At 55.0% G+C, this 142,601-nt stretch overlaps 1 protein-coding gene across 11 annotated transcripts; it reads right to left on the bottom strand.

The window, feature by feature from the left end:
• Positions 1 to 22,322: 22,322 nt before the first annotated feature.
• Fbrsl1 (fibrosin like 1) lies at positions 22,323 to 99,074 on the bottom strand. 11 transcript variants are annotated; one of them, XM_074061031.1, is made up of 20 exons: positions 98,748 to 99,067; positions 84,110 to 84,307; positions 68,221 to 68,325; positions 66,150 to 66,185; positions 49,858 to 49,887; positions 34,841 to 34,886; positions 33,965 to 34,274; positions 33,509 to 33,726; positions 32,940 to 33,008; positions 32,564 to 32,787; positions 31,895 to 31,945; positions 31,693 to 31,788; positions 31,001 to 31,069; positions 30,843 to 30,872; positions 30,597 to 30,668; positions 28,871 to 29,003; positions 26,194 to 26,271; positions 25,906 to 25,989; positions 25,538 to 25,742; positions 22,323 to 24,489 (listed from the first exon to the last, which is right to left on the bottom strand). In XM_074061031.1, exons 1-20 carry the CDS (start codon positions 99,030 to 99,032, stop codon positions 23,637 to 23,639), a joined length of 3,192 nt encoding a protein of 1,063 aa, XP_073917132.1. In that variant the 5' UTR covers positions 99,033 to 99,067; the 3' UTR covers positions 22,323 to 23,636. The 11 variants fall into 11 exon arrangements, with proteins under 11 accessions (XP_073917132.1, XP_073917131.1, XP_073917130.1 ...); XM_074061030.1 differs by having other exon boundaries at positions 28,871 to 29,000; positions 33,509 to 33,729; positions 98,748 to 99,066; XM_074061029.1 differs by having other exon boundaries at positions 33,509 to 33,729; positions 98,748 to 99,065.
• Between the last annotated feature and the right edge of the window lie 43,527 nt (positions 99,075 to 142,601).

Below are 142,601 nucleotides of genomic sequence, written 5' to 3'. Positions count from 1 at the left end.
GTGGTGGATGCTTTGGACTTGGGTAGAGGTGGAGGCTGCACAACACTGTGAGTGCCCTAAATCCAGGGAACTGCTCACTTTAATAGGTCCATGGCACACTGTGAGACTCTTGCCTCAGTCTAGAACATAGAGTGATTGGGAGAGGACAGTGAGTCCAGCTTGCTCCTTCCAGAACAGCCACCCAGCAAACAGCCCCCCGTGAGGCTCAGGCTGCTCAGCTCAGCGGGGGGCATTTCCGCTAGCATTGCATCAGGAGCCAGGACCTCGGAGCTCACAAATACCTCCTTGGCCTGGGATCCACAGACTGTGCAAGGGCCGTCTCAGGCCAGGTGGGCGTAGGATCCCCTGGCAGGTGATCTGCCCTCATGAATGTTTAAGTGCACGGTTTCTATTGCCTGAGGACAGCAGGCATGGGGTGTTTTTGCTGTCTTCTGTTAGAATCTAAAGAAGGTAGGCCCTCTGCACGGATCAGAGGCTGGTGAGGGAAGATGCTGTTCTCAGGCTGCACCTCGCCAGTCCTCCACAACTTGCCAACCTGCTGAGCCTGTACAAGCTGCTTAGACCACTTTTGCTGACGAGCGCTGACTCCTCACTCAGGGCCATGAATTATCTAAAACAGGAGAAAAGCACGGCACCTCTCATCTCCATTTTGTTCCTGTTGTCCTTTGCGCTGAGCCATTCTCTCCTGCAGCTGCCTTGGAATCCAGGAAGGACAGGAATGACCAATGACATCTTTTTATAACAAGGGATTGAAACTACTCCTAAGGATCACAGAGCCCTAAAGGACACACCATCCTCCCCCAAGTGAGGACAATGACCCATAGTGACGAGGCTGCACCCTGGAGCAGGAATAATTATGTCTAGGGATCCTGAATAACGACAGAGATAACAACTTCTCTGGAACCCACAAAGAACAAGGATTGAGAGTGGTCAACACAACCACCCAACCACTGGAACACACCTGTGACTAGGTCTGCGTAACTACACATACCTTTTGTCCCCTGCTCTAATTCTTTGTTTAAACCTGTAACTCAAGTCTGTGAGTGGCTTAAGGACACAGCAGCTGTCACATGGTCACATTGATGGAGGCTTTGGGTGGTCACAGCCACTGCAGGCCAGGGATGGGGGACATTTCCAGAAAGGGACCCATAAATTCTGTGCACTGAGCCTAACCATCCCCTCACCTCCCTCACAGGTGGGGCTGAGGTCAAGTCCAGCGCACTTAACAAAGTGCTACGATCAACAAACTCTGTTCTTAGAAACAGCAGACTGCAGACCACCACCAACACATCACCTAACGTTAGGACTCACACCAAAGTGAATCCTCCCAAAGAAACAGGCCACGGAGGAGAGGAAACACCAGGCTGTTGCCCGGGAGCTCAGGGGAGGAGCCAGGAGAAGCCCAGGGCAGGGGTGGAGGGGGACGGCACTCTCTCAGCCTCACGCCCCTTCCCTTAGCTTTTTCTTGGCTTTGTTCCTGTTCACAGCCTGCCTTTCATGTGGCCAGCTTTTCCCAAATCGTTTATGAAACCCTGTACCCTTTCTCCGTTGTCTTGCAGGACCACCTGATAACCTCACATTCAGGCAGCTGGACCGTGGGTCCCTCTGCCCAGGGCTGGGGTGCATGATTCCTGGGGAGTGGCCTTGCTCGTTCAGTGACTGCGCTGGTCTCCACACACCTCCTGGGAGAGGAGGGCTTGACACTCTTCTTCACATAGACTTGGGCATTAACTATCATCTTTATTAATCTTAAGTAATTTATCGTTTTCTAGAAATAGTGAAATCTTATTTTTTATTTTGTAGAAAAAGTTTTGAATTTTAAGTTAATCTTGCCTGGCAGTTTTCTGAGTTCTTATTACTTCTAACAATTTGTAGAATCTACTGGATTTTCCCTTTGAGCTTTGTAACCTGGCAGGAGAAAGAGAGGGACCTCCAACCACCTCTTCCTCTCAGGTCCATGCAAAAGGTCCTGTCTCTGGGTTCTGGCCCTTTCCTAGGCCACTTCCGGTGGGCAAGGCAGGCTCCTTTGTTCATGGAGAGGCAACGGTGGGTCACTTATTGAGTGAACCTGAGTTCACTCAATGCTAGCAGGACTCAGTCTGGTTGAGCGAGCTCCCCCGGAGAGCTGGGGATACAAACGAAGGTGGAAGTGCAAAGTGCCGATCCCTGACGGAGAAGAATGTACATGTGTGCACCAAAAACTGGGTCTCTGCCTGGTTGCTCCGGGGAGGCCAAAACGGGGACCCTGACGTGAGGTCTGTAGAGAAGGCAGAGGAAAGGCCTGTATGGTCAGACTTGCAGGCAACTTCTCAGTGCTCATGGCCAAGGCTCTCATTTAAATTAAGGACACAGTCCTTCTCTGGGAGAAAGGATTGCTTAAAATCCCATTTTCCTTTTTTTTTTTTTTTTTTTTGGTGGGCCTGGGGTTTTGCAAAGTAGGCACTTTCCTGCTTGAGTCTCACCTTCAACCCATTTTGCTCTGGTTATTTTGGAAATGAGGTCTCACAAACTATTTGCCCAGGCTGGCCTTGAATCTCGATCCTCCTGATCTCAGCCTCCCAAGTAGCTAGGTTTCCAGGTGTCCACATTCAACATGAAAAAGAATTGGGCTATCAATCCAGGAAAAGACATGAAAGACACTTAGCTTCGTACTGCTAGGTGAATGAAGCCAGTCTGAAAAGGCTACAGGTGGTGGTTCCAGCTCCAAGACATTCTGGAAAGGCCAAACCTTGGAGACAGGGCTGTCAGGAACTGGAGGGAGGAGGACAGGGGCTTTAGGGCAGTGTGACAGGGCAATGGTGGACATCATTGTACATCTGTCTGAACCTGGAATGTCCAGCAGGAGAGCGCAGCCCTGCGTGAACCCTGAGCCTGGGTGATGCTGTGTTCACCAAATGTAACACACACATGTCGATGTGACATGGTAACAAAAGGAAACTGGGGCAGAGGAAAAGAGCTGGGGTGAGAACTTGACTTTCTGTGTGATTTCTCTGTAAGCCTACAGCAGCTTAAAAAGTAAAGTTTACTAATTTTTGTAAAAACCTGATTCACAAGAGAAGGGAGTGGGATGGTTAGGGAGGCCGGTGTTGGGTGCCCAGGGTAGGAACACTCCGTGCCACCTCGGCAGGCCTGTGGTGTGATGTCTGGTGTGGCGTGGACGCTGCTGCTGGTGCTGCTGCTGCTCCCATTAGTGCCTGGGGCCGTGAAGAAGAGGTCAATGCTCCTCTCCCACAAGGTGCGTGCTCAAACTGTGCTCAGCTGAGGGAGCTAAGGCCTCACCAGGGCAGAAGCCTGGACGGCAGGTCCCTGGACTGCCCAGATAAGCCTGGCACAGGTCGTCCATTGTTCAATAGTGAACACGGGTGTCTACACCTGCCTCTGCCCCCAGACTCACACACCATCCCATCTCTGTGGACCCCCGACCAGGAGGTCATGGAGACCATGCTAGTGCAGGCTGCAGCCCCCAGCCCCCACCCAGGGTCTCTCCTGGCTCCTTTTTGTGCGAATGTTTCCAGACACCTCACCCAAACCAGACACATCCTGGTGAACTAATGCCCTCCGTGGCTCTCCCTTTACCCCTGCGATGGTACAGGCTCTTCCTCTGGCTTTGGGCAGAAGTCCTTCTGGCAGCTACCTTAGCTTTAACTCTGAGTCAATAAGACTTTTTTAAAGGGCAAAACAAGACAAAAAAAAAACCAAACCTCTGTGGATGGAAACCTCTGTGGGTGGAAACCTCTGTGGGTGGAAACCTCTGTGGGTGGAAACCTCTGTGGGTGGAAACCTCTGTGGGTGGAAACCTCTGTGGGTGGAAACCTCTGTGGGTGGAAACCTCTGTGGGTGGAAACCTCTGTGGGTGGAAACCTCTGTGGGTGGAAACCTCTGTGGAGGTCTTCCAGCTGCTGGTTAGCTGTGTAGTCCTGGGCAATTTTCTTACTCTTCTGCAGCCTCTATTTCTTCACCTGTGAAATGCTAGGCAGAGGGGGTGCTGACTCGGCCCAGTGCTTGCTGGTTTACTTCCTTTGTCCTCATGCCTCAGTTTACCGTCTGTGCACTTGGCTCAGACCCTCTTCCTTCCCCTTCCTCCCCTTTCCCTCCTACCGTCAGCCCTCCCTTCCTCTTTGTTGGTCTGAATTGGGCCCTAACCCAAGGAAGCCAGAGAGGATGGAGGCCTTCCTGCACTGGGGAAGCTGTTTGGGGCGCTGAGTCTGAGGGATTCGCTTGATCTGGTAAACAGAACCCCACTTTTCAGGGAACTGGAGAGCCCTGCAAACAAGATTCCGAGTGCCATAGCAACTGCTGCGTCACCAACAGCCTGAACCCGCAGAAGTTCTGCACCCCGCAGACGATCTTCCAGCAGTGCGTGCCCTGGCGCAAGGTGAATCCACGGGCAGAGACCAGTGAGGGCCGCTCCTTGTCCTCCCGGGGGGCCGGGGTGGGGGGAAGCGGAAGGAAGGGGGTGCTTGGGTGCAGAGCGGGGTTCCAGGCTGCAGGTCGCCTGCCCTCCGCAGCCCAATGGCCACTCCTGCCTCTACCACGGTGAGTGCCACAGCGAGTGCTGCGTCCGGACCGGCTACAGCCTGGAGCGGTTCTGCACGTCCAAGACCATCTTCCTGCAGTGCGTGCCCTGGCGCAAGGTGAGCCCCAGGCCCGGAGGGTCCCCTGTGGGAGAGAGGTGAGGGTCAGCCCCACTGTGGGAGAATGGTGAGGGTCAGCTTGCTGGGGAGGGGGAGTGAGGGTCAGCTTGCTGGGGAGGGGGAGTGAGGGTCAGCTTGCTGGGGAGGGGGAGTGAGGGTAGGCTTCACTGGGGAGTGGGGGAGGGGCCAGCCCCCTGGGAGGGGGAGAGGCGGCTGCTTTGGCCTGGTGGGGGACAGAGCCAGAGCGGGCTCTGCTCTGGGCCACCTCTGGCCTGTCCCACAGCGGGACGGGGACTTGTGCTACGTCCACAAGGAGTGCTGGAGCCAGTGCTGCCTCCGCCTGCGGGAGATCAGCCCCGCGCGCTGCATCCCGCGGAGCGGGATCCTGGCGCAGTGCCTGCCAATGTGAGTGCGGCGGGACAGACGGACAGACGGACGAAGGGGCGGCCTCCCTGCGGGCACATGCTGACCATGGTGATGGGGCCTGCAAGGGGTCAGCGAGGGTCCATCAGCAAGGGAGGGACCAGGGGCTCCCAGACAGACAGCTGGTGTTGGAACACATAGGAGCCAGAGAGGATCTGGCTTCAGGCCTGACAGTGTGTGTCTGTAGTCTTTGTCTGTAAGTCCGTGTTTCTGCGTGTGTCGGGAAGGGGGGGAGCACACTTGTCTGGAGATGGGGAGGGGTGTCCCAGCTTCTCTCCCTCCACCCAGGACAGGGGCTCCTGGGATGTGGCACAGGCACAGACACAGGGAGATCCCTAGAGAATGGGGTCTTGGGGGTCATGAGTGTATGGGCTTTGGGCTTCAGGGGACCCTTCAAGGGCCATGGTGATTTGTGGTTAGCGTGGTGTCATCACTAGATCCCATAAGACAGGGCTCTCTGAAGATTAAGAACAGCTTCTGCACCTGAGACCTTCTGGCAGATGGCGGGGCTGGAGCTCTGGGAGTCAGGCCACACTCCCCACACTGTCCGTGACCTGGAGGAGGCTTTAGTCCTTCGTTCCCTTGCATCTTCTAATCTTTGGCATTCCTTTTAGCAAGTAAACACAGATCAGCACACTACAGAACCAAGCCTGGATGGTAAGCAGGGAGCCAGAGGAGCCAGATCCGGGAGCAGCTTTGCCCACTGTTCAAGCCATTCCCTCTTCAGGGCTCTGGAAAGCTGTAGGAATTAGAGACAGCTGCCACTTGCTCTTAAAGTGAGCTCCTTGCCATGGGGGATGTATGACATCTGTGAGAACAAATCCCAGGCACAGGGACGTGTCAATTATTGAGCATAAATAAACACTACTGATTAAATGAGGAAATGTCTTATCGATTCCACATTTTTTTAAATTAATAAAAGCATGGGACTCTCTAGAAAGCCTTGAAACCATAGCACGGTGTGTCGACTGAGGCTCCCCACTGAATGGCCAAGGGTGAGGACATGCATGGAGGAGCCAGACTGGAGGACTTGCCATTGCTCTCCCCGTCCCCGGCAGGACTTTTCATAACAGTGCTGCAAAAGTGATCTGACACTGGAGGTAAAAATACCTGAGCTGGTTGTTCCAAACAGAGGAGTCTCCTGTGAAAGCATTGCTGGCAGCTGTAAGACACAAGTGTACACTGGGCTTTCCAGAGCCCATGACCTATGGCTTCAACAGGGACCATTTTTTTTTTCTCCTTTGTTGGGCTGCTGAGGTCTGCTTCCTCCTCCTCCTCCCTTGGCCACAGGTGCAGTTAGAGTCCCCTTAGTGTTTCCTCAGTAGCTCTGTGTTGATTTTAGCATCGGAATATAAAAGACTGCAATGGATTTTTAACTCTTTGAATAACATAAGGGACTGACAACTGTGTTGTCAATAAATAGGCAGCGAGAAGTTTCTCCCTGAGGATGGGTTGTCAGGAAAGAAACAGAAGAAATGCACGTGATGTTTAGGCGATCATGCTGCGCTCGTGATGGGAAGAGACGCCTTCCCACGTGGAATTCAGGCCCCAGACAGGTGCGCACGCCTGGGAGCCTTCTGCAGACTCCTGAGCTGCTGCCTCCATAACATCAGAAGCATCATTAAAAGAGACTGAAGGGTTCTCCCCGATTAGAACTGGGTAGAGAAAGTGACGGGGGCTTCTGAATGCATGCTGGACTAGAAAACGCTGGAGAGGATGTGACCCTGTGTTGGGTGACCTTGTCAGTGTCCAGCTTCCCAATCTGGCTTGTGCAGTGGACGTGTAAGTGAACACCCCTTTCATAAATGCCAAGCGTGTGTGGCCAAAGAGACATGAGATTGACTCACATGGTTCAAATGAGGCCAGGTGCAGTGGCTCACACCGGCAATCCCAGCTACTTGGGAGTTGGAGTTCAGGAGCATTGCAGTTCAAGGCCAGCCCAGTCTAAAAAGTTAGTGAGACCCTATCTCAATTGAGCTGGGCAAGGTGACACACTCCTGTCACTTCAGCTACATGGGAGGCAGAAGTAGGAGAATGGCAGTCTCAGGGCAAAAAAAAAAAAAAAGAGGGACCCTTCTTGAAAAATAACCTAAAGTATAAAGGGCTGGCAGCATGGCAGCCAGTTTTAGAGCACTTGCTTAAGAAGTGCAAAGCCACGAGAACAAACCACAGTACTGCCCAAAGGAGGTGGGGGTGACTGAGAAGCCCCTAAGAGAAGGCCATCAACTTACACATGATTGACTACCAGCAGTGGACAAGGCCCAGTGTAGCTGCAGCTGAAGGAAGGCTGGACAGGGGTCTCCCATGTTGCCTTTCTGTTGCATCGGAGCAGAGCCTGAGGCGAGGATCCCAGCTTAGCCTCTTCCTGTGGGTCACCCACAGGAAGACATTTTTGATACTGAACTCAGCTCCGGAAGCTCATCCCACAGGAAAACAGATGCCTGAGGGAAAACAAAGGGTTATTGAGGGAGCTGGAACCCAGAGAGGAGGCAGATGGTGGCCTCCAGGCCCCTTCAGGTCTTTGGAGCCATGCGGGACATGAGGTCAGGGCCAGGTAGAGACCAGGCAGTGCTCATGGTGACACTGCCATGTGACTGTGTTTTATCTTAGGGGCAGCATCGTCCAGCTTTGGGTCAGCTTTGTGGTCAAAAGCCGGTTTCAGCTCAGAAAAACAAGCAAGATCCCAGGAATGCAGCATGAGCCCATCTTCTGAGAATGACGGAACAGGAATAGAGCGAGACAGAGCCTTTTTACCTGGTTTCTTTCAGAAGGTGCTGTCCAGTTCACGGGACTCATGCAGTTCCAAGGACAAGCCACTTGATGGTGATGTGGCCTTGGGAGAGCAGAGGTACCCAGGCAGCTGCCCGCAGATAGGGTCTCTGTGGTCACCACCAGAAATGACATTTACCCTCCCAGTTGACGTGCTGGCTTGGGTCCAGGCAGGTGTAGCCACGGGCCACTGAAGGGCACCTTTGACCTTCACAGAGGCCCATGGATGGCTCCCAACAGGGAAAAAGGTGCCAACCACACTGGCTCAGGACAGACACCATTTGATTCTGCCTGGTTTCTTTGTCCCACGCCATCGACACAATATCACGGGAAGGGGATGGTGTCCACTGAGGGAGGCTTCCAGTGTGACAACAATGGGTCTACTGTGACATAGTCTATCACACATGGGGCCCAAGGTGAGGTTTTAGCCCTTGAAAGCCTGGGACTCTGACCACATGCAAAACATGGTGTGTGCACACGCTTTTGGGAAAGTGGACTGGCAATTTCCCTGACTTTTGAGGGGGTGGAAGCTGAACTGCATTTCATTCTGTAGTCATAGCATGAAATTTTTTTTTTCTGTGTGTCCCATGCTGGGCTTGAAGTCAGCCACCCTCTGGCCTTAGCCTCCTGAGTGCTGGGATCATGGCCGCCTATTGCATGGGGTCTCACACATACTGGGGAGACACACAGCGTCTAGCTCACTGCCTGACCACTTCTAAGTGGCAACTCAGTGGCACCCAGTATGACCCTGCAGCTGTCACCCCTGTTTCCATCATCTCCAGGACCTGTTTCACCAGCTGCTGTGGACTAAATGTCTATCTCCCAAGGTTCACACACTACAGTCCTCGTCCCAGGTGATGAGAAGCCAGGAGAGGTCATGGTGGAACCTCAGGAATGGGACATTGTCCCCATAGAAGAGGCTAGGGACCTGGCTGTCCCTTCCCTGTGATGGTGAGGAAGCTGCCTCACCAGACAAGTCTGCTGGCGTTTTGGCTCTGGGCTTCAGCACTGCACTGTGAGAAATGAGTTTGTTTGTCTACAAGCTGCCACTGTTGTTACAGCGACATAGTGGACAAAGGCTACCCCAGCCCGCTGTCTGTGTCCACTAAACTCCTGACATTTACACAGGTTTCAGGATCAAGAACCACAATGCCATGCTGGCCTCAGCCCATCTCTCCTGCACAATGGCACTGGCAGGGAAAAGCTGAGCCGGGGTTGGCACCTGTCTCTCAGAAAATAAAAGTGGAGCCGAGCTCGGAAGCCTTCTCTGGTGAAGGTCAGCTTGGTGGTGCCTGTTGCATTTTCTGCTAAATAACTTTAGCTTAAACTGAGTAGATCGTAAAGCAAACACAGTGTTTAGGATGTGAAGGCAGATGTCACGGGAAGGGAAGACAGGGAGGTCTCTGTGGCCAGCCTTGCTGGTTATGGGAAACAAGCTCACAGCAGCTGAGGGAGCCTCTGGGCTCAGAGACCAGGACTGGGGTGGGGGAGAGAAGGGCTGGGGAGATGCCACGTGGGATGAGGAGGCAGCTGTTGGGCTGGATAGGCATGAGGTGGGCTGCAGAGGCAGTTCCTAGAGCTGTCGGTCAAGGAGCTTGTTCCATGTACAAAGAAAAGCTGTTGAGAAAGACAGCTCAGTCCCTGAGCTGCTTCAAGATGCATCCAGCCTGGCACTGCAGATCCCTGGGGTGCTGTCCTGGGCAACCACGCCTCGGAAGTGCTTTATAAAGGCCTTAATGGTGTGGTGGTGGAAGTGGGGGATGGGGGTACCCTGGGCATGTTTTGTTTGTGCCGGGAAAGATGGAAGTCTGTAATTAGTGTTGCAAACCACAGTTCAGGAGAGCCGTGGGCTCACCCTGTGGAGTTCCCATGACAGCCCAGGTGCCAGGTCCCAAAGGACAAGGTAGCCAGAGAAGGCAGGATAGGAGCACTGCTGCAGTAAGGGGCCTCTGGCTCTTGGTGAAGAAGGTGGGGAAGTTTTCTCTTCAGCCTGAAGATGAATATTGACTGACTGAGCGTCCTGATCTGATTGTGAATGAGAGAGAGGCCCGTAGGGAGGGTAGGATGGGGAGATGGATGGACACAGAGGGAGAGACAGAGGGTCAGACACACAGACACAGGCAGGCAGACAGAGATAGAAATGAAGAGACAAAGGCACAGAGAGAGACAGAGATGGAGAGGCAGAAGGACAGAGAGAGGGAGAGAGAGAGAGAGAGAGAATAAAAATTCAGAGGTTGGCTGGGGGTGTATCTCAAGCTATAGAGCACCTGCCTAGCTAATCCTGAGGCCCCGAGTTCAACCTTCAGCATCACCAAAGCAAACAAATAAAAATCAAAGGGCAACTGGGCCCCGCATATCTTCCATGATGTCCACAGCAGGGGAGGGCGAGAGGCTGTGTGGTGCGATGTGGATGGACCACCTCCTGGTGAAGATCCCTCAGGCAGGTACATGGGTGGGAGTGGCACCAACCCTCCCGTGTGTCCCCACAGCTGAGGTGGGCAAGGAGAGCTACCGAGAAGGTGCACCAGGTGGGCGCAATGCTCTGTGCGTTGACCGCTGTGTCCTCTGGGCTGTGACCCTGGAGGTGGTGCCTCTTGCGAGCTGGATGCAGGGGCGGTCACCCCCATCTGCCTGCCGGTGCTGGAGCAGTCCTGCCCCTGCAGGACCTCTTGGACTTCATCACTGAGTGTGCGCCCTGGAAAAGCTACTGGCCACAGTGCACCACTGCCACGGCTGTGGGGTCATGACCACCATACCAAGGACGAGAATCTGCTGGTGGACCTGTGCTCTCCTTTGTGAGGACCTGGACTTTGTGGGGGCCTGATATAGGACAAGTCCTCCTCCAAAAGCAGGGACCTTTGACCCCTGTGACCTTTGCCCTTGTTATCAGGCCTGTTTCCTTTTGCTTTGAGTGCCTTTTTCAACTCTTCTCCATGGGACTAGATTTTATTGGGCTCATCTGTCCAAAGACGGTTCTGGGTGAAGCAGTGTCCTGCCTGCTCCGGGTGGTTACTTGGACCAGAGATGTCCTCCACCCTCTGCTCCAACCTGGAGGCAGCCTTCCTGTAGAACCCAGACCACCCACCAGTGGGCACAGGGTCCCCATGCTTGCCTCCCACCTTCAGTCTCATGGTGTTCATTTGGATTGTCCAGGCACAGGCAATGCAACAGCCGGGTCTTTGCTGCTTACCTGCCACAGCACACAGGAGCTGTGTCTGTTGTTTATGGAGTGAATTTCCTGGAGGGCACCCCGCCCTGCTGGGGTTGCTTATTACTTAATTTCTTTTTCCTTAATTTTTTTTTTTTTGTTTTGGTGGTACTGGGGTTTGAACTCAGGGCCTCACACTTGCTAGACAGGCGCTCTATCACTTGAGCCAGCTGTTTTTAGGCTGGGTTTTTTTGAGATAGGGTCTTTCAAACCATCTGCTCAGGTGGCTTCAATCCACAATCTTCCTGATCTCTGCCTCCTGAGTAGGTAGGATTACAGGCGTGAGCGACTGGTGCCTGGTTTAATTTCTTCACCCTCTGAGCTGCCTCCTCCAGGCCTCTGAGAGCATCAGGGAAGGGGATGGTGGCTGTGCAGTCATAGAACCCATTCTGATGCCGTACCTGGAGTAGGTCCCTGGCCCACCTGTCTGTGGGAGGAAGAACCTGTACAGTGGCTAATGTAAAGAGAGAGGGTGACCCTGAGTCACTTGTGCTGAGGGTGGGTTTTAAATTATTGACCTTGTACTGTCTGCTTGCTGGCTCTGAAAGCTGGGTTGGGCACAGAGTCTCAAGTCCTTAATTTATTTTAGCAGCTGTGTTTTTGTGACTCTGGTGTGCTGGGCACTGGAGATGGAGGGGTTCTTTCAGTTCAAAATTGTGAGATGTCTGAAGATCACGTTTTTATACAGGTATTTCAACTCATTTTTTTTGCCTATAAAAAAATAACAAAGTAGACAGGAATCTGACTGACAAAAGGGAGGACATCCTAGCAAATATCAGAAAAGTGAATGGTAACAAAAAAGTCACAAATAAAAGTTTGTGTGTGTATGTGTGCGTTTCTGGGGTTTGAACTCAGAGCCCGTACTTCCTAGGCAGGTGCTCTATTGCTTGAGCCACTCTGCCAGCCTTTTCTATTTTGGGACTGGGGTTTGACTGACCATGCTTGACCACTTGAGCCACGCCTCCAGCCCCAAAGTCAGGTTTGGAAATAATAAAGAGGGAACTGCTTGCACTGATGCTACTGTGCTCAGTCTTCCCAAAGCCAGGCAGCCCTCAGGAAGACACAAATTGCCTAGCTGTCCCTCAGGCCCCCAGTAACGTGCAGAGCCACCACAGAGCCCAGGGCAGACCTGGAAATATCGTGGGCACAGTGGCCTTGGGGCTTCCAGATGGCCCTGAATTCCCTAGTGGCCGCCCTGGAGCCAGGGAGAACCCACAGCAGGGACCCTAGGATGGGCAATGTGGACCAGTGCGGGGCTGTCGAGATTCCCACTCAGGACTCAGGTAGAGAAAAAGTTGTTGCTGAAAGGAGTTCTTTGTGTAAGAGGTTTAGTGTGCAACTTTTCAAAATAATTTTTAAACTAAGATGTCTAAGAGGAGGCTGCAGCTGAAATGTGAGAAGAGGCAGCTTGTGGGGAGCAGATTCGAGTGTGCAGAGGTGACTCAGCATTAGGGCATCATTGTGACATTGCAAAATACATGAGAAAAACCATAGGTCACTCCACAGAAGACACTAAGAATGCTGTAATGTTAAACGCCCACATCTGGTTTAAAAATTTAAAAAAAAGCTAAAACAGCAGAGAAGTTAGCAATCAAACACGACCATGTACCTACAGCAGGTGACAGTTATAGCATGTGACAGGATCATCTCTGCCACCAACAGGAAGGAGGGAAGGAGGTCACGCTCTCCCGCTGCCCCAACTGCCCTGTCACCTGGCTGAGGCAGCCACACAAGGAAACCCTGGGGGTCTGGGTGTTGTGCTGGAAGATTATTTGACAGTCTTCCTAGAAAACGAGAGAATCAACCCCAAAACTGCTGACTTTGCCACATGGGAGAGAGAGAGAGCCCACGCCAGCCCAGCCAGCCACCACGGCTCAGAGGCCACCACGGCTCAGAGGCCAGCAACTGCCAGGAGCAATCAGGACTGTGAAGCAGCATGTCTTGATGCTTTTGTGCAATCTTTCTTTCTTTTTTTTTTGCAGTACTAGGGTTTGAACTCAGGGGCTTGGGCTAGGCAGATGCTCTATCATTTGAGCCACTCCCACAGTCCTGTGCAAATGCCTCTTTTCTTCTGAAGTGAAATACACAGACCATGAGAAACTACACACATAATTTTGGAGACAAATATACAATGCTCAAAGTGTGGTTTTACAAAATGACAATTTGTAGGAAACTAGTCTATGTTTCAATCCATAGCAGCTCAAGCCTGGATACAAAAATGTACCTAGGATTTCCAAAACACCCCCAGGTGGCGCCACTCACCCAGCGCCGGATTTATTTGGGACCCAGAATGCAGCCCACAGCCTGTCCTACTCTTCCACCTGGCCTGTTCACACGGGTTTGCCTCACTCAGCCCCAGCCACCGAGACATGAGCAGAAATTCTCGTAGGCAGGCAGAAACCCAGGGGAGACTGTTTCTGCAGGCCTTTCCACCTTTCACTGTTCCCTTCCTCTTTTTCCTCCCTCCCTCCCCCCCATCCTTCCTTTCTTCCCTCCCTTTCCTCCTTTCCTCTCTTTCTTCTCTCTCTGTCTCTCTCTCTCTCTCTTTCTTTTGCAGTACTGGGGCTTGAACTCAGGGCCTACACCTTGAGCCACTCCACCAGCCCTATTTTTGTGAAGGGTTTTTTGAGACAGGGTCTCACAAACTATTTGCCTGGGCTGGCTTCAAAACTTGATCCTCCTGCTCTCTGCCTCCTGAGTAGCTAGGATTATAGGAATGAGACACGGGCGCTCGGCTTTCTCTCCCTCTGAAGTATGGAAGTGATGGTGCAGCTGCAGCAGCTGTTTTGTAATGATGAAGCAACAGGGAAAAGGAGAGGCCAAGGGAATCACAGAGATGCCAGGCCTGACTCAAGCCCTGAGCCAGCTTGTGAGGGAATCTCCCCTCGCCCACCAGCGTGTTGAAAGAGCTGTGGCCAAGTTTCCTGTTTGTTACAGATAGACATACTCCTAGTGCCTCGCCAGGGCCTCCTCAATGTGTAGAGCTCTGTGGAAACAGAAGCACTGGTCACTGGACCTTTCCCAGTAGCAGCTCTTGGGCCCTGCTGAGGGCAGTGCACTCTGGGGCCACCTTCCCTTTGCTAAAGGCCCAGACACATCTGCATTTTCAGCTGTGAATATTTACAGTGAGTTTCAAGATCCTTTTCAGTTCAAGTGTTTGACTGACAAATGTCCCCAAAGAAGACCCAGGCCTGATCCCTGGAACCTGTGACTTTTGCCTTACATGGCCAAGACACATAGAAGGGTCCTGGGTGGGAGGTGTCCTGGGTCACCTACTGGCCCTACCTGCAGTGCTGGTGTCCCTCCGTGTGAGGAGGAGGGTGGTCAAATACAGACATGGAGCTGTGTGAAGATGGGGTGAGATGTGGGCACCTGGGGCCTGGGGTGGCCAGTCCAGGCCAGTCTCGTCACCATCCTTGGACAAGCAGAATCTGCAGGGGCCTCTGCAAAATGTTCCTCAGCTTCCAAAAGTGTGAAGCAGAGAGACCTGTGGGGAGGCTGGGGCAGAACCAGGCCTGGGCTTCCCAAACTGGGTGCCTCGAGGTCACTGGGCTGCTGGGTTCTTGGTGCTGGGGAGGAGCCCTGTTTAAGCTGTGTAGGGATTTCTGCCCGTTCCAGTGAGGCACAACACTGGCAATTTCAATGAATGGGGTATGAAGTGTTCTTTTTGGGGGAGCAGTACTGGGGTTTGAACTCAGGGCCTCACACTTGCTAGGCAGACGCTCTACCACTTGAGCCACTCCACCATCTCTTTTTTGTGTTGGGTATTTTTGAGCTAGGATCTCATGAACTATTTGCCCAGGGCTGGCTTCAAACTGTGATCCTCCTGACTGCTGCCTCTTGAGTAGCTAGGATTACAGGTGTGAGTTACTGGTACCCGGCTGAACTTTCCAAATATTGCTGCTAGGAGTCCAAACTGGGGGCCGGGGGGCAGACAAGGCTTTCAGAATTCATTCTGGTAACATGGCACATGTTTAAACACACAGTTTCTGGCTGGCAGTTTCTCTCTTGACACTTGTCTTCCAAACTCAGTCGTGATGGGTATGCAGACGGCTCTTCACATGTGGGATTGTGAAGTGAATGGTTCCCAGTTAGCTCTTGTCACCCAGCTGGTGACCAGTTAAGTAAACCGTGGCACATTCTCACAAGGGCAGCATCAGACATAGGGTAGACCCACCTCAGCCCACATGACCTGTCTCCAAGGTGCATTAAAACAAGAAAATGAGTGTAACTCTGGTGCACACTGGCGTTTGTACAGGAAAACGAGGACCCACGACTGTGGGCACAGATTCCGGGGCACCATTCCGGGGTCCTTGGGATACACACTTTTCCCTGACACCCTTTTGAATCATCCTAGTGCACAGAGCCACTCTGATTAAACACTGAGGCAAAATAAAATAAAATAAGCAAACATGGAGGCACGTGAGGCTTAGAGGCCATGAGGTCCCATGGGCCCTGACTGTCAAACAGCACAGAAGAAAGCAGAGCCTTGACCTGGGGGAGTCCTGCTTGGTGCTTTCCTTTATCCAGCACATATGTGGCACCTGCTGTATACCATGTACTGAGGCCTGATAGTAGACAGAGCCAACTTCATTCCTCTCTTTCCCTTGGCTTGTCCAGGAGTCACTTAGGCCATCTGACAAGCTCCTTATGACAGTTGTTAACCCTAGCCCATGTGTTAAACCTGTATTTTTCTGTCAATATCAAATGGATCTCTGGCCACCTGACCTCATCTTTCAGGCTTTGCTGAAATAAAGTGAGATTTCAAGGACTGGAGTACTTTCTAATAGTTGCCAGGCCTTGGGTTTGACCTTCGACACAGCCCCTTCACCCACCCCCCGCCGCCACACACAAGTGAAAATTCAAGTCCTGATTTCTTAGTGGGGTCTGTATTATATGGCAAGTTCTAAGTTAACAGGTGTGGTGAAAACTGAGTTATCACATTCCCTGGGCTGAGTGGTGAGGCCCCTGTGACTGACCTGGGTGAGGCTGGGAGGCACTGCTCACCACGTCAGCCATGGCCAGGTGGCTCCATGGGAAGTGTTAGGTCAGAGTGTGAATCATCATCCTCTTTTCTTGTGCCCCTGGAGGCCAGCAGTGTCTGAGATGCTGGGGCTTCATTGCCTGGGTCTTGTGTGGAAGTCATTGGGAGATGAAACCCTAGCACTGGGGCCTCAGGACAGCAGGCTTGCTGGGGTGCACAAGGTGAAAACACAGTGCATTTTCTTTTTTTTTTTCACAGTCCACTTTCTGTGCTCAGCCAGAAGCTTGGAGGCTTCAGCTTGCAGGCAGCTTGTGGTCAGGGACTGTGGTTTGGGGAGCAGGTGTCTTTAATCCTCCATTCATAGAATGGCCAGGACTGAGACTAAAAAGGAACACGACTGTAGGCTTTCCTTCTGCACTCTGAAGCAGGTACTGTCTGAGCAATGCAATGGAGAGAAACCGCTCTGCAAAGATGTTCAGCCACCCACCATCCATCCATCACCCACCTGTCTATACACCATCCACTCACCATCCATTATGTACCCAGCCATCCACCTACCCATACCCCCAACCCCGCCATCCACCCATCCATCCATCCATCCATCCATCTCCATCCACCCATCCACCCATCCATCACCCATCCATCCATCACCCACCCATCTCCATCCACCCATCCATCCATCCATCCATCCACCCATCCATCCATCCATCCACCCATCCATCTCCATCCATCCATCCATCCATCCACCCATCCATCCATCCACCCATCCATCCACCCATCCATCCACCCATCCATCCATCCATCCACCCATCCATCCATCCATCCATCACCCACCCATCCATCCATCCCCCACCCATCTCCATCCATCCATCCATCCATCCACCCATCCATCCATCCACCCATCCATCCATCCATCCATCCACCCATCACCCACCCATCCATCCATCCATCCACCCATCCATCCATCCATCCATCCACCCATCCATCCATCCATCCATCCACCCATCCATCCATCCATCCACCCATCACCCACCCATCTCCATCCATCCATCCACCCATCCATCCATCCATCCATCCACCCATCCATCCATCCATCCATCCACCCATCCATCCACCCATCCATCTCCATCCATCCATCCATCCATCCATCCACCCATCCATCCATCCACCCATCCATCCATCCACCCATCCATCCATCCACCCATCCATCCATCCATCCACCCATCCATCCATCACCCACCCATCCATCCATCACCCACCCATCTCCATCCATCCACCCATCCATCCACCCATCCATCCACCCATCCACCATTCACCCATCCATCCATCTAAATCCCTTCAATCAAGGCACTATAGTTACTTTTTATATGAGGTAAGCATGGCTACGACACCACTGTATGGAGTTCATCTTTGTTTTAGGGTGTGTTTCTTACCACAGCCCTCAAATGTCAGATCCACATTGTGACAGCAGTGTGGGCTGCAGTGGACTCTGCTCCATTGCTCCTCCAATCCCAGTTGCCTCACCCCCCAGGGCACTTTCACCTTCTGTTCTCCACATCACTAGAGCTTTGCCCATCAGATTCTTCCAGGAGTTGGGAATTATGAACAGCTGGGAGGTGTTGGGAGCTGAGTCACCCTAACAGAGACTGAGGCTGTGACTCTCAAACTTTATTATTCCCACAATAGGACACGCATTTGTAATTTTCCCTCAGCACATACACACAATGCACGTGTACACACACACATGCACACATACATATGTACACATATGCACACACATACATGCACATGGACAGTTGAAACAAAAGCTCCATGAAGCCATCTTTGGCTGGGCAATGACGGCTCACACCTGTAATCCTAGCTACTCCAGAGGCAGAGATCAGAAGGATTGTGGTTCGAAGCCAGCCTGGGCAAATAGTTCACAAGCTCCAATCCCAAAAAAAACCTTCACAAAAAAAGGACTGGTGGAGTAGCTCAAGCTGTAGGCTCTGGGTTCAAACCCCAGTACTGCAAAAACACAAAAAAACAAAAACAAAAAAAGAAGCTATCTTTTTTCTGACTACATGAAATATGCCTTGAATTTTCTGCACTATTTAATCATCTTTGAAAAGCTAAATGAATTTCATGGTCAATTTGTGGCCTGCATCCTGCAGTTTGAACATATCACTCTGGAAAGAAACTCAGGGAACTTGGCTTTGGTGATGTGGGAGCTGAGCTGACGGCTGCCATGTTACTCAGCCTTCCTTCCCTCTGGGCCCTTCAGACACTCCATTCCTTAAGTAGAGCCTTCTTTGTGGAGCTGGCCTGTTTTCGTGCCTCATGTCACCATTGAAGATGTGCTTGAGGACGGCCAGAGCAAGCAACCCTTGGAGGAAGTGAGGAATTGGTGCAGGGCTGGGAACGCCATTTTCCTTCGTCCCCAGGGTTGCCTGTAGCTGCTGGAGCCATTTTCAGAAGGCTGTGAGGACACAACTGCTTAAAGGGACCACAGCAAAGGGTGGCCCAAAGCAAGGCCAAACCTAGAAGGGGTCACCTGTGGGGATGGACTCTTCTACACCCATAGCCTGGGCTGAAGTCCTGAGCATCGGCTCCAGAAACCAGCTGTGGTGTCTCTGAGCTCCAGTTCCCGCCAACTCCACGACCCCCCAGCTCTCACCAAAGCAAGGCAGCAGGGCGGACACAGGGTCGGCCTTGCCCCAGGAGCCTTGGCTCTGACAGTGGGCCAGCGAGCTGTCTGTAGACAATTTACAAACTAACGGTCGCTTTTTATTGTCACCACATGCCAGCAACCACAAACCACACCAGGAATGGATCTTAGCTCCTGGCCTCAATGGTCGCTAACCACTGCTTCTCCTGTCTGCCATCCCTGGTAGTAGGGTGTATGAACCCACGAAGGCAGTGAAGAATTATGCAGAAAACAAGAATGTCTCCAAAAAAAACAAACTGAGAAGTTACCCTCGGGCTGAGGCCTTTCTCAGTCATGCAGAAGCAACCCCTTACCCACCTGGCGGAGGCTGGACACTCTTGCTTAGGGCTCCACAGGAACATATGCAGGGGCTCCCAGGCTCCCCCCATCCTCAGCACCCACGAAGCATGTGGGGGACATATTCAGGAGACACCTGTTCACCTATGGTTCACATCCCAGAGAGGAATCTTGGAAGTGGCCACTGTGTTGGTGGAGATGGCATATGGTCTCCGGGTCCTTGGCCTGGTCCGCGGGGTCCCTCACAGAGGAGGAGGCTGGAGTGTGGTCCACGGGGTTTTCCAGGAAGGTTGGGGCTGGGGCCTGGACTCTGAGGCCGCCTGGGGCTCCGTATGGGATGGAGCCTGCCTGGCCATCGGACGTGCTTGATGCAGGGCTCACATGGGCAAACACCAAGCTGGCCCTGCCTTAGCCTTTCAGTCTTCTGTTCTCAGATGCTGAGGAAAGAGGGGCCCCATTACGCCCCTTCCCAAACCTGCCCCGAAGCACCTGTAAGCTGGAAGTGTTGTTGGGGATGCAGCCCCTCTGTTCAGGCCTCGCTCACTCTTCCCACAGGCGATTCCCTCCTCCCTCCCCCCGCCACACACACACACACACCACACACACACACACCACACACACCACACACACACACACACCACAGACACCACACACACCACACACACACCACACACACCACACACACCACACACATACACACCACACACCACACACATACACACCACACACCACACACACCACACACACACATACCACACACACACCACACACCACACACACACACACACCACACACACCACACACACACACACCACACACACACACACCACACACACACACACCACACACCACACACACAACCACACACACCACACACATACACACCACACACCACACACACCACACACACACATACCACACACACACCACACACCACACACCACACACACACACCACACACACCACACACATACACACCACACACCACACACACCACACACACACATACCACACACACACCACACACCACACACCACACACACACACACACCACACACACCACACACACACACACCACACACACACACACCACACACACACACACCACACACCACACACACAACCACACACACCACACACATACACACCACACACCACACACACCACACACACACATACCACACACACACCACACACCACACACCACACACACCACACACACACATACCACACACACACCACACACCACACACACCACACACACACATACCACACACACACCACACACCACACACCACACACACCACACACACACACACCACACACACCACACACACCACACACATACACACCACACACACACACACCACACACCACACACATACCACACACACACCACACACACACACACCACACACACCACACACACACACACACCACACACACCACACACACACACACCACACACACACACACCACACACACCACACACCACACACACACACACCACACACACCACACACACACACACCACACACACACACACCACACACACCACACCACACACACACACACCACACACACCACACACACCACACACATACCACACACATACCACACACACACCACACACACACACACCACACACACCACACACACACACACCACACACACACACACCACACACACACACACCACACACACCACACACACACCACACACATACCACACACACACCACACACACCACACACATACACACCACACACACACACATACCACACACATACACACCACACACACACACACCACACACACCACACACACACCACACACCACACACACACCACACACACACCACACACCACACACACACCACACACACCACACACATACCACACACCACACACACCACACACATACACACCACACACCACACACACACCACACACACCACACACATACACACCACACACCACACACACCACACACACACCACACACACACCACACACACCACACACACACACACCACACACACCACACACACCACACACACACACACCACACACACGGCTTGATGTGCTGTCCTTTGGCCTTAGCTCCGGCACTGCACTCCACATGAATCCCTGGCTCACAGGTGAGATGACCCTAACCTGCCGTCCACCCCCACCTGCCTCTTGGGATGGTTCCTGGGCTTCCAGCTGCTGCTCTGGAGGTATCTGGCAGTGCTGTGTGTTTAGACCATCCCAGTTGGGTCACTGGTGAACCCAGGAGGGCAGAGAACCATCATGGGGAGGGGCAAGACGAGAAAGGCAGGTGAGGGCCCAGCTGCCTGATTCTGGGAACTGATCCAGGGAGAAGCCGTGTGGCTGAAGGGCTGACCTAGACAATGGCTCATTCCTTGGGGTTCACAGAGGTGCCCCCTCCTGCCACCCACTCCACATCGTCACCACGCTCACTAGGCTTTGGTTCTCAGGTTTGGGCAGCCACAACAACTCGGACTGCTCAGGACGGCCAGGTGACATGTCAGGACTCTACTCCCAGCCCCAGGGGGGATAGATGGTGACGCCCAAGTCAAGGTCAGACCTGCTGTGGGTCCTGGGCCCCACTGTGTAAGGGCAGACAGCTGCGCTCACCACACAGGGCCAGGCTCTTCCCCTCCTTTCACCCACACATGCCCTCTGGACTTCCTCAGCCAACGGCATCTGGTTCTTTGTGGTGCCATCCCCTGCACAAAGATGGGAACTCAGAGAAGAGCAGGTTTGAGGGAATCCAGTAGTGATGTTCTAGAAATGCCACTCGGGGCCCAAGGGTACTCAGGTCAGGTCCAGATCTGCAGCCGGTGAAATCCCACACAGAGATGGAAGGGTGTTCTGTCCAGTCACAGGCGCCGTAACAGCACAGCTCTTGTGCGGAGGGAACCGTGGCAAGGGGGCTGGGCAGCAAGGACAAGAGGCTGACACACAAGCCGGTACTTGTGGCTCACGCCTGTAATCCTAGCTGCTTGGGAGCCGAGACCGGGAGGACTGAGGTTCGAGGCCAGCTTGGCCAATAGTTCATGAGAGCCCATCTCCAAAATAACCAGAGCAAAATGGGCTGGAGGTGTGGCTCAAGCGATAGAGTGCCTGCTTTGAACCGAGTTCAAAGCCCAGTCCCACCAAAAGAAAGAAAAAAGAAAAGAAAAGCAAAGCCTGACCAACAGGGTGATGTCCAGGCTTCTGCAGACCTGGGCCCTGGGATGGGACGCAGGTAGTGTGGGTGTCAACCCAGGCCTGCAGGATGGCCACCTGCCTCAGAACCACACAAGACACTGGACCACATTTCATCCAAATCAAGGCTGTATTTATCTTCACTGATTGACATGAAAACAATGTTTAAAATAACCGGAGTCCTCGGTGGAAACACAGCGCTGAAAGCAAGAATGGAAACAGCAGACGGCAATGCTGACTTGACAGGCTCTGAAGCCCACAGACAAAAGTGGACATCAGGAAAACAAAGAGGCCAAGCTGACAGCACATGGAGAGCTTGAGAGGCTGTGGGAGCGGAATCAAAGCCAGAGGGAGCCATGCCGAAGCATGGAAGGTGGGGGCAGCACTGAGACATGCTTGAGAGAGCTTTTTTTTTTTTTTTTTTTTCTTTCTTGTAAACCCAACTTTTAGACTCTTGCGCTTCTAATATTCTACTTGTCTGGCACACAGATTCAGAGAATGCTGCACTCAGTGCAGCACAAGGGTTCACAAATTTGTCCTTGTGGCTAGAACCAGCCAATCCTGAAGCCCACTGTGACTGTGAGCAGGAGATGCCTAGGAGAGTCCCTGGTCCCAGGGCCGGGACCTGGAGGACAAAGGCCCTCCCAGGGCAGCCTGCACTTGTGTGCTGCAAGGGCTGAAGTCACTCCGGAACCTTCTCCCCCCAGATGGGCGAAGGGTTGCATAGTTGAAGGGTAACTGCAACAGTCAACTTCTGAGCCTGTTTACAACTGACAGCGAGTGGGTTCTGTGACCTTGTTAAATAACCAGAGGGGTTTCTGGAAACTTTATAAAGACTACCCAGGTTAAGAATTTAATAATGTCTTATATTTATATTAACAGACTATTTACACTTGTCATTAAAAAAAAAACACAAACCAAAAAAAAAAATCCTCTTACACTTCTGCATAATAGAATAAGGCAAAACCCCCAGAGTTTTATTATTATTAATTATTATTTTAATATATATCTGTAACTTCGGTTCCAAGTACCACGGGAGGACCTGGGCCGGGCCCAGTGGGAGCCTCACAGTGCGCTGGACGGAAAGACTGTTTTCTTCCCATAAATAAGACGAAGAGACCCGAGGGCTCAAAAGGGATCTGAGGCTGTAGAACTGCAAATCCCAACTAAAAGTTCTTTTTTGGTTCTTTTAAATGTCTAAAGAGCACAAAATTAAGAAAAATACAAAACCATTAAAAACGCTTCTCACCTGTGGGGAAAAGGTACAAAGTTGAGTTTCCCGCAGTGGCCTAATCTCGAAACAAAAGATCGCCCCAGAAAGGCAGGACGTCCGGACTGCGCAGGCTCCCGTGTGGCCCCAGGCGGCGGGGCCCGTGCTCAGTCCTCGCGTGCAGAGCGCGGCCCGCAGCGCGGCCGCCCGCGGCCCTACCGCGCCTCCACCTGCTGCGGGTTGCGCGGCGGCGAGTAGTCGCGCGCCTCCCCGGGCGCGAGCGCCAGCGGCGTAGTCCTGGGGCGCGCGGGCGGCGTGGGGACCCCGGGCGCGGCCACCAGCGGGGGCGGCGCGCCGAGGGCCGCGGCGGCGGGCGGGGTCCGCGCCAGGAGCGCGCCGTGCAGCGCGGCGGGGAGGCGCGGGAAGTGCAGCGCGGGCAGCAGCGCGGCCCCGTCGGGCCCGGGCCCGGGCCGCGCGCGCTCCAGCTCCTCCAGGCGCGCCTCCCGCAGGCGCTCGGGGCTGTAGTCGTGCGGCTCGCGGTCACGGTAGGCGCGCTCCGCGGGCTCGAAGGGCGCGGGGCCGGGCGCGGGCGGCGTGGCGGGGAAGGCGCGGCGCGGGAGCTCCAGGCTCCGGTAGGCCTCGCGCAGCGGCTCCCACGCGAAGCCGGACGTGCCCAGGCGCTCACGGCCCAGGCCCAGGCCCAGCTGCGGGGGCACGGGGGGCGCCTCATCTTCCCTGCGCTCCTCCTTGACCTTCACGTCGCCCTGCGGCCGCTCGGGCGGCGTCTCGGGCGGCTTCCCCGGCTCGCGGCCCAGCAGGCCCGCCAGGCGCAGGCAGTCGCCCAGGGCCGCCTTGCTGTAGGGCGACGGCGGGCGCGCGGTCAGCTTGGCGCCGTCCTCCCTGGCGGGCGAGTGGCTCTCCTTGACCCGGGGCTCAGCCTCGCGCTCCGCGGGGGCCCCGGGTCGGCCCAGCTCGCCCTGGCTGCGCAGCAGGAGGCCGCCGACAGGGTGGCCCAGCGGGGCTGCGGGCGAGGCCCGGCTCAGCAGCCGCGTCTTCTCCAGAAGGTCCCTGGGGGCGACAGGGCAGAGAAGAGAAAGCTGTTTGCCAAGCTCCGAGGACCTCAAGCTCCCTGCTGTGTGGGGTCCTTTAGCGCCCCACCCTGGGATCCTGCCCAGTGCCAGCCGCACCCCTGCTACCCTCCCCGAAGTGACTGGCCACACAGCTCGCCACACTGCCACCAGGCTGCCGAACCAGAACCAGAGGGTGGACTCCCCGTGGGGCTCCAAGACACTGGTTACCCCAACCCTGAAGTTAGCAGCTCAATTTGTGGGACCACCCCACATCCGGGCAGAACCCCAGGTGCATTCCTGCTTCCAAGCCTTTCTCTGGACCTCAAGGTCCAGCTGCTTCCTCAAAGGTCTTCCCTGACCTCCACCAGGACAGGCACCTACCCACCACTTGACACTTGCAGAAGACACCCCAGATTCAGGGTTCTGGGGACAGTGGGGAGAGGGTGTACTGTAACACCTACAAGGGGAGCTGGGCAAGGTCCCCTGGGCCTGAGGGCAGTGCTGCACTTTCACCAAGCTGAGGCCTGGGCGCTGACCCTGCACCTGCATCTACCCAGGCAGGCAGGCTGCACACCTGTAAAGGGCTGGGAGGAGACCAGGGTGACTGAATTGTTCCTGTAGCTTCTACATCCTGTTCACCAAATTTAATACAGAAACACAAGTGGCAGCTTCTCCCAAACCAACAGGAACCCTGCAGCCAGATGCCAAGAAATCTGGGAAGACAGCAGGCACTTTGAGGCTGACTCTAGGCCTGTGCCTCTACCTGTGGGAGGCAGCTCCTCCTGGCTGCTTCCACCTAAGCCAAGGATTTTTTTTGGTAGTGCAGGAGCTGAACGCAGGGCTAGGGTAGTAACTACCAAGAAGCTGCACCCCCAGTCCCAGCAGGTCTTTTGAACATGGCCCTCAGCTGCATCTCTGCCCTCCAGCCACCTCTCCCTGGTTGGCTTCTATGGACAAGGTGTGGGGTGCAGAGCTACACGTCCTGTCTCTGCACAATGCTGCGTGAAAGACACCAGGGCCCGGGAAGTGGGAGGCAGCCCACTCACCGCTCGCGTTCCTCCCTGCCCTTCTCCAGCTCCCGGTCGTGGTTAGTCAGGGCTGAGACACGGTCGGCATCCACGGGCTTGGGCCATGGGGGTGGCGTGGGGAAGGAGGGTGGTGTCCGGTGCAGCCGGTTCCAGGCCTCGTGGGGGCTGGGCAGGCCATGCAGTGTGGAACCCTCCTTGGGGGCAAAGATGCTGCCCCCTGGAGCTGGGGTGGGAGGTGGAAGCAGAGGGTGGGAAGCGTGAGGCAGGCAGGATGCCCTTCCTCTGCCACACTCCCCAACTGGCAGGGGCTGTGAGAAATCCCAACCCAGAGAGCGAGGTCAGGGTGCAACCAGAAAGGGGCGGTTGTAGGGGTGTCCATCACTCACTTAGCGCATGGCTGCCTAGACCTCCGAAAGCGTGGCTGCCCAGGCTCCCCAGGCCCCCGAAGGTGCTCGATCTGCTGAACGGGTCTGCAGGGACAATAGGGGCTCAGGAGCCTGTACAGCTGTGGCAGGGACTCCCACCTGATTTCCAAGCCCCAGAGGCCTTCGGCATGGCAAGTGCCACAGATGCTATCCAAGGGATATGATCGGCCACCTTCCCACCCACTCATGTCTCTCCAGCCCTGAAGTCTGATGAGGAAGCCAGGTGGCATGGGCCTCAGGGACACCCACCTGTCAGGTGACCAGTGGGCAGGAAGCTGCCATGATGGGCTGAGGGTCCAAATGGGTTGGTGGCCGGATGGGTGGCACCTGGGTGGAGGGTAACCGGGTTAACAGAGCCCCAGAGGGTATACCCGGGGCTTCCTACCTGCTGGAAAGGTGGGGGCAACAGTTATCTCTGGGGACCTCTACCCATTCTCTCGCCTTCACCCTACTATGGAGTGAAGGTGTGTCCAGTCAGGAGGTAGAATTCAGTCTCCTCCCCAGATCAGGAGGCCATGTGACTTTGGCTGCAGAGGCAGCTATCTGGGACCTCTTGGGGGACTGGGTCAGTGGTGCTGATTAAAGTGGTGCCCTCAGAGTAAAGGGCCAAGACTTGGGTACAGTGGGAGTGAGCCAAGATGGTGCTGTTCCTGAGGCCAGTTACCTTGAGGCGCTAACCTATGGGTCAGAAATGATCCTGGATACTCAAGGCAGGAGGTCAGATCTTAGGTCCTTACAGACACTGGCTGGAGTCTCAGGTGCTGAATGTGGCAGCCCCTTCTGTGGAGTCCCTTGGACATAGGGCCCAGCCCACAAGTGTCACCATGGCATCTCTACTGGCCCCACCAACAACCAACCCCGGAGGCTTCTAGAACCAAGTGTGGAGAGTGGTCAGTGGGGCCTAAGGGAGGCTGAAAAGAGGACCCAGTGCTTCAAGGCAGGATCCATCTGCACGTGAAGGGTACATTGTTCATTCTAGGAGGTGGGGCTCCCATTGTGGGCTGCTGAAGGTAGGCACTGAATCCCAACATGAAGTAAACCCACATTTCTCAACTAGACATGGAAAACAGCCACCCAAAGCTACCAAAATCAGAGCATCAAGGCAGAATCCAATGTATCAGAGCAGTTTGGGAGGGGAGCGGAAATGGATGGCCTTAAATGCACACACCATGAGAAAGGCTGCAGATTAACCCTCTAAGCACCCAGTTCAAGTTAGGCAAAGGACTGCAAGGAAACAAAAGTACCAGGAAGAACACAGCCAGTCAAAAGCTGCTGCTTTTAAAGTTTTGGTGAAACAGACACACCCCTGGCAAGATTAATGAGAGGACAGAGAGGCGAGGGTAGGCAATATGAAGAGCTACTGGGCCTGTAGTTTATCAAGAGACAGGACCCAATGATGTCATCTGTCATCACCTACAGAGACAGTTTCTACACCACAGATGCCAGGGATCAGGATTTAGCAAGACTGTGAGGTACAGAACCAAGATAACGCACAATTCCACAAAACAGATACGTACTTCTGTTTTCCAGCCACAACCCATTAAGAAATGTAAATTTAAAAATAATAATAGTAAGATCCATAGCATACAGGAGTAACTCTGTAAGTCCTAAACAAATGTGGGGGTGTTCACTGTTCGTGGGCAGGAAAAGAATGAATTTCTCTCCTCTGTATATGCTTTCAACCCAATCCCAGGAAGAACCTTGAATTTCTGGTGGACCCTAGGAGGCAGGTTTAGGTTCTTATGGAAGAGCGAAGTGAGCAAGGAACACTATGGGCCTCCCATTGGGAGGCTGCACTGAGATAGGAACCAGGGACTGAAATGAGGCCAGCACAGTATTTGGCATCCAGCAAACACTGGAGGTGCATCTTGGGGCTCCAGTTAGGCTCCTGGCCATTAGGAGAACCTCTACCTACAGAGGAGCCAAGACCATGAAGAGGATAGAGCGGGGGATGGAAAGAGCTACTACACTTGTGAGGCCCACTATGGGTGAATGCTCCTCACACGTGTCATTCCAGCATGCTGCATGGTCCAGAGACGAACAGACAGACCCACCCTTATGTGGGGCGACACGAACAGACAGCCCCACCCTTATGTGGGGCGACATGTGCCTGGTGTTGAGAAGACAGGGGAGTAAGGAAGATTGTGGGGGATGAAGATGGGCCAGGCCTCAGAGACCTCACTGGTCTCTGCAGAGAGGGCGGGAGCAGTCTGTGTGCAAACGTGTGTGCACGTGCAAGTGTGCACGCATACGCTGCACATGTGCTCACAGGCCCAAAAGGCCATCTTCAGTGAAGCAGTAGCTCTCCCTGGCCTCTGGTAACATCTGGATTCAGATTCTGGGTTTCAGGAGGTTCCTACCACACCATGGCTGAGAAGAGGGTGCACCCAGAGTGCATTCCCTGGGGCTCAGGCCCAGCATGGCAGAGGTGTTCCCAACAGACCCTGGGCACCACATCTCTTTGCAAAGGGCCTCCCTGGCAGGCAGCACTTCCTTGCTGGGTAGTGAAGCTCATGCTGCTCCACCTCCACCTCAGCCCTATGCCTTCCCCTCTGCTGGCTGCTCTGTCACTGAGGATGACATGTTCCTCCTGGTGGGTCAGCCACCCTGGTGGTTCTGGGGACCCCAGTGCTGCCATGCATTTGAGAAGAGCAAGGTTGGGATGTGGCAGCTTGGCGTGAGGTGTCTGCATTCAAAGAAAAGCTGTCCTGCGGGGCTGGGCCAGGATCTGCGAACAGGAGCCCAGATGGAATACCTTGGACAAGGCCTTAAATGACCAGCACCAGGGATCCCAGGGGCCTATGTTGGTTCTGGGGAAGGGGCTGGGGCACTGCAGGGACTTTGGTCTGAAGTGAGTGGTAGGTGTGAAAAATGACAGTGTGTTGAGTGCTCGGGCCTCCTAATCCCAGCTGCCCCTTGGTCTTACCTGTGCTGGAGAAGAGGGGCCGAGCCAAGTCCTGCGGGTAGTGGAACCCCGAGAACACGCCTGGGGCTGGGGGTCTGCTGAACAGATCCAGCTTGGCGCCCACCTCCAGCTTGTGAGGATCCAGCTGCATCTGCTGAAGGACAGAGCATGGGTGGGGCCGCCAGTGGGGGCGGGGCCAACAAGGAGCCTGCCTGTAGCCCCCAGCCCGGAAACCGCAGTGGGGGCCGTGTAAGGAACTACGTGTACTCTGGTAACCCCAAACAAGCCAGGGGAAGGTGGTAAGGTGGTATGAATGAGGTTTTATCTGACTCAAGAAAACAAAAACGTTGCCACAACATTCAGCAACAGAAAGTCATTCACGAGATATTTCACTTTTATTTTTTGGCAGTCCTGGGGTTTGAACTCAGGGCTTTACAATTGCTAGACTGGTGCCCTACTACCTGATCTGGGTCCCTAGCCTTGGTTTGGTTATTTTTGAGATCGGGTCTTTGTTTGTGACTGGGTGGCCTGGGCTGTGGTCCTCCTTGCATAGCCAGGATGGACAGGAGTTGTCACCATGCCCGACCATAGCATGGTGGGGTCTTACGAGCTCTTTCTCCAGGCTGGCCTCAAACCATGATCCTCTTGATTTCTGCCTCCCAAGTAGCTGAGATTACAGCTGTGAGACACCATGCCTGCCCAGCCTTTTTTCTATCTTTGAGATCTGGTGCTCTTTATATGTACAGCCTATCTTAATTTGGATGTATTATTTCATGGAAAGTATTCTACCTGCATTTAGAGTTTGTAAAACTCAGATGAAAGAGCGTATGCACAGACCTAAGTTGTTACAAATACGGTTGAGTTTTCCCATGATACAACTTGGTATCCGTTCTAAAAGCTGAGTTTATTAAAATGAAAGAAAACTGGACCACCTGCCCTCCAGGCTGCACTGGACAGGGCTGAGGGCTGCTGTCCCTCACCTGAGCCCCTCCCCAGCCCACACGGCACATGGGCCTGATGCCTCCCACCCCATTGCCAACTCCAAGCAGAGTGTTCAGCACAGGGAGAGGGGTGGGAGCTTTCCTGGTCAGTATGACATTGTGGTGCTCTGTGCTAGGTGGGGCAGGGAGGAGGGCTGGACAGACCCTGTGTGCATATGTGGGCCTCAGCTTAGGGGAGCCCAGCCCTGGATCCCCAGGGCACTACAAGGTCACTCAGGAAATAGCAGTGGCTGTCCCCCTACTTTGCACTGCTGTCACTGGGAACCCCCTGTGGGTAACACCCATCACTCCAGCCCCCTGCAACCCACAGGAGAGCAGCCTGGTCTCTCTGCTGTGTAGACACCCATGTGGGCTTTGCATATAGAAGCATGGTATTTTATTACAAGTCCCTTCCTGTTGGCTTCTTTAAAGTGCTTTTAAGATACAATGACCTGGAGGATCCCTGCATCAGGAGATAATCAGTGACAGCAGGGCTGGAGGAAGGGGGGTCCCATGGGGCTGTCCTGGCCTCTTGGAAGGACTCTCTCTCATCATTCCTCACCCACTGCCTGCACCCATAAGACACCTGTGTACCTGCATATGAACACAGGAGTTCACACCTGGCCTTGTACCATCTGCCTGTCCCAGGCTGCAGACAGGTGGTTCTACATGCCCCTCACTGTGGCCTTGGACCGCACCCTAGAATCCTCCCAAATTAGCCCCACCTGGGAGCCCTCCTGGCCATGCGCCACCTGGCCTGGCCTCACCTTCATCTTCTGCTGGTGGTGGTAGATCTGCCAGGCGATCTGTACATGCACAGCACACCACTTCCCGGGTTTCTGTGACAGGACCAAGATGTACTCAGAGAGGTCAGCGCCACCTCCCAGCCCTCGTCTTCCCCAGATGCCTGCCGCCACAGGTACCCCATGGCCATCCAGGAGAGGCCAGAGTCCTCCCCCGGCGTCAGCCTTGGACCTGCTGCTGGGCCTACTTCCCGACACGTGTACACTCACCCTGACTGCCGTCCGGTACGGGTCAGGCACCTGTGGTTGACAGAGGAGAGGAGGGGGTTATGTCCAGGCTCTGTGGGAGCCCAGGAGTGTGGGACTCAGCCCCCAGGATGATCCTGCTGGACTATGTGGGGAAGGGGCAGGACACGGCAGACACCTACCCCAGGGGCTTTCTGCAGGAGGGTGTGAACAGCACTGGCCCGGCCTGTTACCTCGATGGGGTTTGAAGTCTGAGGGGGCAAGCAGAGAGGGAGGAAGAGAAGTGAGTGACCACTTCACTGTGGAGGGAGGTGCCCAGGCCAGGGAGCAGGAGACCTTGCAGTTCTGGGCTGGCCTTTCCCTTGGTAGGCACACAGGGCCTTGCACGCTGTCACCCAGGGATAGTCTGGGTCCCATCAGAGGAACACCACACCTCAGTCAAAGTCAGGGACTTTGCCAAAGGCAGATGAAGGGGCTCTTGGTATTGACACTGGGGAGCATGGGCCACCCTCACTGCGAGAGCCCAGTTTCCACCCTAGAGCCTCAGGGGAACTGTGTGCACACAAATGGGCCAAAGGTAGATGAAACACATATTCCTTGTCTGGAGGGGGTCCATAGCACCTCTCCTGCCCAGCACCCTGGCCCTTCCACTCCTTCCCTCCAGGGCAAGGCTGTGGGCACCATGTCAGGGTACTGCCTGGGCTGCTGCCCTGCTCAGACACAGCCGTGCAGGCTACAGATAGACCCCCCCGCCCCCGCAGCAGTTATTCACACCAGTGCCCCAGTTACTGTGTGGGCTGGAACTGCTCCCATAGCCCTGCTGCCCCGCCCGAGCCCCACCCGCCTATGCTCCCCCTCACTGGAGCAGCGGTACCTTGGGCTGAAAAGCACCCTGCAGGGACCCAAAGGGGCCAGGGTGTGCAAGCAGGGCGGGCAGCCCTGGGCCGGTGGGAGGGAAGGGCGGGAAGAGCTGCAAGAAAGAGAGAGCATTCTGGACTGTGGGCTCCCCGCCCCGCAACCAGGAGGCAGCACAGACCCCGTCCCCCCAACCGGGCCTGAACCCAGGGCTCACTCACGTTGGAATGTCGGAAGTAGGGGCTGTCCAGCTTGGGCGAGAACTTGTCAAACTGGAAGGGAAGAGAGAGGAGGTGAGGCCTCGAGTACCTGCCCCACGCCCTTCATGGGCCCAGCACCCACCCACTGGGCAGCGGCCAGGATGACCGTGGTGCCTTCCAAAGCAGGCGGCCTATGGCCAGCTGTCCCCACGCTTCTTGAGAGCATTGGCCTCTGGCCTTGAGCTTGGCCCAGGCTCATGGCCCAGGGCAGCTTCTTCCCCTCCTGGTTCCCTGCTACAGCCTGAGGCCATCGTTGGGGGAGGGCATGAAGCCCTGGGTGGGGAGCAGGCTGAAGGGCACACCCAGGCTGCTGCCAGAGGACCTGGCCCCACACAGCACTGGATGGGGAGGGTGCAGGCTGGGACCTGTGGCCAAGTCGTGTCAGGACAGGACCTTGGTGTCCTGCTGCAAACACCTGCCGAGGCCCCAGCATGAGTGCGGCTTGCCCCAAGGGCATGTCACGGGGAGGACAGGGGGCGGACGGCGTGGGCAGTCCCTACTGCCCAGCACCGGGGCTCTGGGGCCGAGCGAGGTGCCACCCCTCACGGCCTGCGTGTGCGCGCGCGTGAGTCTGCGTGTGCCTGCCACTGGTCCCGCCCGCGCCCCCCGCCAGCACAGGGGCCTACGCACCGGCGGGGGTGCGGCGGGCGGCATGAGCGGCGTCGGGGGCAGCCCCGGGAAGGGGGCGAATGTGTGTTGGTGCTGGTGTGTGTGCTGGTGTGTGTGTTGGTGTGTGTGCTGGTGCTGGTGGAACTCGGCCCGCAGCAGAGCCCCCGGGCCCAGGGAGGCGCCAGGCCGCTCCGCGCTCTGCACCAGAAACCGCGTGTTCAGCTCTTGCCTGAGCAGCTCGCGATCTACAAGAGAAAAAGAGAGAGAGACGGAGAGGCACGTCGGCCGCGGGCTCCCGGCGGGGCGACGCAGATAGTCACCTGGCACTCCCGGGTTCGGCAGGCCAAGCCGTGCGGGCCCAAGGGTGGAGGTAAGAGAGGAGCCTGTGACCAAGTACCAATCAGAATCCCCGAGTGAGGCTGGCGATACATGATTGGCTGGCTGAATGAGAGCAACAGACGGGCATCTAGAGGCAAGAGAGAAGTCGGTGAGCCCTGCCCTTGCCCTCTCCTTCCAGACCCGTCCCGGTCCCATGCAGGACACCGGGCTGCCCCAGCCTGGGCGGTCTGACTGCACTTCAGAAAGCCTCCAGGACCAGTGTCCTACCCGGGTGGACATCAGTCGTGGGCAGGGGAGGGAGAGGCTTTGACCCCTCTGTGCCCCAACCTCGGGGGCCTTCAGCCACAGGACTCAGCTTGGGTGGGCTGGGAAGTGCAGAAACCCTGCAGGGTTTCCCACCAGAGGCGGGGACCTCTGGGTGGGGCAGGGAAGGTGAGAGGCCCAGCCGGGCTGCCTGCCACCTGTGCATGCTCTGAGGAGAGGCCAGCCTGCTGAGGCCAGAACAGCTACTCAGAGGGGGGTGAGGGTCAGCCCAGCCCGGGGCCAGGCTCTGCACCTCCCAGGGGCTTTCTGCCCTGCCCCAGGAGCTGACGGTGGCTGAGAGTGAACCCTGGGTCTGACACCTACCGGCGGGGTGTCCTGGGATGACCAGGCTGCTGGCAGGCAGCGCTGGGGGTGGGGGCAGTGTTGGGGGGGCGGCGAACATGGCCGCTGCGTGGTGCTGGTGCTGCACCTGGGACCGGAGCGCCAGGTGTGAGGTAGAGAGGTGGGGACTGGGCCCGTGCTGCGACAGTGACACGTGCTTTGCCAGGCCCAGAGGGGCACCGCTGCCCGTGCTGCTGCTCCTGCTGTGGGACATGGGATTCAGTTTGACCTCCTGGCCCCGGCATCCCTATGAACTGAATTCCACCATGGCCATGCCCGCTCCCCCACCAGAGGCTGTGCCAGCCCCTCCCTCACCCCCTGGCCCCGCCCTGACCCCTCTCCTCCCCATGGCCCTGCCATCTCCCCACCTGAGGCCCTGCAGGCCCCTCCCTGTCCCACGGCTGCTCCCCAAACCCCAGGGCCAGGCCCTCTCCCCACCTGAGGCCGTGCAGGTGTAGGCCGTTGGGCACCACCTGGCCGGGACCTGTGAAGGCGCCCAGGGAAGGAGGCACGTGTGTTGGGAGTGAGCCACGGGGCTGTGGGGCTGCGTGCTGTGGTTGAGGGGCGTGGTGGGGTGCAGCTGGCACTTCCCTCTTCACCAGGGGGCTGGCTCGAGCACTGGGCAGAGGCCCAGAGGGCGCAGGAGCCGGCAAGAAGGAATCAGTGCTGAGCTCACGGCTGCGCTCCAGGCCTGACACCTTGGGCACCGCCCCCGCCTTGGCCTCAGACTTCTCACCCCTAGTGGGGCCTGCAGAGAGAGGGCAGGTGTGGGGCAGGTGTGTCCTTGCACCACTTGCCACTAACCAGAATGCACAGGCCCCACCAATGCTCTTGGCAGCCAACCAGGGGATCCAATGGGAAAATGTACAGGCACAGAAAGGCTGTGTATCCAAGGTTACAGCCAGGGCCTGCTGGGGGCCAGTCTCCCGTACCTCCCACTACACACAGTGAGAGTTCTAGGTCCTGTGGCAACCCCAGAGTAGAGGCTGTCATGACCCCACTTTATAGACAAGCCCAAGGTACTTCAAGGACCTGGACTAGGCACCTGTCCCAGGCCTGGCACCTGTCTATCCTCTGCTCATCTCCTTTGGATGGGGCAGTGGTATGCTAGTTAGTGCCCACCTATTCTTTCTGGAAGTCTCCAGGTGGTCTGGTAAAGCTGCTCCCCACACTGTGACTGCAACCCTTCGCCCTAGCTCACACTGCTGCAGTCCCCACCACAGGGGTGAACAGAACCTCCCAAGGTTTCCGCTGCCCTCATCCAGCCAGCCCCTGGGGGCTGAGACCCAAGAACTGGGCTGGGGATGTGCTCACCTTTGTCAGCTGCTGGAGCAAAGAGATTCTCTGAGCCCACAGATGCCTGAGGAGAAAGAAGAGGTTCAGAGGCTGGGGTAGGGTGACTGGTACTCACCACTCAAATCTGGACAGGTTTTGCACACATGCTAGACCCCACATCTGAGGGAGAACAGGCACAGGCAGTGTGCATACATGTTCGTTTGTGCAGCACACAGGCTCCTCTCTGCTCAGAGCAACAGCTTCCTCAAATAGGGCCTGCATGAAGACTTCAGGGGTGGGCTGGGCCACAGATGCCATCAACCCAGTGGGCTGGAGGTAGAAGAGGAGAGAGAGATCTTCCTGCACACACCTCCTGCGTAGTGAGTTAGTGAGCTGTCTAACAAGTGGGAGAAGGGCCCATCCACACATCCACACAGTGGCATGGCACCATTCTCTGTGAGTGGAACTGGCCAAGGTCAGTGTTGTGATCAGCACTGTGGGGACATGGCCCAGTGTCCAAGTGTGACCATTCCAAGGGGCGTGAATCTCTGCCACACCTGATGGGACCTGCCGTGATTTCTTTTCCATCTCTCCTGTAGAAACACAGCCACATGTGTGCAAGGTACTGTGAATGGGGCATCCATTACAGTGCAGGCGGCCAGGGCAAGAAGTGGCCTCTCAGTGTCCACCGATAGAAGGCAAGGCCCCATGAAGTCCTCCAGACCACAAAGCTTGTTTTGAGAACAAGCTTGGCAAAAATGGCCCTAATAGATTGCTCTTCCTGTCCTTTTTTCCTGTTAAACAACTTCCTTAAGTTATGGACTGAATAGGTAGGTACCTTGAAATCCACTTTGAAATCCAGTCCCTAATGTGATGGTACCAGGAGGAAGCCTTTGGGACCAAGGAGGGGATGGGTGGAGTCCTGGTGAGCAGAATCAGTGCCTTATAACAGAGGCCCCAACGGCTCACTGCCTGCCCCACCAGGCACTCTGTGAACCAGGAGGCGGTGCACACTGGACACCACATCTTCTGGTGTCTTCACCTTGAACATCCATTCTTCAGAGCAGTGAGAAACAAGCCTCTGCTGTTTATATGCCCCCAGTTTATGGTATTTTACTATAGCAGTCTGAAATGACCAGGAAACACATGCCATACAGTCCACCCACTAAAGCATGCACACAATCCATGGGGTTTCAGACATTTACAGAGCAGTGCCCCCATCACCACAGTCAACCACAGACCTTCCAATTACCCCCAAACAGACCCTGAGCCAGGCATGGTGGTGCACACCTGTAAACCCAGTACTTAGGAGGTGGAGGCAGGAAGATAGAGAGTTCAAGGCCAACCTGGGCTACACAGCAAGACTGCTGCTGCACTGCAAAAGAGACCCTGGCTTCCAGCTTTCTCCTCAACCCCGCATCTCCCCTAGCTGGGATTCTGTCTCTGTCTCTCCCTCTTGTGGATGACAAAGATGGTGTAGTACAGCACGGGGCCTGTTAGACTGGCTTCTTCCAGTGAGCAGAGCTCTTCAAGGTCCACCCACTGCTGTGTGCCTCCCAGAGAGAGCCTGAGGATGCCGTTCGATTGGAGGGAACAATAATGAAGCAAAGACATTACGCAATGTCTATGGAAAGATGTCCACACAGGGCTGCATTGTAAATGTATGTTTGCAGGCATGAGCACTGTATATGCACATGTACACACACAAGCATGATCGTGTGCACACGTGGCCATGCGAGCAGCCAAACCCCAAAGAGTACTATGTCATGTGGAAAATTCACAGCACCCTGATGAGAGAGTGAAGGACAGACAGGGTTCTGGGGTGAAGTGATCACTTTACTGCACGTAAATCACAGCCTGGAAAAGAAAAAGGTGTGGTGCTGAGGGACGAACACCCTATGATTGCCAGACAGAAATGAGGACCCATCTCACTGCTTGACGAGTCGGTTATAAGGAATTAGGATTGTGTGTGTTAAGTGCCTTACTATAACAAGATGTAAACTTAAAGATGTGTGTAAACGATCAGTGGTTCTGTCTTAAAATTGGTCAGTACTGTATCTAAAGCAGTCTGTGGTTTGTGTGTTTTAACTTCCACTTTAAATGCACAGAATAAATTAAAACAAAAAAAGAAGTGAGGATCCAAAATAGGTCCAGGGCATGGTGGTCATGTCTGTAATCCCAGCACTGGGGAGGCTGAAGCAGGAAGATCTTGAGTTCAAGGCCAGCCTGGGCTATAGGGCAAGACCCTGTTTCATAAAACCAAACCAACCAAACAAAAAAAACCCCAAACGCCAGACCCAGGCACGGGCAAAAAGTTAGTGTGCGTTGGAGCATCAGTGGGGAGACGGTTGGGTGACTCAAACACACTCATGGAAGGTTGCCCCTGCTTGGGAAAAAGGACAGGTTCATCCCTCATGTCAAATAACCCCAGACATACCATAGACAAGGTGAGAAACAGATCCACAGCTGTGTGATAGCACATGGGTGCCCATTTTGCCAGCCTGCAGAACAGGACGCTTCTCAACTGCCTATGGTGCAGGAGCCACAGAAAAGAGGCAGTAGGTTTGAGCTTGTGATGTCACAGAGCACAGCCTGAAGGCCAGTTCTTGTAGCCTGCCTGCTGGTGGCATGTGCTTCCGCAGAGCGGTAAGACGTACAGAGCCACCTTCAGGGAAATGGTCACCAACTTGAATAAGCAAGGATCCATTATCTGCTTTCTGACTAGGGAAGTTAAGAACACTGGGAAAACAGTGAGAGAAGATAGGCCCAGAGGGTACTGACAGGGTGGCTGTGTCCCACTGGTGCCCACCACTGGGGCTGTCTTGGCTCCCTCCTGGTCACAGGTTCCTCCTGGTGTCCATGCTGGCGCTTTGTACATGTTGAATGAATTATCCTGCCAGTTTTGGCCTTGGGAGGACAGGGTTGTGCAGGTAGCCTCACCCAGTGGTGTTCCGAGTTTCCTGTGGGGTGAGGGGTTTACCCGCTTAGGTGGGCAAGGCAGGGGGTATGCAGCCCCACCTTTAGCCCCATGCTGGAGACAGATCCCAGCTCCTGGGAGGGGAGTAAGAGGTTGCAGGGAGATGGGGGCTTTTGTTTCAGACCTAAATCTGGATGCAGCCCAAGCTCTTCCAGCAGTCTCCACAGTTAGTGCCAGTGAGGCCTGGAGGTCCCCAAGTCACCCAAGTACTGAGAACACCCTGCCCCAGAGAACATTCTGCTGTATGCCACCCTCTGTGGCAGGAACCCTTCCCAAACCCTGGCCCTCCCCTTGGCCACTTGGTTTAGTACAGGGGATAGGATAGAAGAAGCCTACAACCCTGAAGGTTGGCTGGTTCTCCCTCCTGCTCCAAATGGAGAACCAATGAGGACCAATGAATCAGTCAGCAGGAAAAGGAAGGGTCTGCTGGGCAGGTCAGTGGAGTGAGCTGGAGGCAGGCAGGGATGGCTGAGCACATTGTCCTAGGTCTGAGGGCCTGGGCTGCCTGACTAAACACTGCCATGGGCCATCTTGCACCTGCCGCTCTGATGGCTTCACAGGACTAGGACGGTGAGGCTCATTGAGTGTGTGCAAGGGTGTGGAGGGAGGGGCCTGCCCACCAACACACCTTGCCTGCCAGGGCTCTCCAAGTCCTGGACTCCCTGGACCATGGGTGCCAGCTGGATCCTCCCAGGACCCCAGAAGGCCCCGTTATCACCCCTTCTGGGGATGAGGAAGCCCCTGCTTGGGCGTGACCTCTGGTCTTCACAGACCATCTGTGCTGGTTTAGCTCTTACAAAATTTTCTACAATAGCCAAGTGTCTCTTAAAACCAAATCAGAACAAGTCACCCCTTCCCCCTCGCTCTAGCCCACAGCCTGAACATCTCCCCAGCTGCCAAGGCTCTGTGTGACCCGTGACCCCAACCCACGCTCCGGCACCCAAGGCGGCCTCAATCCCCACCAGTCCCCCTTGGCATTTCACTCCATATAATTTAGGCCTCAACTCCATCCCTAGAGGCCTTCCTGGACCTCATTCTGAGGGTGCCTTCTCCTTTGATCAATTGCCCTGTGACGATCATCACTGCTGGCCTGCCAGGGCAGCAGTCCTGGGAAGGCAAGGCACTGGTTTCCTAGACTGATGAGCTGGGAGATGGCAGCTGCCCTCTCTAACGAGGTTGCCTGAGGTCTTCATTATCTGCTGCTAACTGCAGTCTCTGGACTGCCAGCACAGGGCCTCTGAAGGTCCCAGCACACCACAACAGCTCCACATCACAGCTTCTGTGCACATGAAGTAAGTGGGAGTGTGGTTGCCTGTGGGCCAGGAAGGAGAGGGGCACTGAGGCCTCCCAGGTAGGCAGAGACCAGCCTACTCCACCTGGGATTTGACAGCCCACACAAAAGGCAGACTTTAAGGCCCAAGGTTTGCACCCTGTCCCTTGGGGGTAGCCAGCAGCAAGTGAAGGATCTGAACTCTCAGCCCAGAAGTGACCTCTGCTCAGCTGCCTCTAATAGGCACCAGTGATGCCTGGTGGAGGGCGCCTCCAGAGAGCGGTCTTCTCTAGAGGGCACTTGTTCCCTCCAAGGCTCTGCACCCACCCCCACATCATTTGGGGGGTGGGAATATTCCTGTGGGTTCAGCTCAACTCCTGAAGCTGGGACACACTGGATTCCCAGGGCCTAGAGACGCAGTCCCAGGTTCCAGGAAGCCAAGGGAAGAGGGCAGAGGGAGAAGAGCAGGGAGGGTGCACCTTTGGCTCTGCTCAGTCCACACCATCTGCCTGACATTGCCACAGCCGGTCCATTCTCAGCAGGATAAATGGCTCAGGGAAGACAGGATGGGCAGCCCAGCCCAGGGATCCTAGTCTCCTGCAGGGTCCTAGGCATGGACCTGTACAGTTTCCACCAGATACTAAGGGCCTGGACACCCAGAAAGGCTCGCGTTTTTTTTTTTTTTTCCAATCAAACTTTATTGGTAGTACTTTTATTATTTTGGCGGTACTGGGGTTTGAACTCAAGGCCTCACGCTTGCTAGACAGGCGCACTACCACTTGAGCCACTCCACCAGCCTCAAGAAGGCTCTTAACTGAAGGAGACCTCAGAATCTCTGGAGGTTGATGGCACAGGTTCCAGTCCCTGGGCTTCCCATCCTGTCTTCCCTGAGCCATTTATCCTTCCTTAGGCAGGCACAGAGATGCCCCTTCTGGAGTTGGCCCCCTTGCCAACTTCTCCAGGATTTCCAAGCTATTTGGTGGCTGGCCCATGGCGGGTGGGAGCCCCAGAGGGGCCGCGAGACTCGCGGTAATAACTTCCTGGGATTTATCTACAGGGACGTGACCCAGTGTGCAGAAGGAAGGGGGTCACTCCATGCTGAAGGTCCCAGCGGGGGGAAAGTGTGAGATGGCCACCATCGCCCCCGAGGTGCGCAATCCTGGCCACGGGCGGAGGTCACAGCGCGCTTTGTCTGGGAGGACAGGACCCGAGGGGCAGCCTGGGCTCAGACACGCGGCGCAGTCTCTGCCGGCCGCGCCCCGCCCCAGACAAAGAACTCAACTCGGGCAGGTGAACGAAGCGCCGCGCACCCGGTGGCCGCTCCGCGCCCGGGCGCAGACAAAGGCGCGCGCCCCGCTTGGTGGCCGGCTCCGCCTCCGCCACGAGCCCCCAACGCCTTGGCCCGCCCCGGACACTCGTCGAGCTGCATCCTCATCACCACGTGCGCCCCAGGGCACAGCCGGAGGAACACGGGGGCTCCGAGAGCCCTGCGCTTGCGAGAGATGGCGTAGGCGGGACGCCCGGGGTGCTTCCCGCGCCCGCTCCTCCACCCTGGCGGGCTCTCCCGCCCCCGTCCTCAGAAGTCCCGCTTGTCTCGCCCGAGCCCGCAACGCGCGCACTGACCTCGCAGGCGCCCAGGTCCACGTTCCGCAAGAGATCGCCGACAGTCTCCGGCTTCAGCACAAGGTGCTGCACGCCAGTGGGCGGAAGAGCGGCCCCGGCTGCCCGGCCCGTTCAGGCGGCCCCCGCTCCCGCGCGCCCAGCTCAGCCGGAGTCCGGGCCGGGGACGCGCGGGGCGCGCATGTCTATCGCGCCTGCTCTGCGCCCTGCGGACCCCAGCGCCGTCGGGCGGGCGCAGCGGAGGCGGCGGTAGGCACTCTGCGGGGCTGGCGGGGCGCGGCGGCGAGCGCGGGCGGGCGGGGCGCGGCGGGGGCGGGGCGCGGGCAGGCCCAACTAATCCAGCCCCGAGGCGCGGATCTGCCCGCGCGGGGCAGTCAGCAGCGTCCGGGACATCCGATCTGACCTGCCCCCCGGGGTCCACCAGCCCGCGGCACCCGTCCACCAAGACAAGTTACAGACAACTCCTTTCCCGCTGAGGGGGAAACAGTCACAGAGCAGCCGGGTCACTGCCAAGGCAGAACCCCAGCAGCAAACCCGCTGTTTCTCCGTTTGCGAAACGGAATGCCAAGTCAGAGGCGGCTCCAACCGTCACAGATGGAAGGGGCTGCACCCCGAGCTGTCCGCAGTGACCGTACTCGAGGTGGCCAGGGACACAAATTACCTGTCTCCTCTGTTAAGCGGGGAGGGAGGAGGGATTGAATTCAGATCCAGATGAACCACAGCCATGGGATGGCCAAGTCCGTGTGCGCACAGAACGCAGTGCGAGTGCCATCACCATGGTGCTGGGAAGAAAACCACACTAGGGGTTGGTTGGGCAGGAAGGACAACCCAGGATGGGCCTCTCCTGGGCTGGGAAAGCTGGGACCACCTGGAAGCCAGCTTTGGTAGGGAGTTGAGGAACTCAGGAGGTTTGAGGGCTCAAGGTGGAGAGGGGCCAGGCTGTGCGTATACAACGTGGGAGCGCACAGCCATTCCAATGGCCATGGGAACCAGGTGCAGTAGAAGCACAACTTTGTGCAGGCTAGGTTGTTTCCCTTTCCCAAAGGTGAGTATTCAGGAACACAGCCCCACAGCACAGAAGAAGGATCTATGCCCTTTCATTCTAAGTTATTTACCAAAAACATGCTATACACTCCTTACCAGAAAACAAAACAAAAATGAAGCCACCTCCCCAAATCCTGATGTCCCCTCCCAGGTGCCGAGCACTGTGCAGTGCTAGATGTCTGACATCTGTGGTCACTGGTCACCCCCAGTTAACAGACAAGGAAGCTGAGATCAGAAGGGACTGTGTTGTAACACATAGCTGGTTTATGGCAGAGCCAGATCTTGGCCAAGTTTGGCTACAGACCCAGGGGGAGAGGACAAACTCCTCCAGGTTGGAACTGGAATGGGGAAGGTGCCAGGCCCAGGCTGGCTGGAGGAGCTGGGAGCTCTTAGGGATGGCAACAAGGCAAGGTCACCTGGAGTGGGGGTTGCACTGTGGCCAATTCTGTCCACCTTGGGGCCATGATGGTGAGTGGAGGAGATGCACAGATTGAATACTGGTTCTGATGGTGTGGACACTCAGGTCCAGTTCTGGGGCTGCACTCTACCAGCTGAGTGGCTGACTCTTTGAGACCTAGGAAGGTTTACAATGTGGCCTTCTACAGATGAGAAACCAGACACAGAAAGGCCGGCTCCCAGCTGTGCTCCTCTCCCCTATATCTGGGGGCTGGGAGGCAGGACCCCAGCCCTGGCAGTAACCTGGGTTCCAGGAGCCAGTGGGGTGGAGAGAGTGGGAAGCAAGAGCTGAGGGCCTGCTGCTGGGTTGGGGGAGCACAGGGCCATAGATCTGAGGCCTGGACCGGCCTTGGGTCTGGCTGTGAGGCCTCAGCTGAGGTTTCAACACAGCCTGCACCTGTGTCCAGGCCTCACCTACACATACACTCAAACCGCAGAAGTGAGCGTTCTGTAACAGCGGTGACTTTCACTTCCTGTCACTCCTGAGGCCACCTCGGGCACTGAGTCCTTGAAGAGGCTCAATCTGGGGGATTCATCACAGGAGACACCACCTGAGCCCTGCCCGTGGCTCAGAGTAAAATTAGACTTTCAGAACCTGGGGCGGGCCCATTTTTAATTTTGTTTAGGAAGGAAAGTAGCTGAGATATGAGAGAATTAATGACGTTAGAAATCGAGAAGGAAGTGGAGTGGGAACAGACTATCAAGAGAAATAAAGGCAGCCGCTAGAGCACACCGATATTAAATATCAGGCTTCCAAACCAAATATATATAATCCACTTAGGGACTTAATGGTGGTGTTCAGAGGCACATTTACCCAAAGCCTAAGGTTCAACAACCGACATTATGACTGCATTTGTCATCATTCTGTGCCATCACCACGGGCCTCTAGAGGGGCTCCACCTGGAAATGAGGGTACTCTTAGTCACATCACTCTGATGGCACTGGGGCACCCAACCTACACCTAGTAATTGGGTGTCCCCCAGTGCCCAGTGCTGTCCTAGGATCAGAGGAGACTAGGCCCTACCCCTCAAGACTGACAAGACACCAGCAAGGACATAGCAGAGTCCACAAGACAAAGAACTGTGAAGTGCAGCCATGGAAAGGTGATACCCATTGTGACTCCTGGGGGAAGCACCTCCCGAAGAGGTAGGAGTTGGTGTGGCTGGGGGAGCCTGCTTTCCTCCTGCCCACCAATGCTGGGTCAGGCCACAGCCATGCTGGGATTGTGGTTCTGCTCCATAGGTCTTATGGCATGCACCTCTGAGCCAGCTGGGCAGACATTTGGGGCAGTGGCAGCCTCCTGGGCTGACCGGGTTCTCAGCATATCCAGAGTGCTGAGATAGGAGCCAGGCTACACCACTAAAGAGCCAGCTGTGACTCTGATGATGCTCAGTACCCCATAGCCTGCCAGCCATGCTTCCTGCCTTACTGAGCAGAAAATGCACACGCAGGGCACAGCAGCTATGAGAAGCATGGCCCAGGGAGGGGAGAAAAGCCTGCAAAAGTCTAGACAGGGTGGGAGGATCCTGAAGCCCCCGGGCCTTCAGAGGTCATGGGAAGCTCTAAGCTCCCGGGGCCACCCTAAATGGTTTGTGTTGCACAGTGGTGGACACAGGGACAAAGTTAGGCAGCCAGCTGGCTCCATACCCATGTCCACCCTGCACCTCAAAACGCCTTGTCTGGAAATAGAGTCTCTGCAGATGTAACTAAGGTAGAGCAGTTATCCACATGGGCCCTAAATCCAGTGACTCCTCAAAGAGAGACAGGGACTCAGAGGAGGCAGACAATGAGGACAGAGGCAGAGCCTGGAGCAGTTGCCAGGAGCTGGGAGAAGTGGGGAGGACACCAGAGCCTGCAGAGGGTCCTGGCCCTGTAGCACCCTGATTTTGAACTTCTGGGCTCTAGAACTGTGAGAACATAACTTGCTGATTGTAGTGCTCAGTTTGGGGCAATTTTTTATGGCACCCATAACGTACTACTAAAGGTTCTGTACTGCTTTGTTGGAAAAACTATGACCTCTTACCAAATATGAACTGCTACGTCCTTGCCTATTTGGAATGACTGCATACAGTTGTCAAAGTGTTGAGTTTGACACTGGAGAAGCTGTGCCTGGCTGCCAGGCTGTTCTAAGCCCATTGTGCTCTTGCCTCCCAGCTGCCTCAAGGAAGGAGCTATTACTTCCATTTTCCAGGTAAGGAAACAGGTTTGGAAAGTCTTGGGGGCCCAGTCCCCCAAGAGCACAGTGCAGAGACTGGGACCAAATCCCACCTTGGGAAAGCAAATGACTTCAGAATGTTTAGCTTCAACTCCCACAAAGCCGAGAAAATATATAACATACATGCATCCCCAAGGACACCACCATCTCTTAGACACACTCACTGAGGCACACTTCATGAACACACTTTTCTGTAACACCTGCTCTGTCCCACAGGGGCTCGCCCTGCTTATACCTTCCTTCTTTCCTCCCTTCCTTCCTGGTACTGGGGGATTGCTTGGGAAGCGCTCTACCACTTAAGCCACACCCCCAGCCCCTTTTAAAATTTTTATTTATTTTTTTGGCAGTACTGGAGTTTGAACTCAGGGTCTCACTCTTGCTAGGCAGCCACTCTACCACTTAAATTACTCTGCCAGCTCTGTTTTGTTATGGTATTTTCAAGGTAGGGTCTCATGAGCTATTTGCCCGGGCTGCCCTTCAACTGCCATCCTCCTGATCTCTGCCTCTCAAGTGGCTAGGTTTACAGGTGTGAGCCACTGGGGTCCAGCTTAGATTTTTATTTTTGAAAGAGGGGCTCAGTAACTCTGCCCAGGATGACTTGTGATCCTTCTGTCTCCAACTCCTGGGTAGCTGGGTTATAGATGTACAACTACCATGCCTGGCTCACCTGCTGATTTTTCCCACTCCTGGTTTGGTTCGTCTCCTACCTGCTGATTTCTGATACCAACTCCTGCCAGCACTGCTGGTGAACCAAGCATGAAACCAAGTGAGGGGCTGAGTGACGCACCAACTCCTGAGGGCCGCCTTGAGAGCTGTCTGGCCTTAGGCAGGACAGTTAAATTCTCTGGGCCTCCACAGGAGGTGCTCAGTAAACATTGACTTCTAACATCGTCCACGTGCTCAGGACAGTGGGGCCACTCTCACTCCAGGCGCCCTCTGTGAGGGAGGCTCCTGGGATCTCTGTCCTGGGAATGTTGCCATCCGTACCCCAACCCAGCCTGTCTGCTGGGCTCCAGGTTGCTGGCTCCAGCCCGTTTCTGCTGAAGAATTTTCCCTCAGCACCTCCTGCCTGCTTGGCTCTCTCTGTTCATGCTGAGTCCCCATGTCCCTCAGAGACATGAGGGCTGGGACACAGCCATACCAATGGATGCCATGCAGGGTACTGCCCCAGGACGGGCCACACTGAAGTTGGCAGGACCTGGCAGCCCCTGGGTTCCAGGAGCCAGGCACTGGGAAAGGGCGCTCTCTCCAGCAAAATTGCCACCCTGGGCCACTTAAGCTGGGGATTCATCACCTACAATCCAAGGCCTCTTGGCCTTCCTCAACTCCCCCACCCTGACCACTTCTCTCTCTGTGTCCTCTCCACTTCACAAAAGGAACTTCTGTTCTTCAGATGCTCTGCCTATCAATAGGGGTGGGGGACAAAAGCCACCTTGGGGGTGTCAGAGGCTCCAGAAGTACTGCTACCTGGTGGCCACTGCCTGCCTCCACACCTGCACAGATATGCCAAGGTCAACCCACGGTTATACAGGGGTGGACAGAGTCTTGTCGGCCCTCCTAACCCAGAACACAGAAGCCTGTCTCGGAGACCCAATCACCAAAGCCTCCGGGGGCCACCCATTGAAGACACTGTGGACTTGAGCCCCAGGTCAAATGTACAGCACAGCAGAGGGTAGGGGAGGCAGAGGTTCCCAGGAGGTAGGCCATCCCTTGGGATGCCAGGGCCTCATCTCTCCGTCCCTAGGGAAGGAGACAGGGTCCTACCAGGACCCTAAGGAAGGTAGCCTCGTGACTGGGGCTGGGCAGAGGTCTGGCAACCTGAACTGCATGCACACGGGGACCCTGGAGCTGCTTCCTGTGGCCAAGCTGTGGTGCTGGGAAGAACTCTCCCCAGGAGCTGCCGCCAGAGCTGCTTCCCATCACCATAGCACTGTAAGACCTCCATGTGGGCTGTGGAGCCTACACCCCAGCTGCTGTGCCCACCTGTCTGACTGTGTCTGTCCATCTGGCATTGTGTGTCTCATGTAGTTCAAAAGAGCAAGAACCTAAGAAGTGGGCCTGGTGAGTCCTGCTTCAGAGGTGAGAAGACAGGTTCAAAGAGGACGCCAGTCAGGCTCAGAACTCCCTCAGGATAAGGGCCTGCTTGGAGGAGGGTGGGGTTCAGGGGCTCACATCTACGCGTGGCCTCCACCTAGGCCATGGTGACCTCATTCTATAAACAGAGGACTGAGGCTGAGGTACTAGTGCCCCCAGGAGGAGTCCCTTTGAGTCCAAGTGCTGGAACACTGCCTGGTTAGGGTGCCGCAGATAAGACAAGAGTCCCTGGAGGCTGGCCAGTGGCCAGGCCCAGCAGCACTCCCCACAGGGAGTGCTGGCCAGAAGGCCACCTGGTCTCGGCCAGCAGGTGCCTAATGAGCCTCACACAATTTTCATACATATTTTTCCAATAAAAGAGAAGACACCAATTGCTGCCTCATGGAGGGGCCATCTCCCCATACACACACCCTGCTGGCCCCACTCCCAGCTTTTAGCAGTGGCTGTGGTGCAGGGTGGGGCCTCAGAGGTGGGGCAGCAGGTAGACAGCCCAAGATGCTGGGCTGGGATTGGCAGGAGGCCTGAAAGGTGGATGCAGGAGTGTATGAAACTAGATGTTTCCTGACCACCCGTCTGTCTACTTGGAGGAGGAAGATCCCCAGAGCACCTGCATGATAGCTGGAAGCAAAGCCCCTGGGGGTCCTCATGGACAGGGTGAGCTGGTGGGACTAGCAGTCTAAGCCCAGTCCCTGGCGACTTTGGAGGAAGATGTACAGTCAGCAACTGGGCAGAAGAGCTGCAAGCCCCGTCCAGGAGGACATCAGCTCTGCCAGGCATTGCAGGACATCCCTGAGCCCAGTTCGGGTTTGATGAGTTAGCGCTGAGACCCCAGCACGCTGACTTTTTCTGTCTCCTGCCCAAGTGCAGGTCTTGCCGCTTCTCATCACAGACCTTGTCCACTGTTGGCTCTTCCAGGCCACTGTGTGCCAAGGAATGTGAGCAATCTGCTGTGGAAGACACATGTGAAGCGAATTCCCCATCAGCAGGGGCCTCCAAGGTCCCTATGAACTTGGCTGCTCAGGGTGTCCTTCTACTTGTCCTGGTGTCCCTGAGGACCCCTTTCTCTCTCATCTCGGTCTGGCTAAGGCAGGAATGTCAACACCTCAGAAACACTGCAGCAATGGGGTGCCTCCACTTCCCCTTGGCAGGCGGAAGGGGCATGGCAGGTCAAGGTGCAGCAGTGCCTACGGGGAGGCATGTAGTGTGCATTCAGAGCCCAGTGCCAGGTGGAAGGAAGCAGAAGAGTCCAGACTTTCCCACTCATGGTCCCAAACTCAGGGACCCAGCATCTGAGGAACTGGCACCATTGCCATGGTGGCCACTGAAAGGTCTGAACCAGAGACTCCAGGTGCTCTTGGAAAGGGCAGACCTAGGTTAATGAGGAAGATGTGTGAATGCTCCAAGGACTTGTCTCCCTGCTCTAATAAAAGCCACAGGTCTGCTTGCTTTGCTGGCCACTCTGTGTCCCTTGCTTATTCCAGCTTAGACCTCATGAAAGCCACCATCACCCGCTGGCTCTCAGTAAGAAGCAGGGACATAGAAGCACAGGGTGAGAGCTGCCTAGGCCCCTCTCTATGCCTCTAGTCACTCCTGCTTCATTCCCTCGGAGGCATGGTGACAGAGGTCAGGCTATCCCACCCACCTTGACAGCCGCCCCTCCATGGAGCCAGGGGCTCCTGTGCCCCTCCCCACATGGGCATATCCCCAGCCACCTGTGTGGGTACCAGCCCAGAGTGCAGCTGTGGAGATAGGCTGGGGACTGCCTTGCCCATTCTTCCTGGGGCACAGGAAGTGAGCTCCTACACAGGGACCCTGCCCAGTGCCTCCAGCAGAGGTTTTCCTAACCCCCGCCCCGCCCAAAGAACTCTCCAGTTGGAGTGTGGGCTGTAGCCCTGGGGTCCAGAGGACCAGCTGTGGCTGCTGAGAGCAGGGGTGACAGTACTGGGCGGCTGTCCTTGTCATCTGCCCTCAGCCGGGCGGTGGCTTTACTTCTAGAAGACAGGAGGGTGGCAGGAACTGCCTCCCTACGGCTCTCCAGTCTGCTCTGCTCAGCTGCAGAAAGTGTGTTCTCCGAAAATTGGTTTTAAATTGAAGGAGGTGCTGAGGGACGTGTGGCTTAGCACCCTCCCAGGTGTCCATGATCTAGTTTCATTAACGAGATCAGGACAGAGATGCAGCGCGCTGAAACTGTTAAGCCTGTCAAAGCGCCTCAGGCAGCCGCTGGCTGTGGGTGGCAGGAAGGAACTACAGGGTAGCGGCTGAGAGCAGCATGGGGCCTGTGTTCAGGAACTGATGGTTCCCCTCGGGCACACGAGCCTCCAAGGCCATGTCTGCACTTTCTGCTAGAGGAACTTGGGAGAACAACCTGGAGGCATCACAGGGACCAGACGCCGGATGGTCCTGGGGCTGCCCAGGCCATGGTGTCCGAAGGAGCCCAAACAGCCTAGCCCCTGGGTTTCCTTGACAAATCACCTTGGGTAACATGGGTCTCCTAAACCGAGTCTGCCCAAACCCAAGCCCACCAGGCTGTCCTGGGCTGGCTCCAGAGGCCCCCTATCCAGGTCAAGTATATGTAACTAGACACATGAAGGGCCATAACACACTGCACACCCCCCCAGTGAATGTCACCCCATTTCACAAAAACTCAGTTTCTTCCTCAATATCCCCTCCTCAGAGGCCAAGGATGGTGTGCACCAATCCAGGACCCTGTGCCAGGCTACCAGGCTCACTCTGAAGCATATGACCTCCCCACCTCCATCTCCTCGGCCACATGGGATAGGGAAGTACTGCCCGCAGGAGGTCGCAGTGGTGGCAGGTCACACCTATGGTGAGCACTGAGCGGTATGAACCCTGGGTTAATGGGGACTTCTGTGCTAAAAAGCAGAGTGACTGCATGGACCTAGAGGCCACCCTCTCCAAGTCTCTGTTCTGGTGAAGCTCACAGTACAGTCCAGAAGCTCTTGCAGCTGCTCGCCAAAGCTTCCAGGATGCACTGTGGGGTCCTGCCAGGGCTGAGTCCTGCCACCACCCCATGGGTCCCCCAGGCTCTGCACAGACTCAGGGCTGAGTGGGCCCCAACAACAGCTGCCCCGTGGGCACTCTTCCTCTAGGGTTTCACAAATGCTCACCAGGCCTGCACTCCACAGCCAGGGAGCCTGGGCAGTTGCCTGTGGCACAAACCCCTAGCCCGGTGAGGTCCCCGCACCCAGGGAAGCCACCAACCCCATACTGCCTCTCTGACAGGGAGAATCCCAGCAAATGCAAATGCTGGGTCTTTCTTCCTGGTCTCCAGGGCCCACCCCTGCTCAGATCAGGGTCTGTGGGGTGGGCAGGGCAGCCCAGTAGAATTCACTAGGAGGGAAGAGGAGTGCCAGGCTCACCTTGTCGTCCACGCCGCTCTCGCTGTCACACTGTGGGGACAAGAGAAAGAAAGAGAGAGAGAGAGAAAGAGAGAGAGAGGTAAGTCAGGGCCCTTCACCACCTGGGGCATTGGGCAGCAGGGCACAGAGTGGGTGGCCCTAGCCACATCTCAGCTGGGAGCCCTGGCCAGATTCTAGAAGAAGCAAGTGCTGGCAGGGCTGAGTGGCAGGACCAAGAGGTAACAGTGGGAGTGAAGGAGACAGACACAGGGACACTACCAGGCCACTTGCCTCAGGCAAAGCCCCAGGCCCAGGCTCTGTACCCTCAGAGAGAAGGCCCTAGTGGCCAGCACCCCAGAGCAGACACAGGGGCCCCAGCGTGATATGTGAAGCTTGCCCGCCAGGTGATGAGCAGGGCAGCCTCACCCTGCCCAGACAGATATGCTGGTCCCTGTGAATCCCTTGGACCTCACCCATGGGGTGAGCTCTCCGTGCGAGAAGCCTAGGGTGGGAGGGGAAGCCCCTACCATGCAAGAGGCTCTCACTCCTGGGCAGTGGTCACAATAGCCACTCTACACCCAGACGGGATGGGGCCCAGAGTAAATGGATGATGCCACATATGCCTGGTGACCCAAACAGACAGAGGTACTACCTTGCAGCTCCAAGAGTCTACGTTCCTTCTTGTTTGAAATTTAGAAATTTAGTCAGAGGCCCCAGCACCCCCAGCTCTTGCTGGCAGGCGTGTGGGGGCAGCCTGTAGCTGAGGAGGGCTGAGGCTGACCCACACTGCCCCCCACAGCACTCAGGGCAGAACTCAGTGCTGTCAGAGGACCCATTTGTTAGCTCAGCAGTTAACCCAAGTTTGCGATTATCAAGAATACAAATCTTCGTTTCCATTTTCACTATGCAGAGCTTTGAAAAGGACACAGTACTCGAGGAACAATGCAATTTCCCCTAAAAGAATAAAAAGGGGGAAAAGAAAAAGCCATTCCTAGCAAGTGCAATTATGATACGTTCATGTCAAACGAATTATATTGCCGAAAATAAATCTCCCCAAGATGCACGAGAGGGTGATCCGGCTCCAGTCAGACGTGTGCACTGCTGGTTTTATATGTTGTACTCCACTTGATTAATATAGGTAATCAAATTATACTGCCTTCCACCAGGGCCCCAAATTGAAGGCTATAATGTTTTCAATGACAAAGTTCATAGAGTTGTATAAAACCTGCTTTCAGCCACTCACTGCAGCCGGAAGCACATTTCCAGCTCACAGACAGTGCTGTGCTGGGATGGGCACACAGGAGTCTCTTGAGACCAGCAGACCTCATACTGCAGCTGATGGACCTATCTGCTTGGCCACATGCTGCTCCAGTGGGTCGAGACTCCAGGGTGGGTACCCTCACCCCAACACAGGCAGGATAATAGGGGTTTCTCCTGGCTGTAGGCATGGCCAAGCCCCTCCCAGGGTGCTGACAGAGAAGTGCTGGGCTGCAGGCCCCTGCCCTGGCCGGGCCCTGAGTGTGGTATACAGGTCCCTCCCAGGCACTGAGGTTGCAGGTGTAGGGCTCACTGAGGGCCAGGATGGGGCCCCTGGAGGCCTCAGTCTCCCCATCTGTGAGGTGGCAGGACTTGGTGAAATGGCATGTGGGGAGGCCTCCATGTTCGGGAGGAAAGTCTATGGAGCACAGCTGCTCATGGGAGAGTGTCAGGAAGACTAGAAGGAAGGTGGGGATGGGAGGACGGAGGGCAGAGGCTGGAGAGGTGAGAAGGCCAGGACAGGTGTGTGACATGGGGAGAGGGCAGAATGGGTGACATGAGTGTCCCTCAGGACAGTCTTATGCCAGCTGGCCAAGGCAGGGCTGGGAGAGCGGAAGCTATGGCCTGTGGGAGGGAGACCCTGTCAGGCTGTTAGCTGCTCCTCTGATCTGGCTGTCCAGGACCACACTTGACCCTCTTTGCTGAATTAGCTCTACAGCACCTGCCACCCATCAGGCCTTGCCCTTTGCTCCAGCCCCAGAGCCCCTCTGGAACCTTGGCTGTGCCAGGACCCTATGATCCAGGCTGGTCACACACTTCTCCATCGCTTTTAGGTTTGAGACTGGCCAGTGGTAGTGCCTGAGGAGGCCATTTTACGTGCCCAAAGGCAATCAATGGAACCTTCTAGGGGGCACAGGAGAGGATGCGCCCCAACCCTGTGCCAATTGCAGATGTGGTGAAGCACAGGCAGGGCCACCAATGAATTCACATTTTTAAGTCCTACCAAATTTATGTTCAACTGCAATAGAGCCAGAGCAAGTGAGGCAATTAATCAGGTCAAGGAGGGAAAAAGGCCACATCTGTCTTTTGGAGCTGCCTGAGTGAGGCGACCTTCACGGGCCTGGGATTGTGCTCAGGAGCCCTTGGGGTCCTGGCCCCAGTGTGGGTGTGGACAGACCTTGAGCTCAAGGAGAAAGTGTATGTATGGTTGGGGGTCAAGTCGGAGCAGATGTCTACTCTGATGCCACCCTACCCCTCTGCGATGCAGCCATGGGCAAGTTCTTTGACCTCTCTGTGCCTCTGTAAAACAGGGATGACAGCTCATGCACAGGGCTGCTGTGTGGCTTAAATGAGCAAACACCTGCAAAATACTAGGCCAGCGTTGGGCAAATGGTCAGCAGAATACGCACATGTGAAGATACCGCCACCAGCATCATCGCCATCACTATCATCTTCTCCACCCTAACCTTAACCCAACCTCCTGTCACCCACCTCACCCTTGCGGGCATCTGGCTTTGTCCCCAGAAGGCCCAGTGTGAACCTCACCTGACAGTACCTCCAGTGCTCCCTAGAAAAGCCTGCACAGGAGGTCGGGAGCACTTGTTCTCCATCACCCAGGCTTCCCCACACCCCTCCAGAAGCCTGGCCAGCTGCCTGCTGGGGTGGGGGCTGCTTGTCACCCCCACAAACTGAGACACAGTCAGCATGGCTATTAAGCAGCAACAGAAACACGCCTTTTCTTCTGTATGCGTGTTAATTACTGCTTCGCAGCAGTGCTCAGAGGAGGGCTGCCTGTCTCCCACTGCTCAAACAAAGACATGAAAATTCATGAGCAGGGACCTTGCTGCTGGGATTGGCTGCTCCCTGTGATAACTCAGCACCTGGGTCTGGAGGGGCTGCCGGGCCCCCGAGAGCCACTATGCAGGGTGGGGAAAGAGCAGAGGGGCCCTGGAGACAGTTCTGACGGCCTGGAAGGCACAGGAAACTGCTGCCAGGCTCTGAATCTGGCTCCTCTGACTTACTCAGGGGACCCTACCTCAGCCAAGGCAGGGCTGCAGCTGGCCAAGGCAGTGCCAGGTGTGTGTGCGGTTCTGTTCCACTGTAAGAACTATACTGCTGCCCATGGGGTCTGGCCCGCAGGGCTGCCCCAAGCAAGAGGAAGGTCTGACCCTCCTAACCACAGGGCTGCATGCAGCTGAGCTGCATACCGAAGGCAGTAAGAGAACCGGAAACCTCCAACATGGGGGATCAATGGCCTTGGTTAAGCAGGAAGAGGCCAGCATATTCCATTCAGCCTGCCTGAACACAAGGACAAGGTCTCAGCTGTTCAGTGCTCCAGCCCTTACTGGACCATGCGCAGGTGACCCAAGGCAGGCACAGGTGCTCCATGATTATTGTTAGCATGCTGAGCTTGCATTCTGCGTCCCTGGGGATACAGGGATTTCCTGGTAGGCAGGAGTTCACTCTGAAGAGCTGTCACAGGTCTATGCCTGTGTGCACACGTGCCTTCATATTCTGAAGTGTATGCTAGGTCCAGGCCTTGCACATGTGACTCCCAGACACCCTGCTAGCAGGTGCTTCTCCCAAGTCTCTGTGTGGTCTGATGGGCTGACTGTGCCTGGGTTCCTGCAGCCCCACGGGACACACACGGTAACTCAGTTGTGTCTGTCTCAGGCCTCCCACACATGCACTCAATTTCCCAAATGGTGAGGATGGGGGACCAAAGTGTTCATCCCATGCAGCCAGGCATCCAGTTTGCTGCTCCATGGCTGCTCAGTGGCGCCTGCAGGTGACCTGGACAGGCTCCATGGACATACCCCTGCCTATCCCTCCCCTTGGGACTGATGACCTTTCTGGGCGGGGGTGCCAAGTGCTGTGGTGGAGCGGCAGGGCCTGTGTGAATCCTGACTTACACTTCCTGGTGAGGGGCCTCGCTTTGGGTGCCTTCTCTGTGCAATGGGACCACGATGCCCCCCAGCTGGAGGCCATGGGAAGAAACGTGGACTCTGTCAGACACCAGCCCTCAGCCTGCTCTGGGGTGGGTGTGATGCTGGAGCTATGGCTACACACACTTGACACTGGCACACTTTAACAGAGAATGGATGCTCAGAGTTAGGGATTTGCTGTGGTCACACAACCTTGCCCGGTGGCAGTGGGGCAGGGGGGTTGTAGGGCCAGTTGTAGTGGGGTGAGAGATCCCTCCTGAGCCCAGGGGATGGCCTCGGATGAAACAGTGCTGTGGACAGCCCTCCTGGGTTGCAGGTGCTGACACTGTGAGCCCAGAGGGGGATCTGAAGCCACCTGATAGCGGACTAGGAACCAGCAGGGCTGGAAGGATGGTTCTCAAGGACATGGTGGAAGCTCCTCAGGCTAACCAGGATCCCCACATACCACATTGCACCCCTGGCTCCGGACATCTGCCTCTCATGCCTCCAACACAGTGGCCAGTGCAGAGGCCTGGACCGTGCCCATGGTGGACCCTGACTGCAGAGAGGAAGGTCCCCTGGCCCAGGAGGCAGAGCTGTGGGAGGGACAGGAAAGGACATCCAAGTGGGGAAGGCACTGGCCAGAGGGGAAGGGGGTGGCCTGGGAGTAAGGGGAGGGGCAGTTGGGCAGGGCTGGTGAGAATGAATGTACAACGGGGCTGCCAGAGGAAGACTTAGGAAGCTCAGCAGAGTGCCTGAGGTGAGTAGCCAAGGTGGGTGGACTGAGGTGACCCCCAGGACGTGCTTATGGACCAGATATGGGTGGCATGTAAGTGGAGGACAGCGATCAGGGATGCAGCCCAGCATGGGAGGGGAGGGAGACGCTGAAGAGAGGGTGAGGGGAGGGAATTGCAGTCAACTGAGGGGGTGGAAGGGATGGGACTGATGGGAGGGACCATGGGGGTGAGGCACAGGGGCTGGGGCCCCTCCCCAGAAACAGCTGGAGGGTGGCTGGTGGGTCTGAGTCCTGGATCCAGATTGGAACCGGTGGTCAGGACCCTCTGCCTAGAGCAATCAACATTGCACCTGGTTAATTATGCACCATAAGCAGGTAAGTGAAGGGGCCTGAAAATTCCATTCTTGTTTACGCAGCTAATTCACTGTTTATGAGTGTTTAGGCTTTAAAGCAAAACAAAGCACTAATTACCCAATTAACGAGCAATTAAGTTACTGACAGCCTAATAGCCCATGGGCATTTGATGGTGAGCTTGGCCCCATGCAGCTGGGGCCTGGTGCTGGGCTGCCTCGGGTGTGCACCCTCAACCTCCTGCCAGTCCTCAGCCTGAGGCCCCTTTACAGGAGGGCTGTGAGGACAGAAGGTGGTGCTGACATCCTGCCTCCTGCACAGACTTCCCGGGCAGTTTCTGGACTGGCCTTCAGGGTAGCCTCTGCAGACGCCTTGGCTGGCAGCTAGCACAGCAGTGGGACATGAGGGACTGACACCTGGTGAGGAGGGGTCGGCCTGGAGAAGAGGACCCTCCCAAAGCCTCAATCTCAAGATGACCTGGAGCAACATTCCAGCTCCTCTGGAGCCCAGGTGGCGTGAACCTGACCAGGGATTCGGAGTGGCAGTTCCCCAAAGCTCTTCCAGAAGCCCTGCCAGTCTGGCTTCTCCTGCCAACCGGCACTCAGCAGCAGTCCTTCCCTAAGCTCTGCATGCAGCCAAGGCCCTGTCTCACCACATGCAGTCCGCTCCTATCCAGAGCCCTCATGGCACATATCAGTGATATCAGCCTCAGCCCACTGAACCCTACCCTGAGGTCAGTGAACAAATGAACAGAGTGGACGATGTGTGAACTGCCCTGGCTGTCACAGATGGGGGACACAGGGCCAGAGGCAGTCCTATAAGGGGAAACTGCCCAGAAACACACCATTCTGGAATGTTCTACTGATGATTAGGGCTGAAAACTCAATCATCTAGTTCTTGAACACAGCTCTGCTCTGAAAATGGCTGTTATTTTTAGTTTTCTTGGGCCATGCTTACACAAGCAGCAAGGACAATCTGGATGAACATTTGGCATGCACCTTTTCTGAGCTCAGGACACTATGCCTGGAAACACATCACAGATGCCTCTCATCCATCTGCTCCCCAGGATCCTGTGTCTGGGCCATGCCCACCAGTGCTGCCTCTGACTCAGACCTGGAGTTCACACACACACTGAACGAGTGGTTCTGCTCAGAGCAGCTCTCTTATTTCCATTCATTTCACAAAGGTGCCTTCAACACCACAGGGTTCATCTCTAACGTAATGGGCACACGTTCCCCACCCCTGCCTGGCCATCCCATCATTCCCAGCTCTGTCCACCTCACTCCATGTCAGACTGTAGCCCTAGACTACTTTCCCCTAGCCATGCTGACCTCAATGTGATTGGAGTTCTGTACAAATGCACATTCACACAGTGTGTGCATACACAGGCACAGCCAGTCACACACAGCTGAATGCTCACAGACACAGAACCACAGGCACACAGTTGTATGCATGTGCACTTGCACACTCACACCTACAAGAACCACAGGTGGGCTCCTGCTGGCCCTGTACCTGCTGTTCCTGGCATAACCTTCTCCCTTTCTCCAGTGCTGTGCTGATGTCACCCTGCAGTCCCTACACCATATGGAGCCTAGTAGCCTTCCTGCGGCCCACTTCCCATCACTTTCTACTTTGACAGCCCCCATGTTCTGCTTCTCCTCACATTCCTCCCCTCAGATGCCCAAAAAGCTGAGCCTGTCTGGTTCCCCCAACTGTGTAGCCTTGATAGTGTTCCACAGTCCCGGCCACAGCTGATAGTCACCATGCTTGCGGCCTGTGCCAGGGTCTGTGCTCCCTGGCCTCACTTGTCCTGGGCATCATCCTTGGTGAACCCCTTGCCTGGGTGTGGCAAGGCAAGGCCCCCCTGCACATCCATGCTCATCCCTGGGGCTTCCCTTCCTCTCTCTCATTAGCACCTCTCTGTGCAGCCCTGGCTGGGCTGGGATAATTAACGAGCCAATGTCAGGGAATGAATAAAAGAGATGGCCGGGCCTGCCAGCACACGGCTGACCTTTCTCAGAGTCGACTGTATTAATATATTCTTGTGTTGTCAGACTCAGAGTGCTAACTGCCTCATGAATTATTTATCAACACAAAGTCTTAACCAGAAACCCTGTTAACATTAATCCCTAACCTTCTGTGTCACGGCAGCTCAGCCTGTTCTGAATAATTGAATTTCAGTTTCCGGCGGGCCCGACCTCCAGCAGCCCAAGCTCCGGCCTGGTCCCCGTTCCCACTGGGTCACCTTCACAAGATTACCACCCAGTGCTTCCCTTTGGGCCACTCCGCTGTTCTGCCTGGTGGTCAGTTGTGGTTCCTGGGACAGAAGGGTCTTCAGACTCAGACCCTGGCTACCACTTGCCCCACGGGACTCCTTCAGCACGTTCTGCCTGGAGGTGCACAGGGTGGGGAGGTTTGGGGTAGAAACCTCTGGGACTCAACTTCCCTGGGCTGTTCTGAGCAGCTGGGGCCTGTGGTGCCTCAGGACTTGTGGTGAGGGGTGGGACTGGACACAGGGAACTGGCCACCCAGGTGATGGCAGGGAGTAGCTGCAATCCCCAAGACCTCCTGTAGGAATCAGAGCATGTGGGGAGCATGGCCATCTCCTTGATGACCCACTGGCCCACCTGCAGAAGCCACATGGTCTGAGTGTTGATGCCTGCCTGCTAAAGGCTCTAGAGTCCTGCCACTCCAGTCCTGGGGCAAAGGCCCGGAGCTGAGGGACTAGAGAGATTTCTGTGTCTTGGAGAAGGCCACGTGACAAAACCCTGTGTCCCACCATGAGTTTTGTGAGTGACTGTGACCAAGGTCTGGCTGGCCCAACCATCCTCTATCTCTGTCCTGCTCGGGCTCTTCCATGCCAGGAAAGTCAGGCCAGAAAGCAGACTGTCCAGCCCCGGTCAGCTGTTGCCAAACACTTGACCTGCAGGCCCTGTCAATGTCAGATGCCCGTGGTCTCTACCCACAGGCAATGTGAATGGTGGACATCCACGGTACCTAACCATGGGCACTGCCGATGGCAGACACTCAACAGTTCCGACCCATGGGCAATGTCTGGGTGCATAGGTTAGGGATGACTTGTTCCAACACAGTGGACAAGGAAGGAGCTGTAGCCTGGGAATGCCTGGGTGAGGCAGTGGGAAGGGTGCAGGAGGGAGCCCTGAGGGAGGTGACACACATTAAGGGCAGGGTCTCCATCTCCCATTGAACCTGGGCTGGACTGGGAACTTGTGACATGGTGCCAGCCGGGCCTTGGCTCTAGGGTAGCTGCAGCCGCCTTGGTCTCTAGCAGCCTGGAGGTTCCCAGTTGCCCTATTGGGAAGAGCCCTTGAAGGTCTGAGCCACTGTGGAAAGGGCTCTGCCCAGGTGCTAGGCATGTGGGCACAGCCGTCCTGGACCCTCTGGCCCAGTCTGTCCACCGGGTGACATTCCCATTCACTGCCATGTGGGGCAGAAGTCACTCTGTGACTGAGACAAACCAGAAGATAAAAATGAAACCACTTAAGTCCTTTGCAGTGCAGGGCACCCCGTGGACATAGGTGCTCAGCAGTGTCGGCAAAGCATCACTGCCTGTTTCTAGGGGCAAAGTGGACATAGGAAGGACCACATTTACTGTCCCCACCCTCAAGAGACACCAGCCCTCGAGGGAGCTGCCACTTCCTGGTCAGTGATAGTATAAAGGGCTGGTGTTCATGCCCCAGCTTCTACACCTGCAAGTGGGTGACACCTCTTTCTTGGGACAACTGCTGGTTTGAAATTAACATGGGGAGCCTTCAGAGATGAAATGCCAGCGGATGAGTGTCCTCATGAACAAACATTCTCAGAGCTACTTCCCCCTCCAGTACAACCCAGCCATATTTTACTTCCCTCCTGGCAACTATCGGCTCTGAAGTCACCTGTTAGGTATCTCTGCCCTCTGTCCCTGGGGGAGGGCAACTCCATAAGGGCAGGACCTTCTGTGACTTGTCATATTCCCAGCTCACATCAGGATGGCTACTGCTCCCAGGCATGTGGTCACTATAAGGGGTGGGTGGATGGGAGGCAGGGCAGGCGCAGGCTAAGACAAGAGCTCAGCCCCCACTCCTGCTGCACCATAGCCCTAAGGACTCTCCTGCTTCAGATATGGGGGTGGGGTGGGGTGGGGCAGCAGAGAAGGTGGCTCCTGACTCCAGGGAGAGGCTGGCATGGTTTTACTGCTTTTGTACAAATTATGACTGCTCAGAAGTGGCCCAAGGAACCGCTTAATGAATGTCATAAACTTGGCTTATAAAGACAGAGCCTGCACTACGGGGCTGCCAGGCTCTGATGGGGCACATGACCCACAGCCAGCCATGAGAGCACCATATTCTGTCATCGGGGCTGACCAGAGCCACGAGGAAGGAGTATGGAGCCCCTGTGCTGCTGGCCAGGGCTCCATGGCAACACCCACCATTAGAGAGCTCCGCCGCCCTCCCACTGCCAGGTCGCCTGATGGCCCTTCCCCTCCCTCCACCCTGGTTGCCTGACTACATGCTGCACCTGTATGCACACATGTTCCTGGCTCACAGGTGCACCATGGGAAAGTGGCATTGTGACTTTGTGCCCAGGGAGATGTGGCCTCTTTCCAAGACAGGATGGCCTCAACTCTGCTCAGACCCCACTGTCAGCTCTGGAGTACCTGAGCCACGTGAGGGTGACACTGCGGCCCAGAGGCCACTGTGCAGACAAGAAGCCAAGGCTTGGGGAGTCAGAGTGGGCTCCAGGTCCAGGCGGATTTGGAGCCCAGCAGTTCACAAAAGCCAGGCTTCTACCTGCAGCATTCTGCCCTTCCAAGGGAGGCCTCAGTCCTGGCTGGGGAAAGGGAAAGGAAAGCCCATATAATGGGGGGCCCCATTTCACAGGGGTCTTGGACCTCAAACACCCCGAAGAAGCTGTGCACTTCAGGTTGGGGCCTCCTGCACACCGAGGTGAGGGTCAGCCTTGTGGAAGACAGGCAGTAAGGGTGTCGCAGGCTGGGCTCCCGGCCTAGCCATCTGTGGGGAAACTCTAGATAAAGCAGGAGGGTGGCTGTTGCTACATCATTCTCCCTTCCTGTGCCCAGGACCAGGCTGGAGGAAACAACAGGGGCCAGCTTTCACTGGCCTAGAGGAAAGGGTTAGATACACTGGGAATGTGTGTGTGTGTGTGTGTGTGTGTGTGTGTGTCTTTCCTCGGAAAAGGGCAGGCCAGGGGGTGGAGAGAGAAGGGGAGGCTCAGAGTGAGGAGTTAAGGGTCAAGAGGGCCTTTGCGCTCCACAGGGGGTGTTCAGTGCAGTACCTTCACCCAGTGGTGGCCCCACAACCCCAGTCCCAAGGCCTCAACTGTACACGGTGTGCCCAGATGAGGCCTGTCACCCCTTTCTACAAAACACAGCCTTTCCCTTGGCCAGCCTTCCTACCTACCTCACCTTCACAGGCCTGGGGAGTTGAGAGAGCATAGGAATGTGCCTGTCCGCCTGGCACCCTCAGCCCTCAGGGCTACTTTACATGGTGGGTGTGTGGCTCCGGTGCTCCTACCCCAGGGCTTGGGCACCAGCTCAAAGGCTCTACAAAGGATGTGGTTTTGCTGTAGGGCTGCAGTGATGCCTCACATGCAGGCCAGCACCCAGCAAGCTTGGGTCAAAGCCTTCAGCAAGTTGTCTTCTAGGGTACTAAACAGCTCTTGAGACACTTCAGCAAATGTAAGGGATGCAGGGTTTGCTGGAACCTGAGCTCCCTCGGTCCAACCTTCTGCCTGCTGCACCCTGGGCTTTGCCTACTGCACACAGCAGGCAATCAGCATTGGTGTCCAAGGAGAGGCGGGGTCACAAGTGAGGACAACATGTGGAAACCCTCCTGCCCACAGAGGCTCCTCCCAGTGTGCCAACTGGTGGGCTCCTGACAGAATAGATGGGGTAGGCCCTTGCATGTCACACTTCACCTTCCCCCTGGGCTCCTGGCATCCTGGCCACCAGCTGCACAGAGACCCCATGAGGACACCCACACTGGGGGAACTGAGGCGCTAACTCTGCTGCGCTGTGGGCCAGGCACTGCGTGAACGTGCCTCTGATGGTGTCACTCCTGGCCTTGGAGGCCCCAGGAGGGCCCAGCTGTGTCCTGTCTGAATTCCTCACCTGCAAACTCAGCTTCAAACAGGCTGCATGAAGTCACTACCTGGGTGATTTGCTATGTAGTGTGCTAGATGAACATCTCCCCATGCTTGGGGCTTCTGATGTGGGGATGTCACCCTGCCTGTCAGCATCACAGATGATCTCAGGAGGGTTGGAGAGCCCTGCCCCAGAATCTGCCTGAGCACCAGGCACATCAGTGGTCACAGCCCTGCTGGCACCTCCCCACTCTGGGGTGCAGAGGACAGCAAGGGCCTACTACAGGCTTAGCAGCAGGCTGGAGTGTGCTGTGAGGTTAGCTGACTTTCTGGGAAACCAGTGACTTGCAACTCAACAATTTAAAATCAGTTTTCAGAAATCCCTCAAAAGCAATCAAACAGATCAGCTAGTTACACCCACACAAAGGGGCTTCCCTGGCAGGTTCGGCAGGTAGGGCTACGGCGAGGTCAGACATCTGCATCTGGACTGAGGCTGGCACTCCCAGGAACACACCCTGGCCTCCACTGGCTGCAGAGTGAGGGTGGAGGCTGCTGCTGCTGCTTTCTGCTGGTCACATCCCATCCTACTGCAGACCCTGGTAGGCTCCCAGATGCTGCTTCACAGTCAGAGTCTCACTGCGCTGGGCCTCTGCCCCAGGCCCCGCCGATGGGACCTCACCTCTCGTGGCCTTCTCCTCATGCCCCAGCCTGCCCCACCTCACTGAGGTTGCTCCCACACAGTGCAGGGCCTTTGCACTGCTGCTCTGGAGCTTGGCCCCGAGGGCTGCACCATTTAAGTATGGCCTGCACTTGCCTGGCCTCTCCACTTCTCCCCTCCCATCGTTGGCGGTCACTCATGTCTTTTTTTACCACCCTTGTCTGGACACAGACGTGTGCACATCTCAGCATGGTGATGGTGGACAGGAGACACTCAATGAACTGTGGATGAAGGAGGAGGGGATGAAGAAGAAGTGGGTCCCTTTTTTATCTCTGCAGTCATGCCCTGACCATGGGGGAGGGAGTGCTGAGCTAGCAGGGCTCCTGAAGGTGCCCTGGGCCCTAAGGAGGGACCTCAGGTGGGGCACCTGATTGCACCAGCAATCAAACATCTGCCCCAGGTTAGGTAGGTCCCGAGGCCTAGACCACTGGAGACACCTTGTCCGAGGCAGCCTGGCTGCTGTGCCTCCTCTGGCCCATCACCCTCCACAGTGCTGCTGGATACTGGCACTTCCACAACGTTCTGGGCACTGTGCGGGGGAGGCAGGTGGCTCCCGATGCTCTATCACTAAGGAAACCCCCAAGTCCCTGGTTTGTGGGAGACAGGTAACCACGTCCTTGGTTGCAATTAACCAAATAAAGAAAATAACTTTCTAGCTAATTCCATGGCAAAAGTGTGCTGGGAGGCCATGCCGAACTCTTGAGACAAAAACTGTGAGGATGAGCAATACTTGGGGACTTGTTGGGGATAAATTTTGGCAAAATTAAACCACTAATGGGCTGGCAGAGTGGCTCAAGTGGTACAGCACCAAGCAAGTATGAAACCCTGAGTTCAAACCCCAGTACAGTCAAAAAAAAAAAAAATTAAACCACTAAAATATGGCCTTTAAAATCAGGTGGTTGACAAGTGCCAGTGTCACCCAGTGCGGCGCTGCTGTGGGGCAAGGGAAGGACACACACTGTGCTGTGTGTGGCTCCTTCTTAGGCCGGAAGCCCAGGTGCTGACACATGCAAGTAGCAGGGTTGCACCAGGCACACCGTACGCGATGCCATGTGGCCACAGGTACACATCCATGTAGTGAGCACCAGGGAGTCCCGAGAAACCAGAGGAGCACACTGCAGTGCATACATAAACACAGGAATACGCGGGCTACAGGATATGGAGACACAGACATATACACACACAATGTGTGGTGTGCACACACAGAAGCCCAGAGAAAGCCATACAACACCTCTAGATAGGTATACACAGCTTCACACAGCCCACCACACAGGGCCACATACATAGACACACATGTCTGATGCAGACATGTGTCAACACACAGTTATGCAGAAGAACCACATGTGAGTGACACATAGGGATGTGCGCCTCTCCCCCATCCATGCACACACAAGCAGGTATGCACACACACAAGTACACACACTCCAATATGCATGAATATGCAGGTATGCAGAGGCATACACACACAGGTATGCAAACATGCAGATATGCACATAGAGGTATCCACACGGCTATGCACACACACAAAGGTATGTGCACACAGCTATGCACACACAGTTATGTACACACAAGCAGCCAATCCCCATGTATCCCATATCTGACGGACCATTATGAAGTCCAAATTAAAAAACTGGATCACAGCTGCCCTGAACCCAGACCAGCCAGGCCCCTGCCTCCGTCTTGGGCCCAGGTAATCTTGGCTGGCTCTGGCTCCTCCAGCTCCATCCTGGGGACTTCTATCAGGGAGAGGACCACTTCTTAGAGTACTGGGTATTATTCCCCGCTGTCTGCCTGTAGCCTGGTTTCCATCCGAACCCACACGTCCAGTGGGCCAGAGGCCTCCAGCAGTGACAGCCTGTAGCTATCAAGGCCAACTGGGTTGTGGATGACCACTGGCACTTGACCAGAGGACCCCCGCTTCCCCCACACACAGCAGGCCCCTGGAAAGTCCACCTATGCATGTCAGGGTCTGACATATATGCCTGCACATGCCAGAGCTCCATGCACACACATGGCCATCTGCAGATCATGGGTGTCCTGGGCCCACTGCTTAGACAGAACCCACAACCGTGCAGCCAGCCGGCTAGTTGGTTCCCTTCCTGCCACCATCTGTCGCTCCTGGGCTGCAGCCATGGGGGGTTAAGCTGCAAGCAGCTGGCAAGTTAATTACAGCCTTTCTTAGAAAACATTTAAAAAACAGTGTTTGGGGGAGAAGTCCTGAATGACAAATGGGGATTTGGATCCGAAGAGTGGCCTAGCAGCCCAGGGAGACCTCACCACCCAGGCGGGTGCTACTTGGGTTCCTCTGAGACACAGATGTGACTCACTGGTGACAGGGACAGAGCACCTGACCCCATGAGCTCTAGATCAGCTGACCAGGGTCAGCTGCAGAACCTCTGCCATTGTGCCACTGTCATGTAGAGCCCCAGAGACCGGGTTCCTGCTCCAGGGACCACACTCTTCCTTCCCAGCCCCCCTGGGAACTTGAGGTACAGAGATGGGACTCAGCTCTCAACCCCTCTGCCCAAAAGCCTCCTAGATATGGATGGCTGGCTCTGGTTCCAGCTGCCTCAGCCTGTCCTGGCACAGGGCTCCATGGCTCTCCCCACTGCCACGCTCTGACACAGCATCAGGACTGTGGTGGTTTCTGGAACTCTCCAAACAGAGGCCTGGGTTCAACTTGTTCACAGCTGCACCCCGGTGTCTGGCAGAGCCCTGACCACAGCACTACTCACAGGAGCTGTGACAGGTCCAGACACTGCATGGAAAAGAGCCCACTGCGGTCAAGGGCATCCATAACCACCCTCAAGAGGGCTGCTGTCCCCAGTGTACAAGTAAGAACAAGGCTGCTCAAGGCCACATGCTGCAAAGGAGGGTTTAGGTCCCCGAGGAAGGGTCCCCTTGGACAGCCACCTCCAGAGAGTCCTACCACCCAGCCTACATTGCACCCCCAGGTCAACGGCCCAAGGACTATGCAGCCAAACCCTGGTTGAGGGAATAACCCAAGACGAGCCCTGGGTTCTTTACTCTTAGGTGGGGAATGGGGGAGGAAGGGTAGGGAGGCTGGGGGTGCAGATGAGGCGGGACCAGGCCAAGCCCCTCCCCCAACCCAGGCAGGTGGCTGCATCACTGCCCTGGCCTGTGTGGGGACCACTCAGCCTGTAAGCCATGGTCTCCACCATGGCTCAGTCCTAGTTTTCTTTCCAGTGCCCAGCAAGAGCCCTGGGGTGGAGACCTAGATGCTGCCCCACTGGCCCTGTTGGGTAATTAATGGGTTAATTACACACCCCATAAAAGCTGCTGTGATTTAGAGAATGGGCAGGCAGGCTGTAAATCAGGGGCTCAGGGATGAGGCGGGCGGAGTCCAGGCCCTGGCCGCAATGAGCCGAAGCGGCTGTAAATCTGCAGAAATGGCTTCTACGGAGCTCTGGGTTTTATGATGTCATTAGCGTTCCTCCTGGCACTTAGGGAAAATGAAGTAAGTCATGAGGAGGGCGCAGGGGCTGCTCCGAGGGCATGTGAGTGCCAGCGCCAGGAGCCACTGCCACCTCAAGCACAGAGGGAAAGTCAGCACTGGCTTCAAGGCTGTCCCTGCAGTGGATCCTGCTGGACAGGGTGTTGGTCGCTTGGGGAACCTGGGTGTACCTGCAGGCACAGGGGTGTGGCAGGAGCTTGCTGTTGCCACCCTGCACCTACAGAGCAGGTGGAAGAAGCACGCAGCTTGCTTTCCATGGGCCATAAGCCTGTCATGCAGGCCGCACATGCGTCTCCCCACCTGTCTTCCCACAGGTGGTGCTGCTCCCTGGGTGTCGTCCTCTCAGTGTCCAGCCTGAACCCATGAACCTTGCAGTGGGCTGAGAGGGATATGGTGGGTCAGGGCTCTGGAGGATAGTGGCTCATACCATGGGCATCTGTGACACCAAACACTCCCCAGGTGCCTAGTGAGACCCCAGAGGTAGCAGCCTGGCCAACCAACAGGGAGCCCGCTCCCCCTTTCTGGCACCCCATGGCACCTGCAAGTACCCCCACCCAAATGCTCCCTACCAATCTTGACCCAGGCATGTCCACCCTCTGCCTGCCCCACAGGTGTTGGGGCAGAACCAGCCAGGTATCTGGAGGGACAGATCCCAGGGTGGTGTGGCCTCCAGGTGAGGGAGCTGCAGGGCAGGTGTGCTGGGATGGCCCAAGGCAGGGACAATGAGGGAGGAGGGGTTGGGAGACTTACAGAGTAGCCTCTCCCGGAAACCGCCTGTGCCGAGCTCTGCAAGGGGAAGAAGCAGACAAGTCAGTGACAAGTTGCAGCCTGAGTTAAGAATACCTCCTCTTGAGGACCACGGCCTGCCCCATGGCCTCAGGTTAAGCAATATGACCCAAGACAGGCCAGCAGACTCTTGGTGTGGAAGGATGGACAGCTGAGCCTGGCTGGCTCCTGCACCTGGGACACCTCAAGGCCCTCCTTAGAGCAGCACAGCCACCTCTGGCTCAGCCAGCCCTGATGTTTCTGCAGCAGTTCTGGGAGGGGTATGGTGGCTCAGGAGAAGGGTTGTGCCCTGTGGAGGCTGTTCCACAGAATGCCTTTGACCTGTCCACAACCCATCCTTCAGCCAGGATGCTGAAGCCATTCCTAAAGGTGAAGCAAGAAGACTTGGGTATACAGGCCCTGTCTTCCACTTGCATGTGTGTCACCTGCCTACCCCAGCCTAGGATAAGACCCTTGGCCATCCCTTGGTGCCTCTCCCCTGCCTGGGGCCCACAGGAAGACTTCTTAAAGGAGGCAGTGGCAGTAGACCTTGAAGCAGGGGCCTGACAGTCCAGGGGGCCTCGAGGCAGCCAGTGGCCATGGTGGGGGAGGTTGGGGCCTGGGCAACGTGGGTAAGGACTCCCTCTGGTTTGAGTGGGCGCCATGAGCTCCACCAGGACAGAGCAGTGTGTCTCCCAGGCTGTATGTTCAATCTGCAGGGCTCCCACAGCCCCATGTTGTACAGGCTGTGGCAGGAAGGCCATGAGAAAGAGGACAGAGAACTACTGTGGATTATGGCTGCCTGGCTCCTGAGTGGGATAGGGGATGAACGTTCTATGGGGATGCAGGGGAACAGGGGACAGAGAACAGAGCGGGAGAGTCAGCAGAGGGGAGTGGAGGCTGGCATGCTGGTGCCGTCCCCTCCCCTCAAACCTATCCCTCCCTCTTGCAGAGTGGGGAGACCCCCTCCATCCCCAGACAGAGCCCTAGTCCTGGCTGAAAGGTTTGGGGTGGGGTTGTGAATGGTGAGTTTTCAGCCTCAGATTGAGCTGTGCTCAGAATACATCTTCACTCATCCTGGGTGGCAATTAGAGGCAGACCAGCTAGGGCCAGCCCTCTCTCGGCCCCAGACAATTACCAGCCTATTTTCCCATTTTGTGGCAACAAGATTGGGGCCTGGCAATTCCGCCTCCCTCTGTGCCTGCGGCTGCACCCCCAGGTCCCGATTTAAATAATAATGAGACCAGCCCTGCAAAAACGCACCATTCTGAGGCCAGCTCAGGAGCTGGGCAGGGGTGTTAATGGTCACCTCCTGAGCCAACTCTGGGTTGGTGGCCCCTCTGCCTCCACCCCAGCCCTGGCAGGGCCTGTGCCCCATCATTTGCCAAGCCTGGAGTCTGAGCCCTCAAACTTGGTCCTGTCTACCATGGCTGTGCCCACCAGGCCAGCCTTGTACCTGACCCCATGGCTGGCTGTCCAGGGCCCCGTCTCAGGGACACTGAAGGTGTGTCCCCAGCTGAGGTCACTGCAAGCGTGCCTCTGCTCTGACTAGCCAGTCCATGCACCGCAGGACCCACATCAAGATGACTGGGCTGTCGATCCTGCTGTGGTCAAGGTTAATGGCAGCCTGGCTCAGGCCGGTGAAAACACCGTCCCCTGACATTTTAATGATAAATCTGACATCTAAATACATTTGTGGAGTCGTTTCCACTCCACTCTGCCTCTCTCTTGCCCCTGTGGACACTGCATGAGTGTGTCCAACCTGAAGCTTGCTGGGGTCCAGCCTGGCCTCCCACTCCATGCTGGTCTAGTGCAGGGGCTGATATGCCACACTGTGGTAGGTTTAGTATTCCAGACGGGATCCTGTCAGCTCCTAATTGCTGTTCTTCATTTAAATCTGTTCTAATGGGAAGGTCCTAATTAGTACAAAGTCACACTTTGGTGAAGGTAAAACGGCAAATGCTCATATGCAGCTTCCACACGAATGCACTAGCTGGGCCAAGGTTCCTAATGACTTCAGCAGGACATCACCTGGGAAGTGGGGCTGGGTACTCACATCACTGAGCTGGTCCCGGGAGCTGCTGTGCCGGGAGCTGGTGGCTTCGAGGACACTATCGTCGTCACTGTTCCGGTCACCCCCTCTGGACACAGCAACCTTCATCTGAGGATAGGAAGGGATGGCCTCAGACAAACCTGAACCTGACCCACAGACAGCAGGGCTCCTGGCCAGGGCTAAATGTCCCCCTGCACCAGACCTGGCTCCACCCCAGCCCCAGGCCTTCCCCAAACAGCCACTGGAACTTGACTGGTCTAGGGCCTGACATGCTATCAAGGTGGGAGACAAATCTTTCTGAGCTGAGGGCCTGGGGTCTGATTGGAGGAACAGCAGGAGGGGCAGAGCACTGCAGAGCCAGTGGGGAAAGCCATTGGGACAGGAGGGGAAGAAATGCCCAGAGGGGCAAACAGCACAGAGTGCACTCAAGCTGCCATCAGTCCTGTTCGTTTCCCCAAGATGCTGAGTGTGAAGATCCAGGTGGTCTGTGAGGGCTTCTGTCTCCACCCACAGCCTGGCTCTCTTCCTGCCAACCCTCTTCCCTCCCTGTTCAGTCATTACCAGGCCACCACAAAGATTCTCTGCGCCCACCGTGCCTCCTTCAGTTGGCACTACAACTCCCTCACCGTGTGCCCTTGGGCTACTTCTTAACCCCTCCGCTTGCCATCTGCAAAACGGAGCTGACACACCACACGGCTTTGGGCCCGATCAAGCATCTGGGTGGCCAGCCGAGTGGCACTTCCTGGCCCCAGTGCTTGGAGAAACTTTCCTTCCCACTTTAAAGAAAGAAAGCAGGGCTAGTGAGGGTAAGTGCCCAGGAAGGGCTGGAGCCAGAACCCTGCACATATGCATCTTTTAGCAGGAAAAACTTCACACCTGCACAAAGGTGAGGGAGGTATTAGACATCAGATGCCCCAGCCTCACCAGGCTGGCAGGGACAATCCTTTACACAGCCAGGCTTGTGGCCTCTGACCTCTTTGACCTGGAACACTCCTATGCCTTCTTGTAACACCATGCTTGGTCTCTTCACAAACACACCAAGGTCATTGGTCCCTGTCAGCATGTGGGGGACACTGCAGGCTGTGAGAATATGAATTCATGTACACCTCTCCCCCACCTTCCAGGCATTTCAGCATGAGCACATGGAAGCTCTGCGACCTATCCAGAAAGCAATCCAGGTGGCTGGGGCCAGTCAGAGCTCCTGACGTCTGCCAATTTCACAGGCTTAGCTGGGAACCCTTCCAGTCCCCACTCTCAACAGCTATAGGCCTCCAGGTGTCCACTGCCCCTTTCCTTGTGGAGCCAACAGAGTTCCAAGACCAAGACACAGAACCAGCTGGTACTATGTCCAGATGGTCCCAGAGTTCCTGGGGTCAATGTGTAAGGCCCCAATGTGATGAAGGGTATAGGGCTGTGGGACTGGGGTAGAGAACTAACTGCAGCTGAGTCCAGGCTGCCCAGGAGCCAGTGTCCTTTTGTCACTGGCTAGACCAACCTGTGGGAGCTTTCTCTCCCCTGGCCCTCAGTGGGTCTCCCACAGGCAGGCTTGAACCACACTCAGACCTCAAGGCTTTCCTGCCTACCCTCCCTCTGAACCAAGCAGCAAAGGGCCCATCAACCTCTGTGGGGAACCATGTCCCTGGCCGTATCCAGTGGTTCTTAGAGGTGGTCCCCCTGGATCAGCAGCAGCACCATCACTGGGAACTGTGAGGAACACAGGCTTCCAGCTCCACTAGAAGCCAGAGGCACCATTGGCCCTGGGGTCGTTCTGATGGAGCTAAAGTTGAGGTCTGCACTGAGCCCTGCACTCACTGCTGGGGGACAGCAGGTTCAGGGTGGGTACCTGCCTGAGGGGAGAAACACTGGGGAAACAGAGCATGGACACCAAAGGCCTGGTGTAGGGCTGTTGAGTAGTTACGTGAACTGCAGGAGGAGAACCAGTGAGGGGAAGGAGAAGTGAAGGTTAAAATACACATTCACACAGATAAACCCTGAGGTGGCAGGGCAACACTTTCGGCTTCACACATGCATACTGGAGCCATCTCCTCTCTGAGGGGGCATTGGGAGGAGGACCTTACCCTGACTCTACAATGAAGCCCTACTAGTGGTTTGGGCTGGGGATCTGTCACCCTTTCTCATCCTCAGGTGGCTGTTTTTAGCTCTGAAAGCCCCATTTCTTGGAAAACCCTGTGGAGCTGAATCTTGTGTCCTAGATACCATCCCAATCACAAACACATGGGATGGCTGACCACCTACTTTTGCACCCAGGTAAGACCCCAGCCTGAACCCAGAGCCTGTTTCTTAGCTGCTCAGAGAAGTTGCCTGCAAGCTATGTTAGAGGCCAGGGAGTGTCATGCCTTCATCTCCAGTAGGGCCTGGAGAGATGAGGTCTCTCCAGGACTTCCTTGTTCATGTCTGAGGCCAGAGGATGGCCTATTTCCCATGGGAAGTAAGGTGGGAGTCCCTGTGTCTATGCCTACCCACGGGGCTTATAGCTCAGTTGCCTGTTTATCTACTAACCCACCTGCCTGCCCAAACAACTAGCCAAACAGCCAGCCAACCAACCACCAACTAACCAACCAACCACCCAGCTACCCCAATCATCCACCCACCCACCCAGCCAACCAATCAACTACTAGCCAGCCAAATGGCTAACCAACCAATTGGCCACCCAGTCAACCAGCTATCCAACTACCAATCAGTCAGACAACCTAGCAGCCAACCAACCAACAAGTCAACTATCAATAAGTCAACTGGCCAGCCAGCCAGCATTCCATGCATGCCTACACATTAGGAAGTTTTCTGGGCAGTCAAGAAGGCATACACAAGTTGCTGTCCTGTGGAACTTACAAAGAAATGGGATTCCCAGTAAGTGTAAAAGGTTAAGAGTCTGCAGGACACAACACGTGCTGCTCTTCACGGCTGAAGCAGGCCAGGCTGTCCAGGTCCACAGGGTGCTCGCCCACATACACAGCCTCAGCCCACCTTTCTGGACCAGGCACCCCCATTTCCACCCACTGAAGCTGGCCCAGCTACATGCAAGGTGCCTCTGAGCAGCCATTCTCCTCAGTTGAGGGGGAGACCTTTCTACCAACCTGGGGAGCTGTGCTCCTGCACCCATCTACACACCAGGGCCACTAGTGGGCCCAGCCACTCACAGCCTCCACACCCTCCTTCATAGGTCCTCTTGGGTTTCTGAGGTCACCTCCAAAGTCACAGCTCCGTTCTCAGCCCTGTGGCCCTGGACAGGTTGGGCTTTATCTAGCCTCAGGAGGGAGCAGCTTGTGCAAACTTGGTCCAGGTAGCCTCACCTCTGCCATCTGGCCCTGCCCTGTCAGGAGGGCTCAGTGGGCCCTGACTATAAGGCCAGGTAGGTGTCTGTCTCAGGCACTGCTCCTTCTGCCCAGGCAAATAGGGCCCTTGATCTAAGAAACATACCTCCTTTATGTGTATAGGGTCATATTTGCAACTTACTGTGAATGGTTCAGAAGAAATGAGTGAATGAATGAATGAGCAAGAAAAGTGGGAGGTAGGTGCCACAGATGAGAGTCCCAGCGAGCCTGGCATGTCTGGCCCCAAGTTTCTGTGGATTTGGAGTTATTCCTCACCTCAGGGGTGCTTGAACACCATCAGCCTTATCTCCAGAGGGCCTTGCTAGATGGCACCTGTGGGTTCACAGGCCTGGGAGCAGATGAGGTGGCCTCAGGCTGGGGACCTCTGTGCGCCCTTCCAGTGCTGGCAGGTATAGCTCTGGCCTGGCTGTGCAGGTCTGGGGAAGGTGAAGGAGGGGAGTTTGGGGGTAAAGCTCCAGGCCAAGGGGGCAGAAAGGTCCCTACACAACCAGCAGGCAAAGAGGGGAACTGAGGCATGGTGCAGGGCACCATGGGTAATGGGGTGGGGGCTTGAAAGTTGGAAGTGCCTTGCAGATGCCAAAAGCCACATGGTCCCTGGCACCCAGGCCAGGGCCTCAGTTGATAACACTTGGGCACACAGAGGGGGTAGTGGGGGAGGCCTGAGGGGTCACAAAGCTGTGCCACACCCCACCAGTTTCTAGGTTTGGGGGATGGAGCCCTGACTCACCCCAGTTAGCAGGACCAGTTCACAGCCAGTGGGCCAGTGGTGTGCAGTAAGCCAGCCTTGTGAGAGAGGGTACCCTGCCAGGAACACCTGCTGGTTTCTGCAGAGTAAATGCTCACACTAGGGCTGACTTAAGCTACTAACAGTTCAACAGCTTGCAATTTCCTAAACATTTGGCAATGGCTCCTGTGAGTTGGTTAGCTGCTGATCGCAGCATTCTGCCCAGCAGGATGGAAAAGAGCTCTCCAGCAGTGGGGGCTCCTCCCACAGCCCCTCTGCACCCCCAGTCCTCCAGCTCCAGGCTGCACAACTGCCTCCCAGCCAGCAGCCAAACACGTGTCTGCCCTGACAGAACACATGGCTCCACTCTGCACTCAGACTTGCTGGGGGTTCAGGCACAGGGCTAGCCTGTCCAAGGGTTGGGCTCTGAGTCAACCTGCTGCTGGGCCGGAGGTGGAGAGTTGGGACACAGCAATGTCCCCTCTCACTTGCAGAAGTGAGCAAGCCCAGACTGCAGACTCAGATCCAGGCACACAAAGGAAACACGTACCCTTTATGCAGGCCAAGCAGCTACACAGGACAGCAGGAATAGAAACCCTGAAGTAGGGCAGGGCCCCACTCATGGTCACATGCACAGTGCACCCATGCTCTGACCCTCCAGCCTCCACTTCCTGTTGCTCTCACATTTACCTCTTCCTGGGTAATCGAGCCACTGCCTCTAACCCCTCAGGGCTCTTGTGCCTGCTTCAGACGGTGGTCACTGGCCTAGGAGCCTGAAGGACTTCTAGGTTTCCCCAGTGGCTACACCTCCTGGGTCTGGCTTAGAGATTTACTCAAGCAACCTGGATGACTAATGCCCACCTCAAGGTCAATGCCCTGCCCACTGAACTGTGCTGGAGCCCAGCCAAGAATCCTTACCAGGGCCTCATGGGTGGCACGCCTACTCTCAGGCACAGTGAAATGATGCTTAAATAGACTGAGTTGCGACCATACCCAAGGTACTCTGCTCTCCACCCAATAGCTCCTGCTCATTTTCAGGCCTGAGTCCTGGACTCCGTGTATCCTCTAAGTCCTTGGAACAGGTGCCACACAGCTCAGTGTGGGTCATGCTGTTCCTGGCTGGTCCTTGCTTCCCATTGGACAGGTTCCTTCTATGCCCACAGGCCCTCAGAGTGCAGGGTCCCAGGCCCTGGGGTGAGCCTACCCTCTCCACCTCCGGCACCTCCATCCCTCCCCAGGACCTCATTCAACACACAGGCCATAACCCACCATTCTGCTGGGTAGCCTCTGATGTCTCCAGACCTGGTCGCTTTTGGGCCCTGACCACTGGCAATTTGTACACATGCCCAGTTGGCCCCTCACACTCATCTCACTGAACAGTGTTGACTCCACCCCACACCTGGCCCTCTCCCAGGTGTCTGGCATTTTGCCAGACCTCAGGTGCTGAACCCCACGAGCTGGACTTGTGTCAACTGGCCAGGGAGGATGCCCAATTCCTGGTTAAAATGGGGCAGCTGTCCTGTTTATAACAAGACTAGTAAATGGGATTTTTAGCTCACTTTTTGCAGTGCTGGAGGTTGACCCAAGGGCCCTGTGCATGCTGGGCAAGTGCTCTAAGTTATACGCCTAAACCAGCCTTCCTCCTTCCCTCCTTTCCTTCCTTCTGCCCTTCCTCTTCCTTCCTTCCTCCCTCCCCCCCTTCCTTTTGATGGTAATGGAATTGAACTCAGGGCACTCTACCACTTGAGTCGCACCCAGCAGTTTTGCTTTCAGGATTTTTTTTTTTTTTAAAAGATAGGGTCTCATGCTAACTTTGTCTAGCCTCCCAGGACCACAGTCCTCCTACCTCAGCCTCCTGAGTAGCAAGGACCACAGGACATCTGTGGGCCACTACACCTGACCACTCTTTTTCTTTCCCTACCACATGTTGCACCAGTGAGGACGCCAATTTGGTTTTATTTACTCCCATCCCCCACCCTCCAGGCAGCCTAGGGCCAGGGACTTTGCTCCAGTCACTTGTACTGATGCAACTCTAGTGCCTGCGTGTACCTGGCATAGCACAGGCAATCTCTGTGTTTGCCGAGTGAACTTTTACTCACATGAGCCCAGATGTTTCCTCAAGCACGACCCAGCTCTGCTCTGGGGAGTGGTCTGGTCTGCAGAGAAGGGATGAACAAGCCCTGGAAAGGGCCACAGAATGCAAGCCCAGCCCAGTAGGAAGGAAGGAAATCTTTGTACAGATGCTGTACAGAGCTTGTGCAGAGGTTGTGCAAAGAAAACTGCCTCTCGGTGTGGGTGCTGGAGGGAGACACTCAATGTCCCCATCAACACGGAGGATGTAGAGAACTGGGCCATCTCTAGCACTGCTGGGCCCATGATGAAGTTGGAGTTCCCAGTGAACTGATTGTAGTGACTACTGTGCAGTCTGACACTGAGGCCCAGCTCTTAAGACGCAAGCCCTTGGAAGGAGAAATATACTCAGAGCTGTGAGTGGGCATCAGGGCTCCAGACTGGGAAACACCATTCTTGACAGAGTCCTTCTCTCTGGGCTCACACCAACTCAGGTTAGTGTGAGCCCTGCTACTTCCAAAAACCCTTTGATACCCCATCCATCCAACCAGGCTGTGTAAAAAACCTCACCAAGCTCCCATAACCCACTGAGAGTCCCTCTGAAAGTAGAGAGGGATTGTGTTCTGGTTTAGCTCTGGAATGTCCTCCAAGGGCCATGTGTTAAAGGCTTGGTCCCCAGTCTATGACACTGTTAGGAGGAGGTGGAACCTCCAGGAGGTAGGGTCTAGTGGGAGGAAGTTAGATTACTAGGGGCGGGCCCTGGAGGATATTGAGTCTCCTTTTGATTTTCTACTGCTTATGAGGTGAGCAGGCCTCTTGTTCCTTCTCATACTCTCCATGATGCCCTGCCTCACTTTAGGGTCAAAGCAATAGACTCAAAAGACCAGACTGAACTCTCTGAAACTGTGAGCCAAAAGAAACCTTTCCTTCTGATGAGCTGGTTACTCAGGGATTTTGTCACAGTGACACAAAGCTGACTAATATGGATTGCTTGTTGGTTCCTCTGTCTGTGAGAGCCCTGCAGGCAGGGGCTGTCTTTGATTCCTGCACACCCAGCACAGAAGGTACAATGAGGAGGAGTCAGCACACTATCAGGGACCTGTGAGTGCTACTCACCCTCTTAGCCTTCTCTACATACTGGGATTAAGAGGGGTAGATGAATGAATGGGTAGACTGCAGACAGATGAATACACAGGTGGTGGATGGTAGATGGTGAATGGATATATAGACAAGTGGATGGATGGATGAGTAGACAGAGACAGACAGCAGATGATATAAGGAACGCTAGCTGAGTTGAGGGCACTAGAAGCCTCATCACCAGGGAGCTCTTGTGGGTGTCTGCAGCACCTGGCTGTGCAGACCTACTTGCTGGGGAAGGGTTGGGGCAGCAGCCCTGTCCTGTCCACAGAACCCCATCAGTGTGGACTTGGTTAACATGTGCCACCAGATCTGGAGCTGGGTCTCTGGTCCTGTCAATTCCTGGCCCCCTCAGCTGAGTCTTGCTCAGTTGGTATATCCATCCATTCAGTAGACTAGTGACCTAGTTCAAGTCACCACCAGCTCCCCTCTGAGCAGCAGCAGCCTCCTGACTGGCACTGCCACCTCGTGGCTGCTCTAGAATTACACATCAGCTCATGTCACTCCTGCTTAGAGCCCCTGGATGAATGAGCAAAACAGTGCACAGGGGAGAGCAGACCCCAGCGATCTGTCTACCTCCTGTGCTTTCTGCAGGAGAGCTCCTCCCTAAGCCCTGACCTGAGGGAGCCTCCCTTCTTGAGTTGTCACCTTCACAATATAGTCTCTACTTGTTCTACCATGTCTTGCCAGGCTGACTAACTTCATGCACCACAGGACCTAGAACAGGGACTGACTAAAAAGTTCAAAGCAGCATATGCCAAAGGCCCAGCCCTCCTGGCTGGAATCAGGGCTGCACAGTGTAGAAGTTGTTGTGTCCTCCCTGTACCCAGGTGGCCCAAGGCTGCAGGGAGCAGGTGGGGTGCAGCGCCTGCCAGGTCCCAGGGCCCTCCCTGGTGCACCATTCCTCCACAGCTTCCAGTCCACGTGGGGACTGTCCTGTGGAGCAACTTCAGCAGTAGGGACCCAGCCTGCTGCTCCCTATGATGGCCGACTCAGGTGCCAGCATAAAGACCACTGAATGACTGCCAGCCCTGCCCATAGCCTAGTTACCACCACACCACATGAGAAGATTTGGGTCTGCTGAGGACAAAGATAAGCCTTCAGGGTCTGGGCTTCAAACCAGCTAGCAGTGCCCACAGGAGGAAGAAGTTACGAAGTCTGTTAGAGTAAGAGCAGTAATCACCATGGTAACATCCAACAGCATGGCTGGAGTCTTTCACTTCTTGTCTCCACAACCCCAACACAAATGTGCCATTATGAATGCCCAACTTTAAAAGGGAGTAAACTAAAGCCAAGACAGAAACCACCTGCCCAAGGCCGGTGCTGGGGTATGAGAGCAGAGGCTGACCCTCAGGAGGCAGCCACCTCTGGCTTACTGTGGAGCTGGGGAGTCCCTGGCCACTGGTGCTGACTACAAAGTGTGGGGCCCTCCGTCAGCAGCCCAGACCCAAACCCCAAGGTAAAGCACAGCAGGGCCCAGAAGCCGTACAGCTGCTCACCGGCACCCAAGGCAGCAGAAGCTGCTGGTCACAGTGGCAGGCAGTCATTTGCACAGCCATCTAAGGACCAGGCAGGTCATACTCACAGTCCTCTGAACAACCCAGAGGGACAACCACAGAGGAGGAAAGTGAGGGACCTGCCCAAGGCCACAAAGCTAGCTCTCTGTGAAGCTCGTCTGCCAGGAGACAAAGCCCGGGTCTCTTGCAAGGGCTCTACTCATCCCAGTCAGTCAACTGCCCTATAAGTGACGAGAAAACCCAAGCCAGCAATGGCCACACAGCAGGTGTACATGGCTGGGTGGGGAATGGGGTGGGTAGGGAAGGACCCTGCATGGGAGGTCAGGCCATGAGGAGTCTCACGGGCATGTCCAGGAGATTGGGCTTCACCCTGCGGGTGGAGGGAACCTTCCAAAGTGAACCTTCTGGAAAGCCTACCGCAGGGAGGGGCTGTCACTGGTGGTGGTGGGGGGGACGTTAACACCTGCTGGGGAAGGCAGGAGTCTGACTGGAACAAGGCCATGGGTATGGATGCCACAATAAGCTGCCTGGGTTGGGATCCTGGCTCAACCACTCACTGTGTTGACCTTGGGAAAATTACTGGGCTACCTGGGCTGTGGTGAAGCTGGACAAGTTGTCAATCACACACCACACTTGGAACACCAACACAGATGGCTGAAAAGAAACAGAGCTGCCATATGCAGAAATTCAGGTTAGCAGATGCAGGGCGATTTGGACTATTCCTTCCATGTTACGGCAGGTGTTTTTCTGCTTGTTTACTTTTGCTTTTTCTGAGACGGGATCTTGTCATTATGTAGACTAGGCTGGACTTAAGCCCTAATCCTCCTGTCTCATCTTCCTGAGTGCTGGGATTACAGAAGCACACCACCATACCTGGCTCATCACTGATAATTTTTATATTGATTACATGTTGAAATGATACCATTTTGAACTTATGAAGTTAAATGAGATATATTATTAAGATGGATTTTAGCAGTTAACTTTTTTAGTGCAACTTCTAGAACATTTAAAATTGTTTGTAGAGCCAGGTGCAGTGACACACTCCAGTAATTCCAGCACTTGGGAGGCTGAGGTTGGAGGATCTTGAGTTTGAGGTCAGCCTGGGTTACATAGTGAGAATCTCTCTCTCATAAACTAACTAACTAACTAAATAATAAACAAAACAAAATTCATTTGTAGTAGCTCACTTGCTATGTCTATGGGCAGTGCTACTAAGCAAGTTCAGCCCTGCTTCTCTGGAAGCTCCCAGGATATGAGCCTGTTCCCTACATGGGGTAGGCCCTGTAGCTGGAAGTGGAAACTGTTGTCCCTGGGTTTTCCCCTTAGCTCTGCCAGGTGCTAGGGATGTCTGCCTGTCACTGCAGTCTTTCATCCCCAGTCCCTAGCCAGGGGGGCATCTGAGGACCACTCTCTGTTGCTCAGGCTCTGGGATCCTGGGCCCATGTGGAAAAGTGAGAGGCAACGGAGGGATCTCAGGTCAGGCTCCCTGGCTTGCTCAACCCCCACACCCCTCCTTCGTCCACTCAAGAGACCCCGCTCCCTTTCTAGGCCGGCTCTCATTCTTCCTGTCACTTTAGGTTGGGTCTGGTTGCCTGGCCCATGCATGCACTGTTCAGTCAGCAATTGCCCTGTTCCCTCTGCTATAGCCTTCTCCTGGCTGAAGGAAGAGTTAGGAAATTCAGTTGTGGCTCTAGGAGGCTCCAAGAGGCAGCCTCCATCTGCTTGGCCCACTGAGGCACCTGCAGGGCCTGGCCAGCATCTGGCATGTGGAGCTGTGTACGAAACCTGAGAAAAGAGCCAACTGGGAAGGCCCTAGGCCTTCCAACATGGAGGCATGTGCCCAGACAGACACCTTTGAACTCAGGAGGGGCACAGGCAGGGGTACACACACACATACACAGATGCCTCGGTGAGGGCCAGGGCTGGACTGCTAGGAGGTCACCCACACCCAAGCCCATCCCTCCTAGGCTGACCCTGACTTCCATTCTAGAAGGCCCTCCTAGCTCCAGCCCCCATGGCAGGGCTCACCCCACACAGACCAGGCTCCCCTCATCTTCCCATGGCTCCTTGCCCATGCAGGGAAGATTCTGCTGACTCCGAGCAGGTGAGGCAGGAGGCCAGAAGCAACACGGATATCCTGCTTCCAGAGGGGCTTCACTCAGGCAGTGGTGGGCTCTCCAGACACCCACTGATAACCCCACACATACTCCATGACTAACTTCAGGCTGGGCAGTGCCCACTTGCCCCCTGTAGCTACCAGGACCCAAGCACACCTCTTAGGGTAGGCCCAGCCTGGAGACACTCCCAAATGCTCAGGAACAAGAAACCTGCCCACACCTCAGGGCCTGCACCCTAGCTGCCAAGCCCAGGGCCAAGCAGTCCACATAGCTGCATCCTTTGGTCAGTAAGGCAGGTCATGAAAACTAGAATAAGCCACCAACATTTCAAATTGACAAATCGACAGAATAACCTGGGTTTCCAGCTGTTCAGAAACACCAAAGGGCTGGGCTCCAGTAGCTCACACCTGTAATGCCTGGGAGGCTGAAATCAGGAGTATCATGATTCAAAGCTAGCCTGGGCAAATAGTTCCTGAGACCCCATCTCCAAAATGACCAGAGCAAAATGGACTGGAGATGTGGCTCAAGTGGTAGAGCACCTGCTTTGCCAAGTGTGAAGCCCTAAGTTCACACCCCAGTCCCACCCCCCAAAACCCTCCCTCCCACAAAACATCAAAGGTCCAGCCACATGGAGTTTATATTTCCTTGAGGACATGGTACGTGTGGGCCAATCCCTTGGGGTCCTGGTGGCTTCACCCTCCCCATGGTGGTAGCCTGCGCCCAAGGCTGGTGATGGATGCTGGGGATTGATGCCAGCCTTCATGAGCCCCTCTAGGTTCACACATGGCTGGACCCACATGGCTTCCTCAGTAAGTATCCAGTGTCCACCCCTGCTCCTGGTCACCAGGACCCAGCTGGCTACAGAGGCCTCAGCCCCTTTCCATGCCCTCAGGGAGGGGCAGCATACAGGTCTTAAGAAAGACAATTCAGACCCTCACTAGGTGCACAGAAACAGGGGAGCTGCCCAGCACTTGTCAGAGGGGCTTGTGTGGGTGTGAGGCAGTAGGCAACTTGCTGCCAAACTAAGTTTGAGGGTAACTACAGCAAAAAAGGAACTGCCCCCCAACCCACTCCACACTCCAAATGCAGAGCCCAGCTTGGGGCATGTTTGGGGTCACAGGCTGATTCAGATCCTAGGCTCCCCCATGTGTCCCAACGGGGATGTAGCATCCCTAAGGTACATCCCGAAGGTGACATACCACTGGCCAAACACAAGGCAGGTTCAGAGGGGTCTGGGGTCTGCCCTCAAAGGAGTCCCACACTCTGTAGCTCAGACGCCCTGGGCACAACAGCAGCCTTCATGGGGGACAGAGGCAGGATGGCCCCTCTCTAGCCAGGGTGGACAGGGTAGAACAGGATGGGCTCCCCAGGTCCTTCTCTGGTCAGGATTCATGAATTGAGAGCCAAGTACAGATGTGTAAAGCCACTCAGAGTAAGGAAGATGTGCTCATCTGCTCAAATTACGAACACTAACAATGTTATAAAAATAATGTATGGCACTTTTATTCTCTTTAATCAGAAAAATAAGCCCCAAATTCCCGGGATGGAGGCTGTAGGTGAGCACCAGAAAGGTGGCCTGCCCACGTGGGCAGGGCTCAGAGCTGCCCTGGCTTGGGGAGGTGGTTAGGCTACAGGGCTGGGACGGGGCAAGATGGACCGCATGGACAGTGGGGTCCTCAAGCAAGGGAAGGGGGAAAGGCTGGGGATCACCAGATGACCTGGGGATTTCTGCACCACCCTTCACCCCCAACAGGGTTGGACTAGGTGGCCAGCATGGCTCTGGGCTCCCCTCAGACCTGTAGACAGCAGAACCCAGCATCCTCCCTCCTCTGGACACCAGCTCCCTCCCTAAGCTCACTCTCGAAGGGACTCCAGGAGACCTAAGTGTGGGGCTGCCCTGAGACCTGGGTCTGAGGCAGAGGTGGGCAACCTTGACTACAGGTCATGGTCTGTGGGATGAGCAGGCATGGGGCCCAAGGATAGCCCTGCTGTCTGAATGAGACCTGTCTCAATGGGGGCAGCCAAGAGCAGCACAGAATGCTGTCATTCTGGCAGGGGGTGGAGAAGGCCCAAAGAGGCTTTCCAGCTGCCCTGAAGACCCTCACATGCTATCTTGGTGTCCCCACTAGGGCTGAGGCACAGCCCTGAGAGGTAGGGTGGCAGTCCCTGGATACCACCCCTGTGCATCCCTCCTACAGCTGGGGACCCCTCAGGAGGTCACTAGAAGAGGAGGAACTCTTGAAACCTGGTCCACCAAGCCTACCTCTTGACCAGTTAGTTCATTTAAGCTATTCTGCCTGGAGGAAGGGAATGCACAATGGCCACACAGGGTGGGCCCAGGACAGTAAGGCCTGGGCTGGCAATCCCCATCACACATGCCCACACGTCCAGGAACAACCGCTCACAGGCACACATGCACCCACGCACACCGGCACACGTGCATGGAGACTCAGAGATACAAAGACAGTGTTGGCAATTTAGAGGCACAGACAAGGGCTTGCTGTGTGCCCTCTCCCAGGGGGTGTATATCACAAAGCAGCACACATGTGGGGGCCCCGTGACACCAGGAGGCCTTGACACCAGCAGGGGAGGTCATGGTGGGGTGGTCAGAAGATGCCAGGTTTGTCTCCTCTCCTCCTGGTGGGATGGGCTGAAGCCTGAACAGCACAGCAGGGGCTCCACCTCTGGCTCTGCCTCCTTTTCCGATGGCAATCAGCCAGCCCCTGTCTGGAGAAGGCCTCAGTCCAGTCTGGCAAAGCATCTCAGGCCTGTGGGATAAGGGACCTTGGCCCTAGGGGCCCCACTAACAACACAGCCTGCTCAGGGTGGCCTGACAAATTCATCCAAGGAGGTTCCTTCAGGGATCAGGCTCCAGGGCTCACAGAGGGGGCCTGGCGGGCCACCCCTGGGGCAGAGTATCGAGTCCACCGTGACCTCAGGGGCCGGCAGGGATGGCCCAGGGCCAGGAGCGAAGGCTGGGACTGACGGGCTGGCACCAGATCCAGCAAGGACTGACGCCTTGGCTGGCACAGGGGCCTCAGGAGAGGTCGGCGGGATGGACCTGGCTGCCCCAGAAGTGAAGGACGATCAGGGATGGGAAGTAATGGTTGGGGCTTTCGGGACTGGCCTGGGCCCAGAAGTGACCGCAGGGGTTGGCTGGGCTTCTCTGGGCCCATGAGTGGCCGCTTGGGTGGCTGGGGCTGCTCTGAGCCCAGAAGGGGCCGCTTCTGCTGGTGTGACTGTCTGGGGCCCAGCAGGGAAGGTTTAGGAGAGATGGTTTTCTCTGGGTCTTCAACTAATTGCTGGGGCTGTGTGAGGCCCAGCAATGACTGCTGGGGGCGGCTAGGCTGGCCTAGGAGAGACCTGCGGGGCTGGCTATGCTGATGAGGGGCTAGGAGTGCCCGCTGGGGGCAGCAGCACTGGCCTGTGAGGGAGCTGGCTGGCTGGCGGCGTGGTCGCAAGGTGAGGAGTGACCGTGGAGGCTGGCACTGCTGGCAATGGGCCAGTGGGGAACGCAGGGGCCGGCAGCGCTGAACTGAGGCAGTCCTACAGGGCCGGCCACAGACACATGGTGTGGCCCATGACCTCAGTGACCGGCAGCAGTGCCACAGAGCCAGCAGGGGCCGGCAGACGTGACAGGGGGTCAATAGGGACTGCAGTGGGCGGCATAGGTGACAGGGGGTCAGCTGGGACCGCAGTGGGCGGCAGCGGTGCCATGGAGCGAGGAGGGACCGCAGGCGCTGGCTGCGCTGCCTGGGGCCTGGGAGGGCCCAGAGGGGCCTGCAGGGCTGAGTCGGGCGTGAGCGCTGGGCCTGGCAGAGCTGATCTGGGGCTGGAAGCAGGCGCTGGGGCCGGCGGGGCTGAGTGGGGCCCAGGAGTGAACGCCGGGGCTGGCGGGGCTGTTTCAGGCCCAGAAGTGACCGCTGGGGCCAGCTGTGCTGACCCGGGGATGGCCGCTGGGGCTGGCAGGGCTGCCCGGGGTCCGGGGGTGCCCGACGGGGCTGGCAGCGCTGACACGGGGCTGGGAGGGGCCCCTGGGGCTGGCTGGGCTGGCTGGGCTGGCTGGGCTGGAGCTGCTGCTGGTGCTGGGCCGGGCCGTTCTGGTGCCAGGGGCTGGCTGGGAGCGGCCCCCCTTCTGGGGAGCCCACCTGCATGGAAGAAAGAGCACGTGTCCACCTGGGCAGGGGCGCCGCAGACCCCCCGTCCAGCCCGGGCCCCTGAGACATGCTGCTCCCTCTGCAGAGCCCGATTCCCAAGGCAACTCAAAGAGGAGCCCCTCTGAGGGAAGGTGAGACCTGGGGACTCCAGAATGCAGGCGCAGCACTGTGCTGTGCCCAGGACAGAAGGGACTCAGGACAGTCCTGGCCCAGCTTTCACCTGCTCTTGACAGCCCTGTTCTGGTCTTGGCCCTGATCCCATTCAGGCAGAAAGGCCCCCTGGGGAGCAGGGGCGGCAGCCCTATTTCCTGGTTGTTCCTTGCACCCAGACCACCAACCACAAGTCTTGTGGCTGAATGCCCCCTCCCCCACGCCGCAGTTTAGCAGAGTGCTACAGGCACAGCGGACAACACTCAGCAGTGAGCCTGCTCCCTTGTTCATACAGACACACTGGATACCCCTGGAAACCTACAGTCGGCGGAACCTGACAGACGCAGCGGGAAACGGGGCCAGCCTATCAGCTTAGCACTGTCATCCACCCTGGCCAGCACACACCCCTGCCATCCTGGGAAAGGCGGTAGCACTGGCCCAGGCAGGCCTCTCCAGCCGGGCCTGGGTAGGTCCCTGCATCTCCGCGAACCAGCCTAGCCCACCTGCCAGCCCTGAGCCCATCCGCATGTGCCCCATACCCCAAGCCCAACAACGATGGACACGTTGCCAAGCAGGCCAGATGCCGATGGGTGGTGTCCAGATACTGGTGTGGCCCAGGGGCAGACCCAGCTGCGGTTCCCGAGTTGGGGAGGGATGGGAAGCTCACCTGCTTGGAGGGCTGTAGTGGAACCCTGGTGCCTTCCTCGCACTCAGACTCCAAGTCCTGCCCAGTGTTGCCCACCTCCAGGGGCTGCCTGTTTTCACTCGGCTCTGCAGATGGGCAGTTTTCTGACTCCCGGGGCTTCTTGGTGAGGCGACGTTCCCATTTCTCCTTCCGTTCATGTGGTTTCAGGGCCATGTCCTTCTGCAGGAAGAGGCAGGGAAAGCCTGTCAATCGGAGGTGACCCACTGAGGGCCCACATCACACTGGGGGCTGGGTCCTTGGTTATGACAGTTCTGGAGGGAGGTGTCACATGTCAGGAGGAGCCTCCATCCTGAAAAGACCATGTCTGAAAGGGAACGGATGGGTGAGGTGGCTGGTGCGGGGAGGACCCTCAACAACTGAGAGACAGGTAAGGGGGAGTTACAGAGTCCCAGCAATGAGGCATAGGCTGAGTCTTTAGCACAGTGGACAGCCTCACATGGCATCAGCAGAAGGCAAGTGCAGCATTCCTCAGCTGCATTCAACACCACATCCTGGCCTGGGATCAGGGAATCACAGCAGACTTCCTCTGGTGACACACAGGAAGTGCCCCCAGATGGCACCCCACAGGAAGTACTCTCCAGGTGCTATCCCACACCCCACAAAATTGTTCCCAAGTGATACACCATGCCTCATAGGAAGCATCTCCCAGGTGATACCCCATAGGAAGTGTTCTCCAGGTAACATCCCACACTCCACAGGAAAAGCCCCAGGAACTCTCCCCTGGATACATCAAATGCTGCAGCTGAGGCAACAGAGCTGTTTCAGTGTGTGCAACCCAAAGTCTGAATGAATCAAGCGTTCGACTTTGATCACAACTAAGAACCCTGAAAAGACAGTCTGCCTCAGGCCACCCAGCTGGGCTTGTCTGAGCTTCCCAATGAGCAGAAAGACAGGAGGGGGAGAGGGAGAGCAGGCAGAGGGAGAGCAGATGGAGGTGCTGCCTGGGAACCAGGCTGGTGGGGACAGCTGCCCAGGCCCTGCCTACCTCTCCAGCTGCTTGGTTGTTCACATGTGGCTGGAAAGATACACTTGCTAACACAAATGGTTTGAATTTACCACATTTTCTGTAGATTACTTCGGCATTTCTTTGCTTTTAAAAAAATGAAGGCAGACTGTCATGGGCCCCTCATTTCCACTGGCTCACCTCTGGCCTCATACTCCTTGCACAGGAAGGTTTTCTTGTCCACCTCAGGATCTGCCCTTGTTCAGTCAGGGCTGTGCAAGGAGCCACTGAACAGATACTTGAGAGGACAGCAGCCATGCCAGACCCTGCCCCCGGACAGGAAAGACCTCCAGGTATCCCAGGGGTTCATGGATGTATCTTGTGCCCATAGGGCATGGCCACATTCACCCAAAGGAACAAAGAAGATTCCCAAAGAGTGCTGGTAGGGACCATTCCAGACCCTAGTTCTGAGCTTCTCTTGGTGCAAGCACAAGTTAACCCTTCACCTGGCCCACTAGGTGGGCATGAAAAGTGTGGAGCTTTTACAGTGCCAGCTGGCCTTGCTATAGTACTGTCCCTGTGGCACTTGCTCCAAGAACCCTGTGGCAGGTAGGCCAACCCTGGGCAGGAACATTGGCAGCCCATATGGCTGCAGGCTGTCTCCAGCAGTCACAAGGTCACTGCATGTCCACCTTTGGGGTCAGCCCTGAAGTTCACGGAGGCTGTACACCCACAACCCAGGGCCAAGGCAGGTAGCAGCAGGGCTGCTCATGACCTTCCAGGGTCTGAGGGAGCACAGGACCCTGGGCTAGCAGTCTGGTTCCCAGAGACAGGGCTAGATTCCAGGGAAGGTGCTGGCGCTCACAAGAGTGCCAGGACTCCAAAGAAGGGTCTGGAAGGTTCACTGATAACAGAGGGTGAAATCAGAGCCCAGGCTGCAGGTTCCACGTTCACACCCAGAGTGCGTAGGCACCCTGCTAAGTGCTCAACAGACATTCACTCACATGACCCTCTCTCAAGTCAGTGCTGAGGCTACCCCAGCTCCAAATGAAGAGACCATGGCAGAGAGAGCCTTAGCGATGCCTGGGGTTCACATGTGTCCTTAGTACCTACTACCCAGCCCAGCCCTGGGGAGTACCAACCACTGCCAAAGTGACAAGAGGCCAAACACTAGGAGCTCCAGAGCGTCCAGCCAGGGTTGGTCACTACAGGGCCTCCCCTCCTCTCACCTCCATAGAGCTGCCTGTGATGCACACCTGGTCAAGGTAAGCCCAGCACTCACCCCAGCAGTGGCCGAGCCTCCAAAGCACTCTGCTCTCCTCTCTAGGAAAGATACCGTGTACTGCCTTGACATCGCCCACTAGATTTTCCTGCCCCGATTCTACGTAACTGGTTCAGCTCCCTAAATGTCATTACTATGCAGCACCAAAAAAATTTCTAATTGCACTATAGCAAGCTGATGGCAGAGAGAAAAGAAATTGTAACAAAGAAAACACAGACCTATTTCCCTTCACAGGGCAAGGTGCTTGTTACCACCATGGCTCCCACTGCTCAGTCCATCCCTTCCAGCTAGGCAGGCACTCCCACACTCCTAGAACTACATGTGGCCTTCTAACTTATCACCAAGCCCAAAGATGTCCCCCCTGGCAGGGCAGTAAGGCCTAGCCTGGGGAACAGCTCACCTGAGACATGGGGCTTCCTGCCCCATGTGACACCATCACCCTGGGTTGGGCCTTAAGCCCTAGAGGGTGCTCTTGGCTGGGACAGGAAGCTGCGCTATCAGGGGCTGAGGCCTCGCACAACTACAGCTGCACGTTCTTCAGTCTCACTGGCTCTCTCAGTTAACAGCATCTATGCCCCTCACATCTGCATTCAGTCTGGGTTTGAACCCCACAGCTTTCCCTGCCAGTTCTTGCCTGACCTAGCCACACTCTCTGCTAGGCACTGTGCAATGGTCACCAATCCTTACTCGCATCTGCCCCAGGGCCTTGGCACTGGCTGACCCCTGCGCTCTGGTGCCCACGGCTCACCCCCCTCCTGACCACCTTATTTAAAGTGGCCTCTCTCCTCCTTGTTTACTTGTTCTCTGTGCTGTGGTTTGTCTCCACCTAACCCAGCCCTGGGTCTCCACACAGGCAGGACTCCAGGTGTCATGCTCAATCAGGTGCCTGCAGCCAACCCCACTGCCCCTCTCCCTCAGCCTGGGGGTCAGAAGGGCAGTTCCCAACTGTCATCAGATGTGGAGACTGTATCTAATCACTCCTGTAGCTAAGGTGGGAAGAGGGCTCTCTACTGACTCCTTCCCTCTCTCAGCTTATACCCGCACACTGTGTGATGCCCCCTCATGCCCCTGACAAGTGTACCCAATGTCAGCTGGCTACCAGAATTCATGTGGACTCCATGCATGGTCATGTGCACCTGGGGGACAGGTCCCACAGGACTCACTGACCCTCACTTGCTCCAGAAGCCTCTGTGCTGCATCCCAGTCCTGAAATCTGCTGCTGGTTTATGCTCTCGCCTTCACACCTACCACTGAGTATGGGCTGCCATGTGAAACAGGGAGGCAGAGCCAGTCACACTGCCACTGTGCTGGGGTCCAGGCAAGGAAGGGGGCCAGAGCGCCAGACACCTAGGTGACACAACCAATTCAGCCTGGCATAACCATTCCTGTTACCGATAGCCCACCAGGGTGCTGTGAAAAGACCTTTGTTCTTTTACACTTCTGTCCAGCTTCTGCACTGTGCCTGGCACTGTCTAGACAGAGGGGTCACCTTGAGACAAAGCAGACTCCATCCTGTGGCTAGACAAGGAGCAGACACCAACAGGCATCACTACCCAGGGAGGAGCTGGGGCCCGGCAAGGCAGCACAGAGGCCACCTGCCTGGGGTCTGTATCAAGCCACTGTCTGCAGCCCATTGGGACCCTTGCTGACTCCTGACCCAGTTTATGTCTGCTGGCCTGGCAAATGGCTCTAAGGCCAGTCTCTGTGATGTACCCAGAACCTAACTGATATTTTTTTCCTTCTAGTTCCAACTTATTAAAAGGCCATGGGCCCTATCCGCCTGCAATCTTGTGCTTCAATCCCAGCTCCTCCTTTTGACAGGATTTCTTGGGGCTGAGGGCTCAGAGCAGGGCAGGACAGCGGGATGGCCCAGGGGTAGCTATCTGCCAAGGAGGAGGTACCAATGGGCAGGAGACAGCCTCCTATAGCAACTGTCACCATGCAGAAGGGACGTGAGGGTCCCCAGGCCTAATCTTGTGGTTCACTTGAGGTCACTTTTTCAACATGGACGTGTGTTCTGTGTATACTCTCTACACACAAACTTCTCCACAGCTTAAAAAAGAGAAAGAAATGAGATCATCTGGACTCAGATGAAGACAACCAACGTGAGTTGGTGCAAAAGCCAGGGAGACAAGATTGTCCCTGAAGAAAAAGATGAGATCCTACAAGCTGATTCCTTGGCAGCTAGACGGGAAGAGGAGAAGGCCATAAGCCTGGGACTCTGGGAAAAGGCTGGATCCCCTCCCCTGGTGGCTGATGCCTGCTCCACACCACTGGGAACTGGGCTACTCAAGTCCCTCCACCAGAAGTCAGGCTAAACAGGTCCCTCAGTGCAACTCCCATGAGGTCAGTACTCCTGGACAGACAGTACACTCTGTGTCCTATATTCCCTAGCCCATCCTCCCTGGCTTTGGGGCAAGGATGAGCCAGAGAGTCCCATCCGTCCACAGCACCACACTTCCTCCACCCCACCCTCTCAAGCCTCAGACCCCTGGGGGAGGCAGCTTAGGTCTGATTTCTGTTCCCTTCCAGCCCAGCCCAGCTGCTGTTAAGCTGTCACCAGGGACAGGCTGTCCCAGCCCAGAGCTTCATCTGTAACACAGGAGCAGCCATCAGGGTTGTTGCTGAAGCCACAGGCCTGGGAAGTAAAAGGTCCTGGATGAGTCAGGTTGTGGCAGGCAGGGCAGGTGCCCGAGGGTGAGCTGCCCCATCTGCCTGCATCAGTCACCACTGCCGCCAGCATAATTCTGGGCACAGGGTCCAATAACCTAGGCCAGATCTGCCTGGGGCAGGGAAGCCCAAAGCAAGGTTTTAGAGGGGACAGGGATGGTGTGGGGGACCCTAGTACTCCTAAATGTGTTCACCACAGTACCCCCATCCTGGCACCAGGAAGCAGGGGAGCAGGCATACTTTACCTCATCACCCTCTCTGCAGATGGAGAAAGATGCTGAGGAAGAGATATACTGTAGGTTTGAACCCAGGCATCTGGCCAGAGCTTACATACTTCCCTGCCATGCTTGGCTAGTAGGAAGGGCCTGTTTGTAGGTGGTGGAGAGGACAGGCTCCCCTGCTGGGGCATGTACAGAGGCCCTCAGGCAGGCATGTGCCGAGCCTGGGAGGCAAGCACAGGCAGAGTCAGGCCTTGGGGTTCCTGGGTCTGTGAAAGGAATGTAGATCTTATTCCAGGATGCAAGGACACCCCTGGGGGTCTGGGCTAGGCAAATGGGATCTGCATAGCCATATTTACTTCAGCTTTATGCAGGAGAGCTGGTCTATGAGCAGTCCTAAGGCCTTGAAGAGGATAGCCCAGGTGTCGCCAAGGGCCACCATTCAACTCTGTCTGCACCAAGGGCTACCCTTCCTGGTAGCAGCTGTGGTCTCTGGGGTTGGGTAGGTTGTGTGGGGGTAGGGCATCACAACCCCAGTGTGGGGAGGGGCAGCCTTGTGGGGCACAGAAGTGTCTGGCTGTGGGAACAGTGAAGCAGGAGAGGTCAGAGTAAATCCCAAAGGTCCCTGTGAGGACTGGCTTTTACTGAGGGAAGGAGCCTTGGCCTGTGAGCATGACGAAGTTGATGGTGCTGGAGGACAGTCTACAGGGAGGCTGTGGGGTCAGGGTGGGCAGTGGGATACAGAGGAGGGACAAGCCAGACAGGAGGAAGCTCCCCACTCTCCAGTGATCCATACCTGAATTCTAATCCTGCCACTCACCAGCACTGTAGCCTAAGGAAGAGTCTCACTCAGTGCCTCAGTTTCCCCACTTGCAGGAGGGGAATAGCACAGCACCCTTCTCAGGGGCTGCAAGGGAATAAGACAAGGTAATACACAGGAAGTCCTAGAGCCACATCTGGCACCAGGAAGCAGCACCACATTGGCTCTGACCCCGTCACTCGTATGTCTGCCATCTGACACTGCTGCCATTAAGCAGAAAGGTCCTAAAGGTTAGGCCAACTTCCAGGCTCACCATTCCATGGGGCTATGCACATCCCTTGATACACACAGCCACTCTGCTCCTTACAGCCAGAGAGCCCAGGTAAGCAGGGACCACCTCCAGCCTCCCAGGCTATGTTGTGACTCTGTGCCTGGCTGCTTAGCCCTGGGGTCCGAGAGAGAGCGCCTGCCCCTCCAGAGCCAAGACTCCTGTTCACCAGGCGAGCCAGGCATCCTGATACACGCATGCACACACGTGTCTGCATCTTATTACAATCGGCAAGACGACATGGAGCCTCCAGCATTTGCCTGTGCTGGAGAAGGTGAGCCAGCCCATCCAATCTCCCATGATCTTGAGCACAGCACCCAAGACTGCAAATCTGCCCTATTCTCTCTCATATCCCAGCTTTCTACAGAAGCCACAATAAAAGCTCCTGCTGGTGAACCAAGAGAGCTGGTACCTTGCTGATGGGCTTTCCTTGTTAAACTGTGTAGGCAGAGCAGGGTACAAAAGCAGCGTCCTGTAATGACCAAAGCACTCATCTATGCAGGTGTCAGACTCCAGCTCCTGAAGAAGGCACCTTGGGCACCTTCGGGGACACCCACCTCTAGCTCTGCTGCCTCCCACCTTCTCTACACACACCCCTGCTTGCCAGTCCAAAGCTAGCACCTGCTAAGCTGCCACCCAACACACCTGTCCTCCCATAAAGTCAACCGCCCCAGCCCTCTCCTTGCTGTGCTCTGGCTGGTCCCTGCCAGGGGCCCTTTCCCAGAAAGCCACCAGTCTGTGTGACCTCGTCATCTACAACCACCAGGCTCTAAAGACAGCCCCTTTACAGTCCTCCTTACACTCAGCGGTAACTGGGTGTGGCACACAGCTCAATAAATGCTTAAGTCAGGAAATGAGAACAGAACCCACCCTGCTAGCCTTGTCAGCCCATCTGATTGCTTGTAGAAGCCTGACACTCCATATATGGGACAGACCTGCCCACTCACTGTGGAGGTGGTCTGGCAGGACAGCAGGGGTCTGGATGCTAGAGTGTGGCTGCCCCTGTCTCACATACATGGACATGGAACCAGTCTCACCCTCAGAGGCCTGAGGAAGGGGCTGTGGTCAGAGAGGAGTGGGCCTGGCTAATTCTGGTTTCGCTGGAGTGTTGCCAATCCATCAGGCCAGGTGATACCCCCTCAGGTGAGGATCCCATAACCCCCTGGAAGGAGAAAGCAGGTGGGGACCACCAAGCAATCCTTACTTGGTCAAGCAGATCAGCTCCAAACATCCTGCAGGCATAGTCTCCAGAGTCGAGGGTCACCATTTCCTTGAGGGAACTGGGAAATTCCCAAGACCAAGGAGAAGAGAGCAAGCTTGACAGGCGGTTGGTGACTGTCCGTGCCTCTGAAAGGGCAGCGAAGGAGGCAGTGGAGGAGGCTCTGAGGCAAAACTCCATGTGAGTGGCTGCAGGGCAAGTTGCTGGGGCCCAAGGAGAGGTCCTTCCTGGTACCTTCTGGTCCACTGGAATGATTTTACCAGTGTCACATCTTTCACCTACCTCTTGTTACAGCCCTCATTATCCCTAAACTATTGTGTGACTCATGCCCTATGAGCAAGACCCAGAGCTGGAACCCATAACCATGTATAGGGGCTCATGGGATAGAAGGCCCCAGTCTATCCTGCAGCAGCTAGGGCACCCAGCCTGGCCTTCCTCTGAGCCCCAATCTGTTTCCCAAAGAGACAAAAACACCTTCCCAAGAGGACTCAAATGCCCAAGGGGCAGCCCTCCTATGTCTAGTCCCTTAGTCCCCCTGTCGAGGCAGGAAGAGAGGGACTAGGTCAGCCACAAGCCCTCCCCACCTCATGCCCTCTCAAGTATTACAGGCTCCTAGCATGCTGGGAGTTAGGACTGCACTGCCAGCTCTTTGAGGTATCTGGGGGAAAAGCACACACACACTCATGAACCCACATACACATGTGCACATACCTGGGGCACACAGGCCCTTGCTCAAAGACCCAGCCTCAATGCTGTCCTTTGTTTAGGGGGAAATGACTGAGTCACAGACTACATGAGGAGTCAGGGCCTGACCTTGGGTCACTGAGAAGGGGCCAGATCCCAAGGCCAGATTGTCCCAGCAGATAGGAAAGTGCCTGAGGTTCTTCTGGGCCAGCCTTGGGCCTGAATTCTGCTCTGGGGGAAATTGAAATGTCCAAGGCCTGTGATCACCTAAAATATATAGGAGCTGAGGGCATAGGGGATCTAGGTGGGGTCTGGATGGAGGGACACTGAGTGTCAGCCCAGGGACTTGTATGGGCTGAGCTTCCCCCAGAGTGTCTCTGACCCTAAACCAAGCTGCATCCACCTGGGGACATGCACATGGATGATGCTGAGCCAGGGGTCCTTCTTCTCTCCATCTTGGCCTCAGCTTACAGGTCCCCATCTCAAGGGGCCTCCTGATTGACAGCCCATCCACTTTCTCCCCAACTTGTAGAGTCAGCATCCTCCTGGCTTATCTCCACCTGCTTCTAGCCGAGTGTACCATGGTCTCTCTTATTACCCATGGTCCCATCGCAAACCATGCTACTGGTTACCAGTGAACAGCACTGGATACCAGGACCCAAGAATTCTGTCCAGTGCTGAGGAAGTGGACAATTCTTGTCACTTTGTTTCAGAGTACAGAAAAGATGGAGGTGTTTAAGCAAAATGCAGCAAAGCCAGTGGAACAAGACAGCCAACAGACCAATCTTACAGGTAGATGGTGACAGAACCCCAGCTACAGTAAAGCAACCTGGAAAAGGAGTCCATCCACAGAGCCATGTGTGGCTCATTCCCAGGGTCCAGAGATAGCTCAACAGCATCACTGGGTCCCAGGAGAAAACTCGGGCCCAGTAAGACACTTCTTTGGCCAGGCAAGGGTCCACTGAAGACAGTATACATCAGAGCCAAGGAACAGGAGAAACTCCACAAAGGAGGGAGGGACATAGGTGCCCACAAACAGTGCCATCAAGCCACAGCTTTGGAAGTGCTAACAAATGCAGTATTAAGACACAAACAGAAACTCACTCAGGGCACTGCAGTGAGAAGAGCAGCCACATAAGGTTCTGCACAGAAGCCAGACTGCCAATGACAGCCAGAAAGAACCCACTAGGAACTGTCAGTACTGAGGAGAACTCAGAAGATTGCCTTGGTGCAGAGAATAGGTGGGAAAGTGGCTTTCTTATATCAACAGCAATCATTATAAAATAAAATGAAACAAAGTTTCTACTCAGAGTAACAAGAACACCAAGGGAAATAAACTTATCAGGGAACTTCCTCCCAAGGCCAAGGGCTGCTGACTAGTCCTAGAGTAGCTATGCTGGGCCTTCTCCTGGGGAAGGCTCACACACACAGATCTGGGTATATGTCTCAGTTGGGGGGAGGGATACAATCTGAACAAAATTAACACTTGCTGTGTCAGGTTAGGGACACATACTGTATATGGAGAGGACACAAGTAGATAGGGGGTAGCTTGTCAGGGGACAAGGGCCAGGTAGGAAGGGGCCAGCTGGGCAGTCGGTCAGGCTCCCCACTGTGGCAGCCCTGAGTGAACAGATATTTTGGTAAAGAACCTTCCAGGCAGAGGGCAGAGTCAATGTGAAGGTCTTGGTATGAAGTATGCAGCATACAGGGGCCACTGGGGGCAGGTGTGGCCACAGTTAAGGACTCGAAGGATCTGGAAGTCCCAGTCAAGAGGTGATAGGCTCAAGAAGCTGGAGGGGAGGGGCTGTTGGTGACACGGGAAGGGAGGAGGGCTGGGAGTGGTGAGCACCATAGATAGAGTGAGGAAATAAGGCCCTTCTAGGATCTACAGGGGAACAGGTGCAGGCTCTGCTCTACCACAGTGCCAGCCAAGGATCTGACCTCTTGATGGGCTGCCAAGGATGTGATGAGCACCCATGTAGGCCTAGGAGCCAGGGATGGCCTTGCTTTCACATGCTGTATCAGTTCACTTCCTTAGAGGGACCAGCCTCCACTACACCTCAGTCCCACTCTCTGAGAGGGACTGAGGTCAACACCTCATCTGAATGGCCCAACGCCATCCAAAGGTGGGTTCCAGGCTCCAGTCCTGTGACTATGAGTAAAGCACATCCCCTCACTGAGCCTCTGTCTCCCCACCTGAATGAAAACCAGGAGGTTCAGACTCCTGAATGAAAAGCAGCCCTTTCCTCTGGCTCTCCTCACAATTAAGTCCAGATGCCTGTGTGGTCTCAGTCCCATTCCTATCTGTGCAGGGATGGCTGGGCATGGGCATATGGCCCCTTCAGAGAGACCAACCACCTGAACCTTCAGAATGCAGCCAAAAGTAGGTACTCCCCATTTCAACACCCTCTGGGGCTGGGTCACAAGAACGTGCAGGCATCAGGCTCACATCCCTGCTGAGGTCCCATCTGCTGCTGAGATGAGCTCAGCTACTTTCAGAAGTCACAGCTCACCCAGGACAGCCTTGGAAAGCCAAACACTAGGTGGCCATTGTTGAGACCAGCATAGTCTCCCTCCCTCCCTTCCTCCTTCCTTTCTTTCTTCTTTCCAGTGGTACTGGGGTTTGAACTTGGACACTTACTACACAGACACTCTACCACTTGAGCCCTTCTTGATTTGGTTATTTTTCATAGGGTCTTACATTTATGCCCAGGCTGGCCTTGACCACCCAATTCTCCTATTTATGCTTTCCACATAACTGGGAAAACAGGCACGTACCACTGCACTGAGCTTTTATTGGTTGAAATGGAGTCTTGTTAACTTTTTGCCCCGGCTGACCTTGAACTGCAACCCTTCCAATCTCTACTTCATGAGTAGCTAGGATTATAAACTTGAGCCACTGTGCCTGGCTGGAGTGAGGTTTAAGTACTGCTTCACACATAGATCAAGTTGATTTTTTTTGTGTTTTGTGGATTATCAAAGTAACACATGCTGATCAGAAAATGCAGAAACACATAATGAAAGAAAGGAAGTCCCTGAGCACCATACATTTACTATATTGGGCTTTTTTCTTCTACCTTTACCTTTGGTACAAATGCACAGATGTGAGGAATACCCTTCACTCCATGTGTAGATGGCACAGCTGCATGTGGCTGTGTCCACGTACAGAGGCTAAAGAAAGGTCAGACACTTTGGGAGGTGGAAGTTGGATCTGAAACTTTACAGCACCCATCTTTTCATAGAGCTTGACTTTTTGAGTCAGGTGTATCGCTCTACTGATTTACATAAGCAAATGAACAAAAAAAAAGTAACATGAACATCAAACCAGGAGGTGGTTTCCACCTTAGCGTCTTATGCAGGGCCAGTCCTGGGGGCTGGAAGGTGCACATCTGTCTGGGACTGAAAGCAGGGTTTGAACTGCCCCCCAGGTGATTCAGGTACTGACACAACCTGTTCTGTAGCCTGAGATCAGCAGCTGTGTCTGGCACAGCCCCACAAGTACTCCTCAGGCAGAGAACAGCAGCGCTGCTCCTGCTGTTCACCAGGTACTTCCCGGGGGCTAGGAGTCCTGTCACCTTTTGTCAGTGCAACCAGGAACACAGCTGTTACAGGAAAGAGTCTGCCCAAATTGGCCAAGTGTATTCCCTGCTTCTTCAGATACCCTGTCCCCACCCCTCCACCCAAGAAATTCTAAGGGGACCAGGCTCAGGCCTGCAGGGCCCCTATGCAGCCTGCATAGCCACAAGGCTCTATTCTGAGTCTGTGGATCATTAGCTGCCACACTGGCCCCCCTCAGCAGACAGCTACCACCATGACACTGGGGGAGCACCTGCTGTCCCCCCACAGATACAGGTACAAAGGAGGCAGGAACTGCTTCCCCATGCAGGGGCAAATTTGGGTGCACGCAAAAGGTGATAGGGTTGCCCAACCACAGGGTCCTGCAGCTTAGGGCCTGTATTGGCAGCCTCAGATTAAAGGCAACAGCACTCTTCTGCTCACAGAATCCACCTTTCAAGTCTGACCTGCCATTCAGTTGTTCACATCCACCACTATGCCTAGGAGTGAGCTGCTTCTAGGGTTACACTCAGTGTCGAGAGATGGGAACAGTCCCTAGGCCTGGGGTGGAGTGACAATAAGCAGAGGCTGGTGCTGGAGTCAGAGCAGGTTCTACCTCTGGACTGGGGTCCTGCTGACCTTGAGTATGCAGCCAGCATCTCTCCCTCCCAGTGTCTCATGTGGGAGGCTGTGGAGCAGGGGACCACACTCCAGACTGTGTAGGCTAGAGCAGACTCCCCTGGCTGTGGATTCACCACTTAGTGCACTGGGCCTCAGTGTTCCCATTTGTGGAGTTGGGCTGACCAGACTCCTTTGTAGGTCATTTAAAGGATAAATGAATTAATGACTGTAAAGACAGCTTGGCAGAGTGAACATAGACTGAACCAGTCACCACTATCAATGTGATCATGAGTCAATCTACTACACTTAGCAATAAACAAGGCCAATCAAGACACCACTGGCAGATCTAGACATTATGACTCCCCTGAAGTCCCGTACTTTCCAAGGCAGGCCTAAAAGGGCAGAGAAAGAAGTGTGAAATCTCTTGAAGGATGCTGTCCTGTGTGAACGTGAGGGAGAGGCAAGCTAATCTCACTGTCACTTGGCATGATTGGTCTGAGCCCGCACAAGCCCCCCAAACCCAGTACCCTCAGCCTAAAGAGGTGGGTGACCTCAAAGGAGTGGTGTAACCAGAGCAGAGCACTTCGATTCAAATGGGCTTGGCTCATGACAGTAGGCTGTTACCTTACATAGTGACCCAGCTTCCTGAAAGGTGGTTCCTCTCTTCACTCCCTCCCTCAATGCACAGGCATGCAGAGGGCACTCCCCATGTGCTGAGCTCTGTATTGGGCACTGGGAGCCCACAGGAGACAGGCACAGGGTCTGCTTTTCCTCCTCTTGTGAGGAGAGACTCTAGTCCTAACAGTGTCACAGAGTGGGCATGACAGGCAGCAAAGTAGGCGAGACCAAGGGGTGGAGTGGGTGTGTTTGTGAAGGGATACCACTTCAGATGAGGTCCAAAGTGACATCTGGGCTGAGCTACAACCACACCTTGGCACAGAGGACAGCAGGTGTGGAGGTTGCAAGGCCAGAGACACAGAAGAGGCCAATGTGTTACAGCAGGAGTGAAAAAGCCCAACTGTGTGTGCAGAGCTTTGGGCCATAGTTATGTATTTTTGCTTTTTCCCTTCCTGGGAGCAGACACAGGTGGGCACGTGGGCAGTTCCAGATACACAGCATGGGGCCTCACAGGCTGCAGAGCAGGAGCTCCACACAGGGCCTGGCTATAGTAAGTACTCAGGAACCTCCCTGTCATTGTTATGACTAATGCAGAAAATCCTGGACCTTTTTTTTTTTTCAGAACCTCAGTGTGGGTCAGCATTGGAGACAGAACGCCCCTCCCCACCAAAGTTCTAGGGACCTCTGGCCTGGGGCCAGAACCCATCTCAGGTTTCCCATACCTGGGTAGCATAGTGAGCACAAGAAGACACTGTTCTCTGCTTACAGGTGCTTCATGAACTCTGTCCATCCACCTGCCCAGCTAGAAAGTGGCAAACCCATGCCAAGGCCACTTTCCCTGGCTGTCCCTTTTGGCTATCTACAGATCCAACAAGACCCCAGAGTTAGAGTGAACTTGGCGAGAACTCCCTTTACCGACTTGCAGTGAGCATATGCCTTTCCCAAAGCTTAGTCTGAGACTGGGGAATCCCAGATCATCACCCCCTGAACCCCAGAGCGAGTGAGAAGGGCTGGACACTGAGTGAATGATTCCTGGGACCTAAATCCCAGCAGATGAAGATCCCTAAGAAAGTGCTCACCCAGATGGGGGTCTGCATTCCTGCCAGCATAGCTGGCTGAAACCCCTGAGGCTGTGGGATCTGGCAGTGCCCTAGAGACCTCCCAGCATTTCTGCCCACTGGAGTTCTAGGGCCACAGGAGCTCCCTTACCCATTCCACTTGCTACCCCTCTGATAGTGCCTCATTTCCTTCTCTGCTCACCGGAGTTCAAGCGAGATGGGTAGTATTTGCTCAGCAAATATTGTCCATGACAACTGAACCAGACACACAATATTTCTTGCCAACCTATTACCCGTGCAGCAAGCAGCCATAACCAAGAAGGATTCTTCGGGGTTGACCCTCCTTCTGCCCTCTACACAGAACCCTACAGGGAAGGCCGAACAGGAACAAACCTAAATGTCAATATATAATCGCCGCTTCCCAAAACTCAGCACTGCCAGTACAGCCCGGATACGGAGTGGTAATTTGGCAACACAACTGAAACGAGGGCCCACTCTGGGCGGCGTGGTCTAGGTCTTCCCTACAGCTCAACCGCCCTTCAACCGATCTCGGTCTTCCCAACAAGGCTAAGGCGCGCGGTACCGGGTCGGCAGGAGGACACGAGCTCCAGAGGGTCTTGGCCGGGACTTCGCGCCCACCTACCTCCAGGGCCTCCAGCGTGCTGAAGCTGGCGATGGCGAAGCCGTCGATGACCTCCTCCTCTTGCGAGCTGGACTCGCGGCGACGGCGCCGCGGGGGGCGCGCGGCGCGGGGCGCAGGGCGCGGGGGCGGCGCGCCGCGGAGCCCCGCGTTTTCTTTGCCCGGGCTGGGCTCCGGCTCATCGCCCGAAGACGGACTCTGCGCACGGGCGTCGCGGGCGGCCTCCCGGCGCCGGCCTCGGTCCCGCTGCGCGCGCGAGCGCCGACTCGGCCGGACCTTGGCCTCCATGGTGGCACCGCGGCGGTGACCTTGGCGCCCAGCGCCGCCTGCTACGCCGCGCCGCCGGACTGCGAGGGCGCCGCGCGGGCTCGGGGCCGGGGCGGGCGGCCGGCCGGGCCGGACATGCCGGGCGCGGGCGCTCAGCGCCGGGCACCGCGCGGCCTGGGACCCCCGGCCTGGGCCCGGCGCATCGGCTGGCGGCTGGCGCTCAGCGGCCTTCGGTTGGCCCCCTGGGGGCGTACCCCATGGCGATCGGAGAGTGGTAGCGGCGAGCGGCCGGGGGCGGAGCGGGCAGCCGGGCTTCTGGGCGCTGGGATCGTGAGGCAGCCGCGGCAGCGACGGCACCCGGAGCGGATAACAACTGACGCACTTCCGTCGGGCCTTAGCTCTGGAGGAAGTGGGCGCTGTCGCGGGAGCCCGCCTGCTCGGCCCCGCCCCGTGTAAGCCCCACCCATGCTCCGTCCTGGTCACGCCCAGGCCCCGCCCCGGACCCGCCCTTCCGGCTGAGCTCCATTATGCTTCGCTCCGCTGAGCCCCGCCCCTCATCACAGGCCACGCCCCCTACGGGGATTTGCTTCTCTGAGCCCCGCCCCGTCCCCACCCTGCTGGCCCGGCTGCGCTCCACTAGGCCCCACCCCGTTTGCGCTCCTTTCTGCTGAGCCCCGCCCCCTTTGCTCCTAGTCCCACCCCTTCACTCAGGCCCCGCCCCCTCTCTACACCCTTGCTCTGCTCCATCACACCTGCCCCGCAGCGCCACACCAGGTCCTGCCTTGCCAGCCCACATCCCTGCTTATCCCCCCCCCATGAGGCCCCACCCCTGTGACCTCGCCCACTTGGGAGCGGAGAACCCCCCCCACACCCCACCCCCGCCTCCCGCCCCGGCCTCCCTCCTTCAGGCCCCCCGCCGCGAGTTCCTGGTGGTCAGTGCCGCCCCTTCCGGCCTTCCACGTGGGAGGTGCGGGGTTACTCCGCTCGCCCGCTGCGGCTGCTTCCGGAGGACCCTGAATGGGAGCACGTGAGCTAGAGTGGGCTTGTCCAGCGGAACCGGATCGGTCCCGGGGCGCCCTCGTCTTCTCAGGCAGGGGGCAGCGGGCAGGGCTTCCTCTCCGCACTAGGGCCAGCGGGGCACCAACCCACGAGCTCCCAAACACAAGAAGCGCTGCCCCAGGCGAGCGTGGAAGGTTTCCCCTCGCCCCTTTCGCTGCCTGAGTGACCGTCCCTCCCCGGCCGCTGGTCCCCGCCAGGCTCTCCAGGCTAGATGAGGCGGGCGACTCTTTTGAGTGCCAAAGTTCTGGGGTCCAAGGGCTCGTCCTGTGGGAACCCGCTTTGGCTGCCCAGTGACAGCAAGTCTGGAGGTGGGCTGCAGCGGCCAGGAAACGCTGCGAAGGAGCAGCCGGGGAGTTCAAAGCTCGACATAACAGCGAACTTCTTCCTTCTCCAAGCGGGAGGCTGCTGAGGTTCAGAGCGGCTCTCCTGGGGCACGAGAGCAGGACACCTGTGCGGACTCAGAGCGCGAATGGGGGGGTTGTCCTGAGGCCATTATTTGTCCCGCACAGTTTAAGCAGTGCCTCAGCTTGCTTGTGTCACATTGACTGCTGACCCTTTCAAGTGGGAGTGAGTCTCCAAGCACATGGTCAAATAGTGTACCGAGCCGTAATACGAAGAAAATTTAATGGTGAGGTGGCCCAGACTGGACACTGCGTGTCTCCTGAGGGCCTCTGGAGCTGAGAAGAAGCCCATATGTAGAAAACCATGGGATCCGTTTCATGTGGAGGACACAGACTGGGCCTCACCCTACATCGCTGGTCCCTTGGAGGGCCACGGGCATGGAGGATAAGGTGTAGATGTCACAGGCTGTTGACAGGGCTGTCCCTGGGGCAACTAGGAAGGTGGCTTACCGCCCACCCAGGCTCTTCCTGCCACTCCCAAGCCATCCCCCAGCCTTTCCCTGGGTGGGAGCAGGGCCTCCCTTCCTTTCTCACCATTCTAGGTTTTTGTTATGGAAACACTCTTTCACCCCCCAGCGACCTCCCTTTTGATTAGGAAAGCCACCAGTGCAGTTCCCTTTGAGGACTGATGGCCAGAAATCTGGTTTGGATACAGGACTGTTCCTGGAGGTCACTGGGGATCACACCTGCTCCAGAGGCTGCCCCACCCCAGCCTGCAGGGGCTTCCCCCGGGCCTTTTCCCACATCCCTTTCCCAGTCTCAGAAGGATTGCTGGCAACTGCTGAGGTTCTGCTTTTGAAGTTTTCAAATGCAGAAACAAACCGTTTTCTTGCTCATCTAGTCTCTTAACTATGCTCAGATGTGTGGCCCAGCCAAGGGCAGGGTCTCTGGAGACACCTTAGGTGCTTCCCTCCTGGGTCTCTTACCAGTTTCCTTAGCTCTCCTGAGGGAGGATCCCCCCAGGTGCTTGGTCTCCTTCAATTCATTTCCAGGTGGCTGGGTGGCGGAGATCCTACCATTTCTGGGTCAGCTGTTTCCCAGGGATGTCTTGCTCTGGGAGTCTTCCCTGTGGAAATAGAACATCTGGGCAAACACCTGCCCTTGAGACACAGCTGGAGGGAGGGTGGACGCAAAGGGCTGGTGTGGTACCAGCCTTTGCCTCCACTGAGGCCCAACTTGATGTCCACCCAGGACCAAACTTCCCTGAGGTTTGCATGGGCCCTGCTGGAGCTTGTGCAATAAACCTCACTGCACCTCCACTGGTTATTTTTTTGTGTGTGTGTGACTCTCAAAGCTTTGAACTGTAAGTAACAACCGAAGAACCGGAATTTCCATCTTATTAATGTCCACAAAAATTAAATACCTCCATGTTAGCTAGTGGCACGTGTTGGCCAGGGTTCCAGCCTCAGCCTCAGCTCCCCCACTTTGAGGATGCTTTGCAAAAGATGTAACTTCTCTGGGTCTCCCTTGTCTCATCTGTGGAGTGGGGGGTGGGGCTTTCGCAGCCTTGAAAGGAATCAAGGTCACAGTGGGGAAAGAGGTGTGTCTATCCACTGCTAGCTGCCCCAGCATTCCTGACTTCTCATTCTGAGTTGAGGCTTGAGAATTGTCTTCCCACCAGCTTGCTGGGGCTGCTGGTATAGGGACCCAACTTTGGGAACCATTTAAATGATGAGCACCAGCTGGGGTTCACCCACCCCCACCTCGCCTCCCTTTCCCTTGCAGATCTTTCTTTCCTGGCTCTTTTGGCAGTACTGCTTGCTAGGCAGGCATTCTACTGATTGAGCCACACTTCCAGATGCCCTGGCTCTTTATGAGCAGCAGCCCTTGGCCCAGGCTCCCTGTGCTCCTTCCTGGCCCTAGGGCTCAGCTCTCTGGTCCTGACCACATCAGGAACTTAGTACTCATCCTTTCCATCTTCCCTGGGAAGGAGGGGATCCCATCTGTCCTCCACTAGCTGCACGCGGGGAAGCCTCCAGAGCACAGTGGTCTTTCTGCTTTCCAGCTGCCTCAGAAGCCCTGGCTGTCTGCAGCCCATCCCTGTACCTGTTGCCTGCCCACACCCCAGGTTCCCAGTGCTCTCTGCACACAACCCAGGCCTGCATCTGTTTCCAGCCTCCCCCGCCACTGCAGCCAGCCCAGACCTGCACCTGTTCCCCACTGTAGCACCGACCCGTACCTGTGCCGTGCACACAGCCCAGGCTCTCACCCGTTTCCCCCACAGAAACATATAGCCCAGGCCCTCACCTGCCCACCATCCCCAGACCAGGCCCTCATCATTCACCACTACCACCATCACACATACACAACCCAGTCTCTCACCAACCCCCCCCACACACACTCAGCCCAGTCCCTTACCTGCCCACCATCCCCAGCCCAGGCCCTCATCTGGTGACCGTTGCTCCTGACTGAGTGTACTCTGAGAGACAATGTAGGTAATTGGTTTCCTTCAGGCTGGTCATCAGCCTCATCAGTCAGCTGTGGGCTTTGCCTGAGAGCCCTCCCTGCTCTTCTGCAGGGTTCTACTCCAAATGACTTGAATTTATATGTAAAAATCAAATCCCACAGATCTGAATTAGGCCCTATAAATCAGCTGTGCCACCTGTCCTTTGAGATTCAAACATGCTTACCCACTGCAGTATGACAGCCAGAAAACTTGTTCAGCTTCTATCTGGCCAGCCCCATATGTCATCTATGAGCCAACTGTTTGTTTCACTGTTGGGCCAACATCTATGGGTTCAGCCCTCTGGCATTGGCTCTACCTCCTTCTCAGCTCACACGTTTGGGATGCTGAGCCTGCTTCCATGGATAGACAATATGCTAGGTGGGTCAATCCAGAGGCCCTGCCCTCCCCAGCTAAGGACCATTGTCAACTCTTGCTGTAATAATGCTGCATAACAAACAATCCCAGAATCTGTGGGGACTCCAGCTGTTTTCTTACTCTGGGGCTGCAGGCTGACTGAAGGAGCTCTGCTTCAGCCTAGGGCAGGAACCAGCCTATTCTACATCCACTTTATCTGGATGCAGGGTGGAGGGACCAGCTGCAAGGGGTACCCTCTCCAGATTGATGAGGCCACACCACACAGTAGGAGCACTGCTACGCCTGCACTTTGAACCTTGCTTTGGTGCAAATCACAAGGCCATGGCCAGCACTGCAGGGCAGGAAAGTGGATCCCTCCTGCTCTGGTGGGAGTGGGTGTGGCTCTGCACATTTGCACCATTCGAAAGAGGAAGTGAGAAGTCAAACTATTCCAGTCTGTCACCTCAGGTGGTCCAGCCTGCCAGTCCACAAGCTGCCTGTTCCTCAACTGTTTCTGCTGGAGTTGGGGCTGCTTTGCCGGGGCCAGGCATGTCCACAGGACTGAGGCCGTTGCTTCTTGGCCTGCAGCCTTCCGTCTCCGACCAGTCTGACTTCAGTTTCACTGGTGCTCAGGCTGGCTGAAAGGACAGCTAAGCCAGCTGAGCAGGACATTTCTCGTGGTTCTCCTTGCTGGTAGCCTTGGGTTAGGGTTGTCCACATGAGTAATTCGTGTGCATTCTTCAAGGCAGAAGCAGGAACAGAGTGGCCAGTTTTACACACCAGCAGCCAGCATGGCTGCATCTCCCCACCTTTACCCTTCTCTCCTGCCACCAGTCTGCTGCCTGCTAAGACTTATACCCAGTGGTTTGTGGGGACAGCCCAGTGCCTGTTCCACTGTCCAAAGTCAAGAGCCTCTTGATCAAGAGTAGGATATACTCAGCCCCTGTTCTAGCACACACAGACCCTCCAGCTCTGTAAGAACAGAAGCCAGACTTGCGTAGATATGTGGGTCTCCATCAGTACCACTAAGCTTCCTGGTTCTCCTTGATGTTCCTACAACCTAGCTCTGGGTGCAGGGGTGAGAGGTGTGCAAGCTTGCAAGAGTGTAAGCAAGATAGGACACCTGCAGGTAGGAGGACCCCAGGAGGCCCTACAGCCTCTAAACCTGGCACCCAAGTGTGGCCAGTGCTGCATATTTGTGGGAGGGAGGATAGGCTGGGGATAATGATCTGGGATACTCAAAGGTGACAGATACCAAATCCCATTAGCTAACATCACTGTGGGGTTTCAGTGAACACCTGGTCTTTAGGTAGGACTGAATTTGGATACTGAACAGCTTTAGTGTTCTTTTCCTTACCTCAGGCTTTATATGGGAAGATAAGGGATGTAAGACCAACAGGGGAGGTGGCCCCCAAAGTCCTGAAATCATTCTGATGGGACCATTACAAGTAACCAAGCCCTGTGCCTCCTTCAGACCTGAAGTTCTGATTGACAGGCCTGAGTCTGCCCAGACCACAAATGCCACAGTAAAAATGGGGATGGACAGTGTGGAGGGGCCCAGGAGAACTTCTGGCCCCAACTTGGGCCATCATACCTGGCCTGGTTCAGCCTGTGGGGCTCTGAGAGTCGAGTTCCTATGCCTCAGATACACCAAGACCTGTACCTGCCTGTGTGCCTGCCCTGCGGTGCTGAGGAGCCCTGCACAGATCTTTGGGGATCAGACCACTCCTTGCTTCTACCTCCTTGACTCAGATGTTGGCTCCCTATCCCATCCACACCTTCTCTTGAGCTAACAGATCCCTGTTATGTTTGATGGATGAGTCAGTCATGGCGCCTTTACAACAACCACAAAATCCCTAGTAATGAAAATGAGCATGTATTTTCTCTTGATTCTGTAGGCTAACTGCAGGTCATTCACTCCTCCACAGGGCCATTGTGGGAAGCCCTAGGTGATGTGCCACAGTTAGCTGGAGCAGTGGCAGCCACATTTCTCTGTGTGATGGGTAAGTGAGGTAAAGACTCAGAGCTGGACCAGGAGGTATAAGGCAGGTCTGCTGGAGGCTTCCAAGAATGATATTCCTCTCTGGTAAAGAGATATGTCCTCTTCCTTACTTTTACCTTTGAACCCATACCACCTGGAGCTGGAGCAGCCTTTTTGCATCAATGAAGCAACAGGTTGATGATAAAAAGCCAGTGTGCTGAAATGGTAGAGCAGAAAGATGAAACATCAAGAACTTTGAAGAGTCAGCTTGGACCAACCTGCTACCTCAGGTAGTGCTGACACTGGACAGACCCCTGTTCCAGTAGCCTTAGGGGACACTGGCACCACCTGCATTCAGGTCTCTGCAGTGGGAGCAGGTACAGGCCGGGCAGTGACATTCCACTCTGCTTTGCCCAGCGGGCCTTGGTGGAAGGTGGAAGGGGGAGGATGGCCCTGGAGCCTGAGTGCTGACAAAAGCCCCCAAAGCCAGAAGACAAGTCACTTGCCAAAGTCCCCTGGGAAGGCCTCACAGGTGGCCAGAAGCACTGAGGAACAGGGAGAATTGTGATAAGCATGAAGCCATGGTGGGATTTTAAGCACAGGGATGTTAGTGGGTTCACTGGTGTGGGGACTTGCTCTTGTCAGGAAGGAGAGAACAGATGTGGGGAGGCTTCAGCCACCTGCTTGGGCAGAAGCAGCAGGACTGGTGGGGTAACAGAGGACAGAGTGAACTCAAGGGACTTCAGATGACCACCATTGAGTCTCCTGTGGTTCCCTGCTGGGGCAGAGGCACCCAGAGGACATCTTGTGCACTGGCTGTAGGAATGGAGGTTGCCCTGGTCCACAGCTGGCCTGGTTCTGGGGTGAGGACAGCTTCCAAAAGGACCACCAGCCACTGGTGACTACACAACAGATCCACATACTGATGGGTGACAGGAGAGGGACATGTGAGGCAGAGGACCCTAGTGATGTTACCAAGAGCTCAGAAGAGGTGTCCAGTCTGGGCTGCCTCCTGGACCTAAGCAGAGACAGCAACTCTAGTCTCAGCGGCCTGAAACAAAGAGTGATGGCAAGGTATGGTGGTACACGCCTATAATCCCAGCACTCGAGGTAGGTGTTTGAGGCCAGCCTGGGTTACATAGTGAGACCCTGTCTCACTAATAAACAAAACCCCCAAGATCATGGGTGCCTGCTCATCCATCCCCAGGTCCCTTGGGGTCTGCAGAGGGCTCCATGTCACACAATCTTTGGGGACCAGGGTGGTGAAGGGCCCCCCATCTTGCAGCGATGCCTCTGAGATGTGTGGGGCTCCTCAGTGGCCGTAGCAGGGGAAAGAGAAGAGTGGAATGGACATGCCTCTGGCAACCTGCATGTGTCTGACATCAGCCAGGCTGAGTCCCATGGCCCCAGGGAGCCATGGCTATGTGTCAAGCATCAATTTGCTACTCCCAGGGAGACGTTTTGAAGATGGGTAGATTGAGTGCTGAAAATCCTACCCACCCTATGAGGGAGGAGCAGCGGCCAGGAGAGGTGCAGAGCCAGGACAGCCTTGTGAAATTTGAACACTGAGAACTCACCCCACACTAAAAACATACGCCAGGACGACTTAGCGTTTGCCATGTTGGAAATAACAAGAAAACTGTTGGCTCTCAGGCGAGGCCATCAGGGCTGACTCATTAGAGGCAGAATTGGTACGTGGGGAAAAGGGGTGAGACGCGAAGGCAGGGAGCCCCCACAGCCTTCACGATTGGGAGGGTCAGTGAGGTGGACACGCCTACCGTTGACAGAAGATGCGGTCCCGGCTCTGGCCAGTGTCACACAGAATCCTAAACACACAAACTCACGTACAGAAATGCACTGCGGCTCACAGGCCAAGCGACCAGATGCCCGTCCACGGGTAAATGGATGAAGTCAGCCATCCCCACGGGGGAGTATGACTCAGTCCTTAAAGGAAGTCAGTTGTGACACACACCCCAGTGCGATGAGCCTTGAGAGCACGCTGAGCCGAGATACAAAGCCCATGTACTGCAAGTCCATTCACATGAAGTGTACAGAACCAGGTGCTGAGCAGGGGCAGGGGAGTGACTGTTAAGAGGACAGGAGTGTGTCCTTATAGGATGATGAAAATGCTCTGGAATTAGTGGCGGTAACCAGAGTCCCAGGTCAGAGACCTGGCTCAGGGGTTCCAGCATGTCAGGCCGGGGCACTCACCCTCATACACCAACTATTTGAAGGGTAGAGGAAGACAGTTTATTAGCATTCTAGCTGTCCCAAGGAAGAGGATGGAAAGCACTTCAGCCCATCTTCGGGGTGCTGGAATGTGTTTTGGGTTTAAGTAGAATAATTGTGTCTATCCAAAAGATAGGCATAGTTAATTAAGCAGCCTTGGTCAAAGTGTGACCTGGGTCATCATTATCCCGGTTCTGCTTCTGCAAGGGGTTCTGGAGTTGTTATGATTGTCATCTCTTGAGGGGAGCAATCTGGTTCCCAGGGATGATTACTCCTGCCCAGGGTGCAGCCTCATCAGCGTAGATAATTGTCCTCGTTAGGGGGTGGGGTGAATGTCCTGCAAGGCTCTGCTGTTCCTTAGCGGTGGTTTCAGTCCTTTGCCAAATAGATGATATCAATCTAGCCCATTCTTCCCAGAATCCCAGAGAGACACAGAGTAAAAGGAACAAGTAAAATGGAGGCAGAGATGCCAGGATTTTCTCCTGCTTTTAGTTAGCTGTGAGCCCAAGTAAAGAGTCAGTGGTTTTTGTTTTTGTTTTTAGCAGTACTAGGTTTTGAACTCAGGGCCTTGAGCTTGTTATGCAGGCACTTGAGCACTTGAGCCATATTGCCGGCCCTTTTTTGCTTTGGTTAGGGTCCTATGTTTTTGTTGGGCTCACCTTGAAACTCAGTCCTCCGTCTCCACCTCCCCAGTAGCTGTGATTACAGGTGTGGCCACAGCAGCACATGGCTCAGTCTTGAGTCAGTGCTTTTTAGCACCAAACTGCATACTTTGAAGAGGTGGTTTAATGGTGAGTGAAAGATTTCTCAAAATAATAATGGAAAGGAGACAGGGGAGGCCATGGGTGCAGGGAGCCCCAGGTGAGCTAGGCAGCTCAGGGCAGGAGCAGGGTTTTCAGGCAATGTGAATAGGCAGGAACGGTGAGTCTAGAGTGGTGGGCAAAGCTGAGGGAAGGCTTAGCTGTCCCCTTGGTTATTTCCTTCATGGCTAAAACAGGAGCGGAGCCTTTTCCTGATGGAAGGGAAGGGAATGGGCTTGGGTCCCGCAGCAGGTGCAGGATACCCCATAAACTACTGTGAGAGGGAGACTAATCCTGTGTGGTCCTTAAACAGATAACTCCACTCTCCCTAGGGACATTTGGCTAAGAGTAGAGGTCTGTCAAATACTGCTAAAGCACTGTTAACGCTAGTGACAGGCCTCATCCCAGGCACCCTTTAACGCTTATTTTTCCTCTAAACAGGCTAACACACTGGGGTCTGGGTGATTGACTCTGATTGACAGCTGTCACACCTCCCCTGGTGCCAGCTGCCTTGAGCACAGGACTGTCCGTCTCACAGCCGGCTGGACGGTCCTCATGGCAGCCCTGCTGCTCTGAACACTCCATGGACGTCTGAGGAAGCTGCACGGCCACCACAGCTGCTGGCTGCTGAGGCCCAGCTCTGGCTCCCGAAGGCCCCGTCCAGCCATGACTGGCACACAGCTTGTGCCAGACGTTTTGTCATCCCAGCCTGGGGGAGCTCTGGAGGACCTGCAGCCATTTCCACCCAGGCCAGAGGGGGCGCCCCTCCCCTGGTGGACCAGAGGAAGGAAGGGCTGTGATTGGTGCCAACATGGCCCTTCATTTGCATGAAGGTCTGCTGTGATTGGTGCAAATACAGTCCTTCATTTGCATAAGGGACTGCTGTGACTGGTGCAAACACAGTCCTTCATTGTATGAAAGTCTGCTGTGATTGGTGCACCCTTGCCACGCCCCCTTTCTGGCTATATAAGCATGCTGTTGAGTCAGCTGGGAAGGCGCTGTCCTGTGCTGCTCCCGTGGTGATGTAACCTTATCTTGCCTACGTTTGATCTTTTTTGTAGAGTGAGCTGAGCTGGTAACATGAACAAGAGATGGTGGCAGCAGGACAGAAACAGAGGCCATGGCAACAACAAAGGTTATGAAGAACTGAAGGCAAGAAACTGCGGGCCTCATCACTGGAAGAGTTCCAGGGGGCTGAAAAGCCTCCAAGCCCAGCAGTCCCAGACACCCTCTGCCCAAGAGCTACATAATCCTGGCGGCTGTAGGGCTGAGGGTGCCAACTGGCAAGGCACTGCCCACTGCTGCCGGAAGCCCAGGATTGCAATAGCCGCCAAGCGCCCAGGCCACTGGAGGTTAGAGCCCAGAGCGACCAGCCTCCAGCCTGAGCGTCCAGAGCCACGAGTCTCTGCCTGCTAAAGCCTGTAGCAGTGGCTCCAGGACTTGGAGCTGTGAACTTCTGGCTCTGCCAGTCCAGTTAGTCCGTGGGCTTTGGGTACTTCCAGCCCTGGAAGATCTTCTCCTCACCTGCCCACAATTCCTATCTGTTTAGAGCAAAAGGACCCCAGCCCCACGATTGGTAACAATCCCACCCCTCTTTGATGAACTAAGGACAATTGTCACCTCTGAGGCTGCTGGTCCCTAACCCTTCTTTGCCTGAGCACACATGCTCGCACACACAGGGAGGCCACCCCACTCTGTACCCCACTTGGGGGACACGGTGCCCTCAGCAGGACCTGCTGGGACTGCCTAACTGGTGGCTGGCTCATCTTTGGTCCTGGTGGTTTCGGAAGTCCAGGGGCTAGGGACCCTCACTCATCCTCTTTTCCAGACTGGAGCTGGAGCCCACAGCCAGTCCCCACTCCCTCAGCCTCAGCACTCAGTCCCATGGATCAACATGATCAACCATGTGTTTTCCTTTTAAAAAACAGAGGGAGTGAAATTCTAAGCTGCTGTCCCCTTTCTGTGACTTTTTCTAAAATGCCAATCAACATGATTTACGTAAGTAGACTGAAAAGGAAGTCAACACTAATAAGGTTGTTGGGACAAGCCTAGAGATACAGCCCATACTTGAAGTCCACCCTTCTGCTTAGAGGGATGGGGTTGGGTCAGAGGAGAAGGGTCAGGTTCTAGGGCGCAGTGCCCAGCTGGGTGCTCTGATGGGATTTACAGGATGCTCTGGGGTCACAGGGAGGGAGGATGCCCAGTGCATAGCCCTGGTGCCCAAGAGTGATGGCACTGGGAAGCTCTGAGGAGGGCTGGAAGGCTGAGCCACTTATCACCCCCACAGCCTGCTGGGTTCAGGCTTCCCTTGTGTACCAGACTACAGCCTTGAGGAAGGACAGGTGTGCCAAGGCACAGAGCCAGAGGGGGGTGACCTTGCTGGAAGGATTCAGCCCCACCTGGCACTGCTGACCAGTGGTTCACATACCTAGTGTGTATTATGCTCACCTTGTTAGTGTCACAATTCCCCAAGTCCGATGGCTTCTGCAACAGACATTTAACCTCCTATTCAAGGCCAGAAGTGTGGGACTGAGGGATGGGCAGGGTTCATCCTAGGGAGGACCCTCCAGCCTCTTCTGGAGCTCTGGGTATTCTGGAAACATGGCCTCATTTTCACATGGCTTCTCTCTGTGCATCTCCTTCAAGGACTCCAGCCACTGGGTTTGGGCCATCTGACTCCAGCGTGAGTCAGATGGCATCTGCAAAGATTTCCAAATAAGGGTGTAGTCTGAGGTCTGGGGGTACTGTCACCATTATTCCCATATTGTTTGGGGAAGGCATAACGGGGGGCTTGCTGGCAGCACTTTGCCCTGGGCCCCTGTTTAGCCTCCAGAACATTCTGTCTCCATTCCTTATTCCTTGCCATGTCCTTCCTTCGATTCAGAGGCACACTTGTGACGTTTTTCTTCTAACTTGAGGGTTGTGACTGCGCCCGGGCTGCACTGTGTCCCTTGTGCTGGCTTCTGTGCCCTGTTGCTCAGGCACATTGCTGTGTGTGTGAGGCTCTCACTATTCTCAAATGCTGACTCTCCCTCCCTGGGGGAGGGTGTCCCAGGCCAAGGGCGTTAGACCTGGCCAAGCATGGTGTTCGCTAGGTGGGAGGGGAGGGTGTGCACCCCGTAGGCAGGACTGGGAACAGCACGTTCTCGCTTCTGTCTGACGAGAGATACGTAGTGGCCCAGTTTCCAGGGCAGAGCCCTTTAGACCGTGGAAAACAGGTGGGGTGAGATAGAAGTGACCCTTGCTGCAAGAGGCTAGATGGGGTTGCTTCTTACTGCAGCAACTGGGCCTTTCCTGACTGATACAGTGTCCACATGGGCCACTCCCATGCTCCTCGGGAAGGGTCCAGGCTTCTGCAGCTCAAGTTGTGTCTTCATGTAAATTAGGGGAAAGTTGGGAAAAGGAGCAACTCTCTCTGGGAAGGTCTCACAGGCATACAGGCTGGATTTCCTGCCTCAATTTCCCCGGCAGAGAACTCCCTTGTGCAGTGAATGACCTGCAGAACTGCAGGTGGCCAACTTACCCCTGCTGCTTCCAGTCCCCAAGTCTGCAGCAGTATGTGCTGAGTGCCCTCCATCTCTTCCAGGCCTGGACTTGGGTGAGGGTTCCAGGACAAGTCCCCAGCAGCAGAGTTGAGGTGACAGTACAAGGGTACTATGATGTTGCTTGCCCAAAGTAAGGACAGGGAGTGGCAGGACAGGAGGACCCTAGGTGTGCAGAAGAAAGAGTCCAACCCATCTCACCTCCCAAACCGCAGGCTTGCATCATCACCGGTGATCCTGGTGGGGGTCCTCATGATGGGAATGACAGAACACCTGGCTGGCTGTCACCTGAGTCCCGTAGTGCGGATGACAGTCACAGGGGTAGGCAAGGCAGTATGGGTTCGGGACCTTGGGCAGGGTGTTTGCTTCCAGGTCTCCCCAACTGGAGTATTTAGGGCACCCCCTTCCTACCAGGCATGGCACCTGCCTCATGTGAGTGGAACCTCCTAACAAGTCATCCAACATCCAGTGGACATAAGTACAGCGTAGGTTGGTCATGTCTTGGCTTGGGTGTGTCAGGGGTGAGGCATAGGTCACCTGGCTGCACCATCTGAGGCCTTGGCTGTGCCAGATGTCCACTCCTAGCATGGGGCACCCACTGCTTAGCAAGTTTGTGTGCAGAGGACTTGCTCCTGCCCACCAGCTCCTCCTGGGGCTACAGAGTGTCCTCCTTGCACAGTGGCCACTTCCGCAGAGACCAGGAGGAGGCTGTAATGCCTGTGGGACTAACTGGGCAGTTACACAGGGCCCCTTCTGCAATAGCTACAGTTTTATGGGCCACCTTGCCCAGAGCAGAAGGCGGCTATGCAAGCACGTGAACACACTGGGAGGTGTCTTGGGGGATGGCCACCACAGGGCCTTTGCACTTGCTGTCCTTATGCCCAAGCCCCTGTCTCCAGCTGTGCTTATGCTGCCCCTGGACCACACTCAAGTTCAAGTCACCCACCATCCTTGCAGGATGCAGATGAACTCTTTGCTTTAAAGAGAGTTTATTGAAGGATTGTTTATACAAGGATGAAGGGTGCCAAGAAGATGATGGGCCTGGAATGTCCCCTGGAGGGACCACAGAGGAGCCTTGGGAGAGGGAACTGTGGCACTTGGGCTGCAAACCCCTGCTGAGGGGCCCCTGTGCAGGCCTGGCTCCCCACAGTGCTCCTGTCACCCTGATGTGTTCCTCATTTCCAGTTTCCTGATTTCTGTCTCCTTTACCAGAGCACAAGCTCTGAGGGAGCCAAACCCTCCCCACTTCTTCACTAAGCTGTTCCCAGCGCCTACCACACCACGAGGTGCTGATTACATGTGTGTGGAATGAAGGAATGTGCGTCTACCCCACCCAGGCCAGCTGGGCTGAGTGTAGCCTGGGACTCACAGCTGCTGGGGACTCCTGTGGCTGGTCAGGTCTGTGGCAGACAGGACCCTCAGGCTGCCCTAAGGCCTGCTGGGCAAGCCTTGGCTGGCTGCTAGCAGGGCAGTGTGAGACTTGGTGTGTGTTGTCACACATAGATATGCCCAGTGGGACCAGTCTATGCCAGAGTAGAGGCTGTGGGGCTGGATCTGTCAACTCACATTCTGCTTCCCAAGGTGTGCCAGGGTGAGGGAGGCTGCACCACTGGGAGCCCTGGCACCACACCCTGCCACACCCCTCCACACACCCCACTTATAGTCCTCTGGGATGTCCCTAGGCTGGCCTGGGATCTGCACGTTGCTGTGTGCACATGGACACATTCATGCAAGGTGCACAGACTCACACAATACATACATGTGCACCAATGTACATGTATACATACAATACACACCTATACACACATGAGCACACTGACATTCACACATGCACTCTTGTGCACATGACACTTGGACACGTGTGACCTGCTGTGCAATGCTCACCGCACAGAGCAATGGGTTCACGGAGCCAGCTTTGCAGCCGCTACTGTACCCACAACAGCCTTGCCTTCTCACAGGGCTGGGTCACTTACAGGTTGCACAGGGCTGCAGCACCTGCAGGTCTGGGAGAGGTGACCAGGTAGACAGGAAAGGAATTTTGTTTGTTTGGTTGGTTTTTGTTTTGGGCAGTACTGGGGTTTGAACTCAGGGCCTTATGCTTGCTAGGCAGGCACTCCTACCAGCCCTTTTTTTGTGCTAGGTTTTTTTGACATCGGATCTGGTGAACATTTTGCCCTGGCTTTGAACCTTGATCCTTTTGATCTCTGCCTCCTGAGTAGCTGGGATTACAGGCGAGAGCCACAGGTGCCCAGTTAAGGAATGTTTTTACAGCCTCCAGCTCTGCTGCCCTGTCCCTGAATGAGAGGAAGGACCTGGCTGCAGGGCAGACACAAGAAAGAACTTCCTGGTTTCACTGAGCACACAGACATGGCTCCTTCCCAACTGACCCGTCACCAGCCCAGTGAAGTGGCAGACGAGACTTCTGATGAAGGGACACTGGACATCTCGCGGTGTTCCAGCTTGTCCTGGCATTCCTGTGGAATGGAGACAGGCCAATGTCAGGAGAGTCCTGTGGGTACCGATGGCTTAGAAGTGGTGGCTGAATGGAACAAGGGGCCCTGTGAGCACCGGGAACCACAGGATACCTGAAGTCACGAAGCTGAGGTGAGTGATCTGTTCAAGGTCACACAGTCGGATCCAGCTTGAGGACATTAGGAGGACCCTGACTTTGAGGAACAAACCCAGCCCAGCAAGGCCCAGGTGTGAATGTAACTGTGTTATGAACAAGGACGTCAGGTGCACCTTGATCAGGCCAAGCCAGGTCTGGGACCCTCAGGAATTGCCACTCTGCTGTCATCTCCCGAGGGTTTTCTGGCCTGAGGAGTCATGGGTTTGGCTATGGTTAGCTGGCCCAGGCCAAGTTGTGAATAGAAAGAGGGGCACGGCCACTGCAGGTCAGATTTGACCACCTGAAGGGGGAGGGCAGCTGCTCAAGCCGATTAGTGGAAGAGGAGGCAGAGAAGGGCTGGCAGGAAGAGCTGGGTGGCCCCTTGCATTCCCTTAGGGGACCCATTATCATCCACACCCTCCCCCAGGGCTCCTGACTTTTCTCACCCAGGCCACCTGGAACAGGTGCCCTGTTGCACTGAGCGTTGGGCCAGCGGCTCAGTCCGGAACCTGGGAGCAGTGGTCGGGATGCTGGCAGAGCCCATGCTGGACTTTTTCATGGCAACAACTGGGCAGCTCAGTCAGCTTGGCAGCCACTGAGGACCTGCGTCCTGATGAGGGTGGAGCTAGGGGACAGATTCCCTTGCCTCCAGGAGGCTGGAGGAGGCTAGGGGCCCCCAGGCAGGTCAGGCAGGGCTAGCACCAGCTGAAACTCTTTCCCACCTGTGCAAGGGTGTCCCCCTTCAGTCCCACTACTGGTGGTAAGGTGGAGATCAGTGAATAGAAGTCTGACTGTGAAACCAAGCCTGACATCATACAGAGCACAACCTCAAACACCACACCTGGCACTTCAGGCCTTGGTCTCCTCACCTATAGAATGTGACACAAGGGTCATTGGGAGTTTGAATGGAGTGATGTCAGTTGGGAACCCTCCAACCCTGAGGAAGGTATAAAAAGGGACAAGTGCCAGGAGGCCAGGCCCGCCAGGCCTGCGGGAAAGGTGGAAGGCTCATGTAGGAAGAAAGTGACCTAGGCCAGGAATTCAGACCTAGTGCAGAAAGGAAGGGTATTAGAGAAGGATACACAGAGACAAAATGAAATCTTGTATGGTTCTAACAGATAATAGTGCATTCAAAATAAACACACAGTGATGTCCGGTGTCATCAAGGCAGTGGACAGGGAGGCGAATGTCCACAGGCAGCAGAATTGGGATGGCTTTGGTGTGAGGAACTCTGTGCTTCCTGAAAAGAAGCAGTGCTGCTCGGAAGTGAGCTGGGACTGCCTGAGCACGTGTGGCAAACTCCGGGGCAACAATTAAACAATGTTTAAAAGAAACATGGCCAATGTCCACAAAAAGAAAGCACAAGGGTGCAGTCCTTGGAGGAAGACCAAGAGGAGTGAGGGAGAGACAGACAGAGAAGACAGATACAGAAAGAGAGAGAAACAGAAGGAGAGCGGCAGAAATAGAGACAGAATAGGAGAGACAGAGAAACAGAGAGGCAGAGAAAGCAGAAGAGAGACAGAGAGAGCAAAAACAGCGGCAGAGACAGAGAAGACAGGCACGTGTACAGAGATAGAAATGCGACAAGACAGAGAGAGAGACAGAGAGACAGAGACAACAACCAGGAGCATCCCAGCCCAGTCTAGGCCCAAGAAGGCCACAGGGGAGCAAACGGCCCACTTTCCTCCTGCTTTGGTCCCATTGGCTGAGCGCTGTGTCAGTCCTGTGGTGGGAGCTGGCGATTGGCAAGCCTCCAGAAGCCACTGTTGGTCTGGGAGCCTCATGCTCTCCAATTCTGACATGGCTAGGCTGGGGTACCCACACTGCCCTGGAAGGCTCCATATGCCAGGAAGGGACCTTGCCCATGGCCAGCTATGGCCAGGGGCTGTTCACATACACCACGGTTGGGATGCCCAGGTGGCTCACAGCTCCAAGCCAGAGCAAGCCCTCTGGCTCTGCTCAGGGCTTTGACCACCTATGGAGCCCAGGACCATCTGCCTTGTTGTTCGGATGCTGAGGGTTCAGGAGAGCCACGGAAAGCACAGGTCCCCCAGGAAAGCCTGGTGCTCATGTCCTGCAGCTGCTGCATCAAGACCTAGAGGACCTTCCTGCCATTCTTTAGCGGGGCCTGGGTTCTGTCCCAGGCAATGTGCAGGCTGGTCCTTAGCAACACACCATACTGGGACCTTCCAGGGTCCAGGGGACCAGGATGCCGAGCCTACAGTCCACCAACAATCACTGTCATGTGTTCACCCTATACCGACCTGCTCTGCACTCAGAGTTGGACAGGAGTCAGTCAGCAACCCTCCACAATGGGCAGATCCAAACACGTAACAGACCAAGGAGCCTATGGGGAGACAGGGCTCAGGGATGAGGACACAGTTTTACATGAGGAATGTGTGCAGTGTGTGAGATAAGATGGTTATAGTGTAAGATGAGGGGGATTGTGTTTGTTACCAATCACAGGACTGGGGTCCTTTTGCTTTATCTGGATAGGAATCATGGATAGGTAAGGAGAAGCTCTCCACAGCTGACAGTCCTGGGCACTTGAGTGACCAAGGCTTAGGGGCTGTCAGAGCCACAGGGTCACAGCTCCAAGCCTGTGGCTCACTGCTCCAGGCTGTAGCAGGCAAACTTACGTTTCTAGGCACTCAGGTTGGAAGCTTATTGCTCTGGCTTTGATCACCAGTGGCCTGGGCACTTGGTGGCTATTGTAATCCTGGGCTTCCAGCAGCAGTGGGCAGGTGGCAACTGCTATTGCTACAGCTCCCAGATAGACCTTGGGTGGTACCCTCAGCTCCACAGTGGGCAGGTGTTGAAACTCAGGCTGCTAATGTCACAGCTCTTGGACCTGCAGTTTCTTTTCTCCCTTTATCTTTCTTTTATCTCACCATTTGTCACTTCTGCCTCTTCCTCTCAGCTACCTCTTCTTCCTGTCTTTTCTGCCCTGGCCACTGTTGCCACCGCTGTCACTGCTGCTTCCACCCTCTTCTCTTCATATTACCAGCTCAGTCCTCTGTAGCAATAATAAAGATCAAATGCAGGCAAGAAAAGACCACTCAAAAGAAGCCTTTTATTGGACCTAATATCGCAACGGTAGGAATCAGCACAGGGCAGTGTCTTCCTGCATATCTCAAAGAAAGCCAGAGAGCCTGCTTATATAACCAGAAAGGGGCGTGGCAAGGGCATGTGCGCCAATCACAGCAGTCCCTCATGCAAATGAAGGACTGCACCTGCGCCAATCACAGCAGTCCCTCATGCAAATGAAGGACTGCACCTGCGCCAATCACAGCCCTTCCTTCCTCTGGTCCACCAGGGGAGGGGCGCCCCCTCTGGCCTGGGTGGAAATGGCTGCAGGTCCTCCAGAGCTCCCCGAGGCTGGGATGACAAAACGTCTGGCACAAGCTGTGTGCCAGTCATGGCTGGACGGGGCCTTCGGGAGCCAGAGCTGGGCCTCAGCAGCCAGCAGCTGTGGTGGCCGTGCAGCTTCCTCAGACGTCCATGGAGCGTTCAGAGCAGCAGGGCTGCCATGAGGACCGTCCAGCCGGCTGTGAGACGGACAGTCCTGTGCTCAAGGCAGCTGGCACCAGGGAAGGTGTGACAGCTGTCAATCAGAGTCAATCACCCAGGCCCCAGTGTGTTAGCCTGTTTAGAGGAAAAATAAGCATCAAAGGGTGCCTGGGCTGAAGCCTGTCACTAACTTTAACAGTGATTTGACAGTTTTTAACAGTGCTTAGCTCTTGGCCACATGCCTTGGGGAGAGTTGGGTCTGTCTCAGTTGTAGTGTGTGAGGTGAGCTGGTTGTAGTGTGAGGGGAGGTGGTGCAGCTTTGAGAGGTGTGAGGCATGTTGAGAGCTGTGTTTGAGGTGAATGGTGTGAGAGTTTAGGGTATGATGTGGTGTCTGAGATGAGTCAGACAGAGGTCTTCTTTGCTGACAGGATGAACTCACTTGGAGCCACTGGGGTGTTTGGAGCCATTAGAGCTAAGAAGTGACATGTGCTATTTTTCCTGATCATGTATGGCAGCTGAGTTGAGCCAAGACCATGGGGATGGGGACAGCAGTGAGGAGGCTGGACTACTGAAGAGGCAGCTGCAGAAGTCTAAGGTTATGGTTTGAATGCAAAATGGCCCCATAGACTCAGGTGTTAAATGCTCCAGCTGCTGGTACTATTTTAGGAAGTTGTGAAGACTTTAGGAGTTGGGATCCAGCTGGAGGGAGTAGGTCCCAGGAAGTGTGCCTTTTAAGGTTACACCTGATCCCTAGTCTTTTCTCTCTTTGCATCCAGTCCACCATGAGGCAGACAGTCTCTTCCTCCATGAGCTCCCATCTTCTGCCCAAGCACATGGGTCAACTGGCCATGGACTGAACCCTTTGAAACCATGAGCCCAAATAAATTCTTCTGCCTTGAAGATGTTTATGTCAGGTGCTCTGACATAGCAAGAAAACTAATACTTCACCATTGTCACCCTGATTATCATCATCTTTGTCATTGTTGGCATCACACAACCTCACCGTCATCTCTGCCACCATCCTCCTCCTTGCCATAGCCATTACCACCACCACCATAATCACCAATATTGCCGTCATCACCATCCCCATCATCATCCCCATCATTATCACTACCACCATCATCATCCTCACCACCACCACCATCATCATTGCTACCACCACCATCATGACTATCACCACCATCGCTATCACCACCACCACCACCATCATTACCACCACCACCATCACCATCGCTATCACCACCATCACCACAATCATCACCATCATCATTGTCACCACCATCATCACTATCGCCATCACCACCACCACCATCACCATCGTCACCATCACCACCATCACCACCACCACCATCTTCACTATCACCATCATCACCATTGCTATCACCACCATCACTACCATCACCATCACCACCACCACCATCATTACCACCACCACCATCATCACTATCACCACCATCATTGCTACCACCACCACCATTACCACCACCACAATCATCACTATCACCATCACCACCACCATCATCACTATCACCACCATCACCACCACCATCACCACAACCACCACCATCACCATCACTATCACTACCATCACCATCGCTATCACCGCCATCACCACAATCATCACCATCATCATTGTCACCACCATCACCACAATCACCACCATCACCATCACCATCATCACTATCACCACCATCACCACCATCATTACCACCACCACCATCATCACCATCACCACCACCACCATCGCTATCACCACCATCACCACAATCATCACCATCATCATTGTCACCACCATCATCACTATCACCATCACCACCACCACCACCATTGTTACCATCACCACCATCCCCATCATCACCACCACCACCACAATCATCACTATCACCATCACCACCATCACCACCACCATCATCACTATCACCACCATCACCACCACCATCACCACTACCACCACCATTGTCATCAGTATCACTACCATCACCATCGCTATCACCACCATCACCACCATCACCATTGTCACCACCATCATCACTATCACCATCATCACCACCACCATCACCATTGTCACCATCACCACCATCACCACCACCACCACCATCATCACTATCACCATCATCACCATTGCTATCACCACCATCACCACCACCATCACCACTACCACCAACATCACCATAATCACCACCACCATCACCACCACCGTCATTGCTATCACCACCACCACCACCATTATCATCATCACCATCACCACCATCTCTTCCCATTGTCATTATCATCATTTCAGTTCACAGAGAAAGGACACTGAGGCCCTGAGCAGGTCAGGAGCCCTCTGAGTCTCCTGCTGTGACTCTTTGTCATGCACCCTCTTGCACATGAAAATGGAGGTCAGACAGGCTGATGTTCCCACTCAGCTGTAAGTTGTGGTGCTGAGATGCAAACAGAGGGTCATCTCCCTCTTTCCAAGCCATGTTGCAAGAAGAGGAGACAGAGCTGAAGTGACATTTGGCGAGAGTGTTCAGACAAGTCTCAAGCTGGTGGCTGGTCATATTTATTCTGACTGAATAACAGCAGTAGTGACATAGAAAGGGGAAGTGATATTTACTCTGCCCACTACAGGGACTCAGAAAGGGTTGGGCTTCACTGCAGCCTCTGACCTCAAACTCGAGGGTCCCCCCACTGATTTGCTGAACATCATGATCAGGAGTTTTGAGGTTGGATGGATCCAGATCTTTCTACAGAGGGCTCTAACTACAGTTGCATCCAGGAACTACTGGGAAATCCCAAGGCTGTAATCCATGGGGACAGACACTGGGTAAACAGAGTCACAACATGGGTAGCGTGCACACCTTGTTTGGGGGGGGGTTACCATTGGAGAGGTGACGCTCTCTTTGTAGTTGTGAAGAGTCACCTGTCCACCACAGTGTCCTCAGGCTGGGGTGAATACCATCATTCATTCATTCATCCATGGGCTGTGAATTGTGGGCCTATTCTGTGTCCAGCCCTGTTCTGGGCACTGACGGTAAGTGGAGATGATGGGCAAAGGCCAGCCCTTGCCCTCCTGAGGGCAATCAGAGGTGCTGATGAGGGAGGAGATAGCACTGATGTCTGATCCTTGAATGTCCAGCTGGGCACGTTAGGGACAAATAAAGGTCCTCTTGCCAAAGCTGAGCAAGGTAGGGCTCCTGGAGCCTCCATATTGTGGTGTGAGTGGGGTCAGAGTAGCTGGGTGTCCATGCCTGGGAACCCCTAGGCCTTGGCACTCTGGAGCTGGTAGGCCAAGCGTGGAAAGTATCTGGCTTGGCATTTTTCCAGGGCGTGGTAGAACACCCTTTTGCCCGGATGCTGCTGGACAGTGTTGCCCTAAATATGCCACTGGATCAACTTCCTCCCTTGGTAGTCTTTGAGCCTTTGCTCAGATTTCAGTAAGTGGGGGTGGGGAAAACATTTTATATTTTTAACAGTTCATTTTTTTCTGTAGCACTTTATTGTGAATATGCTCTAAATAAACGGAAAAGCTGCAAGAATGTTACAGTGAGTACTGCGTCCCTACAGCCTGCCTAGACTCTGCCCTTCTTCTGTCTTCTAGTCACTAGGGTGCAACCCTGCCAGGGCACCTCGGCTTGTTGCTGTGCCACCCCGATCTCTGCCTCTATGGGGGGGTGCCTTCTCCTATCTGGTCTCTGATTAGGGCCCACCCTAACTCAGGGTGAGCTCTTCTTGAGCTCTTTAACCTGATTACACCTGCAAAGACTTTTTCCCCATAAGCCCGCATTTGTAGGTTCCTGGTGGACATGAATTGGGGACCTCCAGTAAACCCTCCACACCAAGCATCTCCTTTTGGATGTGTTTCAAAGTAAATTCACTCTCACCTCAAATTCTTCAGCTGCTTATGGTTAGAGTTCAGTATTTGTTTATAACTTTTTCCCTGAGATAAAAATTTAGATCCAATATTTAAAAATTACAAATCTTGAGGACACACACACTTGCTGAGGTTGAGTTTGGGCAAATGCACAAACTCTTGTCAGGATGTAGATCACAGCCAGCACTCCAGAAAGTTCTATGGGCCCTGCCCCACCTCACAGAGACAATGCTTTCTCATTTTTTCTCTGTTTTTTTTTCCCAGTTCCAGAAATTCATTGAGTGCAATTGTTCAGAATATGCTGTTTTGTGTTGAGTTCCTTTTTGCTGGCGTTGGGTGGGATCCAGTCACATGATTGCAAATTTCGTCTGTTGTAAATGTGCTGTGGTCTTCTAGCCATTATTATTGAGGGGTGCATAAAGCTGCATTCTCAGTCCATGGCCCATTTGCACCCCCACCCCCTGGGGTTCCCCTGCTCAGTATTACAAGGGAGCTGCCTGTTCTGCGGGGTGAGTGGCTGGAACAGGAGAGCAGGAGCAGCAGCAGAGTAGCCTGGCCTCTCCTTTTCAGGGGTGATGTCCACAGTGTTTGTGGTTCTAGCTCCAGGGGTCCTGACACCTGCTTGTTCCCACCCAGTTCAGGGGTTGAGGTCCCTTCCTGCTGCTTCCTTCTGGCTCCTACCTCTGACTCCTTTCGCCTCTAACTGGGCCAAACACCCTCTGTCTCCTAGACTGGGTCGAGCTGGAGGGTGGGATTTGGCAGGAAATACACTGGGCCCCGAGCAATTCTGCCCTTCTGCATTATCTCCTGGCCCTCATGCTGTTCTGGTCCTTTCTGATCTCCCTGACCCCACAGGTCTCTTGGCCACAGCCCACCCTAGCAAGGCATCTGGTCAGGGACAGCCTGACATCTCCCCCATATGTGGGTCACCCTTGCCTTGGGAACTTCATGCTGGAGCTTAATCCTTTCTGTCTTGAGTCCTCCCTGCTCTGAGACCCAAACAATCTGGTTCCTCATTGGGGAACAGAGTCCATCTGCCCCATCCAGGAGAGAAGCTGGCTCCACCCCAGGGAGAGTGCTGGGCTGTGCCTGTCGTCTAGCATGTCCCATGGGTGGCACAATGCCAGCCCTCTCCAGATGGTCTTTATAATCTTATCTGCTTTTGTGGTCAGGAGGCGGGCCTCCCCTTCCCGTTGGGAGCAAACCTACATGGGTTTGGCTGAGCGCTTCCTGCTCCGTAACAACTATTTGGATGGAGACATTTGATGACTAGTGATTGAGAACCTGGTTTCTGGTCACATCATTTGAGTCCTGGATGGAGCTGAACCTGATGCAGTTGTGAGCCTGTAGGTTCTTTTTGGGTTTAAGCCAGTTGGGAACAGGTGCTAGATGGACCATGCTCACATGTCCCCACAGAAAGCACGAGGAAGAGTAACTGCAATCCAAACTCCAAGCCCTACCTGTGCATCAGAATGGTCCAGTAGCTCAGGAAGGTGGATGGTGGAGATTAGGGTCATGAGTGGATGATGGATGAGGTCTGAAAGGAGGCAGGCAGTTCTGCTGGGGAGTGAGACCAGCTCTGCGTGAGGGGGCCCTCCTCAAATGGCACTTCTTGTCTATTCTGAGAGATTGTCCTGGAACCGACTCTGCCTCCTGCCGCACTCACCCAGCCCCTCCCTGGAGTTCCTCAGACAGTGAAAATCCTGGACTTTTTGCTGGGCCCTGGGAGGAAATGCTGGTCATATCCTCAACACCAGTCTCCCGTACCAAGTGCTTTTACCTGGTCAGCATCACCAGGTTCCAAGACCAAGCAGCCGTCTGAGTCTGGTGGACACAGTTGCCATATGGGCTTCTGACAAAATGCTTGGTTGGCCCTTCCAGTGAGACTGAGGCTCCTGCTCCCCTCTCTGATCTTTTTCCTGGGCTCTCTTAAAGACTACAGTCTTCCAGAGGAATGAGCAGCGAACTGTTGTGTTCTTGCCTATGGGAAGAACTCTTTATTCCACCTCCCTCAGGTCGATGACAGGTCAGCTTGTTGTGGGACTCTTGGTTAAAACTCAGAGCTGGGAAGCAAGGCCCTTTTCCTCCCAACCCGGGACGCTTCCATGGAGAAGCGAGGTGAGGCTGAATTCCTGTCCGTAAGAAGCAGGGGCTGGGGGCTGGACGCTGGACCTCACTGGTCTGCCCAGGAGCTTGGTGGAAACTCCATAAAGGGCTTCAGGGGGTGGGGCAGCCCTGCGGCTGTCTGACAGGTGCATCCTGGGTGGGTCACTTGGCTACTGAGCCCAGCTCTGCCCATTTGGCAAGGGTGACCTCACTCAATCCCCTGGATGTACTTGGAACAATTCGCCGGCTGGTCAGAAGTTTCTTTGATCCCTGCCCATGATCCATGGCCACTAGTTTTACCAGAGTTGTGCAGCCCCAGGATCAACCTGGAAGGAAAGGCCATGGCTGGATGCTCACCTCCCTTTGAGTTGCTGCCTGTGGAGAAGGAGAGGGCTGAGCTGGCCTCATACCAGCCTCAGCATCTCCATAGCCCTCCCCAGGGCCAGGGGGGTTAATTGGAGCAAAGACCTGAGCAGCCCGTGCCTGGCCACCCACAGGGCTCCAATAAATCCATATTTGATGAATAAGGAGGCCCTGAGGGCGTCTGCCTGTTCAGCTCAGCTCCACAGACTGCAGGAATAAATCTCCTGATCCTCCTGGGGTTCCAGAATTCAATTAAGGCAGCATCTTTCTGCTGCTGGCACTCAGAAAGGCCAGGAGGACTGTGGGTCAGCAGCCTAGCTCAGGCGCTGCCCAGGTCCTCCACAGCAGAGCCAGGGGCAGGGGCCCTGAGCCAGGGCTCTCAGAAATACCCTGTGCCTCCCATGCAGGGCCCGCGAGCCACTGCCCTGAGACCAGTTTGTACTGGGCTGGGACCTGCAGTGGCCACACTGGACACATCTCTGACAGAGAAGAAAAAGCCCTCGTCTGTGGGGCTCACAGTCTGGTCATCAACAAAGGAAGAGTGCAATGCCTGGACACCATCCACGTGTCACACGTGGTCAGTGCTGGTCAGGGGCCAGAGGATGGTCAGGGAGGGGTGTATAGTGCTTCTTGAGGTTCCCCCAAAGGGTGATGTTACAAGGAGAGCACGAGTGTCAGGAATACGAGGGGAACAACATGAGGCAGACGGAACAGCCAGGGAGAGTCCAGAGGATGGGGTGTGGACTATGTGAGCCTGTACAGGGGGGCCAGGTGGTGGAGCACAGGGTGATGGACCAGAGGGGACAGGAGAGGACAGAAGACAGAGGGGACAGGGGACAGAAGGGGCATGGGATAAAGGGGGCAGTGAGGACAGGGGAAGGGGCAAAAGGAGGTGGGGAGAAGAGGGCTTAGGGGAAAGTGGACCGGGGCTAGAGGAGGGAGGAGGCAGAGGAGCAGGGGGCAGAAGGGGCAGAGCTTCCAGGGCCATTTTGTAAGAACTTTGGCTCTCTTCCTCTTCCTCCTCTTTCTCCTCCTCCTCCTGAGTGGTGATTATAGGCGGGCGCTACTATTCCCTGCTGGACTTGCTTTTATTCTGTGGGTGGTGATGTGCTGGGTTGCCTGTGTCCCCTGGAAATTCATGTCCACCTAGAGCCTCAGAATGTGACCTCATCTGGAAACAGGGCAGATGTCCTGGATTAAGGGGAGATTGTGGAGGTCTGAGGACCAGAGCCACCTGGTCAGATAGCTTTATGCCATTTTGAATTTGATGTGGCTGGGAGGGACTAACATATCCCAGAGCAGGTCAGAATGCAGAGCCAGAAAATAAAGCAGCTGCTTGCAGGCACCAGGGGACACTGAGGTCCGGGGATGTGTGGGACCATGACCTAGGGGAGAAAGAGACACACTTTACTTGATATTTGGGGCAAGTTCCTCCAGGAAGCCTCAGGGTGCCAGGAGGTGAGTGGGGTGAGAAGGGCCTGTCCAAGGCTGCTCTACCCCAGGTGTGAGGGGCCATGCTACAGACCAGCCCTGTGACCATCCAGACCCCAGGTCCAAGTCCCTCTGGGGTCGTGGGAATTGGCCTGACTCTAACCACCACCCAGAAGAACAATGGACCTTTTCTAGAGGAAGACAACACCCCCACATCTGTTGTGATTTTTGCACACAATGTCAAGCGTTCAGTTGAAAATGACCAGGTAGCCAGGACACAGGACCCAAAATACAAACAGCAGGAAAAGGCAAAGGCACTTGGAGAATGAAGTTACAGTGTGTTCAAGACAATGCAGGCGGGGAGAGCATCATCAGGGGATTGGAAGTTACAGGAAAAGAGCCATGGAAGTCCTGGGGAACTGAGAACTCACTCAGTTGGGCACTCCATTTCCTTCTAGTGTCTACACTTATTTCTCCCTCTGTCCCCACATGTGGTGTCCTCACTCCTCGTCTCTCCTCTTAGGAAGACTCCAGCCCCTGGATTCAGGGCATGGTCTTTCTTACCTTGATTACAAGCATTGGCAAAGGCCCTACTGCTAACCAAGGTTAGCTTCTATGGGAACCGCCGGGCTGCTTAGTCCTCAAGATGGCTCACCCCATCCCCTTAGCCTCCTGAGGGGCGGGGGCAAGTGACTTGCACAGGACTGGCCCTGTCTGCTCCGGCTAGCCTGGACTGGAAAATCTAAGATGGCCAGGAAGAGCCTGGAGCCACCTCCCTGCAGGAGCCAGCTGGTGCGTGGTACCCTGTATGGCTGGCTTTTCTCACTCAGTGCTGGGGCCAAGGTCTCTGAGGGACCACTGAGGCCTGGCTGGTCAGCTTCTTTGGGGGGTCTGTCTAGAAAATGAGAGAGAAATATAACTCATGATAGAAAATGAGCATTTGAGATTAACAGAGTGTGTAGCACTCCTGGGAAGCAAGATGCCTGGTGGTGGCGAAGTGAATAGCATTTGAAAAGAACTCTATGAGCTAATTCTGGTTTTTGCAATTGGCTTTTTAATTTTTATCTCTTTTATTTATTTTTTTGATGGCATTGGGCTTTATTAAGCAGGTGCCCTACCACTATAACTTGGCTTTTCAATTTTTAAAAGTGTTTTTAAAACAACCATAGGGCAAGAATTTGACCAGTGTGTTTGACACTGGCCCCTCCTTCATATGGCACCTGGGGTTTTTGCACCTGTCCTTGGACCCAGAGGCTGGCTGCTGAGACTGAGCAGAGGTGTTGCCTGGTTCTCCTGCCATCTAGTCCCAGCCTTTTGTGACTGGAGGAGGGTGTGCCCCTCAGTATCAGTCACTGGAACCCGCCGGAGTCCACATCACTCAGTGGCCACAGGAAGGATGTCCCCAGAAGTGGCCTGCACCTGCCCAGGGCTCACATAGTGTGCAATGACCGTGTTAGCTGTTGAGGTAGGTGTTGGTGCTTGCTTCCTGGCTCAGCTTCATCTGAGGGACATGGGATGAATCTGTGACACTTTCCAGAGAGATATTTGCTACACATTGAAGCCACCCATATGCCTGGGCCCAGACAGCACCTCCTCTTGGGGGATCAGGGCCTGGGTGGCCACCAGCTGCAGTGACTCTCACAAGGCTGTCACGGAGAGACACGGCCAAATGGTCACAACGGTTCCCTAAGTGTCTGTCACAGGAGATCTGGTTTTACCTTGAATGTGTGATTTGGGGGGACAGGGAACACCCCGTCCACATGCTCCACCTATAGCTGATCATGTGACATTACCATGTCAGACTGGCTGATACCAGGAGACAGGGCCGGTCTGGATTCAGGGAAACTGCTTTTCAAGGTCAGCGAGCAGATAGCTTCAGCTGCCAAGCCAAGGAGAGGCCTCAGATCCAAGCCAGAGGGCCCAGAGGCTGCAAATTCACTTCAGTTTTCCTCTGGTTCCTGGCTGAGCCTGGCAATTGTTCTAACCCACAGACTTCTTTGTGTGTCTTGCACAGTGACCTCCTTCCAACCACTCTCTGTAACTGGTACAAGATGAAAGCAATCTGTTGGACGGAAACGGCCAGTCGATTTGGTTTGGTGCACATTGGCCGGTCCACAGCACCGCATCCACCACAGTCCGCATCCGGCATAGGAAGCCATCAGAAGGGACACGAGAGCATGAGGGTGGGACACCTGGCTGGTGGGGGTGACCACACGGCTGGGTCACACCCCTGGATAGTGCTGGGAAGTCCTTGGTCAGCCAGGCTCCTGGCAAAAGTGGCCATGGAAGAGCCGTGGAGCCGTTGTGCCTGGAGCCGGTCTGCAGGAATTCAGTCTGCCTCTCTGTGCCCTGAGCCCTGGCCTTGCTGGTCGGATCCTGGCAGCTCTTGCTGCTCTGTTCAGAAACTCTGAATCCTTATACTGGAGTAAGTTGGGGAACTGCACCCCAGGAGACAGGGAGAGGAGTGGGGAGGACCAGAACAGGGCCTGGGCTCCTCCTCCCAGCTAGAGCGAGGGACTGAGAGGAACACTGTCCACCTGTCTTTCCCCACTCTGGGCCAGGCACATCCATGATTTGCTGGGCTCCATCCCTCCTTGCAGAGCCCTGGACCTTGGGACAGACCCTCCAGTTCACTGCCGTGGCTTGGAAAATAGAAATCCAGCTTGCCACCTAGGAGGGAAAAATGAGGATGACAAGGACTTCCAGGGCTCAGGGTCCTCTGACGCCTGCTTAGGAGGTGGTGACACTTCTTGCTTCTGGGAGTTGGGGGTGGCTTGTGAATTCCTTGGGCCACACAGTGAGAGGGTCACATAGCTCCTCAAATTTGTCACATGGTTGTTGATATGGGGCTTCCCCGTGGGAGGATGAGGAAGAGGAAAATGACCTCTGCTTGTCCCCCAACTCCTTGACACCCACCCAGTTGTAGCATCCTTGGGTCATGGCTCGACCCTCATTCCCACTGCTCCTCCTGGAGCCGGTTGCTGTTTTGTTGTTTTTTAACCCCAAGCCACCCAAAGATAACATCGGGTGGGGAGGATAAAAAGCAGCCAGAATCCGAACAAAATGCAAATAGTAAAGTATTTGCAGTGCAGAGAGACATGTATTCAACCCAGAGGAAGAGGTGGGGAGGACCGTTCCTTTCTCTTGCAGAAACAGATATATTGGATTGGGTCTGAGTCGAGATGTGATAGATCGGGGTCCGAGTAAAGACATATAAAGATTTGGGATCTGAGTCATTGCCACAAAAAAGTTGCAGGAAAGGTTAGCGCTGTTGAATACCTCTGTGCTTGCTTTCAGTGAGAGAAGAATTCAGGTAGGACCTGAAAATGTAGTCAGAGTAACAGCAAAGTGTATTAGGAAAGGGATTTAATATAATAGGACAAAAGTGGAGAGCAATAGGGAAAAGGAAGAAAGATTTCCTGCTCCTCATGCAGGAATTGGGAGTAAAGACTCTGCTTGCTGGGTTTGAGGACTCAGGGTTCTAGGAGGCTGCAGGACACCCCTCTATCTGATCTTCCCTAGCGTGTCCCTTGTGGTTAGCCTGGGGCAGAGTCTCAGAGGGCAGAGCACGGGGCAAAGTGCTGTTTTCACACACGTCGCCAGACTTGGTGTCTTGGTCCCTTCCACCTCCAGCCCCAGAACACGCGTCAGTGAGTGAGCTGAGTGGATAGATGAGAGAGAAGCGGGAGAGATGGAGGACAAGGGAAAGTGGAGTAGTGGACAGTGGCAGGCTAGAAGGCCCGCTGGTGACCATCTGCCCTGGACGTGGTGGCTCCATGCAGCACGCATCCATCCTGCTTTATGCTGTATGGATTTGGAGTTGGGTAAGACGCATGTGGCCTTGGAGGAGGTCTCTTGGTGACCTTGTTGATGGATGGGCTGGGTAGGAGGGCTGGGTGGGATGGACACTGTGCCCCAGCTGGGGCGGGTGGGGAGGCGAGAATGCTGGCCGTGCATGGCAGACCCTATGAGTTGGAATTTCTTGTATCTTCTTGCTTTAGGACTTTTTTTATGGCAGTATAGGGATTTGAACTCAGGGCCTCTTGATTGCTAGGCAAGTGCTCTACCACTTGAGCCACGCCTCCAGCCCTTTTTGCTTCTAATGATTTCTCAGGTAGGGTCTTGTATTTTTGCCCAGGGCCAGCCTCAGATCACGATCCTCCTGAGTAGCTGGGATCATAGGCACACACCACCACAGCCAGCTTTTTGGTTTAGATGGATGGGAGTGGGGTGTCTCACTAATTTTCTGTGTAGGCTGGCCTTGAACTGTGATCTTCCAACTGTCTGTCTTCCAAGTTGTAAGATTACATTCTTATAACTTCTTAGATGGCTTGGGGACCTAGGCACAAACAGCAGGAAGCTGCAGGGCCTGTCACCAAAGCCGTCCGACCTGTCCATATTGGAGAGAAGGGACATAGACCTTCCTTCAGCTGGGAGATGACAAATGACAGACTGGCCACAGAGCCTGAGACCCTACTCAGGTGCTGTGTCTCCTGTGGGGCTCACTGGCCACCAGCACCCATTCCTTCCATGCCCTGTCCCCGGCCTCCTGCTCACAGGGAGCCTGGTTACCAGGGACTGCCCAGCCTTCCCTGCTACACCACACCCCCCACGCCTCCTGCCCACACAGTTGCACAGTGCAGGAGAGAAATCCATTTAATCCCCTCCATGGGCTCTGAAAGGAGCTACAGAGATAGCCCCAGGTTTGGATCTGTGCCTTTGTCGGGGACTAGAGGAGCTGGCCCTGTTATCTTCACTTTGATAGCAGTTTCTCTGGTTTTGTTGACTCCCTTCACCTGTTCATCTCCGCTGCTCACCGCACCCTCCCCCCACCCCTGGGGGAGATTAGCACAGACTGAGTGATAGACGCTGCCAGGAAAGAGCTAATTTCTCCCTGAGGGAGGCTGTTGGCTCCTCTGTCCTCCCAGTGCCTCCCCCACTCCCTTCCTGGCTGCTGTCCAGGGCCCAGGCCTGCCTGTCCTCCATTCCTGAGGGCAGATCTGGTCAGGGCCACTGCCTGGCCTTGGCAACCTCAGGCAGATACAGGGAGACCAGCACTACGGGGACAGGGCCTCCTGGCCCCGTGCTCTGCTGCCCAAACCACCTCTGCCAGTTGTGGGGACCCTCTTCCTTTCTCCCTGTCCCTCCCACACCTGACCCTGAGCCCTGCTTCTCACCTTCCTTTCCAGCGCTGCTCAGGCTCCCAGACTTCCACTCTGGATTCTGCTCAACCATTTCTACCACTGCCAGTCCAGGGTGGCATTTGCCTGGAGGAGGGCGTTTGGCTTAGTTCTGTGAAGCGGCAGGAGGGAGGACCTGCCACTGAGGTGGTGACTCCTCTCTCTGTCCTCCTCTCGCCCTCAAGTTTGTTTTAGGCTTAGGGACTCGTGATATGGGGGATTCTGGGAATTCATGGACCCAAAGACAGTGAGGCACAGCCTTCATAAGTGAGCAGCTCCCCATCCTGAGGGAGCCATGAGTGAGCAGAGCAACCAAGGCAGGAATGTCCTGCCTTCTTCACCTGATTGTTGGTGGGAAACCCCACCCACTGGGGGTCTGACACCACTTCTCTGAGGGTCTGTCCGCCTCTACTTTACCAGAGTCTAAGTGAGGTAAGCAGGCTGTTCCCTACCTGCCGGCCAGCGGCGCCTCTCCTCTCCCGTACGCAGAGCAGCTGATTTTCTTGCTTGGCCTCCCGTGAACTTGCATGGTGCCCAGAAACTCTCGTGCAGCTCTCCTTCAAGTCATCCCTACCAACTTCGTGCAACAGGTTTGTGATTTATTTTCATTTCCACTGTGTCTGGCTGTCTTCTGCTACCGGAGAAAACATTCAGAAACAGTGGTGGGTGTTATTTCTCACAGCTCTGTGGGTCGACTGGGCTTGTCTGGGTGGGTTTTGCAGGGGGTCATGTATGTGACTCAGTCAGAGGGCAGCTAGGGCTGGAGTCACCCAGGGCTTGGTGGCACTGGACACCTGAGATTTTGTCTCCCCTCATTCATCTGGTACATGGGCCGTGATGTTAGAGAAGCTGGGGGCTGCCAAGCACCTGCCTGTGCTGCTGGCATCCCCGGGACATGCTTCTCAGGACACCAAGTCTGTAGTTCCAGGCTCCCAGTGACCTGGCTGAGGGGTCACATAGCATGCAGTGTTATAGGCCAATTGTGACCTCCCTCCCCACTTAAGGGCCTAGGTTCCAGCACTACAGAGTGGGAGCTTGTTTAGAATATGGTTGCCATGGACACAATTAGCTGAGATGAGGCCTTGCTGGATTCCTGGCACTCTTTTTGGATTTGTGATGCCCTTCCTGGGTCTGTGGCATCCTTGCTGGACTCACGACATTCTTTACTGGATTTGTAGAGTTCTGGTTGAGTCCATGGCACCCTGGCTGGATCCGATCTATGGTGACCTTACTTGAGCTGTGGTCTCCTTACTGGATTCATGGTACTTTTACAAAGGGGGCTTTTGTAGAGAGAAACACACATGCAGAGAGGTCATACGAGGATTGGAGTGACAGTCCAAGTGTCAGAAGTGAAAGAGGCTGGAACAGAACCTCCTCTTCAGCCCTCAGAGGACACAGCCCTGCTGCACCTTGCTCTCAAACTTCCAGCCTCCAGAGGGCGAGGCAATACCTTCCTATTGTTCAAACCACCGTCTCTTTTGATTTACACAGCCCCAGCTGATACACTTGCTAACTCAGAGCCTGGCCATCACTGTGGGAGAGGCCAGCACAGGGCGTGGGCAGGCAGGAGTGACACATGGCTTCTGCTGTCTGTCCTAACCTTAATTATGGCGGCCATGTTTGTGGTCTTCTTTCTTAATACCGTTTGATTTTAAAGTGGTGAGATTTTCTCTTCCCATCCTCCAGTGATTCACATCTCCCCCTCTACAAAGAACACCCAACCCCTCACCCAGACTCCGCACACCTGGCCTAGTGGGCGCTGAGCTGGGACTCAGAGCCCTCAATCTTGTCATTAGCAAGGCCTGGGAGAAGGCAGTACCTGGGTGTGTTTCTTGTAAGCACCTCCTGTCTGTGGCTCCTCTATATCTGAAGAACCATGAGTTAAAAAGCCAAGGTGCCTGTTCCTCGACACGGTGCCGAGGCAAGCACTGGACAATCCCAGTAGGCTCCTCTGCTCAGAGAGGGCAGGAGGGCAGAGCAGCTGGAATCTGAAAGCCAGTGAGGCCATCTTGAGCCCACCTGCTCCTTGGCACGAATGCTTCCTGCCCCAGGCTCTGCCTCTGAGTCTGTGGCTCCCACTCTGGATTCAGGATCTCTTTAGGAGATGCATGAGCAGAAGAGGCAAGGTCCAGGGCTCTTGAACTGTCATTTACCTGATGGTACCTCCGTAATACAGCTGTCTTTACAAACCTTATGGGTTTTCTGTGAGTGTCATGGAGTCTCACCTCCATTAGACAAGACTCACACCTCTGAGTCTCACTGGACTGGCCTTTCTCTAATTCTGGTTGAGATTCAGGGAGCCTAGGACAGTTTGTTTGTATGGGGTCTGTTTTTGCAAATAGTTAGTCAATCGGTGAATAATTCTATCAATTCCTCCTTGAGGTCGTGAGGGCTCAGGTAACGAGTAACAGGTGACATGGCCTTCTGTACTTGCTCTTTATTTGATGATTTTGGAGGAGCAAAAACTGGGAGATCCACAGAGATGTGGTTACTTTAGGGGAGTTGGGGCAGTGAGTAAGTGAGACATCTGGAGGACCTGGGCTGACCTCACAGCCCAAAGTTCTTCCTGACACCTGTAGACCCTGAGCCTGCATCTCTGCTGCCCAGTGGGAGGTGGCAGTGAGAGACCTGGGATGTGAGCGTGGGAGGGAGGGGGTGTCCCAGCCATGGCACGAGGGCGTGATTGCCAGGGACGCTGCACTTTTGGTGGCCTCATAGGACTTGGAGCAGCCCTTCTGTCACGGTCTTCCCTTCCTGATGGGCTGGGAGAGCAATGTGGGACATGTAGGGTGCCCTCACCCTGTCCCACGGGCTCCCAGGTGCCAAGTCCCTGGGAGCTTTCTTTCTTATCAGCAAGGCCTGGTGACAGGCACAGAGGTATGTAGCTATGGTGTAACTGCCAGTTAATAGCTGTTTTAGGGAGTCCAGTTCTTCCATGCATTGTCAAGGCAGATGGTCTGTCATGGGCAGTAAGGGTCAGGGACTTCAGAGGACATTGGACTGAGCCTGAGGACAGCAGGCAGAACCCTTGGGCAGGGAGGAGGGAATGGCATGTTCTGTATGGAGCCGGGAGGCATTTCTTCATCAACATCCTTGAATCCAGCATAAGGGAGGCAGAGCACAGACCTTGCTTCACACAGGACAGAAGGTTCTGGGGCAGGAAGCATTCGTGCCAAGGAGACCCCATGTCTGCCTCAGAGGAAGCTGCAGGGCAAGTGTTAAAGGAGAATGAGTGAAACCCTGAGTGCCTAACAGATGGACGGCTTCTGGGGAGTAGAGGCAGAGAGGCCCCGTGGCTCAGAGATGGGAGGAGGGTCAGAGGTCTCAGGAGACTCCCTGCAAACTGCAAAGATCCCCTCTTTAGCAACTCAAGTAAAAATATAGATAAGGGCGGCCTCCTGCTCTAGCCAAGACACAGCAGGGAGGACACTCTACCATTTCAAGCAACAAAAGCCAGACACAGATGCAGTTTGGAGGACCTGGATGCCAGGCTAGCAAGGACATTGGTCCCTGATGGGGAGAACAAATGAGGTTGCCGAAGTCCCTGCTCCTGCCCTGGGATCTGCCAGGCTGTAGCCTAGGGAGGGCCCAGGTGGAGCCCAGTCCAGGAGACTGAGCTCAAGGAGGCAGAAAGGCAGGAGTGCTCAGAAGGGAGGGAAGAGGGCAGTTGTCAGAGGGTCCACTGAGGACTTGCCTCTCCAGAACCTTCTGTGGCCCCCTTCCCTCCACAGGGAACACTTGGTCCTCAACCCATCACCCTCTGCTGCACAGGCTGCCCATATGGTGGTTCTTGAATGCAAGGTGCTGTGTTTTCTAAGGCAGGGCTGTTGAGGGTTTTCCTGCACTGATGTCGGCCCGTCAGCATCTGGACCCACTCGGCATACACAGGAGCCAAGTGGAGGGGCTGCACTGGGTCCCATTCTCACCCTCCCGGGCTATTTCCACATGCTGTGTTCATCCTCACGGTCCACCTCTGGGCCCCCTGCCCTGGCTCCCTCCCTCAGGCAGCTTTCCAGGGTCTCTGGGGGCACAGAGGAGGCATCCTGTATGTTAGACTCTGGGAGGGAAGAGGCATTGCCACAATTCCCTTGATTGTAAAAATTACAAAATGGTGAATTCTTGTAATAAGTCAAGCAATTAGCGGGGAACTGAGGAAGAATTTGGTTCTCCCTTCCCCTCAGATGCTATGTACCATGTTCCTGCTATTAACTGATTAGGTGAATTCCCTCAACTTTGGATAACCACATATAGACTTACTGCTTACCTTACTGAGATCGGAGCACAGGCAGGTGATCTGGGAAACTCTGAAGGGATGAGGAAGGGCCCAGCTGGAGGGCTGGTCCTCTCTGGGCACCTCCCAGAGATGAGTAGGGTGCTTTGGGCTTTCCTGCCTGGTCTTCCTACCCAAGTACCTGTAGCACCATCTTCCCAGCCAAGGAGTAGAAACCTCACCCATCTGCACCCATGCTTCTCAGTGGCTCTATTGACCTTGACTCATCCACCTTTATTAATGGACGCCCTGGCTCTTTGCTGTCTTTAACACTGTTCTGTGCAAATGGTGTAATTTGCAATCTGCAGGCTACATTCCCCAAATGCATCCTTACCCATTGCCTCCCCCAAAGGTAGTGGCATATACCTAGCCATATACCTCTGGAGAGCACCGGCACATGACTGCGGGAATATGAGCAAAATGGCCTTATGTTTGTTCAGCTGAACATTTTCGCATGTGTTTGAATAGTCCTCCCTCTCCAAGATGCCTCCTCCTGTGCCCAGATTCTGCCCTGGACCCAGGTGTGCGAGGCTGGAGGAGCCAGGTGTGAGAGGATGCAGGAGCCAGATGCAAAGGACTGGAGGACCCCTGAGATTATGGTCGTAAGATGATGGTGGTGATGGCAACAGGTCTGTGCTTGTTAATTTACAGGAGCTCTTTGTGCATTAGAAACAGTAATTCTGTCACAGGTTATGATGACCTTCAGATATTTTTGTTTGTTTTTTTGGTGGTACTGGGGTTTGAACTCAGGACTTCACTCTTGTTAGGCAGGTGCTCTACCAATTGAGCCACTCTGCCAGCCCTCTTTGTGTGTGTGTGTGTGTTGGATATTTTAGAGATAGAGTTTCATGAACTGTTCGCCTGGGCTGGCTTCGAACCACCATCCTCCTGATCTCTGCTGCTAGGATTATATTTGTAAGCCACTGGTGCCTGGCTGGTCTGCAGATATTTTGACATTGATGCAGTCAGCACTGCCCGTTGGCCACATGGCGTGGTAGTTCCCCTGGCCTCACTTAGCTGCCGGCTTCCCTCCTCCGGTGGCTTCTTCCTGCCCTCTCTTTTATTTCCAGCAGGTGTTTAGCTGCCTTCTGCCTCCTTGATGACTGCATTCTAAAATTCCAGTCAGCTGTGAAGCATGTGGGCTTCTCCTGCCTCCTGCTCTCCAGGTCACAGCCAAGGGCTGTGGGAAGGAGGCCCTGAGTAGTCAGGCCTGAGATGTGGCAGAGTCAGGCAGAGCGCTGATTGGTTTCCAGGTTCTTCTAGTCCTTGGGGCTTTATAGAGGAGCAGGTCTTGGGGTGGGAGGTATCTCTCAACAGAATACTTACGTTCTCGCTTTGACCCCAGGCATGGCTAGTCACAGCCTCTGAAGGCAACAGGACCAGGATATACAAGGGCCGTGGCTTCTCAGCTGTACCTTTGAGGCCACCTGGGGTAGACACCTGTAAGGGGGACACGGGACTTGGGGGACAGGGCCATATGTTTAGGTTCAACCTTAGCCTTGTGCTTACTGGCCCATGGCCCTGCCATGGCTGGGATGGAGGATGCCAGATTGCCATGGTAACTGGTAATGAGGTGAATAACAGGTGTCCCCATCCACAGAAGAAGGGGAGGCAGGCAGACAGCTGGTGGGCAGAAGTTGGTCTTTCTCTGGGCAGGCTTCCAAAGCACCATTTTGAGCTACCCTCACTGTAGAAGGTTCACAGCCTTGTCACCATGCCCCCATCCCAGGGGCCATTCACCTCTGAGCCAAGGGCCCAGATGTGTCTGCCTGTTCCCCAATGTCCTGTCCAGCAGCTGTGCTTTCTGGAATGCTGGCCCAAGGTTGTGGGCTCAGAAGGTGAGCACTGTGCCTTTCCCGGCCCCTGGACAGGACTCTGTCACTCTGGAAAGAGGTCCCCACAGTGCATGAGAGGACCCTGTGTTCACAGCAGACTTTCCCTAACATCCTAGCTCACTTGGACAGTGTCATAGTGTAACAGGTGTAAGTGACTAGAGGACCAGGTATGAGGGGCTGGAGGACCCATAGTGATGATGGTGGTAGTGATGGTGGTGATGATAACGGTGGTGGTGGTGATGGTGATGGTGGTGGAGATGGTAGTGGTGATGGTGGTGGTGGTGATAATGGTGGAGGTAGTGATGATAATGGTGATGGTGGTAGTGATGGTGGTGGTGGAGATGGTAGTGGTGATGGTGGTGGTGGTGATGGATGTGGTCCAGGAGAAGGTGATGTGTGAGTATACTCATCACAGAGCAGGTGGTGTAATGGTAATGACATCAATGTTTGTGGTGGAGGCAGGTTGGTGACAGCATTGCTGCTGCCTTCCTCTGGCTTCCACCCCTCTTTTCCTGGAAAGACCTTCCCTTCACTTCCCAAACACCCAGCCTAGCTATACCTGCTATAGAGACACCAGCAGGCCCCATGGCTTTTGTAGCTATGTACAGGAGCCACGGAAACACAAGACATTTGGATTTCCTCTTGCTGCACCCACGCTCACTTCCCATCCTTTTTTTGTTCCCACAGGGGGTTTTGAAGGAGAGAGAGAATATTCTGGAGGGTGCAATAAGGATTAAATAAAGTGACCCTGGTAGGAGCGGACACTTCCTCTGTATTCAGTCATCACCAAAATCACCTTTGTCTCACATTTTCCCTGGTGTCCCTTCACCTTCTTGCCTGGATGTCCCTGAGGACATAGCTCACCTCTCCACCCCATGGCTCTCTGGAGTGGTGGCCTTTCTACTCCATCTGAGATGTTGTCACTGGATCTGAAGGGCAGGCTGCATCACAACCTCTCCAAACTTGGTGTCTCACAGTGACAATTCTTTTGTTATTCATTGTGATTTTATGGGTCAGGAATTCAGGCCAGGAATACAGGGGTAAGCAGCAATGTTGTGTTTCCCAAAGGCCTCAACAGGGAGCCTGTGGTGTCTTTCCACCATGTGGTCTGGTTCTGAAGCAGCATCAGCCTGGGCTCTGTGGCCCTGCAAGGTACTGTGCCCCTTTCTTTGGAGACTGTGGCAAACCATCTTAACTATGGGTGAGACCAACACCATTGTATCCTTGTATCCTCACCTGTGGGCCAAGCTGCACCTCCATTTTTTTCTTTTTATTCCTGTGCTGGGGGCATAACCCAGGGCCTCGTGCATGCGGGGTGAGTGCTGTACCACTACACACCCAGCCCTCTTTTATTTTATTTTGCTAGGGTTGGCCTCAAACTTGTGATCCTTCTGCCTCAGCCTCCTGAGTAGCTGGGATTACGTGCATGCAACACCATGCCTGGCCCATACTATTTTTCATAATGTCCCCAGGTGGGTTCCCAGACTCAGGGAACCAGCTTCTTTGCTCTTCCTGGTCCCACTGTGGTTGTCTGTCCCAGCCAGCTGGAGGCGTCTCCAGGAGGAGGTACAGGTGCTGATCCAGACGTGAGTCAGCTATGTAAACCTGTGTGTTTAAAGCTGTCATCTCATAATGTAAAAATGAACAATAAAATTCTTGCTGATTAAATAGTAAGTGAAAAACACAGTGAGAAGTAGAGAGGCCTTGGGAGAAAGAAAAGCTTTGTTTCGTGTGGCAACACTGTTTTCAGCTTGTGACAAGAGCCCAGTGTTTCCGTTTCTCACTGGGTCATGATTGTGCAGCCCTAGAAATGTGACATCTTCATGTGTGTTGCATCCACCACTCACCTCCCCATGGCTGCAGTGTGTGCTTTCCAGGGCCTTCTGAATCCCACACTGGGCACCCACTGGCTGGTGGCAGGTGCTCAGGCACTGCCCGTCAGAAGAATGACGTCTGGAGTAGTGGACTGAGTGCTGATGTGGGGACGCGGAGGTTGGTGTAGGCCCTGCTGTCAGCCATCATGGTGGTGCTGAACGTGGGGTGTAGCTCGTGCTGAGCTGGCTGGGTTGAGGACATTGCTGGGGGTGAGGTGGGGATGTTGTCTGAGAAGACCTCACCTTCCCCACTCTGGTTTATCTGGTGAGGGGCACTGAGCTCTTGGGGTTCTAAATCCAGTGGGAACTGCAGCCTGGAAGAAGGCACCATGGTGTGAAGGTCAACAGATGTGACTGTGGCCATCACAGGCCCCTGTGCAGGCAGTGAGCAGAAAAGGCCTGTGCCATTGAACCTTCTCTGGCCTCCCAATAGCCAGAGGTGTCCTCCGCACAGGCAGCCAAAGGTGGTGAAGGCTGGGCAGTGGGGATCATGATGTCGACCTGATGTTGACTTGCTTTATCAACCCTACCCAGGGAGAACCCTGGAGCCTGCAGCTCTGGGTAAACACTGGACGAACACAGTGCGATGTGCTCAGACAGGGATCTTGACCCCTGACCTTGGGCTGAGTGTCCCACCCACCCTAGGGGGAGGGGTTGCTTAGGAAGCAGGGCAGATAGAGGGCCCCACACAATCTCTAGATGTCCCACTTATCCCACCTCTTTTTAGGGTTCAGTCCCCAAAGCCACAGACCTCAGGGAAGGGCCCTCCTCAGACCTGTGGCACCCCAGGGCCACATGTGTGTTAGTCATGAGGCTTCAGGAAGCAGCCTGAAGATAACTCGTAATTAATTTGCTTAACCGTTTTCTTATAACCCTTTGGAGTGACCTTATTTTCATTCTGCGTCTGCAAGTCCCTGATGTGCCTGCCAGGCCATGGGAAGGCTGCCAAGGGTGGCCACCATGCTGGGCACAGGTCCACTGGCTCTCCCCAGCATGGCCACCACTTAGCAATTTAACATACAAGAAAGATCTCATTAACAATAACAAGCCTATCTCTGCAGGGGGCACCATCACAAGGGGAAGTCCTGAGGATCAAGGAACCTTGGAACATCTGGATCCGCAGGGATTCCTAGCTGGATCCACAAGGACTCCCAGGCAGCTGTGGGGAGGGCCCATCTGAGTGGTGTCACACACACCTGTTCATCTCTCTGGAGGCTCCTTTGCTTCCTCTCCCTTCTCTCTCCTTTGCTCCTGCTCCCCACCCCCTTGTGGTGCGGGACCATGTAGCTGTGAAAGTGAAGAGCTGAAATCCAGACAGGCCCCATGTTTACCCCACCCGTGGGCATTTGCTAACACTTCTCCACGGAGCAGCTCCCAAAGGCAGCTTTGTGGGGTGGGGGAGCAGGCGGGTTCAGCAGCCAGCCCTACCCAGCACCTGCAGATCCTCGTTTATTCATCAGCTGACACATTTGAGCGCCTGCTGTGTGAAGGGCTGCAGAGGTGCTGAGGGTGCACTGCAAACAGGATGACCAGCAGACGGCAAGAGACACAGCAAGACAGATGGCAACCTCAATGAGGAGTCTGAGGACTCAGTGGTGTTCTGACAGTGACTGGCCGAGAGTCACAAAGCTCACCCTGCAGAGGACAGACACTCAAACTTCCTGTACACACTGCAAGCACATACAATGTGTCTAGGGACACACATCTCCACACATGTGCACCAAATCTACAACACACCATACAAACATGAACTTGCGCCTACCAGACACGGCCACGGATGCCCCCAACAGGCAGCACACAGGCAGATACCAGCCTCCTTGTACACATGTCCTGTGGCCCTTTCAGTCCACAAGCAAATGCACACAGGGGAATCTGCAGACACACGTGTACATAAGCAGACATGCAAGCATGTCCCTGCACACGTGTGCTCACATAGGTGCATGACATGCCTCCAGGCTCGCCCTCACGGACATGTGTGTGTGGAAGGACCGTTCATAGAAGGGGAAGTCTCCGGCCCCAGAAGGCATAGAGGAAACACCCCACTTGGCTCTGGGGGGAGGGGCACAGCAAAGGGCACGTGACACAGGGCAGTCGGTTACTGTGTGGGCAGGACTCCCCCAGCAGGAGGAAGTGGAGGCTCAGAGGCCACTCTGGGAGATAAGCCCCAGGGCAGCTGCTGTCCGGCCACTCTTGGCAAGGTCTCCGGATGGCCTCTGAACTGCACCCAGCCAATGCTGAGGCCCCTTCTAAGCATCCCTGGAAGCAGTGGAGGCCATTAGCAGCCATAGGGTCTGTACTTCCTGTCTGGACATATGACCTTTGTTCTGGCCATCAGGAGGAGACTGGCCATTTGGTCCTGGACTGCCCCCTATGGGACTCCTACATTATACATCCTGCCTGAGATCAACCCATCTCTACTCAAGAGAAAACATGCTTCTAGAATCCTCTTAGGAGCCACGAACCTGCAGCAAAAAGGATTTTATTTTATTATTACTTTAAAATTAAGATTTTCTTCTCTCCTAGAATCCAGAGTGGCAAGTTCCTATGGGATAGGACAGGCAACATCAAATGCTTACACACGAATTGTGCAACTCGTTTTGTGACCAAACATGGCAGGAACATGCCCGCTCCGCTCTGGAGTTTGGAAGACCATGGTGAGGGCAGGTAAGGTTCCCTCCCCTGGCTCTAGGGAGGCTCCTTCCTGCCTCTTCCAGCTCCTGGTGGCCCTGGGTGTCCTGAAGCTTATGGCCTGATCACTCTGTTCTCCTCTGTTGATATATGGCTTCTCTTCTGTGTCTCTTCTTATAAGGGACAGCAGTCACTGGTTCCACCCTAGTTGGTGTGACCTCATCTTACCATTTATATCAACAAAGACCCTATTTCCAAATAATGCCAGATTGTGAGGTTTCAAGGGGACTTGTATCTTGGGGGGAACACTTCAACCCTGTATAGTTGTGTACATACAATTATAATTTAATCCTACAACACTTCTGTGAGGTGGATGCATGATTGTCCCCACCATACAAGTATGGAAGATGTGTGTGGATAGGCTCTGTGACTTGTCCAAGATCACATGGTGGGTGGCTGTGTCTCTCAATTAGCTGTTGTGTAGAGACCACCCCAAAACTTAGTGCACAAAACTATCACAGTATTTCACCATAGATCTCTTTGGGCAGGATATGGTGGAGACAGCTCAGCTCTCCCCACTCAGCAGGAGGTGGGGCTGCCTGGAGGTTGGGGACCAAGGTCTTTGGAGGGCCCAGAGGTCACACTGGCTTTGGCTGAACCTTCTTGGGCTGAGGCTGGGTCCTAAGGCAGGCTACCCAGGTGGCCTGGGCCTCCACACAGCATGGCGACTGGTTCCAAGAGTAAGCACCCAGGACATGGAGAGGACACCAGGTGGATTGAGTGCACTACTTCCTCTGTTCTGGCCAAGAGAGGGGAATATGGGTCCCTTTTAGTGGTGTAGGGTGAAGTTCTGGAGGAGCCTGTGGGACTGAAAATAGGGCTTTGGTCAGTTTTTACATAGCAAACGCCACAAGCAGACACACTGGAGGGCCTACCGTGTGCTGGGCGCTATGTGCAAGGGAGGTGGTGGTGCTGCCTGGTTGGGTGATGTGCCTGGACACAGGTGGACTTAGCACGGGCCTGCTGGGGACTGACCACCAGTTCACAGTTCATGCACTCAGTCAGACTCAGACTCCAACCCTTCTGGACCCGGGAGCAGACGTCATCTTTGGCTGT

Source organism: Castor canadensis, chromosome 18 (genome assembly GCF_047511655.1).
Source record: "Castor canadensis chromosome 18, mCasCan1.hap1v2, whole genome shotgun sequence".
Taxonomy (NCBI): Eukaryota; Metazoa; Chordata; class Mammalia; order Rodentia; family Castoridae; genus Castor; species Castor canadensis.
Note: the sequence above shows the minus strand (reverse complement) of the source record. Positions and strands in the feature narration are given on the sequence as shown.

Bases quoted from the DNA above. Each gene is read 5' to 3' on its own strand.
- Fbrsl1 (XM_074061029.1), bottom strand. From the start codon at position 99,032: ATGGAGGCCAAGGTCCGGCCGAGTCGGCGCTCGCGCGCGCAGCGGGAC. The intron at 31,070-31,692 runs GTACCGCTGCTC...TTGCCCCCTCAG, and splicing joins AGGGTGCTTTTCAGCCCAAG to ACTTCAAACCCCATCGAGGT. The intron at 26,272-28,870 runs GTAAGACCAAGG...CCCTCCACCCAG, and splicing joins GCCCCTCTTCTCCAGCACAG to GTGCCACCCATCCGGCCACC.